General features: G+C 41.0%; 2 protein-coding genes across 7 annotated transcripts; both read left to right on the plus strand.

Annotated features, from left to right (window-relative positions):
- The first annotated feature begins 22,059 nt into the window (after window positions 1-22,059).
- NCKAP1 (NCK associated protein 1) lies at window positions 22,060-80,800 on the plus strand. 4 transcript variants are annotated; one of them, XM_027677927.1, is made up of 32 exons: window positions 22,060-22,202; window positions 32,605-32,622; window positions 33,759-33,869; window positions 43,154-43,240; window positions 43,440-43,496; window positions 44,573-44,715; window positions 44,801-44,891; window positions 48,728-48,865; window positions 49,553-49,601; window positions 50,083-50,239; window positions 50,963-51,019; window positions 51,536-51,632; window positions 51,863-51,969; window positions 53,008-53,140; window positions 54,428-54,509; window positions 54,978-55,036; window positions 55,615-55,760; window positions 56,290-56,422; window positions 58,134-58,253; window positions 58,517-58,656; window positions 60,404-60,535; window positions 62,443-62,661; window positions 63,005-63,135; window positions 63,547-63,644; window positions 66,726-66,819; window positions 67,404-67,486; window positions 67,958-68,038; window positions 71,310-71,403; window positions 72,999-73,115; window positions 76,759-76,868; window positions 79,033-79,122; window positions 79,638-80,800. In XM_027677927.1, the coding sequence occupies exons 1-32, from the start codon at window positions 22,095-22,097 to the stop codon at window positions 79,752-79,754; spliced, it is 3,399 nt and encodes a 1,132-aa protein (XP_027533728.1). In that variant the 5' UTR covers window positions 22,060-22,094; the 3' UTR covers window positions 79,755-80,800. The 4 variants fall into 4 exon arrangements, with proteins under 4 accessions (XP_027533728.1, XP_027533726.1, XP_027533730.1 ...); XM_027677925.1 differs by having other exon boundaries at window positions 22,095-22,202; window positions 43,148-43,240; XM_027677929.1 differs by lacking the exon at window positions 32,605-32,622 and having other exon boundaries at window positions 22,095-22,202.
- A 12,283-nt stretch (window positions 80,801-93,083) lies between these two features.
- FRZB (frizzled related protein) lies at window positions 93,084-110,847 on the plus strand. Of its 3 annotated transcripts, XM_027677930.1 has the most exons (7): window positions 93,084-93,870; window positions 102,410-102,457; window positions 102,856-102,858; window positions 105,748-105,813; window positions 107,660-107,864; window positions 108,093-108,156; window positions 110,165-110,847. In XM_027677930.1, exons 1-7 carry the CDS (start codon window positions 93,417-93,419, stop codon window positions 110,273-110,275), a joined length of 951 nt encoding a protein of 316 aa, XP_027533731.1. In that variant the 5' UTR covers window positions 93,084-93,416; the 3' UTR covers window positions 110,276-110,847. The 3 variants fall into 3 exon arrangements, with proteins under 3 accessions (XP_027533731.1, XP_027533732.1, XP_027533733.1); XM_027677931.1 differs by lacking the exon at window positions 102,856-102,858 and having other exon boundaries at window positions 105,745-105,813; XM_027677932.1 differs by lacking the exon at window positions 102,856-102,858 and having other exon boundaries at window positions 93,092-93,870.
- Window positions 110,848-143,780: the final 32,933 nt, after the last annotated feature.

Here is a 143,780-nt window from a genome sequence, read left to right on the forward strand (position 1 = left end):
GCCATTGCCGGTCTGCCCCTCCCAAAACCCATACAAATGAAGATTCCTCCCAGGGAAAAGGTGCCAGCACCCAAAGCTCTGGCTGCCCACGCAGTCCCCAGGCTGCACCACCAACTGCACCTGAAAGCCAAAGCCCACAGTCTTTCTATCCTGGGGCCAAAGGCTGCTGTCCCCTTTGGTCAGCCCCAGGCTGCCATTGCCGGCCCCCCCTGCCGCAAAACAAATACAAATGAAGATTCCTCCCAGGGAAAAGGGGCCAGCAAAGAAAGTTTTGCCTGCCCACGCAGTGCCCGGGCTGCGCCACCAACTGCACCTCAAAGCCAAAGCTCACAGGCTTTCTGTCCTGGGGCCAAAGCTGACTGTCCCCTTTGGTCAGCCCTGGGCTGCCATTGCCGGCCCCCCCGCCCCAAAACCGAGACAAATGAAGATTCCTCCCAAGGAAAAGGTGACAGCACCCAAAGCTCTGCCTGCCCATGCAGTGCCCAGGCTGCACCACCAACTGCACCTGAAAAACCAAAGGTTGCAGGCTTTCACATTGCTGGCGAGAAAGGCTGTTGTTTGCTTTTTTTCAGCCTTATGATATAAGTGCCGGCCCCACTCCCAAAATTGCATACGGACGAAGATTTCTCCCAGACCAAATTTGTCCCCCTAGAAAGCTCTTGCTGTCCATTTAGTGCCGAGAGTGATGCGCCATCTGCACACAAGAGATTGAGGGTCATGAGTTTTGTTCCTGCGTTGAAGCACTGTCGTTCCCTGGCAGGAGCGCCAGGCTGTATTTTGCTGTCTAACTGCCAAAATGGCGGACGGACGAAGATTCCTCGCAGACCAAAGGTGCCAGGAGAGAAAGCTCTTGCTGCCCATGGAGTGCTGAGAATGGCACACCCACTGCACACTGGAGACAGAGGTTCAGGGCTTTCTTTCCTGGGTAGAAGGGCCATCGTTCTCTGGCAGGAATGGCAGGCTGAAACTGGCCGTCTGACACCCAAAATTCCAGATGGAAGAAGATTCCTTCCAGACAAAAGGAGCCAGCGCAGAAAGCTCTTTCTGCCCATGGAGTGCCCAGGCTGGCCCACAAACTACACCACATAGCCAAAGGCTGCAGGCTATGTTTCCCGGAGGTGAGGGCTGTTGTTAGCTTTTTTCAGCCCTGCGCTGCAAGTGCCAGCCTGACTCCCAAAGTTCCATATGGACCAAGATTCCTCCCAGACCAAGGATGCCAGCACAGAAAGCTCTCTCTGTCCATGGAGTGCCAAGTGTGGCCCACACACTGCACAGGAGAGACGGAGGTTAAGGGCTTTTTTTCCTGGGTGGATACGCAGCCGTTTGCTTGTAGCATCTCTGCTCTGGAATTGGCAGTCTGACCAATTCTGGATGCAAAGGCTCTCTTCGAGTTCCGTTGCTTTCTCATTCTTTTTGCTTCGTAGTGTTTAGTTAGACACCCACTCCAGCCTTTTATTATTCAGGAGTCTTTAGGAAAGACCTTGAAGTAAATAGAAAAAACCCCTTCATTATTTAAATATGCAGCCAGAGGGGGAAGCAGGAGATAACTGAGTACATAGCAGGCCCTGCTATGGTGCCTTTATGGGATGACTCAGTTAAAAAAGGCAATGGCAAAGTAGCAAAGGAAAAGAAAGGAAACAGTCATTTTCCCAAGGGACACTCCTAACAGGACAATTGGCAGCAGGTCCTCTTAGCAGTAAGGATGATTCACCATGGAGCAAACTGCCAAGGGAATCAGGGGATACTCCATCCCTTGCTTCCCTCAAAGCCAGCAGGATGGCTTTACTGGAAGACATTCAACAACACAAAACAAGCAGTTGAAATTTTTCAGCTCTGCTAAACACAGCAGATGATATGTTATAATAACCTATAGTGGCTTTACATTCTGTTCAGTGCCACTCGTCTTTTCTACTGTGAACCAGAAGCTTGTGAAAGCAGGTCTGCCTGTCTATCTGTCACAACCACCTCAGCTCCAGCTTTTTTCCCCTCATTCCAATTTGTTTTCCTCACCATGAGCTCTTGGTGCTGGAAGGGGAGGATGGCTTGTTCTCTGCAGAGTATTGTGCCGTGCTTTGTTCCTCATTTTCAGACGTCTCTCCTTCCAACTTCTACTCAAGTCTCTTAATTCCTGCCCCAGATCAGCTTTCCCGTGCCTTGTGATCCTCTGTAGTTTTCTCCCATGGTCCTCTTTGCCTTTCATCTGCAGCCACTGATGGATCCCGGTCCAGTCTCCGGGGTGTCGGAGTCAGGACCGTGTCATCTCAGCTGTGTGCTGAGGCAAGACTGGCCTTGTGATCCAAGAATGGATCTGCTGCATCAAACCAGATCTTGATTTGGCCCCAGCCCCTTGGTTTTTGCTGCTGGAGGGCTTGGCTTTGAGTGGTGAAGGCAGGTTTCCAGGGCCGCAGGGAAGGGGTTTGCAGGCACCGGAGGGTATGAGTCTGTACATGATAAAGGGATGCATCATCTGACTGAATTTAATTAAGGTTTTTTCTCCTCTATTACTTTCTTCCCCTCTAAGTGACCTTCAGCTGCAAAGCCTGCCTATCATGCCCCCCCCCAGCATCTTTGCCACCTCCCTTTTTGCCATTGCAGAGGTAGGGAAACCACTGACTCTGCCAACAAGCTGCATCAATCCTTCCCTCCAAGAGAAAAACTGAAGGGACATAAGCAGTTCCCACAAAATTGTACTGGTGGCACATAAAAGTCTCCAAAATCCCCGAACGGAGAGATTCCCCCTCGTTTTTTAACCTTCTGCCTTTGCTGTCCTCCAAATTTTATTTCAAGCTTTATTAGAGAAATTACAGGTGAATACAACCACAAAAGAGTTTTTTTCTTTGTTCAGGTGTGCTTGACGGATCCTTCCTCAGTGCTGTTCTAATTTGTGTGCTTTCAAATGTGTGCAGGCTCTTTTCCTGCTAAAATCCATGCTTTTGTGCAGAGGGAGCCTTCCCTCCAGTCTCTGTCAGATGGGTAGGAACAGTATGGTCTGGGTGCCCTGGGGTTGTATGGGACATACTGGTCAAGAGGACCCAGGTGTGGCCAGTGTAGACCTGAGGGCCCTAATGGGCTTTAAGGGCCCTAATGGGCTTTAAGGGCCCTAAGGAGCCTCACCTGTGGTCTCCATCCACACCCCTGGGCTCAGGAGCATATTTAAGCTCAGCCTCCAGAGTGGATGGGTTTTTCAGCCTGTGCTGTAGCTGTAGTGGCTCCTCTGTTTGCTCCATAGTTGCTGTTTCTGGATGGACCTGAAACTCCTTTGTGCCACTGCTGAGTTGGAAGGTGTTGATGGAGTGGGGAAGCCTCAAATGCTTCTGGAGAGACCGTGGTGGTGAGGGCACTGCCTGTACTGGCTCACCCTGACTTGTCCCCATGCACTGTGTGGGACCATGGATCATCCAAGGAACTCTTATCATTCCCAAAACGTCTGCCTCTTCCCCCTGCTTCCCTGTGGCACGTGTCTCTGAGGTAGGTGGGATGTATTCTGTGATACTTTGCTGTGCAATAGTTTTTGTTGGGGAGGTATCTTGAGCACCTGAGCTTTGACTCTGCCCCTAGAGCTCATCATATAAATGTCATGAGATAACAGGCGTAATGCTGTGCAAATATTCTTTTTTTTTCTGTAAAGCAAACAGCTTAGGAGATGACACATATTCCTGCAAAGCAGCCTGTATGGCCAGTCTTCGCGAACGAAGATTTTGGGAAAGGTCTTTTACCTTTCAAGCCTGCGCAATGGATTTTTAAGATGAGACACAGCATGCGCTGAACTGAGCCCACCCTTTAATCCTAAGGTTCATCTGCCAGGGCCAAGCGAGCTTGGACAATGGCAGTGAGGTCCTCAGGACATAGGTTTGTTTAGAGTGACCTTCTCATAGATGGATGGCCTTACAGGGCTGACGAGCTCCATCTGGCTGGGGGAGTATCCTTGACCAGGAATCGAACCTGGGCTGTGGCGGTGAGAGCACCGCATCCTAACCACTAGACCACCAGGGGTCCCTGCAAAGCAGCCTATCACCAGGGAATTATACAGTGCTGCTGTTACTTGTTTAAAAAAACAAACAATATTAAGAAAAAGGCTGAATATGCTCAGTGAATATTGGCCTTTGAAAGGTTTGGAGAAAAAGGCTGAATATGCTCAGTAAATATTGGCCTTTGAAAGGTTTGGAGCTATTTTATTTGTGAGTCTTATTTTTTTATACACAGGTCTGGTCTCGAACCAGCCCTTTTAAAGATAGCTCACCTAAGCTGGGTTTGGCAGCCAGAAATGTTCTCTTCCCAGCCTGTTTTTTAGGCAATTTCTTAGGAATTTGAAAACAGAGATTGTGCTATCTGTGTGGAGGAAAACAGTGCACACCAGGGATAAGATGTGTAAAAAGAGCTACTCCCCACCAGCCCTTCGGAGAGGCTCATGAGCCCCCCATTTGCAAGATGCCATTTGTGCCCTTTGTGTTTTATTGTGTGGAAGTTGCCAGGCTGCATTTTCCAGGACAGCAGCAGAACCAGCCTCCTTTTTGTCTTCCTTTTTTTTTCTCCTTCCTGCTGCTCGAAACAGGCTGTGAAATAACCCCATGGCTTGGACAAGTTGTTGGTTGCTCACCACAGCTACGTCTTGGGGGGGCTCAATGGTCAGGGGGTTAGTCTGAGCACAGCAAAGTGCTATAAACTGGGTTTATGTCTCAATCTGAGGTGTCTCAAGGCCTGATAAGCTGAGAGAAAGCCTTTGCTGTGTTAATGCACAATGACATTTTGTGCAAGTGTTGGAAAGTATGGCTGGGATTGACTTGGAGAAGTTGCCTGGCCCAGTTCCCTGGGGCTGGCTTTGCTGTGATGGGTGGATGCCTGACCTCTTTGCAAGGAGCTGCTGGTAGAGATTTCTCAGTTTCTGTAGTGAATTTGTCCCAGCATTTTAGTGCTGTAAAGAAGTCTCCTCTTCCTGCAATTTCCCCCCATTACTTCTAAATCTCCCCCCAGCTGACATGGAAAGCTGTTTCTTCATGAGAGGAATTTCAAGATGTCTCAGCTACTGTTCTATTTCCTTCTCTCACCTTCCAGGTCCTGTTTTCCAGACCCTGTTCTTTCCCTATAAGCCCTTGGTAACCAGTTCCCCAGTTAAAGTTTTGTCACGTCCTTGTTTTTCTACCTTCTGCGTGCTGTGGATGAAGGTCTGGCTTTGGGGAGCCCACCCTGCGCTCAAGAAAACATCCCTGCAGTTCTTTTAATCTCCCTCTGCTGCTGCTGTTTTGGACTTCAGCACTGCTGAGGACTTCCTTAGGCACTTGCTGTAACGAAAAATATCCAGGAAGCTTTTCCTTTTCTAAGGCTAGAATGGTTCCTGCAGGTCCTTGAGATGTGACCCTATTTGTTAAAAACCTACAAATTTCAAGTGCAAATTCACACAGGGTTCCTCCCCTGAACTCCGTGCTCTGTCTGCTCTCTCCACAGTTCATTACTTTGTAATCTCAACAATTGCTAAGGAAACCTTTCTAAACTTGTCAACTGGCAATGCAACTGCTTTTTAATTTAGTTTTAAAATAGTTTTTGAAATCAGTCTCTGCCTGTGCTATTGATTTGAACTCTTGATTAAATTGCTGCTTAACAAGCTTTTTGCTGCTTTAAAGCCTTTCTCCAAGGGTCAAAGAATGATATTTAAGGGAGGGAAGGAGTATTGTCCAGTAGTTGTTTTTTTAAATGTAGTTTATTAAACTAAGTTTCTTTAAAAGCAGTTTTAATTTTTAAAGTGAAATCAAGGCACTTGAATTATATATATATACACATATATATATCCATTCAATTTTTGTGGCTGGTTTTCATAATTAATGTACTTTATACTTGGTTGTCATCAGATGGTTCCCTGAACTGAGGTCCCTTGAAGTGATCAAGCTTGCAGAAACTTAAGAGTCTTGGTCTATCTATGAAAAACTGAGAGGTATTTTGATAATGAGGTTATATGTTTTAGAAAATCTTTAGAACATTGTGCACCTTTCCAGGTTGGGGTGACAAAGGTGCCAAACAGAAGACTCCAGGACAAAACATGATTCTCAATCACTTTCTGCAACAAAAATTATATTTTAAGTACACGTGGGAGGTTTTGTAACATTCTGCATTGTAGATGTGGGGCCTCTCTGGAAGTGGACTGTGCTTCATAGCAGTTAATTTAAAACAATTTGATGTAGAAGTTGATTAAGTCATCTTTTGCTAAAGCCTTATCAATAATTTTGGTGAAGTTGATCAGAAGGAAGCAATGGAGAGCTTTAGGTCTGTGGGTTTAAACCAGCAGTTACATAGTATTTCATGACTGGTTTTCAAGCTGCACTGGCTCACAACAGCTTCCCCTGTGGAAGACAAGAACATTAGGGTATCCTGCAAGAATGCAGAGAGCCTTATGTGCCAAGAGATTGGCAAGGCCTGAGCAAAATTTTCTTGCAGTCAAGCTCCAGCAGCCTGCCCAGGCTGTGAAATGTGCTTTGCAACAAATTTCAGCCCTGTACGAGTATGGGGCTTGTTGTGTGAACATTTAAAAGACTAAGGCATACCCGTAAGACAATTATAATTGAACTTAATACTAAAACTACGTGTTGTTCCTTAACTGCTGAGGAGGAATCTTCAGTAGACGTGGACACAAAAAGGCAGCTGATTCTCAAGTAAAGGGTTCATTTTCTGCTGGAAATGTTGCTCCTTGTTATGACTGCCTTAAACACCAGGGGTCCCTATTGAACATAAAATCTGTACTACTCTTGCCTGAAATCCAAACACTCTGCAGATGTTTATACCCAGAATTAGTGTCTTATTATTGAATTAGTGTGTCCATATCATAAGCATTAGATCTAGCCTGAATATTCATAGACACTATTGCCTGTGATGCAGGCACTTCCATGCTGCTGTCAAGTTGTTAAAAGTCTTTATTGCAGGATAGAAGAGAAGATAATAATGAATTAGAGTTCAAAACTCGGATCTGAGCTCACGGATGAACACTTTCTCTTGCATGCTTTGCTGAGAGCATGAGAATTCTCTAAAGATGTGGCAGGAGCTGGATACTTTCTCTACTTCCTTGACTGAATGTATTTATGTATTGCTGGATCTTCAGGTTTTGAATAAGATACCTAACCGTGCAAATGCAGCAGTTTTAAGTAATTTTTAAGTAATGGTTCTTTTGTTTTGTCTGTCCAGAAATTCAGCAGAACCTGCTCTAGTAGGTATAAACTAAGAAATGTGTACTGTAGTCACTAACTATTACAAAAAGCAGCTTGTACATATTCAGAAGACTCATATGACAGAACATCATCTCTCTGTTGTATCTATTCATTTTGGTCTAGATACTGCCTGTACTTATTGATTCAAAAGAACTGCCTTCTATCAGAGCAATGATAACCAGACACTCCAGAGAGCTGACTTTGAAAAACTAGCCTTGCACTCTGAAAAATGCATGTTAAAGGGTTGAACTTCATTGTAAAATGCATTGAAAATTGACAGTTGATTCTTATGCTGGTAAGTGGAGAAATGGAGAATCAAACCTTAATTAGTACTCTAATTACATCACATTTCAAACTGCAATAACCAGATGACTTTGAGGAGTAAGAGAAATGGGGAAGAAAATCAAAATATTGTCAGCTATTATCCAGCTCTAATTCAAGCCTCTACTGCAGACTGCACATTCCTGAGTTGAAAATAACAGAGAAGTTGAAAATAACTGCGTTCACCAGTTGGTCACAGGATGACTGTGAATCATGAATGTAGTGTGGTGATGAGAAAGGCAAGCGTGACTGTGGAATGCATGAGGAGGTATTTAAAATAGAGAGAGGGAAATAATAATGCTATTGTATAAAGTTCTAATAAGGCTTTTTGGAAGTGCATTGTGCTATTTGGGGATGTCTATATTCAGGAAAGATGATCTCATACTTGAAACAAGTGCAAGCTTAAAGCTTAAATTGCTTTGCAAATATTAGATTCTCATCAAAGCACTCTGTGGTACTTGGAGCTCTTGGGACATGCAGCTCCTGTCTGTGCTGGCTTGGGAGGGAGTAGCCCCTGGCACAGCAACTATTCCACCACCATTTGTGCCAACACACACATAAGCACTTGTAACAATGACTTACCTGCCTCACACATTCCAGAATGGTGTGTCCCACGCAGTCTAGAGGCCCTTACCTGGTGCAGTCTCGGTTTCAGCTTTGCAAAGTTGTCAAGACTTGATGGTTACTCTGCTGTTTTTTCTGTTTCTGAAGCAGTTTGGAGGCACGGGCTCAGGATCATTCACACCCTGAGCAGCAGTGTAAGACGGTACATGGGATGACATGTGGCACACATCTGTGCTCCATGCCATTTCCCTCAGAGACAACAGCTCATTTGTTCTCATCTATTTGTTTTTCATCCTTTAGACTTGCCTGTATCTGGTAGGTGTGGAAAGAATATTCTGGGAGAAAACTAGAGCCTCAGAAACTTGACTTGTCCTCCTTTCCAGCCTGGTTGTGTACCTTTGTCCCATATCCTGAATGAGGATGCAGATATTAACTGCTTTGTCCTGGTATTCAGTCACATGCCTGGAAAATCTGTCTTAAGTGGGATCCTGACTGGGAAGTGAAATGTATGACCTTAAAAAGCTAAGGAAGTGTAGACAAAATCTTGAAATGCCGTTTTATGAGGAAGAAAGAATCTGTAGCAAAGCCTTTTCTGGAACTAAATATAGTAAAATGTCCATAGTGATTCTCAGTTTTCTGTACTGAAATCACTACATTGCTGAGATGAGCTGTAAAGGCCTAACTGTAAGTTTTCCAATTATTTTAGGTTTTGGTTTTTTTCCTAAGATGGCAAGAAGAAGGGATGAAGGCAGGAGCAAATTAAGTATGTGGCATTCTAAATGTGTTGCTGTAGTTGGTCCAAACTGGAAGATTATGGGAAGTAGGACCCTGCTGAAGGCTATGTAAAGAAAGTTATCATAATAGAAAGTTCACAGGGCATCCCTGCACGCAGTGCTGCAGTTACACGTCCTGTGACCTGGTTGTTAGTGTGACAAGCTTTGCTGTGAGGTGTTAGTTTGTTCTGGATTGCTGGCTTTGCCAGTTTGTAACACATTGTAAGCACTAGACCCTACTGGCTAAACAAAGTGCAGTTACTTGTGTGGGGCAGTGGTGGTGCTTTGTTTTGTGCTTTGTTTCTACTTAATCCTGGTGCTCATTTACTGCTCCAGAGAGTTTCCGATTGTAAGGGTAGGATATATCCTAAGCGCACACCTGCATATCCTCTCTTCCTGTACCCTTTTAACATAAAAATCTAAGCTCGTTCTTGACCGGTTTTACCTGAAAACACATCAAAGAAGATGCTTGGGGTAGTGTTTTCAGGTGAGAGCAGGGGATACATCTTGGTCAAGCCAAGAGATAGAGCCAGTTCTTCAACTCTTCGAGTCTGCAACCTGGGAGACTGTGCTGATGAAAAGCCCAGTCCATACTGCAAAAAAATGTAAACAGAGGCCCAGTGGCTGCACTTAATGATATTAATAAGTCTGTGAACCTGCAAACGCTACCTTTCATCCCTGGCCTGAAGGGTAGGCTGCTTCTCTTTGGTTTATTTATTTATTTCAAGTAGCATTGCTTGCTGGTTTCTGTAAAGCTATCCTGAGCCAGTGGTGTTTCCACTGGCGTATCTCCTCATATTGCTGCAGGGAAATTTCCCCAGAAGCAAAGCCTTGCCCATAACCAAAAAGCATGACCCTACAAACACTTATCAGGGCATTCGTCTCTGCTCTCACCACACTTTGTGAGCAATCCATGCAAATGAACAGGCTGATCTAAAGGTGTATATTTTTATAGTGTGTCAGGGATTATGCTGAATTGTGGGCACTGAGGAATAGGGTCCAATGCAGAGCTGAAATGTTTAAAAAGAGTGTTCTTGGGGACCTGTTGGTGTGAGGAAGATCTAGCAGTGTTCATGCCTGCTTTACATAAGTAGGATCTGAATTCCACTCCCATTTGTGCTCAGGTTTTCTTCTCCAGGAGCGCTAAACTTGCTTCAGTGCATTCATGTGTGAGTGAAGATAGATACAGATATAGATATATATGCACACACACATATATAAATTGTTCGTGTGTTCATGAAGCTTGATGTAAAACCAGGTATGTCAGCTCAATAGTAGCAACACAGGCAAAGTTAATCAGGGGAAGGAACAATATCAAGAGACCACAAGAACGTGACCCATTTTAACGAAAATGCACATGTATGAAGTACCTTCCATGCAGGCTGGCTACTCTGCAAAGGACTGGTGGCTAACTATGCCCTTAGCACAGAGCATCAGTCACCAAGGTGATTGTTCTCAACCATTTGTGTGTTATTTAATTTTAAGAACAACTTCACTTCAGAAAAACCGACCTAGGAGAAGTTAACCTTGCAGTTAAGCCTGAAAAGAACATGTAAGGGTCAGGGCCTTCAAAAAGAAATGAGAAAATGTGAGCTCTTAAAGAGAAATTATGTTAACATAAGTGAGTTTCTGTAACACTTTCAAGTCCTTTGAAACCTGAAACATGGTTTTCTTTCTCCATTTTAGGGGGCAGAGGTGAATTAAAAGGTAAAATCACAATTTTTCAGTGGCTGACTGTTAGGACTACACACGACTTGTTTTTTGTGAGAATACAAAAAAGAGCACTTTCCATTCTGTACCTCAGCTTCTAGCAGCCCAATTCTGTGAAAACACAATCTGTCTCTCAACATTCCTGTTTCTCTAAAGATTTGTTTCGATGATTGTTCAAAGATAGAAGAGCTACTTCAGAGCAAAAGTCCACAAAAGTTTCTCTTGCTGTAAAGACCAAGCCTACAGCCTTGGAAAGTTAAAAATGAAGGTAAAAATCAAAGTTTATTTCAGAGTTCTTGTAGCATCATCTTATGTGTAGCTTCTGCTAATGTGTAGCTTTCACAGGCATAATAAAATATTAACGTTACAATTTGTACCAGGATGTGGCAATGGATTTATGGAAAAAGTCCTGTCAAAGATGGACTGGTGAAGAAAAAGAAGAAAACAGCTCAAATGTTATAGAAACAGAAGGTTTTAATGTTGTTTAAACATGTCTTAAAATGGCTTTTTGCATTTCTGCAAAGTCACTGCTCCTTCTTCCCGACACTCTCTGTAAAGACCTCTTATCTCCCATGCAGGAGTGTCCTGGGAAGATGTCCTGAGGTGTTCTCGTTGGCCTTTTGTTAACCCCTTCCTTTTGGCTGTTAACTCTCTACCTGATTGGTTTTCCTGTAAGACCCTGTACCTGTGATTGGTCCCCTTTGACCCTCCCAAGAGCCTTATAAACCCCTATCCCCACAATAAATTTCCTCTTTTGTCCGTCCCTCCCTGGTGGTCTGTGTGAACTCCTCAAGGGGTTGTAGGGCCACGCGGCGGGGGCGGGGGGAAGAGCATGCACCTCCAGGTAATGGACTGACTCCCAGGGCCTGAAGGTTCCCCCTCCAACTCATCTGTCGTACCAGGAAGCATAGCAAGTTTTTCCAGTTTCACAGGGTTCAAGAAGAAGACCATCATAGCTTCTAGTCAGGATCATAAAACAAATGCAGTAGGAGAATTATTTTGTAGATTAGTGTAGTCAGACATGTAAGTAATACCCACTCTTACTGTTTACCACAAGGAGATGCCTTCTATAAGCTGGGTTAAAATGAAGAGGAACATGCAAAAACACAGCATCTCACACCCTGAAAAAAAAACAAATCACGGGAGAATGCTGTTCCTCTGCATGCTGTTCTCTTGCCTGGCATACAGATAATATTGCACTGTGCTTGATGCTTGTGTGTGGGAAGCAGTTCCCTGTAGGCAGGGAAGGAAAATTAAGCTTTCTGAGCCCTATCTCATTCTATGTCTATGGCTTGATCCAGCCAGCCCAGAGCTTCCTAATAACTTCAGTCCCATTAACAAGGAGAGATCTAATTTTCCTTTCCCTCTCAATATATTCAGGCAGGAGCTGTTATTCCTTCCAATTCCTATATCCAAGGCACAGTTATAAGTGAGACTTTGCTGCAGTATCCTAGAAGTTTGAGTGGGTCCAGAAGGTGATGGTCACATTCATAAAGAAGTAGATCAACAGGTATAAAATGCAAGCCAGATTCTCTAGCTCACAAAGTCCCTGAGCCACAACCTGCTGGAATTTGGGAGCACACTCTTCAGGAGCAGTGGTACGTGCTTGTGCTCATGCTCTTTCTTAGTGCTCCATTCTTTGGTCATGGGATAGAGACAGGGCACTGAACTGGGTGGGTTTTTGATCTGCCAAAGTTCTTATGTTTTTATTTTCCTTCTGGAAATAAAAAATAAAAATTAATAAGCCTAGCATTATAAACTTTAAAAATTCCATAAAATCACCTCATATTTTATTTACATAAATCCCTGACTCCAGAGGCTACACCTTACTAGTCAATACTGTAGATGGGGTAAAAGCCACCATAGTAACCGAGTTTGTAATGTTGTAATGTCAGCAAAGGGGGGGATTTATTCTTGCTGCAAGGACTGAGATAGATGCATTTATCAATATTTGGGGGATAGGTGATGGTATCTGAAAACCAGGGCTTAAAAAACAAGAAGAAAGCTGTTAACTTTAGGGAAAGACACTTCTGGAACAAGAGGTGACATCCTGGAATGTACACATAAAGGCACACTCAGAAAAAAACTAATAAATTTTTGGTATACTGTAGAATCAAAGAATGACCTAGATTGACCTAAACTGTCTCTCAGTGTTTAATACTTTTCTTTTTTCCTTCAGTAATCAGAAGACTGAAAGGTCAGGGTCTTTTTAACTATGTCTTCTCTTTGAGTATTTCAGTAAAGAAAGTACAGAATCATTTTGCTTCAACTCAAAAGTTGCTCCTTACTTTACCTTACTTAATTACTTTTAAAGTAGTCAAAAGCTTCCATTCTGATTGCTTATTAAAATAATTGATTCATTATTTGCTTGTTTTTATGTGGATTTCATTTTTACTTGTAGACCATAAACAAAGTTCAAGATGATGAAGCCATCTTTTCTGATTTGCATTAGTAAAAACATATAAATCATTTAGACTCAAACTAATGGTAGAAAACTAGATTTGCATATCAATATGAATGCATTTGATGTAATTCATTTACTATTTTGTTATTAATTTACTATTTTGATGACATCTTAATTAGGAAGATTCCTTACCTTTGGGTCTATCTTGTGAAAACAAGTCATGACCAGTATTTCCCTTTCTTCCTTTTCCCTTCACATTTTTTAACCACACTTTCAAAATCGCCCAAAGCTGACTGAATAACAGTCCTTGAATGTGAAAGATTTCCATTCAGGTTTGATTGACAGGACAAACGTCCTACCAAAAGCGCTTCTTAGTATTTGGAATACCAGTCAATGACTCTTTGTGAGCAGCACTGAGTGTTCTTGGCTTCACCTTAATTTTAAAACTTCACAGTTTTTCATAAGATGGAATAGCTGTTTTCTGTCCAACTCTAAACAATGAGCTTCTTTAATTGAAGCAGATGAAACCTCTGATGCTCCTTTGCTAATGGCATTCCTTGTTACTGGAACATAATTCAGCAAGAGGAACAAGAGAATATTTTTGACAGGAACACTATGAAGGGAAAAGATTTTTCTGGATTAGATGTGTTTATTTTTTGTGAGTAACACATGCTAGATCATTAACAGTTTCATTATCAACATCAAAAAATATTGCAGGGAAAACAAAACCAAAGCACAACCTTGGAAAATATATATGTGAAGTTATACCTAGAAGCCAAACTTTTTTCAATCATGTTAAAAGGTATTTAGGATATTAATAACCTTTAAAAAAATAAAAATCAAAACCCCAGAAACACTACAACAACAAAAAACCTGAAAATTTTATCACCAAAGAAATGCACGTGAAAAGCTCTAGATGCAGTAGAACTAATCTGTCAGGAGATCCACTAGTAATAATTGGTACAGATTCTCCTAATTAGTGATTGTACCACCTTTTAAACATCCTTCAAATTGTGTTTGTGTTATTTCACGTTCTGCTTTATAACTATTAAAAGTATTCCTTAAATTGAAAAAAAATTTAAAATACACCAAAAAACAGTTGTTCAATTCTTTGATATCTAGTCCTCTACTTCAGTGAAGGAAGTCCGAGAATGTTTTCCTAGAGAGCAGATCACTAGAAAATAAGTACTTCTGAGGTACCTATGCTCCCCATATTAAAATTACTGTAGCTGGCTTTCCCATAAGCAAAATTTTCTACATCTTATTTCAAAGAAGATTTCAAACTATTTAAACAGCTAAAGTTAAGATGATGCAGAGTCAGCCCATCGATTTTTATTGAGTGATGAAAGTTTGAAGTGATGACTGCATATAATTTTTATTGTAGCAATCTTAACAACCACCGAACTTCAGTTCTTACCTACAACTATTTGAAGTGCGAGCACTCCTCAGTGTTCACTGTCTTATCCTGTCCCTCTCCCCTTCTCCACACACAGGGTTTCACACTGCACATTGGGAGACTTTTGTCGTATCACATTCCATTTCTGGTTTAAGCTGTGTATTTCTGGGCTGTGTGAAACAGCTGGGGTTTTCTATACCCTCAAAGAATTCAGATTTCTTTGTAAATGGAACATCTGTACATTTCAAATGGAAATGTAGAGGATAACTGTAGTATTTTTTTTTTTTACATTTTTCCCCAGTTTGATCATAGATGTAACAATTTGGGTGGTGCTCACATCATCCTTCTCCACTAGCTCTCCTTTCAGCACACATTTCATCCACAAAAATCTACAATTGCACTGTTCTGTCATATGTAAACCTCTAACTTTGAAAGGGAACATTTTATCTGGATTTTTACTACAATCATTGTTCAAGAACCTGACTAACTGGTGTGAGTCCTGGAAAGAGCGGGAGGAAACTTGTCATTCTTTGGGTGTTCCTTGACTAAAAGTTTCTTCCCTTAGATGTAGCATAGGTTTAAGGCAGAGGTTTTCTTTCCTAGCCTTTGGTGGTTGGATGGTAAAAGCTATTGTATTTAAAGAGGTACATGCTCTTTCATGGAAGAAAGGGAGAAGAAGGGAGAACACAAAGCAACCCCTAATAGTTTATTTTTGCACATTTATAACTGTAGCCACTGGTGCTACCCCATTTATCTAGGACAGAAGTGTAACAGAGGCTAAAGAAAGTAGGTCAGAGCACATGAGCTTGTGTGTGCCTGCCAAAAAGGGCTCTGTAGGTAGATGAAGATAGTGAAAAATGTGGGCCCAGCAGAAGCCCCTCAATTTTATTGTGTGCAGGACCACTGGGATAAGGCTCATTTGCCTAGCTGGCATCTGTATGGCAGCATCAGTGCACAACCATCTGACCACACCCCAGTTTCAAAAAGGTCAGAGGTTCTTTGCAAATGGATTACTCGTGGTTTATTCTGGACAGTGGGCAGTTAGCATAGGCTAACTCATCTTGTGATAAAGATTTGAAGGTGATTAAGCATTCTGTCTCACTTTAGTGGCCTCACAGACATCTTGGAGATCACTGCTGCTTCTTCTTGACTCTTCATCCTGTAAGGAAACTGCAAATAAAATGCCCTTTCTAACCTAGGTGGACTCCTAATCCAGTGGCCTTTCTGATTTCAGTATTTACCAGGTTTTTTAGAGCTGGTGTTGTAACCCCTGCCCAGAAACCTAACTTAAGGTCTATACTTGTATCAGTTCAAAAACTTAATTTGTCTGGGTGACCCATTCTGACCGCCCTCCTAAACTTTGTTTCATAGCCAGTGAGAAAACTCTAATCCATTTGTTCAATGGTTTCTGCAGGAGTTAACTGTAATCCTAACCCTGAAACTAAGCAATTGGATCTAACTTACCCTCTTGATTCTTCCTCTAAAAGTAAGCAGTGCCTCAGGCTGGAACAAGCCAAATCTTAGCCCACCAGTGCTCTCTAAGCTCATTCTGTTTAGTCATGCTGATAACTCACATGGAAGCAAATTCCTTCTTGCTTCCAGACTTCCATAGCCAACAGGCTGACATTTGATTTGCCAGTTAAACATCACTGGTTGGTCATGGACTTGGGACACACCAAGAAAGCTGCTCTCAAATGCTGATAAGAACCAGCTTCTCATGTGATTAAGCCTCATTCACATAATGTCAGGCTGGAAGTCCTGGAGCAGGCTTGTCCTCCTTGTCCCTCCAGAATGAGCAGGAGTTCTCATGTGTTCTCAAACTGGCAGGTTTGAGAGAATGGCTGCTATGGGATTCATCATCTGTTTCAAACTGGCTTTGCACACTTTTCATGTCCTCCCTCTCCTGTGTTCATGTTCTTTTATGTTCAAAGGCTTGGTATCTCTGAGCAGGTGCTGTATGTCATAAACAACCTCAGCTAGATAAGCACAAAATTCAACAGAGAATTGGCACACATATGAGCTTGCATGTTAGTGGGAAAATTGATTAAAATAATGCCCAGATACCTTCAATGAGAGGTAAAAGCAGAACATAGGAACTTGCACACATGTTGGCTTTATGATGGATTAAATAATGAAAAGGGTTTGAATTTATGAAGAAAATAATAGATTGAAATGTAATGAATCTGTCAGCTTGGTTTAGTGAGAATGATAGGTCTTTTGAACCCATTGCTCCTCTAAGCATAAGTTAAGATTAAAAGTCTGTCTGACAAAGGCAACTGTGTTTATTCAGTACTATTTATTATGTTTTTAGAGTCTCTCAACAGCATTATAGCCTTTATGTAGTAAATCTTTCAGCTTGTATGCCTTTCCATGCAAGTTCAACAATGTAATAAATACTTACGTATTATTAACAAATAAATACTGTGGCATGACCAAATAATTGGGATTATGAGGACCATTTAAAAATTCTGGTCTGTTCAAATAAGAGTTTGTCTTCCTGTTTTGAACTATTTCTACCTGAAAAGGAAATATTGAACAAAATGAGTCTGTAAAACTTGCTTCTTTACTTGCATTGGACACAGGGGCAGAGGTCATGCAGTGGGCTGTGCTAGATCGCTCATGGAGGGTGCAGCTGATGTCTGTCATTGCACTGAAAATCCTGGCCATGGAGTCTTGAATAGCTCCCAAGCCAGAAGTTAAACCAAGGAAGAACTGACAGGAAAGGAAAAAAAAATATATTAGTAAATACTTTTACAGAAATGTAAAGTATAAGTGTAGTGGATTTAGGTGGCAACACAGCCTACTCCGCAGCAGTAAATTGCCCATTACAGGTTTTAAAATAGCAGTGCTAGAAAAGTCTACATCCCTGTTTACTCTTCAGCCTGCAGAAGAGAAGGCTGCATGGAGACCTCATAGCAGCCTTCCAGTATCTGAAGGAAGCCAGAGAGGGACTTTTCATCAGGAACTGTAGTGATAGGACAAGAGGGAATGGGTTCTAACTGAAACAGGGAAAGTTTAGGTTAGATATATGGAAAAAAATTCTTTACTCTGAGGATGGTGAGGCACTGGAACAAGTAACAGGTTGCCCAGAAAAGTTGTGGATGCCCCATCGCTGGAAGTGTTCAAGGACCAGCTGGATGGAGCCCTGAGCAACCTGGTCTACTGGAAGGTGTTGCCCTGCATGGCAGGAGGGTTGGATTGAGATGATCTTTAAGGTTCCTCTCAACCCAGGCCATTCTATGATACTGTGATTTTGATTACTGTCTGAAAGCCACATAGTGAATAGCACAATTATACCCTGAACTGAACAGAAAATTGACTTTAAAAGGAGCAGAGCTGAGTTAGAGCTAAATCTGAAGTGTTGTTTGAAACTTGCCCTAAACTCATACTTTTGGAATAAATATAGAAAGCTGTTTAAATGTTAACAATTAATAGTATAGTATGGCCAGTCTTCGCGAACGAAGATTTTGGGAAAGGTCTTTTACCTTTCAAGCCTGCGCAATGGATTTTTTAGGTGAGACACAGCATGCGCTGAACTGAGCCCACCCTTTAATCCTAAGGTTCATCTGCCGGGGCCAAGCAAGCTTGGACAATGGCAGTGAGGTCCTCAGGATGTAGGTTTGTTTAGAGTGACCTTCTCATAGATGGATGGCCTTACAGGGCTGACGAGCTCCATCTGCCCGGGGGAGTATCCCTGACCAGGAATCGAACCCGGGCCGCGGCGGTGAGAGCGCCGCATCCTAACCACTAGACCACCAGGGGTCCCCTTAACAATTAATAAATCATCAAGCAAATACTAGTTGTGCGTTTTAAAAAGAATTGTTAGCCTTACTCTGCCTTTCTTTTAATTTTGCCACACCTGTAAGAGCTATGCTGTCACTGACAGAGCTTGTATTTCCACTTTATTGTTACGCTTGCTGCCAGACTGGTGAACCCAGATGGTACAGTGCAGAAATTTCTATAATCTAATATGCAATAAATCTTCCTGCTGGAAAAGCTACATGCATTCCTGAAGTTTCTACATAAAGTTGCAGCAAAAGTAGTATGACAGCATGGGCTTTACCCTGCTGCTATTAAAAGTGATGACAAAACCACTGAGTGCTTAAGTACACACATTCACCTTGACCAAGAATATTGTTATAGAAGTCTGTGTGTAGCCACACTGCAGTGATAATTCAGATCACCTGTTTAGTATTGGTTTTGTATGGCTGCGTGGTAGTAAAAATTCCCTATGTCAGAAATTCTTATTTACTGATATTGATCCTTCCCCTACTCCAATATTCAGTATGTTTTCAAGAAATGCAGCAGCTACCCCGGTACTATTAGCATTAAAAAAAAATTATAGCAGCCAGAGGTGCTCCTTATGATAGGATCTTGTAAACAGGCTGATGGATAGTGTGGGAGTTTAAAACCAGGATGCAACTACAAAGGGGAGAGTCAGTAATTTTTCCCTTCTGTGCCTCATTCAGCCTGTTTTCTATGCAGTGTTGGAGAGCTTTTATGGTGAAAGCTACATCAGTATTTACAGCGAACTTGAGAGTTCTCCAGTGAACTCCATAAGCACAAGCCTTACCAAACCAATCAGCCTTGACTCAGTGCAATCTGTAGTTTTTCTATTACTTTCAGAGAAAGAAAGATTAGGACGTTAGACCATAGATGTTTCATCATGATGCACAAAAAACTCCCAACAAATTGTCACAATGTTGGTATCATTCCACTTGCTTGGCTGTATATAAATTACATGTTCTTTCATCGTTACTGTTTGAAACTTCCAGAACACCCAATAGGGCTGGAAAATAATTCAATATGAAATTCAAAATCGGCTGCTGTTATAGGTGAGGAACAAAATAATTGCTTTCAGCAATAGTATTTGTTCTTAAATGGCTTTAAGCTGAAGGAGGGTAAATTTAGATTAGATATTAGGAAGAAATTCTTCACTGTGAGGGTAGTGAGGCACTGGAACAGGTTGTCCAGAGAAGCTGTGGGTACCCCATCCCTGGCAGTGTCCAAGGCCAGATTGGATGGGGCTCTGAGCAGCCTGGTCTAGTGGAAGGTGTCATTGCCCACAGCAGGGGGTTGGAACATGATGATATTTAAGGTCCCTTTCCAACCCAAACCATTCCATGATTCTATTTTGCAGTACAAGTACATGAGAAACATCTTTATTTCACCTAGAAATATTATATTTTACATTTTAAAAACAATTTATAATAGGAGGAAGATGTTTTGGGTAAAATACTATTGCAGATATTACTCATTAAATACTTTGAAATCACGTAGCATTTTATGCTTTATAAATTTAAATGCCAATTTGAATGTTTCTCATGTTTTCCATAGACTCCATTAGTGAAAGGTCAGGTCTAACCTAATTAATCATTACAATGTTGTTGCTGGGTATTCCTGACTCTTGGACACAAAGCTGAGGCAGAAAATCATCTGATAAAGGCCAAAGAATGAGTCAATAGCAGACTTGAGATTAGAACTCTAAGTTCTTGCTTCCTGGTTTCATTCTGAATAATAAATTAACTTGTAAGTGCTAAAGTGAAGAGGGAGGTCAGTAAAAATTTAATTTCATTTAGGCTTCTCACATTCATTTTTATGCTTTCTAAAATCTATTAGTTAAAAATATCTGAAAGACTGAAACAGTCTGATTCCGATTTCTAATGCAAACATGCAAACCGAAAATTAAATGGAAGTATTAAAACGCAAAAAAAGGCACAGATGGTGGTTCTATTATAAAAAAAAAATGAGATTAGAAGGTTAATTCTTAAGCCTGTCTCTCATTCCCTAGACTGGTGAGCCCTGCATCCCAGCTGGTTGTGCTCGCTGCTCAGTGCTGCATCCGCCTCACTAACACGTTGCAGTAAGGGATGGCTCTCCTGGCAGCCTCTTATTGACATTCATGTCATGGAGAGCTCACCATATCTTCAAAATATATGCTTTATAATTCCTGTGGCTTCCAGAGGAAAAAATAGCAGCAATGTGACTCATCTAATTGGAGAAATGGTATTTCTCTGAATTTGCCATACATTGCTCTGGAGCGACAGCCCAGGGGAATGGCGAGAGTCTCGTGAGTGGCAGGCACTTGCTGAAAGTCATAGAATTATCAAGATTAGAAGACAACTTTAAGATGATGCAGTCCAACTGTCAACCCAGCACCACCACTGTAACCCTTAAACCACTAACCATATCACCCAGTGCCAGATCCAGACGCTCCTTAGACACTTCCAGGAATGGTGACTCCACCACCTGCCTGGACAACTTATTCCAATGCCTGACCTCCCTAACCGTGAGAAATTTTTTCTAATATCTAATCTGACTCTCCACTGTCTCAGCTTTAGGCCATTTCCTCTGGTTCTCTCGCTGTAGGCACAGCAGGAGACCAGCCCTCACCTCACCACAACCTCCTTTCAGGGAGCTGTAGAGAGTGATGAGGTCCCCCCTGACCTTCTTCTTCTTGAGACTTCATAAACCCAGCTCTCTCAGCTGCTCCATAGGACATGTGCTCCAGACACTTCCCCAGCTCCATTGCCCTTTGCTGGACACACTCCAGCACCTCAATATCCTTTTTAAAGTGAGAGACCCCCAAACAGAACAACGCACTCGAGGTGCGGCCTCACCAGCACCAAGTACAGGGTCAGAATCACTTCCCTGGTCCTGCTGGCCACGCTGTTCCTGATACAGGCCAGGGTGCCATTGGCATTCTTGGCCACCTGGGCACACTCTGGCTCATGTTCCGTTGCTGTGACCAGAGCTCCCAGATCTTCTTCTGCTGGGCAGCTTTTCAGCCACTCTGCCCAAGACCTGTAGCACTGCAGGTGGTTATTGTGGCCAAAGTGTAGGACTTACACGCTGTTAAAGTAAAAAAATGGTGTTGATTAAGTGAAAAAATGGAGTTCATTAAGTAAAAAATGGGGCTTTCATAGAATCACAGTAAGGTTTGGGTTGGAAGCAAACTTAAAGATCATCTTGTTCCAAGGGACACCTTCAACTAGACCAAGTTGCTCAGAGCCCCATCCAACCTGGCCTTGAACACCCTTCCAGCACCTGAAGGGAACTTACAGAAAAGGTGGGGCGAGACTATTTACAAGACCATGTTGTGACAGGACAAGGGGGAATGGGTTCAAATTGAAAGAGATTAGGTTTAGATTAGATACTAGAAAAAAATTCTTTACTGCGAGGGTGGTGAGGCCCTGGCACAGGTTGCCCAGGGAAGCTGTGGCTGCCCCATTCCTGGAAGTGTCCAAGGCCAGGCTGGACGGGGCTTGGAGCAACCTGGGCCAGTGAAAGGCGTCCCTGCGCATGCCAGGGGGGGTGGAACTACATGATCTTTAAGGTCCCTTCCAACACAAACCATGCTATGATACTGTGATCCTATTACTCTGTGATTCAGCGGCCTCCTGGGATGGGACACCCCCAGCTTTATTCGCTATGCGCCTTGAAGAAGAACGGGCGTTCTCCGCGGTTGTGCAGCACCCCCCCGGCCGGACCCGCGGCCCCCTCAGAGCCCTCTCACGGCACACAGCGCGGGCCCAGCGCCCCGCCCGCCCGCAGGGGGCGCGCGAGGCCGCCCCACGTGACCGTGCCCACGCCCCGCGGAGGCTTCAGCGCAGGCCGGGCGGGAGGGGACGGGAAGGGGAAGGAAGGGAGGGAGGGGACGGGACGGGAGGCAGCGCCGGGTCCGGGCCGGCGGCCGCGGGGCTGCGAGCGCCGGGGAGCGGCCGCGGAGCGCCACGATGTCGCGGGCCGTGCTGCAGCCGAGCCAGCAGAAGCTGGCGGAGAAGCTCACCATCCTGAACGACCGCGGCGTCGGCATGCTCACCCGGCTCTACAACATCAAGAAGGTGCGGGGGGCCCCGGCGGGGAGGAGGGGGGACGGGGAGCCGCCCCGGCGCGATGCCCGCCGCCGCCCGGGCCGGTGCTGCGCGGGGCTCGGCTGCGCCGCGGCCTAGCGGCGGGGCCCGGCAGGCTGGGCGGGAGCCGCCGCCCGGCCGGGGAGGGGGGCCGGGGCTGCCCTGCGGTCGCCGCATCCCTCCCGGGAGGGGCGGAGGGAGGGATGGAGCGGGGGATGGAGGAGGCCGGGCCGGTGCTCGCGGCGGCCGCGGGAGCGGGGCCTGGTCCCGGCGCGGCCCCGGAGCCGCTCCCGCCCCGCTGCCGTGCGTGACTCACGGGAGCCGCGAGTGGGCAGCGCCGCCCGGGCTTTTCCCACGCCGAAACCTGTCGCTACCGCAGGGAAAAAAAAAGGGGGTTGGGGTAAAATTAGTAAGTTTAATTTCGATAAGTTCGAGGAGCGCGGTTGCTTAGCAGCTCCCGGCGTGAGATGGAGCGGGTGTTTGGAGCGGCCGTGGGTGCTGGAGCTGCTCCCGAAGGGGGTGGATCGGTGTTGGCCTCGGTGAGGTGGCTCGGCCGTGCCGGAAGCTGCAGGTCTCGGTGCAGAGACAAGGATGGGTCGGTCACGCCTCCGCTCTCGGTGAATTTCTCCTGTGAAAGTAATCGTGCTTTTATGTAGGGAAGAACGTAGTTCATGGCCACCCCCTGTGCCAGGTGCTTCATGTATCCTTCCTAGCTTCATTTTCCTAACGTGCGATGCATCATCTGAAAGTGTACGGCCGCTTAATCCACTTCCAGTAATGAATACTGGAAGTATTCATTCAAGAAGATTTTATTGCTTTGCCTTTTGCACAAATATTTCTGAGAGGTTTTTCGTATTTCAAAGAAAATGTTATATATTACCTTGAAGCCGCGAGCACACGCACCTTTCCCGATTAAAATCTCAGCCCTGTTCCCATGCTGGGTTCAACTGCAATGGCAGAGGGAGTTTGAGAGTTTTAAGCGCTTATTTGATCGCTCTGACTTCTGGACCCAGGTTTCTGTCAGGAGTGACCCTGCCTGACTGATCTGAGCTCAAGGATGTGTTGTGTCCAAGAGTTTTGTTGATGTGGGAGACCTGTACTCCAGAATTAGTAAAGGCTACCAAGTGCATTGTTGATTTTAAGTAAGGGGGTTTTTTTTCCCTGGAAAAAAACCCAACCCAAGTGATTGAAGTATTCAGAAGTCATCCAAAGCCATGTCAGTGCTTGATGTGTGCTTGAATGTTTTCTGCAAATCTTCGCTGACCTAAATAAAACATTCTGACTAAGTTATTGCAAATTCCTGACTCTCCAAAAGGTTCCTTTTAGTTTGCAGTTTTGTACATTGGAAAATCGTTTCAGCTTAGTAATAGTAACAATATAGTTACGCTTTTAACAACGGAAATTCCCTATTTGTGGGGAAAACCATCAAAACGGGGAAGCCTTTTGTGTTTGCACTTGTTACACTTTGCAAGGAATATACCAGGTGAAAAACAGGCAAGGGGAATTTTGCCTGAGCACAGCCCTGCTTTGGGGGGCAGGAAACAGGACAGGAAAAATGAAAACTCATCTTCATATACAGCTGTGCCTAAGCCATTGAGAGTCCAGGCTCTGTTTTCATTCCCAGGGACGCTTACTCTTATTAAGCGGTCCAGTGCCTACAGACACATTTCTGCTTGGCATGTTAGGATGGCACAGTCCTGAGCATGTTGGCCCATGTGGTGGTAGCTTCTGCTGTTACTCATGTCAGTGAAGTGATGCAGGTGGACAGGCTTTCCACAGGGGAGCAGCAGCACTGGAGGTGACACCGTTTTTTCCTGCAGGTTCCAAGAACTGAGTCCAAAATTGCGTAGGTCTTGCGTGCAGAGAGAGAGGAGGTGTGACCAAGTGTCTTGACTATTGTGTGACGTGTATTTTTGCAAATCTAGAGATGTCCCAGGCAGAACACTGTGTATTCATGTAATGATTTATGATTTAAATAGTTGTTTTCTTCAGCTGCAGTCAGTACTGCTTGACAGGGGGAACTGGTTAGCTCTGATGATGAGCCCAGAAGTCTCAGGACTGACTACTCTATTTTATTGTGAGTCTCTCTTCAGCCCAGCTGCAGCATAGCTGGATGCTTGGAGCACTTTATTTTTCTGTATTTCTTTTTTTTTTTTCCTTTCTGAAAGCAGGCAATTCCAAAACTGCTGTTCGAGATTCTCTCATAGATTCCTCCATTGAGTATGATATTGAAACTCAAGTTACTAGAGATAACCACACAGTATGTGGTTTTGCGGTTAGAGGAAATGGTTAAGACTTATTTTAAATAAGAGGAAGTGAGAGGTTGTAGCTGCCTTACAGATTGCCATAGATGCTGTCTAGAGAAAAGAGATTTTCAAGGATTAAAAATTTTCTTAACTCTTAGAAACAAAGGAGGAAAATTTTACTTCCCAGGGAATCACAGCAGTTGCTAAAAGCAGTTAGAAACTTACATACTTTATACTTCATCTTCCTATTCAAATTTCAGTTTTGATGTCGTTGTGCTTATAGCTGTTAATTGTCCGTAGTTTCCTGTTTACTGACCTTCTGTGCTGCTGTCTTTTGAAACAGTTAAAAGTTTGTTGTTTTTAAGACAGAGTATCTGAGTGTATGTTGTTTTTTTTACCTCTGAGTGTGATGTGGAAAATGGGAAAAGTGGAGTTAGTAAGGTAATAGCAGATGATGAGACAAAACTCATGTTAGATCTGTACAGAGGTGGACTTTTTGTAGTTTGTTGTTATTTTGAAGGATGACCCTTTGCTTGCTGCTTTCAGCTGTCCCTTTTGCATCGTGACCAATATTAATCCTGAACTTGGAATTCTTATCATTGTGGTTTCTCTCCTGGTTTGTTCCTTCTGCTTTTTAAGAATTTCTCCTCAGTTAGCTAGGCTAGCAGTTGTATTATTGTTTACCCTGTAATTCTTTTGTCAGTACTTCACTACAACTGCACCTCTGTAAATCAAAGACAGCAGGGGTTTTTCATGTCACTGTGTCTCAGGTGAAGCTTGGATTTCATAGTTACCTTTCAGAGCAGACCATGGCTTGTGTTGGTGAGCTCTCTGTAGTGCTGCCAGTACTGTCAGCTCAGAGCATTGCTGGAGAGTGGTGATGGCTGCAAAGTAATGTTTTTTCTGGGCCTTTTTTCTGGGTCTTTTGTTTGTATATGAAGCTCTTGGATGCCGGGATGTGTTTACAATGAAAGATTTCATCTTGAAATACCTGAAGTACAGATTTAGCCAGAGCAAATCTAAGGAGTGTGATTTTGAAGAATGTCTCAGCAGAGCTACTGTCAACAGACCTGCTAGGGATGAAAGTTAAAGTTTTGAATTATTTAGAGTATATGCTAATCAAACTTGATGAGTCTGTTATTTAGCATGAATTGCTTCGCTACCAGTGTTCTGTTGTTTTTCACAGTATAGGCTTTATGTTTGTTTGCAAGATTTTTTTCTTAAAATGTCATTAAGAAAATAAATTGACTTTCTCGACTCTGATGATTACATAGTGTCTGAAAAATGAGAATCTGAAACGAATTCTTAGATGTGAACTGCATAACCGAACTGAAATCATAGATAAGGAACTTAATAAATATTTGCAGAGGTTTTAGCTGACTTCATATTTACCATTCCAAACTAAAAATGTGGTCCCAGTCCTCCTATGTGAGCAACACATAGCTTGGTGTGAAGCCAGATTTAAAATAATTTAGCAGGTGATTGCCAGTTAGTTCTTTAAAGATGTAATAGTGGGAATATTGGATTTTTACCCATATTGAGGATGTTACTACTTAAACTTATAAGTTATAACAGCCAGTTGATTGTTTGATTAATAGAACCAGTCAATAAAATGTACTGTTTTGCTGAGGCACTAGAGTGGTTCTTCAGGAAAAAAGGAGGAGAGATTTTAGGTGACTGAAAGAGCATGGAGAAGTTTCCAATCTGCAGAGCTCTGAAGTTTGGAAGGGTGTAGGATTAGGTCACTGTTTTAACACTGAGCTCTGTGCTGGAGTACAGAGCTTTGAGCTGAGAGGAAAAGCTTACCAGCAATCTAGGTTTGAATAGTAAGGTTGGTTGGAATGGAGAGGTGATATCTGCAGGTCACTGGGAAGTGTCTTGGGGTGAGGCAGTATTGCGTTCACAGATATCAGCAGTTCTTCAAAGGTTAAGATGTTTGTGTCTGTGATCTTGGAGGGATGGCTCAGAATACTGTCCCACTGGTAAGCACAGGAGGAAGCCCCAAACAAATTCACAGTGCTGGCAATTCAAAAAAAATTCCTTTGCTCAGGAAGCAAACACAGTCTGGGGATACCATATCACGTTATATTATTTTCACACCAACAGTAGATGCCCATACTTATCTTGCCTTGTTTTTTGGCTTAGCAGTACAAATTGTCTGTCTCCATGACTGTTCATTTGTCTTGTCATGTGCTGACACAAAAACAAATCCAGTTTTAGTTGCAGAGATTTTTAAGGTTGCGTGCAGAGGAGATATACCTGAAAAGTTGTAACAGTTCTCATTTTAGATTCAGAATAGACAAGACACTCCCATTGCCTTACTTTCTTTTATTAAGACTTTATTTTATAAATTACATTCGGGAAAAATTTTGTGGTAGTGAAACTTCTCTCAGTTTTTTATCCTTTGCATTTCACCTGCCCCCTATTTGATTAATGGAACCAAGTGCTTAAACAGAGGACAATATGAGTTAATCACTGTACAAACAGTGTCAAACGCACATATTTCTTTCATCAAGGAGGCACAGGTCACTCTAGGATGGGCAGCTTAGGAGATATTTTACACATTGACCTTAGCAAGGCTGCTGACATGACCTCATTTGATTGTTCTCACCAACAATCTAAGGAAGTACAAATCTGGGTCAAGTCCTAATGATGCAAACAGCTGGATAACCATGTTAGGGAACAGTTGTGAAGATCTCGTCAGACTGTGGATCAGCAGGGTCTCACTGGGGCGTATCTTACCTCTGATTCCAGTCACTCTGGCATTAACAACCTAGATGGCTACAGTGTACTTAATAAATTTATAGGTAGGAAACTGGGAGAAGTTACAGAACCTGAACTGAAGTTCAGTTTGAGCTTAACAAATTGTAGGTAGCGTCCAATAAATTTGGAGGCAGTTGAGCAGGTATGATTGTAAGCTATTACGTGCTTAGCAAAATTTAAAATGAGAAGTAATGAGATAGCAAGCCTGCAGAAAATAGCTGGGGAAGGTTAGGGATGTGCCAGGGCAAATGTGAGCCAACTGAGTTTTGCTGAAAAATGTCAGGGATGACATGAGGTTTTATTAACATGTAATTATGTAATTAACATGTAATTGTCATTATTAACATGTAATTATGAAAAAAGTAAGTAATCTTTTTGTTCTACATGGCATACGTTGAGATTCATCCCAAACATATGTGATTAAACACACTTTTCAAGGTAGGTGTGGATAAAATGGAGAAAGTCCAGAGGAGAATAATGAAAGGGAGGGGTGGTGCAGAAAATTTCACCCATTCAGAAAATGGGGTTATTTTTTTTAAAGTAAGTTAGTAAGTGATACAATTCTTTAAGTATTTAGGACTGCTTTAGAGAGAAGGGGAATAGTTTGTGCAATTCAGTATGACCAGAGATCAAGAAATGATGGATTAAATGAGATTAAATATTGGAAAATTAAATTAAATATTGGAAAAGACTGAGAATATTCTTGAATTTAGCCTGTTAGAGACACGTAAGTAACTATTTGGCAGACATCTCCTGGGAGCAACACAGATACAGTTGATCCTGCTTTGGAACAGGAGAGGAAGTAGACAATTTATTGAGGTCCTTTCTAGCCTTTGCTTATGATTTCACATGAGTTTGCCTTTTAATGGTTTGAATCTCTGAGTAGCGATATACTATGATTTAAAGTAAAGTATATACTTTGGGGTTGAACACACACCAAATAATGAGTAATAGCAGGGAAGATGTCTTGCTTAGCTCTGGGAAACACTGGACTGACTTTTAACACCTTTAATAGTAATCTTAAATTAATATGAAAGTGCGTTATCTTTCAAACTTTTGAACCTTGGTGAATGAAAAGTGCAATAGCTGTTAAATTTTTAATAATTTTGAACCATATTTTGGGGATGTCCAAGGCCTTTAGAGACTGTCCAAAAATGATATGATTTCTCCTGCTTCCAGATTGTGGTTGAAACTATGAGCATGCTTTGTATCAAGGTCCAGGTTTACCTTTTGTACAAATATCATTCACAAAGCTTATCTGGGACCAACCTGTTAAATAGTGAATTTAGGCTTCCACAAAACCTAAAATACAGCCAAGCAGTTGTGGTAGGCTTGATTAGAGGTATTAAAGCAAATGTATTGTGAACCACTATTCAAAGCAGCTCTTTATTGATTATTCACCTCTCTCTCCTTCTCAGGAGTTTTGCTTTTTCAAAACTAAGGGTTGTCAGTTGATAATCTCAGCTTTAAATGCATGGCAGAAACAAAGAATATATAATAGGTAGTATGGAGTTAATTGTGAAAATGTCTCTTTGAACGATCCTTTGCCTTTTATTATTTAGTGTAATTTAGAGGATGCATAGCTGCAAACCAGGCATGCAAACTTAGATACAGTTTAGGGTGAAGTCTTTAATACCAGCAGCTCTTCCAAGGGAAAAACAGTTTTAATGTACCTGCCTTTCAGGTGTGTCAGAAGAATGTGCTACAGTAAACTGTAAATGGGACGTACGGGAGATTTTCCCATTTCCAATACAGGAAATCTTAAGAGTATTTCCATTTATTAATGCAGTTACTAACTTGGGGGATGGCATAGTTTTTACTATCATTGAAATTCCATTTCCTGGTTTAATTCACATAGTTTTTTAGTGGAGAATCGTTTGTAAATGAAATCTGAAGGTGAGGTGATTTGTTGATTATGATTATTTCCGTATATGTTGTCACAGTCCAGTGAAACTGTGCTCAGTAGTGTTTTATCTCAAATTTGCAGTGACAGTAAATCAAGATCTCCTGAAGTAAGAAACCCATGTTAAATTGCTACAAAGTATGATTTATGATAATCTGCTGATGTAGGAGGTTTGGGGGACGAAAATAGGAAATTATTGATTCAAATGGCTCTATTTCTCTTTTGTTGGGAGATAGCCCTGCTAATAATACAGTAAAATATTTAGGCTTTTTTACCATCCTACACCGTATAACTCAGGTAATGATTCCCAATGTTCTTATTCAAGGGCAAGTGAGAGGTTTATGTTGAGGCATGAGTGAAGTTTAAGGGTTCTAAATGTGAGTTTGGGGCACTGACTACTGACCTTGATTGTACCTCAGCATGAACTTCCCTTTATTCATGTCACTTCAGCTGGATATATGTGGTATCCATATATCTGCTGCCCTCAACTAGGAGGTAAAATGTTAAGCTTAGATTTTGCAGTGATAGCTATAACGGTATTTGGGCAGAAGATCTCTTTGCTGGATCATAAAGTCAGTGTATTCTGGGCCAAAGGCACTTGAACTGGATTCTATTTTCCTCTTTAGAGGCTACTTAAATGTAGGCCTTAAGAAGGTTTTTGTTGCTGAATGTGTTCTTGATGACCACTGCTGAGTGAGGACAACCTAGAAAGTAAATATATGTAGTATCCTTCATTTTCAAAGTGAAATTGGTATAGAAGAACCTAATAGCAAGAAAGAGAGTCTGAATTTTTTTTATAGTAATAATAATACAGTTATGTACCTTGTTAGGACAGGTAGGAAAATGCTGTTTTAATTCAAAACATGTGGCATAATGAATCATCTCTAAAGTGTGACGTAGTGGGATCTCTCTGAAGCTCGATGACTGTGCCAATGATGATAGCAAGTGAGTATTCTTAACGAAGCTATTAGCTATAAAAATCATATTGTTCTTGTTGGGGGTTGGATGCACAGAATCACTGTTCACTAAGTTGGGAGGGTACCATTTTTAAGTGCTGTGGAAAGAAATGCTGTAGTGCTTGAGTCCATTGAAAATTTTTTTTAATTACTTAGATTAGTCTCTAACTGTAGCTTGGCATCATCCTTTTCAGCATAACTGCTTGACAGCTGTTTAGTAATATAGAAAAGAAGTTAGTGTTGACTGCTGGGAGATTCTTTCAGTGTAATAATTTGGGGCTGAAGCAACTGGAATCCCGTAGCTTCAGAGCTGTATTCCAGGAATGCTGCACTAGTAAGAACATTTTTAATTTGTGAATTTCTTTTTGATGATCAAAAAACGTGACTGTTCTCAAAAAAAATGCAGCCATTCTGGGTTGGTTTGGTGGGAGCTTTTGGGGGGGTGTTTTTGTATTTTGTTTCGTTGAGTTTTTTTTTAATAAGAAATGAAGGAAGGTTATTGTATCCCACTTAGGGGAAAAAGAGATATCTGAGGCTGATTGAGAAAAGGCTACTGCTTTTGGCTAATGCTCAGAATTCTATGTGAATGCCAGAGAGCTGTATATGGCCAAGTGATCTTTGTATGTTCTACCACAATGTCCCTGCCCATTACAGTACTGACAAGGGATTTTGTATTGACTAATACAACTCCTGAAAGCAAAAGCTGCATTTCTTATCTGCATTCTGAGACTGCTGCCCTCAATGGCTTTGTTCTCTCTGCAGTGCAGGGTTGTGGTTATGTGCCTTACCACACTTTCACACTTGTGCAGAAGTGCTAGGGTTGGGGTTTGTACTTTCATTCTGTTCTGCTTTCTAGAGTAAACGATAGTGAGTTTAAACTTCACAGATCTGTTCACCATTTTAGGAGAGGTTTAGCACAGACTGGTTTACGTGTGATGCTGAACGCAGGCAACAGTATGGACAAAAATTTCACTGATGCAACAACAGCTGAAAAAAGTCAGGGATGTAGTAATCAGTTCATGCCAGTTCTTAGAGAGGAGCTGAGCTGCTGTGGAACATGGAAGAGCGAAGAAAAAGGCATTGACCTCCTCATTCAGTGATGTCTCCTGTCCTCTTTCCATTCAGTCCACGTACAGCTTGTACAGCTCTCCAGAAGCTGGAATTTTGGTGTGTGTGAAGGATACCTTTTAACATCTTACAGGAATTTTTTCTTATCTATGAATCAATCTAGGGTCGTTTATTAGTAGGAAGAATTACAGTGTGCTTCAAGTGTGATGTCAGCTAACAAACAGTTGGAAGGAATAAGGAAGGAGTGTGTTATATATGTTGAGAAGAATGCCAGTTAAAGTGAGGGTAACAGCTGAATTCCTGAAGCCACGGGAGGATGTGCATGATAGTGTTTTCAGAGGTCTGTTTCTGTGTGAATGATCTGTGTGTAAGGGCCTGGGTAGAACGTAAGTTTTAGTAAACATTTCAGAGAGCTGATTTATAGGAAGAAAAACATCTGTTGCTAGGAAAAATAAGGAGTGTATGTGGAAGGCGTGTTTTAATTCAGACTGAAAAATTTTTGAAGTCAACAGTGGCAGATTTGTTGTCTTCTATGTAACAGCAACCATATTGGATTTTAACAGGGCACAAATACATGTCTGTTGTTTCAGTAATCCCTCTTTTACTAGAGAAACTTACAGGATGTGTGGCAAGAACAGCAAATTGAAATAATCTGACAAAGGTTCTGACAAACCCATGACATGGAGTTAATTAGAACTTCATAAATTTGAAGTGCATTGTCTAATTTTTTAATGCCTATTTACGGTATAGCTTTTACTTTTGAAATTGTATAAAGACTTTAAAGTGTGTACAGAATAGATCTCTTGTGGCACGTGTTGTTTGCTACTCTAAGGATATCAAAGCAACTGTTTAATATCTAACTGATGCTGTGAATGTTGCTGAATTTATTTTCATTATAAATTCTTCTTGTATTATAGATACTAAATTTTATTAAAATATCGTATCTTTGGGATTATTAGCAAATATGAGAGTTTTGATATTAGAGTAGTACGTTAGTAAACCTCATGATGGTCATGTACTGCTGGTAGACATTTTAGAAACGTAAAATAATGACTCTTTTATTTTTTTTCTTGGCTACCGTTTCTTTTTCAGGTATGTAAAACTTCACTGAGTTTCTCTCCTTTTTTCCTCTGTAGTTGCATGTGCTGTCTGTTAACTCCTGTTTTCTCTCCCTACCTGAACTTAGTTTGGAAATACTATTAGTAGTTACATGTCTCAGTATATTTGCGGTGATTTGCGCAATAGTAGCATTCTGATAAGTACGTGTAAAGTTGTTTGTGAGTATTAGAATAATCACCATCCAATAGAAAGTGTGCTGCCTAGAGTAACAGATGGTCATAATGTTCTCTTGGATGTAGATAATAGTGTATTAGATCACTTAAATGTAATACTTTAGAATTTAAGAGTAATTTGTTTATATGTAATTTTTCTCTCTTTTTATTACACTGCTTTCCCAGCAAGGACAAGTTTGGAAGGTTTGCAAAGCTTTTCACCTTCCCTTTGCCCGCTTGCCCGCTTTCAGAATCGGTCTCATACTCCATGACTTCTGTCTCTACAGTCCACAACTCGGTCATAGAAATCAATGTGGGAGAGTTTTTTTAAACGAGCTGCCATTCGAGTTCACTCTGTTGCGTAGGAACGCCTAGCATGTAATTTAGTTTTTGCATGAGACACGAAACTCCTTTGCAAATCCCTTTGTGAGGAAAACAAAACTGAGGCAATATTTGAGACAAATTTTGTCATGTAAGTAATGCTGCTTTTAATCTGTTCCTCCAAACCAAGCAGTGTGGCATGGCTGGCTACTCAGAGTAGTAGAGGAGTAGTAGTGTGTCTGACAGCATGCACTGGAGCCGGCAACAGTCAGTGCTTCCTCAGTCCTTTGTCCACAGAAGCTGCTCTGACCTGCCTACGTAAGTTATTTGAGAGACCTAACACTTAGCTGCGACTTCACAGCAAAATTTAATGAGACTTCTCGATTCCTGCTTTTAAAGCACAGCCTATGCTGCTCTACGAGTAAAGAACACGAGCAAAACTTCAGTTGTTAACCTAAGGAAATAGGCTGCTTTAGGCAAGTACTGGTGGTTTGATTGTGGGATGGAAAATTGTCTTGCACTTAAACAGTTGGAAGAAAAATTCGATGCAGATCGGTGGGGGGGTGTTAAGTTCTGTTGCACAAAGGATAGTTGAATCATATAATGTGCCCAGCACTGTCCTCCACAGATGATGACATGACTGAATTTTCTAACAGTTTGTTAACTCCAGATGAATACAACACTACCTCAAAACCAGGAATAGCATTAAAAGGAAACCATTTTTTTTCTCCTTTTTTTAGGATTGAGTTTTTTCCCTCACTGCTGTTCTGCACTAACTGCTTTGATACTTCCATGCATCTTTTTCAGTAGAAGAGCATCTCTGTACTGTTTCCCATTGCATATTTCAGCTGTGACAGTCCCTGCACTTTGCCTTTCATTTTATCACCTGCTCACTAAAAAAAAAAAAATCAAACAGAAAAAGAATCTTTCTAGTTTGTCTTCAGATTTGCAACTATCACTTAGCTTTAGGTGGATGATTGTGTTTCTACTTCACTTTTTTTATTGTATTTTTTTTATAGGCATGTGGTGACCCCAAAGCCAAACCATCCTATCTTATTGACAAAAACCTGGAATCTGCTGTCAAATTCATAGTCAGGAAGTTTCCAGCAGTAGAAACACGCAACAACAATGTAAGTAACTGTATAAGTATTTTTCTCAATATCCTTTCACCACTTGTTGCTCAAATCTGAGATGTTTTATGTGTTCTTATGAAGCACCTGAGGCTGACAGTTGCAGTTGGAATAGTTGTTGATTCAAATGCCTGAGAGAAAACTTGAGAAGGAACTGCCTCTAAGGAGAGAACATTACACTGTAACTCTGGGTGGGTTTTGTTAGGGTAGGACACTTCCTAGTTTTCTTTTTGCCTGCTCTTTTCTGTTCCATTTCAAAGAATCATCAATGAGAAGAAATCCTTGACAAAAATCATGCCTTACTTTAACAGAAGAAATTCCTGATGACCGGACTGATTGCAGAAGATAGAAGTTGCATGACTTTATTTCTGATGTGTCCTGATCAGACACCTGGTTGCAAAGTGGGAAAAAAATGTTTCTATTTTACAGGTGCTCTTGCCTATGGGGTCAGTCCCTGTGGGGAAAAAAGAATGCTTTAATGAATAAGGAGAAACCTCATGAAGTACAAAACCAGGGAAATATAATTGTTTCCTCTTGGGATAGTGAGTTCAGTTCCAGTAGTAAATTATATTTCACCTTTCTGAGCAAGCCAGTATTGCTGAATTAGACTTTGTAGCCTCTTGGAGGTAATTAACATTATTGGATTACAGGTAGGCATTTTGGCAGGTGATGTGCACTTGTTTTCCTGTTTCAGTTTGAAAGGCAAGGGAAAGATATTTTTTTTTTTACTTGCTTATATTTCTTTCTAAAGGTGAGAAGTGGAGGTAGGTGTTGGGTTTGCATGTTCCCTGCATGCAACTACGTGCATGTGTGCTTGGGAGGTTTAGGCTTGCTTTAAGCATCCAGGTTTTTGGTAGTGGTAAGAACAATGGGAATAATTAGTTTCTTTTACATTGCCATCTCAAAATTTTATGTAATCTCTCCAGTAATACCAATGGGGGAAAAAAGAAAAAAAAAACAACAGAAAAACTTTCCCTTATGGAGGAAACAATTTCAGTAACCATGTGCTTTCTCACTTTAAAACTTGTACATGCTTTGTACTCCTTAATATTGCTCGTTTTTGTGTTGAATTTGATTGTGTAACAAATATTGAAATTCTTTATCAAGTTTATGTAAAAATAATAAACCCTTTTAACCGTGTTTGGTAAATGCTTCTGTATTCTCTAAATTTGAGTGGCAGATCTACTACTAAAAGTGAAAGATGATATATATATAGAATTTGTTTAATGCAGTTGCATGTGTGCTCTAAATGTCTTGCAGTTGTTGACTGTGAATTTGGAGCTTAACTAATGATAGATATTTAAGGATTTGGTCCTGTAAAGTTTGTGGAAAGAGATCAAAGCTAACTTGCTGTATTTTGACAGTCATAGTTTCTAAAATAGGACACGCTCATAATGTTTTGTCATTGCCTTGTGTTTATTTACCATGAGCCAGCCAGTTGACGAAAGCCTACCCTCCTTATGTATGAGCACAGTTTAAAGTAGAATTTTGAGCTCTAGCAATAGGCAGCTGGGGTTTCCTTCCTGTGGTCAGAGCTGATGGCAGTGTGCTTGTCTTAGTTATTTATAGATGTTTCCTGTGGAGTGTTGTATCTCCCAAAAAAAGAAGCCTTTACCCATAGCAGATACCTCATGAAACAAAAGCTGTGTCATGTGCAGAGAAAATTCTAGTTTGAGGTAAAATCAATTTTTGTTTATAAAGCTTAGCTTCAAAAAGGTGTAAGCATCAGGCTCCTGGTCAGGAAGATGTTCCCCTCCTTGTTCTTCCTTTGTCTCCCTCCTGCCACTGGCCAACAACTACCTCACCATGTATCAGGAGGGCACACCAGGGAGTTCCTTCAGTAGGGAAATGGGTCATCAGAGGTTTAAAAGGGCAAGAAACTTATTGGAACAGGAACACATCAATTAAAGAAATATCACAAAGGATTCCTGCAGTGGAAATAGTTGAGAAATCATAAACTGCGTTTCCTCCTTGCCGTGAAAATTCCGGGACAGCCTTTCAGGAAGGGTTTTGGATGTTATATGCTCAACAAACACTGCTTATCACTGTGCATCTATACTGTTAGTAGTACCTTTCGACATGTCAGTAGGTCATGTTGCCAAACAGGTTTGCATTCAGTTGGAAAATAGGTAGTGCCAGCTTTTTTTTTTCACCCTATTTGTAGCTGTTAGTTTGTTTTCTCTCAGGTACCATCTTCTGCAGTGTTCTGTGTCTCAGAAATGAGCAACACGCTGAAGAATATGAGCAGTGTCTGCTGTAAACAGATGAGCTTGAAAAGCCCTCATTTTCATTCTGTTGAAACAAGGGATTCTGTTATATTTGCTGTTGATAGCTTTTACATCTTTATCTGTGAAAAATACGGCTCCTGGTTTTGTTCCTCCTTCATTTTGACACTGAGTCAGACTAGAGTAATGTCTGACAGTCACTGATTTTCAGTATTGTTCCAAGAGTGAAAGTTTGTGGGCTGTTCAAACACTGAAGTGCCTGATGAATCCTTACTGACCAGGCTGGGAAATGGAGTAGCTCATCTTCCAAAGGGTCAGTTATAGATAACTTTGCACCTCATCAGCTCATAAGTCTCTCTCTCTCTCTCAATGCCTGAGTGCAGTTCCTGTGGTCTCTTACACTTGCCATTTCTTTTCCAATAACCCTTGTGAACCACATAAACTTGAAAATGTACAGTTTAAAGACTGGGCTCTTAACTGTTAAGGAAATTGGCCAGCAATGTAATGTTGCTGCACAGTATATGAAATATCTGCAAAGGAAGGATGTATGTAAGCAAAAACTTGAAGGATTGAGAAAGTAAGAAACAAACCTTGCGGAGTCCTCTTTGAAAACAAAAGTATCTTCTGATTTTGGTGAAACCGTACTGTTTATTTTAAATTGACTTAAGCTTTGTTTTGAATAAGCCTTCCAAGCTACATAAGCCTTCCAAAAAGCTTTTTAACACCATCATTCTTGGTCAGGTCACTGATCTGACTGTGCTAATATTGACTCAGAGTAGCATTTATTTTTATTGGATTTCCTGGACTAGCATCAGAAGAAAAGTTCCAAAGTAAGGGATGCAGAAGCAGCCTGATTGTTCTGAAGGCTTTTTAGACCTCGCCCTCTTATAAGATGTACAGGCAAGGCTCTTGCCACAGATAAATTGAAAGAGAACCTACTTGACTCAAAAAAAAAAGTCTTAGGACCTGAAAGTTACTCTATTCTCAGTCAATGCTAATACTTAATGCCTTTTAAAACCAGAATAAAATACTTCACAATGGGGAGCTGGAGATGCAGGGAGAAAGGATATACATTTTTTGTAGATTGTGGATAGAGTCTGTTAAATCCACTGCCTGCTCAGGTAAAGCTCTGTGTGTTTGTGTGATGAAGCTGTAGCCTCCTTTTTGCTTTCCCAAACACCACATATGGCAAGTAGTGAGAATATCTGCCTTCTTTCTTGAGCATATGTTTTTCTTTTACTCAGATTGCTCCTCAGCAATTTCCTTGTAGAAAAACTTCTTAAACTTTTAAATGTCTCTTGGAACAGTTGAGGCTCAGTCATTGCTTAGCAGTCAGCAGACCAGTGAAGCATCTCTTGGAAGTTTCTGAGAGGATGGTTAGTGGGAGAAATGTCTGTTTTCCAGATACTGCTGATCTTCATCATCTAGTAACTCTGTTCTCAGTATTGTTCATATCAATTCCATTCATGTTTTGCATTGACTACACATTGAATTTCTTAGGAGATAGTGTTCTGAGAGTTTATTTACCTGGTTTAACTGCACTAATTTTCTGCTGTATGGTGTCAGTGGGGACTGGAAATAAGATCCCATGGGAGCAGAGCACATGCTGTGTGAGCATTTCCAGCCTGCCTCAGTTAGGATCTTTAGTTTGGAATTATTTCACTCGAGATTTTATTTAATTTTTCTTCACAACTATGTTGCCTTTTTTCCTTTTAGATCCTAGTGTATATGCTTGGTGTGCTTACTGTGTCTTACAGTTTCACTTAATTGTGAGCTGTTTGCATAGCAAATTAGCTGAATGTGGGAGAGGTGTTGTGGCACAGAGTGGCTGGACCTCCTTGGCTAAAGCTTATTAGAAATCATTTATGCATGCTTTTATTAAATATTTTATTCTATGACAAGAAATTGAAATACAGGCTTTATAACCAGTCTTGATTTTTAATTTGTGATAGGTGCTTTCAGTAATTAGTCTTTTTCAAAACACTTAATACAAATAATCATTTGTTTTTTCCAAGTCTGTCTTTCAGCCCCTGCAAGGGGTACAGTGCCTCAAGGAAAATCTCATTTATTTACTTGTTTCTACTGAAACTCTTAATATCATAATTTGCACAGCACTAATGAAGATAATTTAGAAACTGTCTTCTGTGGAGACATAACTTTGGGATCTCAGCTGTGCTACCTCATGTATTGACAATCCTTTCTCACAAGGAAACAGTCATTTATTTTTGAGGAAATTATATGGTCATTACAGATGTGACAGCTGTTTCCTTAAATTATCCTCGGATTCAGTAAATTTTAATATTTTTCTCCAGCTTTCTGGGATGATAGATCTCTTCTAGGGGAGAATTGATTTTTCAAATAACTTCCAGTTTTCTTAAGCAACAAAACTGCAACTCCCTGTACTCCACCATAAAAATAACTGGCCTCCTGACCATGAAAAACCAAAACCCTTTCCAGGTAAGGGGATGCCCTGCACAGCTGCCTGTTCAGCTCTGCTCCTGCTCAGGGAGTTTGTGGTGCTGAAGGGACCACAAATGAGATGGATTTTCCAGAACCTGCTGAGGCAGCAGTTTATTTTATGGGAGTACCCCTTGCATGAGTCAAGTCAGATGATGAGTAACTGTTCTCTCTTCAGCTTTGTACAAACAGTTAAGATTTCTTATGCTTGAGAAAAGGATAAATTAATGATATTTTGCGGTTTCTTCTGAAATAAACTATGTACAACAAATAAAACTTTATCTACGTTTTTCCGAAAAAATCATTCAGAATTGAAATTGCTCCTCTAGTACCTGCTGTTCTGGTTTCATGTGCAGTACTGTGTCTGAAGTCTTCAGCTGTTACCTGCATAAGGCTGACTTAAAATGACTCATCCCATAATGTAATCAGGAGTATAGCATGTAAAGCCTTTCAGTCTAACAGTCGTTTGCAAGAGGCATTTTTTCTTAGTAGTTCCAAAAAGTAAAATCCTGAAATCCCTTTAAAATGTTTCACTGAAAAGAATTCTCATAATGTAACTTAGATTTTTTTGCAATTGTGAGCACTGTCAGCAGTGTTTACAGCATGTTTATATTCATGGCTTAACCTTTGACTGGGCATGAATTTGAGACTGAGTAGCATCCAAATACAGTTTAACTTTTTATCATTATTTGTAATAAATCACTGTAGCACACTGCTGCCAGTGTCCATATGAGTCACTTGCCAAGGCAAATCAAACTACTCATGTGCTTGCTCTTGTTGCTTCATAGTGTCTGCAATACCTGCAGAGGAGTAAATGTGTGTAGTACTTAAGATCTTTGCTTCATCCATTAAAACTCTCTTGATTTCGTGATTGACAACTGAAGAACTTGGCCTTGAAAAAACAAAGAAACAAACAAACAAAAAAACCCCTTATTAATACCTAGACAGTATTTTAGTTAAGCAGTGCTAGTGAGATGGCATTCCAAAAATTGTAAGGTTTGTAAATGAATTGTAAAAAGCTTGCTAAAATTGTAAATGAAGGGTGAGAGAGTGGGGAAACTATTCTTTATGGCTGACAGGTAGATCAGTTTATAAAGAGGAGCCTCCCTGCTCCAGTTGGCCATCGTTACTAATAATATGGTCAACCCTAGAGGCAATAACAGTTGCAGAGGGTCATGGGTGGCTATTTTTTTTTAAAAAACAGTTAACTTAGTGCTAAGAAGATGAAAACAAACCAAAAATAGATTTTGCAACAGACAAACATAAGTTAGTAAACATGTTAAATATTCTATTGCATCTTTTTATATGCAGCACAGCACTTCAGAGAAGAAAACCAAGGACACATCTATCAATCTGCAGTTAGTTTACAGAATTCAAAACTAATTTTCTTCATTTGATTAGATCCTTCTGTCTTTCCCTGCTGTTCTGCTGTGGAACTTTGTTCAAATGAATTGAGTTTTTCAAATCTTCGTCTAATGACTCTACAGGTGGCAAGTGTAGTGACTGTAACAAATTACAGCAAGAACACTGACAGTGATGATTTACCCCTATCCTCAGAATTTTAAGTCAGAATTTATAATACTGCTTTTGGGGGCTTATATTCCAGGTAGTATTTGGGGCTTATATTCCATCACACTGATGCAAGAAGCAGAAAATTCCCCTAGTGTCTATTCCTGGAGCATGAAATAAGTCATTTATTCACATACTATTGCTACCAGTCAAACATGATAAAAAAAGGCAGGAGTACAGTTATCCTCTGGTTTGTCACACATAATACTTTCTGAACAACCTTTTCTAGTTGTCTTGTATTTCTCCTGAGCTTTGATATTAAACTGGTATTTATTCACATAGTTAATATCCCAGTGGCTGCATCATTACTCTCTTGTTTCTGAGCCATCATTCCTGTAGACTCTGAGTGAGGCTGTCTTACACTTTCTGATTTGTTTTTTGCTTCTTTTAATGTGCTTTCTCTGTGTACGTAATCAACTGTGCAAAGATTTTGGGGATTTAATATGAATATCTTGTGGATAATATACTTCACAAAGTGTTAACTTCACTCTCTGGTATTTAAAATCCTGATTTGTAAATAATATTCTAATATAATCAGGGATGTGATATGTTATTAATAGACAAAAGAAATAATTTCAGATTAATTATTTCAGGGTTTTTTTTATCTTGCTATGTTATGCTGAAATTCCTACAGCTTTTCATAGGTCTTTAATTTACCTCATTAAACAAAAATACTATTGGTATAATTTGTACTTTAAATTCATAGAGAATAAGTAAACCACTTACACGTAACCAGTCAGCAAGGCATGGTTAGCTATAGTGAAAATAATCTTATAATGCTAGTAATGTTTTAAGAGTTATTTCTTCAGTTTATCCTATTTTAAAACTTTTGTTGGATACTGAAAACTGTTTGATAATAAATTGCAGGCAAAGTTAAAAAGCCTGAAACAAAATACAAAATGATACAGCACCAGCAATTTCTCAACAGCTGTTAGGAAATTAGTAATGGAAAGTTTTGATGCAGTGGGTGTGGAAAGAGCCACACCCACATTCCTGAGTGATAAAAATGCAAATAAACATCCAAGACACTACATGCTGTCAGCTGTTCTAAACATCACCCATCAGGCTGTGCTCTGTGAATGGGACTGTTTGCCCCACACTGATCTGACAGTGGTCACAGCTGAGGTATTGTTTTACTTCACTGCTGCTATTTTAAATAAAAGCTTTTTGACCCTTTGAACACTCAGAATTCCAAGAATGATCGTCTTAACTCTGTAGCATTGTTTATGTATAACTGTTTCTGGGAATACAGGTAACTAGTTAAGAATGCACAACAGTGTTTCCATAATTCTTGATTGAGTATATAGCTCCCTATACTCCGTACAGCTTCACAGAATTTATGAAAATTTATTGGGTTTTTTTGCTGTTGAGGTTCCCAGCACCATCTCTCTTTTTGCTGTATCTCCTCACTTCATATATTGTGCCTCTGAAATTGTGGTGTCCTGCAAGAGTGGACACTCAGTTGCTATTTGTTATACCAAAAATAAATCAAGTGGAAATAACGTATTTCCTAGTGCATGAGATTTATCAGGACAAGTTACAAAATAAACACATGTACTTGCAACTCTTTTTCATTTAAGTCTCAGCTGATGGCTACATGAGAGAGACTTAAATAATATATAGGGGAGGCATTCAAAGTCTGATCCTTTGCAGTGGTGTAAAAGTAGGCAGGAGTATTTTATAATGGAGCCACTCCAATTTGCTCATAGCTCTCTATATTCCTGTCTCCCTTGGCTGTAGTGGAAGCCTTATGGCTCAAGGCTTCTAAGAATCATCACCACCTCTAAAAATTCAGAGGAGAGAAGCAAAGATGATTTTACATGGGATATGCAGTAGTGGTCCAGCCAAGTCTGCTCTATGCATTTAGAGGAACTTTAATGCTTTACATAAAACTGAGAACACAAGGCACAGCTTTATAAAGAGAGGGAGCTGAAGTAGCATACTCAGTTCTATTATCTCAAATGAAAATAAGCTAACAATTTATTAACTCTTTCATATGATTGATTGCTCTTTTTGAGAAGAAAATCATATTTAACTTGATCAGTCTTTAATTTAAAATCTTGCAGCTTTTTGGAGGGCACTTTTTTCTGCTCAGTGTTGCAACTGCTTTAACTCAATTCATGTATCGGGAAGGAGACTTAATTCATAGCTGGATATTGCAAGTTAAATAATTGGATTCTTCAGTGCTGTGAGACTAATACATAGATAAACAGAATAGCTGTTCAGTAGCAGCTAGAGTTTTTTGTGTTCTTAATTGTCCAAGTGTCTGGTTCTCCCAGAAAATTTTGAAAAACAAATGATATTTCATTGTCTGTTTAAAATAATAATTAAAAAAATCCATGTGAACTATTTTATGCCTTTGTATTCACATTTGCCTTTTCCATTTTATCCACCAGTTTCTAGTGCTAGTGTTTTGCTTCTTTTTTTCGTTTGTTTCTTTATTTCGTTGCTTTTGTTTGAATGTATTATTGTGTTTATATGGAACTGGTCCAAGAACCGTTACTGTATTTTATGTTTGTATCTACATTTTATTTTGCATGCTTAACGTGGCTTTGCCTGGATATTCTTTTTGGTAAGTTCAGAATTTAAAAGCATAATGTTTTTCTGTAGTAAAGTTCGTAACCTGCCGCCTTCTTTTCTCCCACCTCAAGTAACGTCATTATTTTTTTTTTTTTTTTGGCATACTGATTTGTGCTCGTGTACTGTTCTGCTTTGGCTAATTATACACATGATAACACTGTTTCCCTAACTACCCATTTTCATCTCTAGCTGAGCTAAGCAATATGACTCTGGTACTAATGTGTACTAATGTGACTTTTATCTTCAAAGCGTAGTTGGCAGCTGTTAAAATGATCTGTGCTGAGGACTCTGTGTGTGTTTGAGACACACAGAACCTCAGTCTTAGAAAACCATGTTGCAGCTTCTTTGCATAGCCTGGTGGTTACTCTGCGCTTCACAGGGATTACTTTGCAGCAGTTTTCTCAAGATCTTCTAAGAACAGTGTGTGTGTTTATGTTTCTCTTTTAGCAACAGCTTGCTCAGCTCCAGAAAGAAAAGTCAGAGATTCTGAAGAACCTGGCATTGTACTACTTCACCTTTGTTGATGTAATGGAATTTAAGGTAAGTTGTTACAAATGTGTCAGCTGTCTCGTCACATCAGGGTTTTGTCACTCCATTTATGAAATAAAACTATACAACAAAATAGCTGGACTTGTAGCTCTGTTCTTCAAATAAAGGAAGAATCAAGATCCATCACTAGTCGTTGTAAAATGATTTATTTAGCTCTTCTTAGACTAAAGTTACTCCTTTGTTTTTCAAGGACCATGTCTGTGAGCTGCTGAACACTATTGATGTTTGCCAAGTCTTCTTTGATATTGTAAGTTTCTCGGTTTACACTTTCAAAAATGTTTCTAATCAGGGTCCTGTGGGGAGAAGGACTTGCTTATGTTAGCCCAAGAAACATGACATATCTAGTTATAAATGCAATAGAAATAAAAACGCTTATCTTCAGGATTTCTGATTTTTATAATAGCTTGAAATCAGAGGCAGACAGACTGTTTTCAATGGGCTTCTTATGAACAGTAGTAACAGTGTTATCTGTTACCAGAAATACAAATATTTCTGTAATTTTTGCTTTATTGCATCTACAAATTAATTCTTAGGTTCTACTGTTGCTTGTATGCTTAAGCCTTATGAGACTCAAAGGACACGAGTATTACTGGTGTCCACATAAGCTATGTGAGGAGGTCACTTCTAGGGTTGACTAAAGCAAGTACAAAACCATCTAAAAGAGTTATATTTAAAAAAAAAAATCAAAACAAATGAAAAAACCCCAACCCAATATGCAAAAAAAACCCACAGGGGAAAAAAAAAAAAAACGAAAAAAACCCCAAACCAAACCAAAACAAACCCTTAACCTCAAAACTCCCCAGCCAAACACTGTAGAACTCCAAAAGAAAACCTCAAATGCCTTTTCTTCTTTGTTTCAACTTTCTTAATGTTCATAATGTCACCTTGCTAGTTTTAGTCATTATTCTAAATTTGGCTGACTTAGTTTCATAATATAAAAAAAGAACAGGTATATATCCTGTGGAATGATGTTACCTTTTCACATTACAGAGTCTTATTAAAATAGATTTCATAAGCAAGGCACTGCAGACTGCTTAGTAACATCCAAGAGAAATTTTCCTATCTGTCAGGTAACCTGTGACTTTTAAGTCTGGAAAGATTTATTTGCTTGCTTGCTTTCGTGAGTGCAAACAGTTCTGGGAATTTGAGTGAATAAACCAAGATCATACAAAGTCATATGCAACCAGAACAAGAACTTTGTTCAAAAGACAGAGTCCATTGTATTTAAAAAATGCTGGAAATTGGTGGAAAGGCAAGGAAAACATTTTATGCTTGTTTTGTAAAAATTTAGGATGATAATTTACAGGGTTTTTCTATTTCTAGACTGTAAACTTTGATTTAACAAAGAACTACCTAGATTTGATTATAACCTACACGACTCTAATGATCCTACTGTCCCGAATTGAGGAAAGGAAGGCTATCATTGGATTGTATAACTATGCCCATGAAATGACACATGGAGCAAGGTAAAAAAAATCTATTGTATAAGAAATTTGTGTAATGATAACAGTAACAGCTGCACCTAAGTGAATTGTTTGTTGTTGCTTTTAGTGACAGAGAATATCCACGCCTTGGCCAGATGATTGTGGATTATGAAAATCCTTTAAAGAAAATGATGGAGGAATTTGTACCTCACAGTAAAGTATGTAACTACTTTTTAAAGGCACGCACTCTGCTAATTGGGAGAAACAGAGATTGAAAAGTCAATATGCAAGGGTTTGTTTTGTCAAAGGCTGTTGAGTATTAGTTTTACATCAGATGTTAGTTATAATGAATGTCTGGAGCTGGGGATTGATAACATATTAAAAAGCAGAACCTATAGAAGTACAGTAATGGTGAGACCCACTAGTAAAGTGCCATTTTATTTACTAAGTAGTAGAAATGAATTAAAAATCAGTTGCAGATCATCTGAGAACAGCTACACCTGTGTTTTGTGTAGATTTGTAGCTTGAAATTCAAGAGATCCCCATGTTTCTGTGAAGTTGGTTATTTTGCTGGTTTGCCATTTTAGATGAACGTGATTTTCTGTTTTGTAACCTGAGGGTTTTTGCTTTGGACTGTCCTTAAAGTGGGAATCCTGGAGATCATCACTACCTCTTTAACTATAGCTCCTGTATGCAAAAGCTGACACTGCTTACCCTGCTCAGTTGCCTTCACTGAGTTAAATGAACCCAATTCCTTTACCCTTTTCTTTACAAATGTTTTTAAGCTTGCATTCTTACACAGCTGGTTGTGTTGCAGTTGTGTGATGTTTTATCTAGGCTGTATTTTCGTATAAGAATACCTTGGAAAAGTGACAGAAGCTCTGCCAATGTCAATGTATATCCTGTTTATCACTTCCCATTTGTCCACTAGACTTGCTATTCTGTCAGAGGAAGCTAGTTTTATGTGAGCACGACTGACCAACTGTTATTTATACAGGTGTTATTTTCTATGTGCTCCCAAATTGATTGTGTAGCAATTTATTTTTGAATCTTTGACAGGAGCTGAAGTTAAATACTAAGTTACTGCTTAAACTTTTCAAGGTTTGGTTTTTTTTTTTCCTCTGTTTTGGTGTCTAGGTACTGTTTGTGTTTTTCTTCTCTGACCCTCTTGAGATTTTTCTTGATTTCCTTAAACATTTTAGGATTGTCACTAGAAGTTCACGGAGTATTAGGGGAAAAAAAGAGGGTGTATCACCTTTGGAAGAAAGGGCAGGCAACTCATGAAGTGTTTAAGGATATTGTTAGGGCACGTAGAAAGAAAATTAGAGAGGTGAAAACACAATTTGAACTTAATCTGGCCACTTCGGTAAAGGATAATAAAAAGTGTTTTTATAAATACATCAATAGCAAAAGGAGGGGCAAGGAAAGCCTCCATGCTTTATTGGACACAAGGGGGAATATAGTCACCAAAGATGAGGTAAAGGCTGAGGTACTTAACACCTTCTTTGCCTCAGTTTTCAACTGTAAGGCAGGTTGTCCTCAGGACAAGTGGTCTCCTGAGCTGGTAGACAGAGACAGGGAGCTGAATAGCCCCCCTGTAATCCAGGAGGGAACAGTAAGCGACCTGCTGAGCCACTTGGATCCTCACAAGTCTGTGGGACCAGATGGGATCCACCCAAGGGTGATGATGGAGCTGGTGGAAGAGCTCGCCAAGCCGCTCTCCATCATCTACCAACAGTCCTGGATCACCAGGGAGGTCCCAGATCCACTTCCAGTCGGAAGTTGGCCAATATGGCACCCATCCATAAGAAGGGCTGGAAGAAGAACCCGGGAAACTACAGGCCTGTCAGCCTGCCCTAAGTGCCTGGCAAGTGTATGGAGCAGATCATCCTAAGTGCAATCACACAGCACCAACAGGATGGACAAGGGATCAGACCCAGCCAACATGTGTTTAGAAGGGGCAGGTCCTGTCTGACCAACCTGTGTTGACGTGGTCTGTCTGAACTTCAGCAAAGCCTTTGACACTGTCTCCCACAGCATACTCCTGGGAAAGCTGCAGCCATGGCTTGGACAGGGGCGCTCTCTGCTGGGTTAGGAACTGGCTGATGGCCGGGCCCAGAGAGTGGTGGGGAATGGAGCTGCATCCAATTAGTGTCTGGTCACCAGTGGTGTCCCCCAGGGATCAGTGTTGGGCCCAGTCCTGTTTAACATCTCTACTGATGATCTGGATGAGGGGATGGAGTGTACCATTACCAAATTTGCAGATGACACCAAGTTGAGGGGAGTGTCAGTCTGCTGGAGTCTCTGAGGACTCTGCAGAGGGACCTGGGCAGGATGGATAGATGGGCTGAATCCAGTGGTATGATGTTTAACAAGGCCAAGTGCCAGATCCTGCACTTTGGCCACAACAACCCCCTGCAGCACTACAGGCTGGGGACAGAGTGGCTGGAGAGTGACCAGACAGAAAGGGACCTGGGGGTGCTGAACATGAGCCAGAGTGTGTCCAGGTGGCCAAGAAGGCCAATGGTATCCTGACCTGGATCAGGAACAGTGTGGCCAGCAGGAGCAGGGAAGTGATTCTTCCCCTGTACTTGGCACTGGTGAGGCCACACCTCAAGTATTGTGTCCAGTTCTGGGCCCCTCAGTTCAGGAAGGATATTGAGGGCTGGAGCAGGTCCAGAGAAGAGCAACAAGGCTGGGGAAGGGACTCAAGCACAAGTCCTATGAGGAGAGGCTGAGGGAGCTGGGGCTGTTCAGCCTGGAGAAGAAGAGGCTCAGGGGAGACCTCATCACTCTCTACAAGTCCCTGACAGGACAAGAGGGCACAGTCTTAAGCTGCACTGGAGGAGGTTTAGGTTAGACATTGGGAAGAAGTTCTTTAGAGGGAGTGCTTGGGCCTTACAATGGGCTGCCCAGGGAGGTGGTGGAGTCACCATCCCTGGAGGTATTTAAGAAGAGACTGGATGTGGCACTCAGTCCCATGGTCTAGTTGACAAGGTGGTGTTGGGTGGAAGGTTGGACTCGATGATCTCAGAGGTCTTTTCCAACCTAATTGATTCTGTGATTCTATTTCCCTAAGTGTTCTGGAGTGAAATAATTTTGAATACTTCTAATTCATCTAAATAATCTGCAATGTTATTTTTGTTACACTTCCCTTTGAGTGATTCTTGTCTTGTTAAGAACTGTTATTTAGCTAAGGATCTCATTGGAAAATAATCTTTTCTGGTGCACATTTTAGCAAAGATGCTTCACTTTTCAATATTATCTCTTGTATGTAATAGCAAACCAATCCTTTCCCTTGAAATGTTTTTAAAGCTGCCTCTCACTCTGATTTTTTGCTCTTGTGCTAGAGGTATAAATTGGGGTCAGGGATCCCTTCAGGCACTGTGCCATAGAAACACATTCTTGGGTTGCACTCTCGTGGAATTGCACATTTAGGTTGTCCCTTTATCCCTGACAGTTGTTTAGTCCTTTGCTTTAGCTTCGGCGCATGACTTTGTTTTTTTTGCCTGAGTGACCTTCTCTGCTGTCACAACAGAGTCTCTGCTCAGCCCTGGGTCCCTGAGGATTCATGCAAGCACCACAATTGGTACAAAAGTAATGGAAAAGACATAGGATACACTTACCCGCATAAGCTTAATTTGTTATGAAGTGCTCCTGTAGACAGTATCTGCTCAAATAATTATAAATTGCTACCAAAAGGGCATAGTAAATAATGTGGCAGAGAAGGGAATAACACAATAATTGGAATGCTTGAAGAAATAATGAATAATTCCAGTTGTAAGTGACAGGGTTGTTGTCCCCTATTCATTTTTTTTTTCCCCCCATGTCCTGTAATTCTGAGCTTTGGATCCTTCCTTTAGCCTGGAGTAGTCTTTTATATGTTCAACTAGATGCAATGGGTTTTAACCTCAAGTTTAATTTCAGAACTAGCTCAGTGTAATGTTTTGATAATTGTTAGTTATAATGCTGAGAAATCACCTGTGCTGAGAAAACACCTGTACTGATAAAACAGTACTAACCATTCAAACTAACCATTACCCTCCTTTTCTAGTCCCTTTCAGATGCTCTGATTTCACTCCAGATGGTCTATCCTCGACGAAATCTCTCAGCTGACCAGTGGAGAAATGCACAACTACTGAGCCTCATCAGTGCCCCCAGTACAATGCTTAATCCTGCACAGTCTGACACAGTATGGCCTTTTAATTTGCATTATATGATACAGTGAAGCAAGGTTTTCTGTAAAATAGTTTTCTGTTGGATTATCTCTTATGTGACTTCTGATCAGAGAGGTAAATAGGCTCACTGGGAGAACTGAATAATTCAGTACTAGGGAAAAGTTTCCTTGCATTAAGTAAAGCTTCTGTTACATTACCTTGTGCCTTCATTTCCAGTATTTAAAAATCAAAAAATGAAGGGAAGCAATGCTAACTTCTGCAGTGTAGAGGGAGGGAATCTTGTGTACTGTCTCAGGTGTTTGTGAGCCAAGAGACTGGAAATCACAACTGGTACTTCCTTTAAAATTTGTGTTTACACTTGCCACCTCAGTTGTGATATGAATAGTTATTGTTCTGAAAAAACCAAAGCATTAACAGTTGTCAAGTAGTGATTAGTATACATCAAATGCCTTTTTAAATACAATGTTTGTTGAAATCAGACATTTGACAAAATTTGTTCGAGATGTTGGAGGGTATGGAAGTTCATTTAATGTTCAAACCCTGTTTCTAAAGCATTGAAACAGTGCCCTGTTAGTGATCAGCAGCAGTCTGATCATCAGCATTTAAGGCTTTCTATGTCCCTTTTTGCTAAAAACTACTTCTCATGAAATGTATTGTCTTTTATATAATTCGTGTGCTACAAATTACGGGTTTTTTAACAGATGCCATGCGAGTACCTCTCTCTGGATGCAATGGAGAAATGGATCATTTGTGAGTAAAATATTCTGAAACAGCTCGTGGTTGTATTAAAAAAATAGTTAACATTTAAAAGACTACTTGGTTTTGTGTACTGTGCAAAAGCTGTTGTATTCAAATAAGATTCTGGAGAACTTGATTAAATGTCTTTTGTATGTATCACTTTTAAATGCAGTGAAGTGAGAATTCAGCATGTGCTGCTTGAATGGAGTTTGTCATTATTTTATTCCACACTGACTGAAAGTGAGGGCTTTAGTAATTGTGATGAAAATAGCCAAGTAATGTCAGCATGAAGTAGTTCATGTTACAAAAATGTTGCAAAAATATTACGAAAATACCTCCTAGAAGCATGAGGGGTATTTTTTTATGTTACCCATTAAAGAGTTTATTAACGATCTATGTGAACTATTTAAGAGAAAATGCATAATCATCTCACTGTTCTCTTACTGTCTTTGTGCATCTGGTTTGTGACATACATCAATGTGAACTTCTGAAGTTGGATTTATTTTGTGCCACGGAATCCTAAATAGTGATGCTACAGCTTTGAACCTTTGGAAACTTGCACTTCAAAGCAGCTCTTGCTTGGCTCTGTTTCGAGATGAAGTATTCCATATTCACAAAGCTGCAGAAGACTTGTTTGTAAACATAAGAGGGTAAGTTTTAATTCTCCTTTTATTCTTTCAGTACCTCTGTTGAAAATACCATATTTCTTGAAGAACTGTTTCAAAAATGTTACTTCTGCTTCACTTAAGTTCTGCTTATTATGCAAACATTTTTGCTTGATATCTTGACTATTTCTTTAAATGCATAACTTTTAAGGGCCTGATTCTGTAACCACCGCACCTTTTCTTTGTCTCAGTTCTGAAAAGGTCTCGTGAATCAGTCTCTGAAATGACAAAAGTTAAAATTAATGATCTGACCCACAAATCTTGTGTAAAAAAAAAAAAAAAAAATGGTGTCCCTGCCCACAGCAGAGAGGTTGGAACTAGATGATCATTAAGGTCTCTTCCAACCCAAACCATTCTATGATTCTGTAATTCTATGATCTTGATCTAGTGAAGGGAAATGATGTTACAAATGTAGAGCTTGCTTGAAAAATTGCATCTGGCTGCCAGTGTTTCTGCAGTATATCATGTAAAAGCTCAGAAACGAAGTTGTGAGTTCTACCAGCAGCATTAGGAGCGCTTCAGTAGAGAGGTTTTTTTCGTTTGAGTGTCCAGTTTTGGCATTTAGCTCTGATCAGGGAAATAAGTCTCCTGAGCTTTTTGCTGTGTCCTGCTTGCTACAACATTGCAGCTCCTCTTGAGTTGCACTCAGGTCTCACTAAACTGTGCTGCTGATTCTTATTGCCCTGTTGGGTTGTTTTTCACTTGCAGCTACAACAAGCGAATTAATGACATCAGAGAGTGCAAAGAAGCCGCTGTTTCACATGCGTGAGTGTCTTACCAAGTTTTCCTGATAGATTTCAATGTTGGTCGTCTTAAAACAAAGTTGTAAAGAATGTATAAAAGGGATTTGTTGAATGCTGAATTACTTGTGCATTTTCAAATGAGATCATCTTTTAAATCTGAATTTGCTTAATACCATTACCAATTTAACTTCCCAAGTTTTAGATTAGTTTTCAAATTATCTGGATGGAAGCATTTAGTTTATTCTTTAGTTTCTTTTTGTCTGACTACTTAATGAGAATGCAAACTAAATAGAAACATTGTAATGGAGTCACAATGAGGAGGGGCAGAGAACTTGGGGTTCAAATTTAATGATACCTTGGGAATATAGAGCATTGGTGATGGGGATGCCAATTTAAGTTGAACCACGTTCTTCAAAATTCTGAACTTGTGAAGTTGATATAATGTAATCTGCCTATGCTTGGGCTTAAATGTTGTAGCAAATCCAATGTTCTGTGGCTAGCACAGTGGCTGATGTCTGGGATTGTTCTCTTGATGCAGCGGTTCAATGCACAGAGAGAGACGCAAGTTTTTACGTTCTGCACTCAAAGAGCTGGCCACTGTCCTGTCTGATCAGCCAGGCCTGCTGGGCCCCAAGGTAATGATGCCTCTTATGCTTTGCATTTGTACAGTTTCACAGTGTGTTTCTCGGTGGTAATACCACATTGAGTTTGTTTGGGAGGGGAAAAAATCCCACACTTCACTCTGAGAAAACCTAGTTAGTTTTCTAAATACTTTGATTTTACAGACTAGTTGCCTCTTAATGTGCACAAGCTGTCCCAACTATTGTGTGTATCTAAGAGCTTGTCAACAATTTTTCTTTTTCAGGCACTTTTTGTATTTATGGCATTATCCTTTGCTCGTGATGAAATTATTTGGCTTCTACGTCATGCGGATAATATGCCAAAGAAGAGTGCAGATGACTTCATAGATAAGTACGTGCATTTTTAGTGTTATACCGTAAATATTAGAATTTCACAGACAAAATACGTTTCAAGGCAAGGGAACCTCAGAAAAGGATGGATATATAGAAGGGTTGAGACTGTGCAGAAAACTTTTACCTGAGAATATTAAACTTCCCATCAAAATAGAAAACTAAAAGTACTGCCTTAGAAACTGGAGCACATCAGTAAAAATCAATTTATAAAATAAAAGTATTTTATGTAACTCATGCCTTTTTATTTTGAATAAGCAAAAATAAAGCTTTATCATGTGTCTTTGGTGTTACTGATTTTGCATTGATAAATCAGTGGAGGAGGCAAGAAAACTGTCGAAAAGCTTAATTTGTGGATTTGTAGAATGTCTCTTGTAGCAAAACTGTCTTTCAAACAGTTTTTGAAATAAAGCTAAGCTTTATTTATGTAATTTATGACTGCATGAATGTCACCATAAACAGATGGTAAAAATGAGAAAGGTGATTATAAGATCTTACAGGTGTTGATAGGCAGGAAACTGATTTGTTCTCAAGATTATTGAACACAAGGTTGAACTGAAGGACTGCAGGACTTTAAATGAGTGACAGTCACAAGGCCATTTATAGCTTTACTGGGTTTAGATGCTAAGGAATGATGAAGATTCCAGAGCCTCTCTGAAACAACCTGTGCAACTATTGACCAACATCATGGCTTGAAAAAAAAAATACAGAAAAGCAGTTATTACAGTTGTATTTTTCAGGTGTAACCACTTTTCAAGAAAAACATTTTTTCAAATTGAGCATTACAAAAAGGCTTCTTAATCAAAAAAAGGGAGGAATAGTTATACAAACCTTTGAGGATTACTGCTAACTTACCTCCTGTTGAGTGGATTTGACCTTGCAGAGAAAATGACCTTATGTAAGCTCCTTTTACGATGTCAACAAATATTTTCATACAGAAATTACCTATTGATAATTGTTTTAAAAGCAAGGTATAGGAGGAAATACCCTTGAGAAGCATTGCACTGATAGGAATTGGTTTTTTTGTCTTCTTGACTAGGCACATAGCCGAGCTAATATTCTACATGGAGGAGCTCCGAGCACACGTGCGGAAATATGGCCCAGTGATGCAGAGATACTACGTGCAGTATCTCTCTGGCTTTGATGCTGTGGTCTTAAATGAGCTTGTGCAGGTATGGCAGCACTGGGGTTCTGGGTTCTCAAATACAAATTTTAAAAAGGGCTCTTTGTCCAAAGTGACTTCACGAAATGCCTCCTGGTTTGTGGGTTTTGATGAACGTTACGAAATAAAGCAAATTAAGTTACTGTTTAATTCTAGGATATAGAGTTGTGCTTTTTGTTTCTTTATGGAATCATAGAATATCCTGAGTTGGAAGGGACCCACAAAGATCATCCAAGTCCAACTCCTGGCCCTGCACAGGACCATCCCCAAGGGTCACACCATGTGCCTGAGAGCATTGTCCAAATGCTCCTTGAACTCTACCAGGCTTGGGGCTGTGACCACTGCCCTGGGGAGCCTGTTCCAGTGCCCAACCACCCTTTGGGTGAAAAACCTTTTCCTAATGCACAATCTAAATGTCCCCTGACCCAGCTTCATAACTCTTATGAATGGTGTGAATTTATATATATAAGTATTCATATATGAATACTTTATTATTATCAAGTACTGTTATGTTTAGAAACAGTGCAACAGGTACTGTCACTGAAGGGGGTTGTAGAAACTTTTTCGTGTTTAGCCCAACCAAGAAATTATAAACTTTCTGAACTGCTTTTGTTTCATTCCCTAGTGACCCCACTAGATGGAGCCCAAACTGAAAGAAGAATAAAAAATGGGCTTGAATTTTAGTTGTCATTAATTCGTAACAGGTATCAGGCATGAGACTAGACAAATGATTGAGTGGTAATTTGGTTTTTTTCAACCTTCAGGTTAAAATGTCAGTCATTGCTGGAATTAAGAGAAACTTCTTTATTGTATTATTTGATAGAAATATGATCCTATTAATTGCTGAAGCTGAAAAGATTTATGTTGTTATTTTGTAAAATTTGACCACCTGATAGGCCATTTTTCAGGTGAAGTCAATGTTAGTAAAAAAAGTTTTGAGAAGGTTTTTTGGAAGCAAAGTGATGCTGAAATGGGCTCCATTGTATCCTGCCATGGCCAGGTTTTCTTTGCCTACAGGACAGAAAATACACAGCTACATTTACTGACAGATTTTCCTGTTTTGGGCAACTGTTGGTTTGGAAGCAAACTTTCCTAGGTATTTGTCACCAACCAATGAATTAAAAAGTGAAAGTTTTTAATTTAGAAGATTTAATTAGCACTATTTGAAGTATTCCATCAATTCCATTGATTAAGTTAAGGTTTTTGTCACACTATAGCTGATAAATGGGGCATGGGTGCTGACATTGTTTCCTAAACCATATAATAATAATAATAATAGCAACAACATTTATTTTAGAATCTTTCAGTGTGCCCAGAGGATGAATCAATCATCATGTCCTCTTTTGTAAACACAATGACTTCACTAAGTGTGAAACAAGGTAAGTTTAGATTGAACTTGGAAAAATGATAATAGACTGGCAGATTCCATCACTTTTTGTTTCATGCAATCAGTAGAAGCAGATAACTTGTATAAACTGCATTTGTTCCCTTGTTTCTCTTTTGTTACTGTATCAGAATCTTGTGGCGTGTCCCTTTTCCAGGGCAGTTCCATTCAGATAGAGCTTTTGAAGGATGCTGTTGGGTAGTAATATATTTTAATAATTCATATATTCTAATATATTCTTATATATTTAATATAGAAAAGTTATTACACATATTTCCATGTAAATATTTTAATTCCTATTAGCATGATTGTGCTGGATGAAAATTTTTGGGTAAAAGCATGAGGTTTATTACCCAAATAATTCTTTAGTACTTTGGGGTTTTTTAGAAGATCTGATATAGTATATCTGAATTTGTAGCTGTTTTCCTAAAGGTTTTCTATTCTGTATTTTTCCCTGATGCAGTTGAAGATGGAGAGGTATTTGACTTCAGAGGGATGAGATTAGATTGGTTTAGATTGCAGGTAAGACTTGGTAAATATACATGCCACGTCACTAACTTACAGCCTAAATGTAAATTACTGCTCATCTAGATTGCTCTCAGACTGCAAGTGACAAGCTGTCTAAAAATAACCTACTCTTAAAATCAAACAAATATTGAAATAGATAATTTGCTCCGTTTTGATATAACTTTACTTTGCATAATTTTTGCAAATCATCCTTTGGGGTGTTTATAGCAGCTCAGAAATAGAACGTGTTGGGGCTGAGCAGTTTGGCGGCTGTGCGGGGTGTGATTCAGTCTGCCCACGTTGTTAAGGGAGGGCTTACAAGTGCACATTTGTGTTTTGTCAATACATTTGGTTTACAAGTTTATCTGTGAATTGCTGTCACAGTCAAATGATGTTTGGAGACTTTGCTGAAAGTCAGTTTGCTGGTTTTTTTCAAGCTCTAGTGGAAACATAAAAGTTTTAAATCTATGCACGGTCTTCAAGTACACAGGTGTCCTGTGCATAGCACAAACAGAATTGGGCAATAGCAGTGGAATTTGAAAAAAAAGCAACTGCACATGTAACAGCAGATTTTTTTGTGTGTGTCTTTCCAGGCCTACACCAGTGTTTCTAAAGCTTCACTTGGTCTTGCAGACCATAGAGAACTAGGAAAAATGATGAACACAATCATTTTCCACACGAAAATGGTAGATTCTTTGGTGGAGATGTTGGTGGAAACCTCAGATCTTTCTATATTTTGGTATGCTACTAAACTGACCCTGCAAGTTTTTTGTTATTTCTTGATTGATTTGTCCTTGCAAGTGTAACTTTTAAATGGCAAAATTCGTAGGAAGATAGGGCCAGTGGGAGAATAAACTGGGATTTCTGGTTTCCAGAAAAAGTAGTTTGAAAAAGGTATTTCTGAACATCTGTTATGAAGATTCTTCAAGCAGTAGCATAAGTCATCTGGGCTCATTTGCAGATTCTTCGTTAATACTTTTTTGCAAAAAGTGCAAGTTTTTGCAGTCCCTGTGTGGCAAACATCAGAATAAAAATATGATGATGATGATAATAATAATAATAATAGGGATGTGCAAATAAAATGCATAAGAAGTGAATGCATAAAACAAATGATGAAAAAAATTATTAAAGCATGGGGCAGTTCTTGGTATAACTACGAATTGACGCTAGTAGCAAGTTTGATTTCTGTGAAGTAAACTTAATTTGCAGCAAAATTATATATGTATTGCATTTAAATGTCTGATTAGTAACTGATTCTTTCTGATCAGTTTTTATAGTCGTGCTTTTGAGAAGATGTTTCAGCAGTGTTTGGAGCTTCCCTCTCAATCAAGATACTCAATTGCATTCCCACTGCTTTGTACTCACTTTATGAGCTGTACCCATGAACTGTGCCCTGAAGAGGTAATTTTTAAATACATTTTCTTGTTATTTTCATCTCTCATTCAAAGTAGAGTGAACTAGAGCTGAACACTGCAAGAAGGTGTTTGTTATGGCAAAATTAAATTTGAGGGAGGAAAGTTGTAAAAATGGAAGTAAAACAAATAGATACCTTGTTACATGGTTCTTCACTCACAGATCTCAAAATCCTTTTGTGAAGTGAGAAGGTATTATCATCTTTGCTTTAAAGGGAGATTAGCTAAGGTACAAATGTTAGATGACTTTTCTGCTGTCATTCAGGCTTAGATGCTAATAAATTCCATATGCCTGTTAAAACTTAGAAGCAACAGTTTTTCCTGTCAAATAATTTATAATTTGATAGTTAGGAAAAGGAAATAGGAGGTGGAGGGGGGCTCTGTATGGCTTATTATAAATAGTGTTTCTTCAGTAAGAAAAAAAATAATCCTAAGTGATACACAATATAATGCAAGCATTTGCTTTGGTAAGAACTGGGTAATGCAAGCCCTTATTGGTTAGAGTTAAAAATGAAAAAATACGGTGTTGCTTGAAGAAATAGATCCTTTGTTAAAGGAAGCAGTTTGATTCTGAGGAAATTCTTTTTATTTCTGCTGTAACCAAATAGATCCTTTTGTACATTTCCTGTATGTGCATTGATTTTGGAATCACTCTGGGATTAACTTGGCCATTTTTATGTAGTGCTCATGAAAGTGTGTTTTCATTCTTAACAGTGGTCATCTGAAACAATTAGATTAATAAGATTTATTGTAATATGCATGATATGGATTTTTCTTATTTAAACATTAAATTCTTTTCTGCTAAACTTCATTGCAGTAGTATGTCTATATCATTATTTCCCTTGTATGCTTTGCTTTAAACAGCTGCAAATGCTATTTATAGTAGACAGCCACTAAAAAGTTTCCAGGAAAGCTTCCCTTCAGGACAAGAGATGTCTTTGAGAACAATTATAGTAACAGTAAAGAATCAGTAGCCAAAGTCCACTGGACGCACCAGTACTGTTCATTCAGCTGCAGCAAGCACATTTTGTCACAGCCAGCAGAACTCAGAATTCAATGTCTGAATTGTATGACTTAGCAACTATTATCATTTTGGAAAAATAATCTTGGCTGTGCTGTGTACAGTGTGTGGTAGCGTGGCTGTAAAGGAAACATCAGTGGTGAAAGGAAGATTTCAGCGAGACAGAGGCTGTGCTTGTGCAGATCCAGTGACAAAGGAACTGAATCCAGAAATTAATGCAGCAGGGCTTCATTATTGACTTTTTCAGTGGTCTGAAAGACACTGTTTTCTCTTATAGCTTGAGTTGCCTGCTCTTTTGCCCATAGATTTAGTGCTGGCACAAATTAATGAAGAGGACATTCAGAGAGACCTTGGTAATTGGACATGTTAAAGTAGGTTTGCTCCAAAATTAAGCATGGAAACCTACTTGTTAAAAATCTTTTTTTGCCTTCTTTTACAGAAAAAATTTTTAGTGATAGTATATCACGTCAGTGACTTGGACAATGTCATGGTTCAAATTGCTTTCAAAGAGAAATAATATCCCAGTGTCAATATTATTGAGGGCTAATTAATTTATTATTCCTCATACCCTGGTTATCCGACTTAGTGAACTGTTCTCTTGCATACAGCGTGGTTTGTGTGTTAGTTGTGGGACTAATGGGAAACTGAAAATCCTACTTCCATTTTTCCCTTTTAACAGAGACATCATATTGGAGATCGTAGCCTTTCCTTGTGTAACATGTTCTTGGATGAAATGGCTAAGCAAGCTCGAAACCTTATCACAGACATTTGCACAGAACAATGTACATTGAGTGACCAGGTGAGTGTGATTTTGTCTACTTTAATTCTCCTTTGAGATTTTTCTCTGTTCAACTTTCTGAATTTTTGATTCTACTTCCTGTTCACTTTTTTCTCCGTGTTTTGGGGCAGTTTTCTTTTATGTAGTTCAAGGTAGTTTGAAGAAGAATTTTTAATACTAGAATTGTGTAGTTCTTAGTCAAAGGAAGCATGTGTTACTTCTGTTATGAAGTCTACTAAAAATGGGATTTTAATTTGGAGGGCCTGTTTCTTTTTGTTTACTAGTTGCTGCCAAAGCATTGTGCCAAAACTATCAGTCAAGCAGTGAACAAGAAGTCAAAAAAACAGACTGGCAAGAAAGGAGAACCTGAAAGGGAGAAACCAGGAGTAGAAAGCATGAGGAAAAACAGATTGGTTGTGACAAAGTAAGCCACCTCTTCTCTTCCTTCCACCTTGAATCCCAAGTTAAAACATATGTGTTTTACATACTGAATGCTTTTTGCTGTATTTTTTTGAGTTTAATTGACTGTAAATATGGCAGCTTTGTAGTTTGTGAGCATATGATGCTTCTGTACCTCATATAGAGACTGAGTTCTGTTACACAGAGCAAGAGGAATGTGTGTCTCTTGAATTTATCCCCTTGGCTGTTTTCTTTCCTGGCCAGAAAGGATCCTTGTGCTGTTGTAGCTAGGCTTCCTCAGTAGTCATATTAATTGCTGTGGGAATGTGAGTACAAGGAGTGGGTGGCATCTTTGATTCTGCCCTGTTTAGCACTGTTAAGTGCAGGCTGGGCAGACAGTTGTTGCTGCTCCAAGACTGTTGGCTACCTTTGACTCCTGAGTTGGAGTTGTGGCTCTAGTGGCTGCAGAAAAATTGAGAATAGCAACAAATCAGTAGCAAAAGCAAAAAAAAAACCATCTGAAAGAGAGAAGAGGAAAGGTTAATAAATACAGTTTGGGGTGTAAGAGATGAGAGGGTAGGAATGGGTATAACATAGGTGTTAGGAGAGCTCAGGGGACAGGATGGTGGAGTGATACAAGTGTGAAGAGGAAGGAAGATAAAAGAAGGAAACAAGAAATGTTGAGTATTGCGGCTGGGAGTGCCAAAACACACACACAGACACTGCTGAAGGGGAAGTAGTTTTGCTACAGTTGCAGCAACCAAACATCAGAGAACTGTTGTTGCCTTAAGATTGGGAGCCAAAAAAAATCTCCAGGCAATTTTAACTTAGTAGAGATAAGACAGAGAACAGTCCTTTAATGAAGGCCTTCATGGCACAAGGAGTACACACGTGTCCAGGGGCTCCACAGTTGATGGTGTTATCCATCCAATCCCAGAACAATCTGCCCCCCAGATCCTCCCCCCTGCCATGCCTCTTCAGAATTTGAATTGGGGGTCCTAAGACCCCTTTTGGCCTCATCTTCCTCTTCTTCCCGGCACGTTACTGTCCTTTGGAGCTTCTCCAAGGTTCTGGGCTCGAAGATTTCTTTGATTGTGATGGTATCTTGTTGTTCAGGCCTGGGGTGCAAATGTTCCTCAACAGAATGAAGGCCTGCCTTGGAAGGAGTCTAAACAAACTTAAAGAATTTAGAAAATACGATATGAAATAGGGTAATAGAATTGTAGTTTACACTTACCTAACCCTAAAGTGTGACAGACTATATAATTATACTAAAAATCTACATTTGCTACACAGATACTTTAAAATCTACAAAAAGCTAAAAATCCGAAAAATTTGAAGGCATCACTGTAAAGATTAGAGAAGTTGAGAGAAAAGAGCTTACTTGTAGCTTAAGATTCCCTTCCCCAATATTTTTTTGATTTTTAGTAGTGGCTCATGGCAAATATTACTTGTATTGCTTAGCTCAGTTAGGGAATAAACACCAATCTGTTCTTTTGAGGGGGGAAAAAAAAGAGTATATATATTTAAAAAATTAATCTCATATCACTCTCTCTGTGATGCAGATCAATGTGCAGTTGTAGGATGTGTTCTTAGCCAAAATACCACTTTTAAATATGCTAGAGAAGTGCCTCAAAGCAGAAGATGATAATGAAGAGTTAGACCTGTACCTGCTTTTGAGGCCTTGTCTGTTCAGCATGTGCTTTCCATGATAACATGTGCTTATGTTACATTAAATGTTTTCCCTAATTTCTTGTTGTCTGTTCCTAAAGCCTGGACAAACTGCACACTGCACTTTCTGAGCTCTGCTTCTCAATCAATTATGTACCGAACATGGTGGTTTGGGAACACACGTTTACCCCAAGGGAATATTTAACGTCTCACCTGGAAATCCGCTTTACCAAGTAAGAAATATTGTGGAGTTAGAAGCATTGATGCACAAGATAAGCCCTTGCTGATTTGTGTTGGAAATACTGTGTACTTACTACATTAAACGAGGGTTTAAAAGTGGATTAGGAAAATGATGAGTAAAATTCCAACTAAATGATTATTAAGTTACGTGTGCAGACATAGACAATTGTCAGTTCCTCTCTTAAAATGTGTTGAAATGCAAATCATCTGTTTAAGAGCCGGATCCTGCATTCCTAGTCCTGTGTATTTTGTGGGAGTTGGTGACACCTGTTTTTAGGCATTTATAAAGACTTGTCTTCCCACCATTCTTTTGCACAGTGCTGGATTGTTTCAAGTGTTTGAGTTCACTTCCACTGCCTTGCTGAAAGGAAACCTAAAAATCAGAACTCAAGACCTGACAAAGCCAGCTGAGAACATATTTTGGTTACTTTTTTTAATAAAAACTTGTCAGCCAAACAAATTAAATGTTCCATTTATAATTATTTGTCAGATCTTTAGGTGGCATTTCTTTCAGACGTTTGCAGTTTCCCTTTTAAGGTAGTGTTTCACTGTTAGAATTTGTTTACTCTTTTAACCTGCTCATGTGTAATTGGACTAGAGCTTATTATTATACCACTTAATCTTGTCATTATACCAATTTTGAATTGATTTTGAAATAAGGGACTGCCTCAGAAGCAAACTGTTGGAAGTACTTATTTACACATATTCAAGTATTAACAAAAGCATTACTTTAAATAATCTGATGTTCTCCTCCAGAATAACTCCTGTTCACCTCTGATGAAGGGAGGAATCTACCAATTTTGTTGTTGTTGTTGCTGTTCTTGCCTTTGAAAAGCACGAACCACTTAAAAGTTTAGCTCTGAAAGTCCGAGACCATTATAAGCTTAAAATGAACACTACAACAAGTATCTGTTTATTAAGAAGACTTTGCTTTTAATGACCCCATGATACTGTTTGCTTGAGGGCCTGGTTTCAGGGACATACTGAGTCAAGCCCATGCCCCTGTATGTCAAAAAGGAATACACAGTCCTTCGTGCAGTTCTGCTCTAGCTTGAAAGCTTTCCTAATGTATAGATTATCTATTACTAGAAGCCTAGTTTTATTTATAGTGAGAATTTGAACCACTAAAGTATGTCTGGACTTTTTGGTTAAAGATAAAAATCACTGTGTTAGCTAAAGGGAGATTTGTTTTTCATTAATAGGATTCCTGTTTATTTACTTAACAGATATATTTTTAATTCATACTTTACTATAGCTATGTGGGTTTTTTACAGCTATTTCAAACTAAAACTGTGACAGCAGCTTTGGTCAAATAATTTTTGCCTTAGTTAATATGCTTTGAACACTTCAATACACGATTGCCTTTCCCAGAAGTTTTGCATTTTAAGAGACTTTTAACAGTAATCTGTTTACCAAAATAGTTGTTGTCTAAGTCTTGTGCAGTGTGGATTGCTCCTATGTATATATTCAGGGGGAAAAAAAGCTTTATTGAAAAAAGGCTCAGTGAGTATTCTTAGTGTCACGAAATTTTTGCTGGAACCACAAACAGTTGTCTTTGGCATCCAGAACTGTTTTTAAAAGTGCTGGTGTAGTATTTGCATTGATTAGAGTTTTATACTTGCAGATTGGAGAAGTATTCAAGTAAAATGAAAATTTTCCATCCTCGGGATGTGTTCCAGGCAGGGTTGGATGGAGCTCTGAGTGACCTGGTCTACTGAAAGGTGTCCCTGCCCATGGCAGGGGAGTTGGAACTTGATGGTCTTTAAGGTCCCTTCCAACCCAAACCATTCTGTGTGTTCTGTTGAAAGCCGTGGACACAAAACCATCTTCGTAGCTGCATCCTTGTAGAATTTTACTAATAAATTAATTTATTTGTTTCAAATTCTTTTGCTTCTAAAAGGTCAATTGTTGGAATGACTATGTATAACCAAGCAACACAAGAGATTGCAAAGCCTTCAGAGCTGTTGACCAGCGTGAGAGCCTATATGACAGTCCTCCAGTCAATAGAGAATTATGTACAGATTGACATCACACGAGTGTTTAACAACGTCCTGCTTCAGCAAACCCAGCATTTAGACAGTCATGGTGAGCCAACCATTACCAGTCTGTACACAAATTGGTAAGTCATTACGAGTGCTCGTTACAAGTTTTTTAGACTTTTTGTGGTTTGTTTTTTTTTTTGTTAATGAAAAATCTGGAATTGGAGAAGTGGAGTTATTTAAATTTTCTTAAGTTTCCAACATCACAAGTTGACTTCTCTCAAAACCTGTTGACAACCTGTTGTGAAATTCACTTTTTATACGGACGAGATGCAGAGTAAGATACAGGCATCAGTTGAACTATAAAAATAAAACTTTGGTCTGTGGGCTTTGCTGTCCCTTCTCACACAGCTATGCTTTATCCGTATAAAGTATTAATGAACATTTGTCTTTTCATCTAAAACTTTTCCCCTTTTTGATAAGGTATTTGGAAACTTTGCTACGGCAAGTCAGCAATGGTCACATAGCGTATTTCCCAGCCATGAAGGCATTTGTGAATTTGCCTACAGAAAATGAGTTGACATTCAATGCTGAGGAATATTCTGACATATCAGGTAAACTTTGATATTTCTCCTGAATGTTTGTAAGGGATAGCTACTGTATTGCTTCAGTAATTGGAATAACAGCAGCTCTTAGAGCAACTGTTGTTGGAATAACAGTTAAGTCTTAAAGTTAACATTTGTTAGCTTTCAGTAGTATTTTAAGTACTTTTTATTCATGCTGCCTCTTGTTTTGCTTTCCCAATTTTTGGTCATATTGGAGTTGTTGCATTTAAGCTACACAGGTGAGTATTTGATGTATTTGACTACTGCTTCAGCTCCATTACCATACAAGTTCTTGTATCTAAAACTCTCCTTCAGGGGAAAGCATTTTTGCACTTAAAACACCATCACTAGATGCACGATGGGCTGCAAATGAAGTGAAGAAGGAATGTTTGAAGTAGAACAGTTTCTTTTATTTCTCAGAAATGAGAGCCCTTTCTGAACTTCTGGGACCATATGGCATGAAGTTCCTCAGTGAAAGCCTGATGTGGCACATCTCGTCACAGGTTGCTGAGCTTAAGGTAAACCTTGGGAAACTGGTGGGTAGAAGGGCAGGTGGTTTTCTTAGCTATGCTTCTGCATGCCATTTGTTTGAAATGACTGCATCAAACTGATCAAGCTGTGAATTTTACTCCTTTTCTTGGTAGTTTGTTTGCACATGTCGTACCTGTGTATCCCACATTGCAGACTATGTTAGATTTCTGTGTTAGGTACTCTAAGTTAGGAGTCAAGTCTCTTTGTATCATCAGTGAAAAGAGAAATGTTTTTTAAGATCTCCAGGTGCTTGTGAAACCTTGCCCAAGACTGTTGACTCTCCAAACTTAGCATGAAAATCTCAAATCTATCTTGCTTATCTTTATTTACTTTCTTTACCATGTGTGTTAGCATCTATTGTTTAGTCTACATGAATGGGAGACTTGAGGTCATTTTTTCTTTGTTAGCTTTCCTCAGTTTTAGGTGTATCATTCCCTCTGCCTCACCAGTAACCATTTATTATAAATGTCTGTGTTCTGATAAATAAATCTCATATATACAGCAACACAGGCAAATAATAAAGTTGGTACCATGAAAAAAAAATGGGAAGTATGGGCATATCAAGGAAGTTAATTCATGTGTATTCAAAACAGCAGACAATGACTTGCTGCCTATGTAATTAACTCTTCCTGGAAAGAGGTTTTAATAAATTTAATAACATGTACTACTTTCCCAGGATAGTCATACTATTGAAATGTCACTAATTGGCATAGATTTGCTTTTCATATGACTTTTTCTTTTAGTGTCGTTTCCAAATTTAATTCCAAGTTGTTATTACATCTCTTAATTTTCAGTATATTTAACCACTAATTACAATAAGGAGTTTTTTGTAACTATTCCTGCATGCTGTGTTTTTAAAAATGCGTATGAATACTTCAGAGATCTAAGGAACTTTCATTTTTTTTTCCTTCAATAATTTATTATTATTAGCAGACCAGGCCTTTTAAAAGTGTGTGTTTTTGATACATCCCATGTTACAGTTTCAAAGATCTTGTTCTCTCTGTAAACAACTGAATTGCAGTGCAACTGAGTGCCTGGGATGTGTGATGCCCCAAAAGGTTTGAAGCCTTTTATTCACTTAAGCTTAAGGAGAGGGGCTGCTCATGCTTTCCAAGGTGCCAGGTTTCAAGTAAAGCACAGGGCAGATATTTGTTGCTGCTCTAATTGAGCACTTACTGAGGAGTTGTCATACTTCCTCAAAATCAACACAATTTGCACTGGAGCTCTGTATTTTTTTAAAAGGAACTTGAAATTATGTCTGAAATCTCTTGTTTTCTGATGCTGCTGAGGATAACCAGAGCATAATGTAGATCCACGTGTTTGGAGGGAAAAAATGAAGTAATAAAATATTTATCTCTTTGGCTGAGATGCAGTTGGCTTAGCAAGAGAATACTGAGAAGCACCTATGTTTGGGGGAAGAAAGCAAGAAGAGGATAGGATGGGGACTTCATTAAGAGGAGTGTTCAACATTCTTGCTTTGCTTCCCGCAGTGGAACCAGGTGTTGGTTTTATATCTGAAGTTTAAGACTGGGGCAAAGGAGGGGAAGATTGCCTCATTAAGTGACTGAACTGTATGCCAACCTGTTCTTTTTAAATCTTAACTAATATACTGGTTATTCTTTGTGAAGCTGAAAGCTTGACTCAGTAATAATGTGCCTGGGCTATTGCCCTCAATATTGCCTTCTGGCGAGTTTTGAGGGTTTTAAATTAAAATGCCACACATCTGCCAAGTTCTGATACATCTCTTGGTTTAAAATTGCCTATCTTGATTTCAGTGCAAACCAGTCTTGCTTTGGCTTTCAGCACAGAAGTACATCCTCTGTGTCTTGTGTGTGTGCACATGTACACACGCTGATCATCATCAAATGGTTTAGGTTGGAAGGGACCTTGAAAATTCTTCTAGTTGATTAGTTTGCTGCATTTTGTGTAGCTTCTTTCTTTCCTTGCTTCTTAGTGAAGGTGAGAAGAAGAAAATTAGGGCCACTGGGTGGATTATGGGTGGACTGGAGCTTATGGGAATAGCTTATAGGTCTACATATTTAATGAATGTTAATTTTTCCTGCTGCCTCCTCTGGTAATTAAGACGGATTGGAATGAATCCACTTGAAAAATAAAACTATTAATAATCACTTTGAAATACCACCACCAATCCTATTTTCCATTTCTGAAATAAGGTACTATGCATTCAGACTGCAAAAATATCTTTAGTAAGAATAAACTACTCTATTCTTGCTTGAAGAGAGTATAAAAATACTGCTTGGCACAACATAAGTTCCTCTATTAGCAAGACTCCTTTTTGGATCTGACATTTTATAGGTGTGATTATGCAATCTCTGTGATGTAAAACTAAATCTGATACATGTTTAGAGAATGATTTCAGGAAAGTTATTACATTTACCCTAATGCTACAGGTTGCATATATGAGAGCTGTTAAAAATCGGAAACAGACACAGATTTTCTTTTTGTTTGGTCAAACTGCCATGAAAACTACTGCACTTGAGTTTAACTGTTTCAGGCTATGGTGTTGGAACTTGAATGACTATCTTTGTTTTTATTTTATATTATAATGGAAAAATTTTTCAAGTAAACTGCACCAAGATTGAACAATCTGACTCTTACATTCTTGATTCTATTTTTCAATTTTACCAACATTAAATTTCAGCATAACTAGTGAAAGGAGCACCCCAAAAGAATGGATTAGTTTGTGAATTTGCATTTTTATTGATACCTGTATACTTTTTTTATGAAAAGCTGAATGCCATGAGGAGCTATTGTCTGGTTTTACTGAGTTTCATTCCTTTGCTTTAAGAAGTAGTACACATTACTCAATATAAAAAATCACGTTCCAAGGGATATCTAATCCTCTGGGTTTTGATTCAGAGCTTGCTTTTGTGTAGAGTATTGCCTGACAATGATATTGATATTTTATCTCATTGTGAACACAGGGGGTATATCTGTACCCCATGGGGTTAGTTGCCTTTCTGCTGGGCCAAAATATCCCGAATCAGGCGTTTACCCAGTTAACATGCTGAAATCTGGAGCTGACCTGAACCCTTGCTTCTTTGTAGAAACTCGTGGTGGAGAATGTTGAAGTTCTAACACAGATGAGGACCAGCTTCGACAAGCCAGACCAGATGGCAGCACTCTTTAAAAGATTATCATGTGGGTAACTGGCGAGGTCCTTCTAAACACACTGAGTTGGTTTTTATAGTTGTTTTTGTAAAGAAAATGAGATAAATTAATTTCTCTGTATTAGGTATATGGAAGCAGCAAAATGTACGTGAGATCGTGTAAGCTGGTGGATCTTCTCAAGCTTTTCTAGTCTTCTCATGTACAGACAAAGTGAGATTTCAGTGTTAATTAGTGCATGGGCATTAGAGCAGTGATGAGCTTTGAGCATCTCTTCAGGGATAGTAACACATAGCTATAGGAAAAAAAAATATAAATTATTATAAAGAGACATTTTTGGCCTCAGGAAAGCACTGAACCACTGTTAGCATCCAGCACTGACACCTGTGTGTACCAGGTTTTATTCCTGACGTGGTTAACTGATAGTCTTCTACTGAAAATCCCATTGTGGATTCAGCTATAAAAGCCTGCTTTAGCACTGTTTATTTTGGCTCTTATAAGGAATGCCATTATTTCAGTACCTTGCTGTTTTCTGTACTTTGTTAAATATTTCCCTTCTCTTATTTGAAGAATTGAATTTCTAAACATCAGTACTTTGTTCACTCTTCTCCTTTCAGCTGTCGACAGTGTTTTGAAGAGAATGACAATTATTGGTGTTATCTTGTCTTTCCGATCATTGGCACAGGAAGCACTTAGAGATGTAAGGAAGAACAAAATATGTTCTTAATTGTTTTCATTGTATTTAATTTAATGGAATGACAGGAGGTTTGAAGCTTCACTGTTTAGGAATGCTACCTCTTAAAAAGTTGACATGTGGGTAAAATGGCAATACTCAGCCATAACTTTGAACTGCAAGTTGGGGTGGGGGAATCTACTTTTTGAGTGCTGTTCAGAGAAATGCTACATTAAAACATACAGGTTTTAGTTTAGAACATTGCCTTTCAATGCTCTCTGCGTTTAGTACATTTCAAAAGCTTTTATTTCATTTTGTCTGAAACAGCTTGATTTTTGCATTTGTTAGGCTTTAATGTCTTAAATCCTCAAACAAATTCAAATGCATAAAGAAAACCTCATTAAAAAGGAAATAAGTCCAGTAAATAATGATAGTGTGTAACTGATCATTAACATGGAAAGTCATCTTTCTCATTTTGTATGTGTTTGTGTCTCCTAGGTCTTATCCTACCACATTCCTTTCCTTGTAAGTTCCATTGAGGACTTCAAAGATCACATTCCAAGAGAAACTGATATGAAGGTAATGTTTGGCTGAAAGGGTGATGGAGTCATTTTGGAGCTTACTGCAAATATGCAAGGGGCAAGACTTTCATGATTAGTGTCAAAAATCCAGGCACAAAAAATGCCCTTTTTTTATCCAAGAGCTTAGTAGTTGTGGATCTGCAGCCTCCTAATGTTCTGGGGAAAAAATTACAACTAACTGAAGGGATAGGCATAAGTCTCTTTCTGCCTGTGATCACATTTGAGAACTCTCATAGAAAGAATTAAGAGCAAAATTTATCAAGTGTTAAAACATGACTAAGCAATAAAGGGAAGAATGCAGAGCTCTTTCATAATGTGAGCTGTATAACTGGTATGTAGTTGGAGCTCTGTGAATGTAAAAGCTGCAAGTCTGATTTTGACCTTAAATTGAAAATTCTTGTGAAACCACTGTCTGAAAAAGGAAAAAAAAAGCAGCTTAAATAAGGTACTTTGCTTCTGAATGATAGTATGGTCCCATCCAAAACTCCTTCTTGGCACATCACATGGCTTCTGGGCATGTATGCACAGTAGCTGCAGCCTAGCTGGTTTTTAATCTCTTATTGCAGGTTGGAGTCTGTGAAGAATTCCTGATTCTTAATGGTACTGCAGCAGTTTGATTTGCAGAAAATATGTAGTGGGATATACCTTGCTCAACTCTCTAACTTTTATAGAAACAGCTTTTAGAAATCTGCTCTTGAGCAAAGTATCATTTTTAGTGGCCAGAATATGTTGTTGTTCCTGAACTTGAAGTTTACATTTGCTGTTAACCTCGACGAAAGAAACCAAGGTCTTTGTGAATGAAGATTCACTAAATAAGAAACATCCTTCTCCTTTGAAAGGTTCATTTAAAGAGTCTGTTATCATGGGCCTCATGATTCAAAAGACACTGTTTAGCAGTTATATTCTGACTTATTTTCAGATCAAGTTACTGAAATTTCACGTGCTATTTCATTCCAGAATATAATCACATGCTAATAAATCAGCCATGAATGTTTGATGTCTCAGAAAACATTGCAATTCATACCACAGTTGAGGAATTCTGTGGAAATGCTATGGAGAGTTAACTTAAAGTGTACAAGCTCATCATAAAAATTATATTAAAATGATGCAAGTTGCCTTTGCACTTCTTAATAAAAGCCTTCTTAAAGAAAAAATTATTGATCACCAAAGCATCATGTTCCATTATTGAACTTGAGGAATCAGCATCCAGAGGGGATGAGGAGGGAAGTTCACTGCTTACTTTTCTTGATCTTCTCAGAAAGCATCTTACACCCTCTTGGTATCAAAGGAGTGGTGAAAAACAGGGTGGGATAAAGGCTACAGCAGTAATCACTGAAGACAGTATTTTACCACTGATATTTTTAAGCTGATGATCGTTGTAAACATTCCAGAGGATCTCCAGAGATGTTGCTGAACTCATCTGCATCAGCAAATACGAGAGAGCATAGTGCTGGCTGCTGATTTTCTGGAAGTCAGTGGAGTAATTTACAGTCACTGGAATGATTGGATGGGAAAAAAGAAGCCAAACCAGTGTGATCTTGTCCACAGTGCTTGTTTGGAATACTGGGAACTCTCACATGTACTCCCCCAGAACTCTGCCAGAGCTTTGTCTTGAAAGCGGCTGGTTGGAAGGGCCAGGCCTGTGCTGAGAGCCTGCTAACAATTAACTGCTAACAATGAAGCCCTGTGGACAATCAGCAGCTCTGAGCTTTCTCCTGGCCCTGTCACATACAGCAGTACAACTATAGGCAACAAAGCCTTCTTTTGGGACAATAAGGCAAACTTCTCTTTTTTCCTTAAATGAAGGCATGTCAACAGACAGATCTTTACAAGGCGTTGTACAGTGGATTGGGAGAATTGCCCTATTGGGCATATTTTAGGACATAATAACAGTAATTTCCTATGTACCGAATTTTCCAAGCAAAACATAAATAGTTTTAAAGCTGTTGATGAAATGAATACTTGTTATAAAATTTTATTTTTCTATCCCTGAAGCTTAATATTTGGGATGACTGTCAAAATAAGGATTTCTTCTCCTTTTTCTTGAATATTTTTAATATTAAATTGTTGGGCTGTCTATACAGGCTTTTAGAAACAGGCTGTTATTTGTTCCACAGTGCATGTAGTGACAGGACAAGGCGGACTGGCTTCAAACTGAGAGTAGATTTAGGTTGGATTTTAGGAAAAAATTCTTTACTGTGAGGGTGGTGAGGCCCTGGCACAGGTTGCCCAGAGAAGCTGTGGATCCCCACCCCTGGCAGTGTTCAAGGCCAGGTTGGATGGGGCTTGGAGCAACGTGCTCTAGTTGAAGGTGTCCCTGCCCATGGCAGGGGGTTGAAACAAGATGATCTTTAAGGTCTCTTCCAACTATTTTATGATTCTATGGTTCTTTTAACCTGTTGGCTGTGAACCAGCCTCTGTCCAGATGTCAGCCTGGAGCACACAAATAAGGATAGTCTGCACAATGTTTGCTACGTGCAGCTGCTCAACTATACCTGAGAATTTATGGACAAAGTGTAAAATTCTCAGACATTAATGGCAGCATGACACATTGCTAGCACTTCCTGTAGTCCTTTTTATGTGCTGTAGACCTGTTTTTGCAGAGGTTCATCTGAACTATGGTTTCAGAAACTTTGTCAAAGTAGTAAATGGAAAGAGAAGAAAACAACTGTGTTGAATGCTTGTCAATGGTAATAAAAGATACATCCCGGGACAGGCTGGAAAATGGAATACATTTCAAGATCTTCTTGGTTCCTCCCAGTGTTAGGGGCACGTGGAGTCTCATTCTTGGTGCTTGAAATCTCTGAACACTGAATCTGTCTGAAATTTGAATGTTGTGAGATTTCTGCCTCACTCTGTTTCACCAAGTTGTGACTTTTCGCTTTTCTTTAAAAATGCTTTATTTGCAGATGTGAGCTGATGCTTTAGATCTGGTAGAGAAAATATGTTAGCTTCTTTTGAACATTAAAGAAAGATGTAGAAAGAGCTAATTGGAAGTCAGGGTGTTTTCTTTGGAGGTAATGTAGGAAAGTATACAAGCTTTGTTTGTCTTGACACACAGAAATTACAATCTGGTGCACAAAGTACCGACCCAGCTGCTCAGTGTAGGTTAGAAACAAACAAAATCCAGTCTCTATCTTATTTTTGCCAAATCTCTGAAATTCCTTAGTGCCTCAGACTTTAATATGAACATTTTAAACATGACAGGAAAACTGTGCTTCATCATCTTTACACAAAAGCATTCAGTGTTGTCTTTGTTCTTGCCTCAGGTGGCAATGAATGTATATGAACTGTCATCAGCTGCTGGATTGCCCTGTGAGATTGATCCTGCCTTGGTTGTAGCACTGTCTTCCCAAAAATCAGGTAAGAAGTTCCAATTAAAAAAGGACAAATGTTAAAAAAAAAAAAGTGGTGGAGCAAAAAAAGTAAGTGTACCCAGGCATAGAAGTGTTTGCAGTGCTAGGAGGAAACTTGAATATCTTGAGGCCTTTGTATTCCTTCAATGAACTTCATAAATGGCATGAGAGCATGAATTATTTGTGCCTGCTGATTGTGAGCTTGAGAAGCTTTTCAAAGACACATGGATTGACTTGTTGGCCTAGAAAAGAATAAGGGGCAGATGCGGAAGGAGTTTAACGGTGAAAACTCCTGTCATTTAATGACAATGACAATAGGACTGTCTAGTGAACAACTACAGATCAATTCTGTGGCACAGATCTGTAACAAACCTGTCACTTAAGGAAGCGTTAGGAGTTGAAATGTCAGCTGAATGTGCTTCATGAATCTCACAACACTGTTACGTGTGTTATACAAGTGTTAACATGGAGCTTGCAAGGGAAAAACATGGGAAAACAAACATGCTAATGCTCTAACATGTATAGTGCTTCCTCTTATTTGCTTTAAGGCACTGCTGTCCAAGCTTTTCAGTTTTGTTTACTCTGGCATGTTCAAAGACATGAATTAAGACTCCTAAGTGCTTTTTGACAGTCTTCAGCTTTTTTCCCTATCTTACTTACTGAGCATTTCATTGCTTTTTTCCCTCTGTGTGTCATGGATATTTACTGTTATAATCAGATCATGACTATTTTAAATGCTAAATTGTTTTTTCTTGCTTTAATAGTAGTTATTTTAGGAGGAAAATACAGATAACTCTGAGGGGCATTTCAGTATTTGAACTTCAGTGTCAAGCACAATTTCTTTGTGCACCTCAAAAAACCCACAACCCAAGGTGTTGTTATATGTATATAGAAAGTATATAATGTATATACAGAAGTATATCTTTGTACAATACCTAGTATCAAAAAGGGCATTTTAAGTGATTTATTTTTATTATGGTGAAATGTTTAAGCTGGGTGAACAAGAGAGGGAATTTGTGTACGTTCTCATGGCTGTTCATGATCTTGTATTTTGATGCTTACCTTTGCAGTTTGAAATATTTTGCTTTTAGTAATTCAGCTTGCATAGAGACAAATTCTGTGTGACTTTTTTTAAATTAATCTTGCACTAATGTGTGACGATGCTGCTATTTTTGAAAGCACAAGGTTTTGTGGGATTTGAGGGGAGTTCACCATCACCCTCTGTTCATTTGCCAAAGGGAGAGTGCAAGAGAAGCTCTCCTCACCTCAGAGCAATAACTGGGTTTACATCAGCATGAAAAGATGACTATTCTGCTCAGCATAATAAAGTCTTAGTAACTAAATGGTTAAAAGTGAGGGGGTGGCACTGGCTTCCCTTTGTTCTCATAGATATCAGACTGGACATTTTGCAGCTCCACCCTGTGTCTTTTGGCAAGACTGACATCATATTCGTCCTTTCACAGTACAAACATTGACTTTGTTGGTTTTGGGTTCAAATTTCGGTTCGGTTGAACATTTTACATTCTAATCTACCTGCAGTTGAAAGGAAATATTTCAAGATTACTTCTTTTAATGAAAGAACTTCATTATTTTTGTTTTTAGAAAACATTAGTCCAGAAGAAGAATATAAAATTGCTTGCCTTCTCATGGTCTTCGTGGCTGTCTCCTTGCCGACTCTGGCGAGTAATGTGATGTCTCAGTACAGCCCTGCCATCGAAGGTAATGTAGAGTCTGTATTGAGAGTCAGCTCAGTATTTGCTGTGAATGCTCTCTTCACAATAGTCCTGGTAGTATCTTGAATACATTTGCTTTAAATATTTAATTGCATTTTATAGTAACCAAAATTTAAAGATCAGTTAGCCCTAGTCTAGCCAAGTTCTTCTGAAAGCAGTTTAAATAGCATTTACTTAAACTCTTGTTTGACATAACTTTCTATAAAAAAGCAGTTTTGTGCTTGAAATTTTCAGAACAGTTCAGATACTGTAGGGGGCAATCTTGTCCTAACATGTGGAATTGCTGGAGCACAAACTCTGCATTAATTAGCATGAGACTTATTATGTAATAACATAGTCTCTATTAAAACATCATACTTAGACTATAATGTTTACATTGGCTTTGGGCCAGTCATACAAGATGTCTTTTCTGTATTTAATGTGCTGTTCATATGACCAAGCATAAGGTTTTGAAAACAGAATCTGGAAGGTGTAAGCTGTGAACAGATTTCCTACACAGTAGTTCAGCTTTCTTATTTAAAAAAATAATCTTTGCCTCAAGGAAATTCTTTGCATATAATCCGCAAAAAAAGTTCTCTTTCTGACAAAATTAAGTTTAAAAAACACTGACAAACTGTTCCAACACACATAAAAATCACCTTTCAGCTGTCCAAGCTATTTCCTTTGTGATGCCTAGCCTGACTCACACAAAAGGCCATGTTTATTCTGCATCCATTTACTGGGTACAGCCTGTTTTCTCCAATTATTTTTTTCAAGTTGCATTATTTTTAATCTGCTCAAAATTGTAACTCACAAAGTAGGTGTAAACTGACTTCTGAAAGTTTGAAGTACCAGGAAAATACCAAAAATTCTGAAAGTTTTCTGTATCACCTAGTGTGATACATTTTTTGAGAGACCCAAGATTGTTGTTTTAAATGGGGTTAATCAGCCTTCTGTTCAGTTTTGAGAGATTAGGGATCTGTTAACTCTGGTTTCATTTTAAAAAGACAGTGTGGCCTTTTCCAGTAGTGAAAAAGTTGGATAAATCTGATGAAATGAGCAGAACTTGAACATTGATTTGAAAAGTTACAAGTTTTCAAGTTAACAGCTTTTCCCCATGAGTGGGAAGAACAGTCTGTAACCTACAGAGTTGTTTCATGTTATCTGCACTCCTGTAGTATTTCTACTGGTCTTTGCATTCTTTTTCCTCAGGTTCTTAGCAGGCTGAAACAACAGATCATTCTTATCTTCTGCTTGTTTTGTACCATGTAGCTTAAATATTCCAGTTTACGTGGTCTCATTTACATTAAATAACTCTTAACATGAAGTCGGGCGAAGCCTTGTGAGTTCCTAAAGTAAGTCCAGTTAATAAGATGGCATGAAAGAAACTGTGACTGGGGAGAAGTTCCATCTAGAACTCAAATAAGCCTGTATTAGGAGTTGGTACTGATTTTGTGAGACGTGGCCTCTGTGTTGCATAATTCTTTACTGAGTGGGTTCTTTTATTGAGAGGAAAAGAGTCTGGCAAAAGGAATACATAAAAAAAGTTCACTCTACAAAAATAACTGAACAAACAGAATAGACCTTGTCATTCCTGCCTTCCTTGCATAATACTACTTTTTTCTTGTGTTCTACCCTTCTTGTAGAACATCTGGCTTGAAACAATATAAATGCTATTTCCAGAATGTGAACTTAATAAATGCTGCTTTTTATGAAGTAAATTCCCAGGACAAATCCTGAATTTATCCATCAACAAGTCACAGATTTGAAGGAGTTTCAGGTTTCTAATCTGGCAAGAGATATCTCCCAAATACAGACAGTACTTGGACAGCTGTAGCATTGTCTGCATTCCCTCTGCCTTCTTCAAGATCAAGTCTGTTTCTTCCACTAGTTCCAGATAAAGGCTCAAACACTAACAGACCTTTACTTTTGTTCCTAGTAAGGAATCTGAACTGCTAATCAAATACCAGGCTAGAGGGCTGATTTGGCAACTACAGGCTGGAGTAGAACACTAGTCTGCAAGAGCCATAGCCTTTTCTAAATACTTGAAACCTGTTGCAGGTTGGAAGACAACAGTTCCTCATCTGAATTCCCTGGCTGATGCTTTTTCTACAGCCAGAGACATGAAATCACTTAAAAAAAAAAAATCAAACAAGTTTCTTCAAAAACAAATACGAATTTAAATCAGAATTAAGCAGAACAGATGTTCTTGACTAATGTTCACATAAAAATAAGAGAGAGAGTAGGAGTATCAATTTTTGGGGCCTGCTGGCGAAGATCCACAGGGCTCTTCACTGGGACCTACTAGTCAGCGGGACCCCTGGTGGCCTAGTGGTTGGGATGCGGCACTCTCACCGCTGCGACCCAGGTTCGATTCCTGGTCCCCCGGGCAGATGGAGCTCGTTAGCCCTGTGAGGTCATCCATCTATGAGAAGGTCACTCTAAACAAACCTACATCCTGAGGACCTCACTGCCATTGTCCAAGCTCGCTTGGCCCTGGCAGATGAACCTTAGGATTAAAGGGTGGACTCAGTTCAGCGCATGCTGTGTCTCACCTAAAAAATCCATTGCGCAGGCTGGAAAGGTAAAAGACCTTTCCCAAAATCTTCGTTTGCGAAGACTGGCCATACACATACTAGTCAGCATATCCATATACCAACCTGGATGGGGGGCTGAAGAGTGGGATGAGAAAATTTTCATATCATGTAAAGTTATTGAGGGTATCAGAGGAGTGAAAAGCTGCAGAGAGTTATTACGATACTGAGTAAATTGGGTAATGAAATGACAGATCCAATTAATTTGAAGTAATTTCATAGTGATATGCATGGGGAAAAATGGATTTTTCTCATGTGGAGTGATGGGGTCCAGCTGACCTTGCTATTCAAGCATGAAAATTGGAGTTATGATAAATGACTGAATGAAAAAATTAGCTCAGTGCTCAACAATGGTCAGAAAGAATTGGTAAGAGTCAGCAGTGTTTGCATGCTTGAGTGCTTGTTAACCCCTTCGAAGACCACTCCTTCTCATATGCTAGCATTTCCCTAAGATACTTGCCCAAGTGTCTGTTAATTTTGCTGTAAAGTGGTAGATTTGACTTAATTTGCCTAGAAGAGACTCCAGGCTTACTGAGGAGCAGTTCATCTGCTCTTTTTGAAAACTGGTGTCATGTAATCACCTTCCAGGGCTCTGAAGCCTGGGGGAATTTTAGGCAAGATGTTATATATGGCAATTAGCAATTCAACAGTTTTGCTCTTGAGTGCCTTTAAACCTCTTGGGAGAATACTGTCTGGGCATGAGAACTTCTTCATTTACACAGAGGAGGGAAAAAAATGGTCAATCAGCTTGAAAAAGTCCTGCTTGCACCTGTCTTTTAGCCCAGTCAAGTGTTAACACTTTTGTAGGAAACCAGATAAACTTCCATTATATTCCTTTGCCTTATTTCTGAAAGCCAGGGGGATCTTTGTCAGGTTGTTGTGACCATTTGGAAGGGAGATCAGTACTTCTGGTGGCAAGTTCAGTGTGCAAGAGTGCTTTGCTCCCACTGTGTTAGATGCAAAGTGTTGTTCTTCCATTGTGACAAGTCTCTTTGGTGATGTTTTCCAAGGAATACTGTCATTTTCAAACACTAATTTGCCTATGTTTTTGTTCAGGGCATTGCAACAACATCCACTGCTTGGCAAAAGCTATCAACCAGATTGCTGCAGCTTTATTTACCATCCACAAGGGAAGCATTGAAGACCGTCTTAAAGAATTTTTGGCTGTATGTATAACTTTATTTCCAATTGTTAAAATGTGCTGTTGATTTGGGATACAATGCAGCTGATTTCATAGAAATTTGCTTTTGTTGCACAAGAGAGAAGCATGTTGTTAATACAGGTCTATACACAGATTAAATTGAGCAGTAGTTCTTTATAGTCAGCTGTGTGTGATGTTGGAAAGCAACTGGAGCAAATCAGTACAGGTGTCATAATTTTTTTTCAGTACAGTCTTTAGTATTTTAGTACATACCATCTCTCACATTGTGTGGCCCATGACTGGAAAAAGAAATGTGCAGTGCATATAAAATCAAGATTCTGTCTAGCAGACTTTTTCCCATGAAGTTGAGCACTTCAGTCACCTTCTTTGAAAAAGTAAAATAAACTCCAGAATGGCTCCAAAATGTCCCTTTTGACGTGCCTGTCCTTCTTAAACACAAACTGCTGGGTAGCAGCACATTACAGAGCTAGTTGGGAAAAACAGGTTTTTTTAGGCTTCAGTGTAGGTTGAAGATGAAAGCTGCTGAAATCCTTAGTGATGCTTAGAAAAAAATCAAAAGCCCTCAGGTGATGGTGATGTGTTTTAAATACATTTTGGTGTGCTGCTTGAGCAGAAATTGAATTTTTAAAGTGGCTCTTAATTAGCCAATACTTGAAGGAAACTAGAGGCTAAAACAGCAGCTTCACTTAAATTTTTAAAAATTGCTGCTGATTTTGAGTGGTTCTTGATTTTTTTTTTTGTTTCTTTGGTGCTGAAATGGGGAAAAAAATAACCCTTCCCTCCTTATTTTAGGTAACTTTCTGTAACCAGAAGTTCACAGAAACAATTTTTCTTTTTTTTTTAATTAGAAGAATTTTTCACTTCTGGAAATTCATTGCATTTTGTAAAACAGGAAGAAAACCTATGGCCATTGACCTTGTCTAATGCAACTACTGGCTGTGAAAGATTAAAGAGAAATGGTTGTATCAAGTTGCATACATTTGACAAGTGAAGGAAACCAGTATAGTTTCGTGAGATAAAAACACTTTTGGTATGAGGTTTGCATTTTTTCACTGTTCATGGACTGCTTTCAGACCACTGCTTTTACTGCACAGACCATGACTTGATAGTCAGATATTTTGTTAATTTTTCTTTTCTAGCACCTTTTATGTATCACTTACTGTTAGTCTGAAAGAAATTCACATTTCTCTCTCGAGTTAAAATGTACTGCTGGAGATGATCTGCTTTCCTGTCCAAGTTAATTAAATATGAAAGCAACTTAGGAGGCTGTTTAATGTGATGAGTACGTACTAAGCATCTTTTGAAGTGTGTACACTGACTTCACATTACAAATTGATTCATGACAGAATTTGTTCAAGAGGAATATTGATTTAGATTTTTAACTTAGTGCTCTAATTTAAATCCATTTCTGGTAAACATGTGGTTTAGGCACGTTGCCAGTTCGTGGTGTGAGGGCATAAATGATGATGTACATCTGAAAGTGGGAAGGGTTTTTTTTTTCAAATTTCTGTAAGGCATGAAAACATGCAGTATCAAGGCATCTGTAAATTAGGTCTTTTACTGTTTTCTGTGATCCTGAGGTTGTAAATACGTAAGTGCATGTTAGAAGTTTCTAGGATGCCTTCTAAAACTAGGAAAATAGGTTGCTCGTGGTTTGATGAAATATTATTAATTAACAGTTAGGATGACATTTCTTTAATGCTTAGGCAGTAAAATTTAGCTTTTCCTTCTATATCAAAATGGGTACAATTTCAAGCAATTAAAACTTCAATCCCTTTATATCTTACAAAAATGCAGTAAGTCGATATGTATATTGGAAATATACAGTCAGAAATATGTATGTTGGAAAGGACAGAGGAGTCAGACTTTGATCCCATGGGAGTTCTGTCATTAATTTCAGTAGACTTTATAATTGTCAACCAATGATTACAATTAAAAGTTCTCTGCAATAAATTAATGTCCCTTTTGTATTGAAATAGCACATGTCACTACTAGGAATAAACAAATACAGCTCACTGAGACTAAAGCCCAGTGGTTCACGTGCTCAGGATTACTTTCCTTGGTCATTATTAGTACAGCTCAGAGTCCCTTGGCTGTGTGTAACAAAATAGCAGAAGCCCATCAATGCCTTGTTTTATTTATTGCTTTGAAATACTCGTTTTCCGTAGCTTGCATCATCCAGTCTGCTGAAGATTGGCCAGGAAACGGACAAAACTACTACAAGAAACAGAGAATCTGTTTACCTACTACTAGACATGGTGAGCATTTGTGTGTTCTGTTTGTGCTCCTAACTCAAGGAATAGGCTTCATGGTGCGTTATTCAGCCAGGGGTTTTTGGGTGTCACCATGGGCATTGCAGCTCCCAGACTGGTGGAAATTTTAGTGTCCTTCTTCCTGGCATTTCAAGGTTCAGGATTTTTTTTCTGGTCCTCCAAACACATGCACACGTTTTTGCCGTTGTCCTTTGTTGTTCAGATCATTGTCATTGTTCACTTTAGTACATATGACACTAAAATGAAACTTCACATTAAAGAACCACTGTTCAGAGGTTTCCTTTCAGTATTCTGTATCTTTTGGAAGATGACTGCATATATAGGAAAGCTTTTAGAAGCGGTGCGTTTATAGCAGTGTTTCTCCCCTGCATTTAAACTTTGTCCTATTTATTTCTGCCTTGAAACATGTGGGTGGTTACTGCAGGCCAGTTCAGAATAGATTATCAGCAGCAGGCAGTAAAAGGTGTTCTGCAAAACCTTGTGTTTCTGGTATTTTTCAGATTGTGCAGGAGTCTCCATTCCTGACAATGGATCTCTTGGAGTCTTGTTTCCCTTACGTCTTGCTGAGAAATGCATACCATGCTGTCTACAAACAAAGTGTCACATCCTCTGCCTAAGTATCTACTCACTGGAGATAAGACAAAGCACGCATCTATGTGGCCTCAGTTTTATCTGTAAACTGTGGAGCTATTTTACTTTATGGCCTGATGAACAGTTTTTGTGAATTATAAACTTTTTCCATAAAGTTGTATTCCTGATCAAGTGGTTTCTTAATATGGTTGTACTACAATATAAGCTTGGTTGATTTTAGGTTGCACATTCATGGAAAATCTTTTTTTCTCATTTCTTCCTTTTTTTTTTTAACTTTAGAGCATCAGTTATGTTTTAAAAATACTACTTCTGCTATATGTTTTTTGATATTGATCATGCAAAACAAAAATTGCTTGTTTATTTCCCAGAATAAAAAATGTATTTAGTGATTATTTTAGATAGTGTAGCTTTCATCTGTGTGTAAATTATTTCATATAGGGAGAGTTATAATCTTGTACCTATTGTTCTTATTGAAAACAAATATTGGATGTGCATTTCTGTGAAGTAATTACAGCATTTCTAGTTTTATTTTGAAACCTTCACCGATCTATGTACTATGACACTATCTAACATTAAAAATGTTATAGGACTGCTTATCCTACAAACAGAGATCCTCTCCCGATACTCTTAAACAACAGCAAGTGGTGGTGTTTGTATAAAGCATAGTGGAAATTTTTTTTAAACTAACTTCTGTGGTGCCCTGTTGGCATTAACACTACCATTGTACCCTGCTGTATAATAAACATTCTTACACATTTATCACATGTTGATAACATGTTAGTCCTTAACCACTTTTTATATGTTTTAAATTTTTGAAATTCAAGTGTACCTTCCATAACATACAATAAACACTAGACTGTATTATCTGTAGGTGAATTATTTTTAATATAAATGTTATCCTAGTATTTTAAGCTTAAACTGTGCTGTTGTGCATTGATTTACATCTCACAGTTCATTAAATATCAATCCTTAGAGCTTTTATGTGAAGACTTCTTTTAATCCTTCACCTTTTGGCTTCTGCGATACTGAATCTTGTAAAAAGTTGGAAGAAGGAATTAAAACAATGTAAAAAGTGTCAGTTTAGTGCCATTATCCTTTAAATCTTACTTTTACACAATGAAGCGAGAGCAGCATTTATAGAGTCCGTAGCGATGCCGGTTGTACCCACAGAAATGTGTATTGTTAAAGTATAAAACTCTAAATAATCCTAGAACAGGCGAGTGTTGCTGAAACCGTAACATCAGGCATGACTGAGACAGATGTATAATAGGCCTTTTTTTTTATCAGTCGTGCAAATTGGCCTGCAGGATAGCGTGGGCTCATTTAGCCTGAAAGCTGACCAGATGGTTGTGCTCTGTAATCCCCAGCATATAAAAGCTGTGTGTTCCTCAACAGGCTCTGGACATTGTATAGAGCCCCTGTTCTTGGTGCAACTTCTGTGCATGCTGGTAACTTTTTCTATTATGAAAGAGCTGTTGTGTGCTCAGTTACAATAGCTTCCTCTGTCCAGAGGAAAAAAGTACTGGAATAAAATTGTCCTAAGGAAGTAAGACAGTACATCTATATTTTTTCTAATTATGCATTTTATGTTATAATCATGGAACTGTTTTTTAAATTGATAATTTAATAGCATAATGAATAAGTTTGTTCATAAAGAAATTAGGTTGAATGCAAGACTTAGGAGTTCTATTCTGTAATATTTATAATCTAATACATTCAAATGTCCTGATTTCAATTAAGATTTTGATTGTAATGTAGCCTTTTGTGGAAAAACAATGCCTGTTTTCAAGATGGACTCTTGAAAAACTCAAGTTTAAGAAATAACCTATTTTGTGTCTTTAATCCTTTTAAGTACAGAGTGATTGTATGTGTCTGTTTACCTTGGATCTCTGTTGGCTTTCCACTGTCTGAGGTGTTACAGAACCAAGCCTAGGACATAGGTAATCACTGACAAATAGGTGATGAGGACAGTGTCTCTGCAAGAAGCTGCTTCTGACACAACTGGATCAGATTTAGTCATGGGCCTTTCAGACTCGGTAGTTTCTGTGGGACCCTTTACATATATGTGGTGTCTGGCACACAGATCTCTGAGGTGATGCCTTTTCATCTGCCCTTCCTGCAGGAATCTGGGCCAGCTCAGAACCAAATGGAAGAACAGGAGAGTTGGGGAAGAATCATGGACTCATCCATGTTTGGGTTGGGATGGGAGGGTGTCCTTGCTTGGTTCTTGCTGCATTTTTGTCGTTTCTGGTTTCAGCTGAGGTATTGCTGCACTATTTAGGGTTCAGCCTGCTTGTGGAAGGCAGAGCACATCAAGCACAGTCCTCAAGGCAACCTGTGTCCATGCACTGCACAAACTGTCGTAAGCCCGGTAAGCCAAGTTTGTTGGGGAAGAAGGAAGAGAAGGAATTCTCCCTCTGGAGCCTGCAACACCATGTCCACAGCTTAGTAAGTTCAGCTGTTGCCATTGTATGTCAAGTCATCTCAGGTGGCCTTTTGTGCGTTTCCAGATGTGTTTGTAATTCCTGGAGCCTGAAGCACAGACGGCTGGGCTGAGCTGGTCCCATATGGAGTCAGTTTGGATCAAATGTCTAATCTGTGGGGGAGGGCTCTCTGCCCTGTGAGAGTGTGGAAGAAGAATGTCCTGTTGCTGCCCAGAAAACTATTTTTATAGTTAAAAAAGATGTCTGTCAAGACAAAAGATTACCATTAAAAAAAAGGGCTCCTTTTAAACCTTTTTTGCTGTAGCAATTTGTTTTCTATATAGGAAAAGGAATTGGTAACCAAACTTGACACTTGGACTATACTAGTTTTGATGCACTGGAGAATGGCATTCTTTCTCCCCAGAAAATTTTGAAACAAGGCTGGTGATTTGAGGACAGATAGGAGCCTTCTCCAGCAGGTCATCGTGGGCTTGTATGACTTCAGAGCTTATTCATTCCAGATTCAAGAATTCTGGACCATAAGTGAATATGCCTTGTGTCCAAACTGTGTTTTTGCCAAAAGTTTCCCTGGTCCTGGGATTCAGCATTGTGATTCAGACTGAAGAGTGAACCTTCCATTATTTACCAGTAACTTACAAATTCTGTAAGTTCAGGTATGTCTGAGCTAATGCTGTAACATTTTATTGGTGAATTGTTCCCTTGAGCTGAATCAAACTCAAAGCTGGGTTTTTAGGTGTAGCAAATGAACCTGTTGAATCAGTGAAAGGTTTTTTTAGACACAGGCTTCAAATTGTTCTCACATTCTAATTCAGGTGCCTTTTAATGCCGTAATGGATTTTGGATACTATAGAAGTAATTTATTGCAGTTGTATTCTCTACTAAACTGGGCTGATAAATTAAGGACTGAAAGAATACAGGAAAACTCCTTCCATTTCAATCCTTGTGACTATTCTAAGGCCTGAGGCTAACCCTGAAATGTGGACATGGCTGGCAGTGCTAAGCAAGGTAATTTAAATGGCAGCTACACATATTTGATTGGGTTTCATGGACGAGAACCACTGCTTTCAGTGTTGTCAAATAAACATTTTCAAAAATAATAGAGTTCTTCCTATATTTTTCTTTAAGTAGAATTTTTGAATCATCTTTATGGTAAAGGTAAATCTTCCCCTGAAATGGCAGAAGTTTTTTTGCTTGAATTGACCACTCCTTGTATAGTTTTTGCTATTTGTCATGTTACAAAGTCTGTAAATATTTGTACCAACTCATAACAAAATCAAAATGTCCCCCTGACCTGTATCCAAAAACATATTCATTTGCTATTAGTCATGCTTTTTCTAGCACTGCTGGGTCAAAACGACCTGTTCACTGGATATAGTGTCAATGTGTCTTACGTAATTCAGGAAGAGAAACTGTGAGTATTAAAATCAGAATGAAAAGCGTATGTTGAGCCTCATGTGAAGTAACAGTGTTTGAATAGTTTTTTATGTAGGCTTCCAGGCTATTGCCTTGCTCATGATCATAGTAATCTCACTAAATGCCTTCTCACAAAAACGAAGGTAAATAATAAAGAACTAGACTGGCACCTGTGAGTACAGGTGTGAGCTGCAAAGCTGTTACAGCTGAGTGTTTGAAGCACCGGTGCTCATAAATCCAGTTCATTGTCCACTAACCACATACTGTCATATCTTGTCAGGTCTCACTTCAGGTTGCAGCTGGAATATGGGAAAGGCTTTATTTCAGGTTACCTGCAAACTCTTCTTGGGCTCCCTGCCCTTGCCTTTGAGTCTGGCTAAATTTGAGGGAACCTCGGTGGGCAGCCAGTGCAGAAAACAGAAGTCTTGTGTTTGGCAGGAGCAGGATTATTTCCTAATACAAAGTAAATTATCTTTTTAACAACAGCAAGGACACAAACTCAGCAACAATGAAACCATTCCTTGCATAGTCACACAAAAGAACGAGAAGTAAAACAACAAATGCACTGTAAATTAAGATTATGCTAATTATGGTGATACAGAAGAGGACTGAAAAGGGAGGTAAGAGAGGAAAGTGCTCATGACAGAGTGCTCAGAGAATATCAGAAGGACATTGCTCAGTGACTCTGATTCCATTTTGTGACCCTGAAATCATTTGATACTTTGTGGGTTAAATCTGTATTGTCTCTCACAGACTTCAGAATTGCATTTAAAAATTTCAGCTGAAGTGTCTTCTTTATTCCACACTCTGTGTGAAGCAAACTTACCTGGCTTTGGGATAATTTGTAAATAAAGGATCCTTGCAAATGTAAAACTTCAAGGTGTCTTACTATGAGCATGTTTGCCAAGACCGAGTCAGCAGAACTGGATAGGACCAGCTCTCTTGTGCCTGTTATAAAACACTAGAGGTACTGGTGTGTGATGTTTAGATTTAGTTCCATGTATGTCTAAAGTGGAAGATGTCAGGAATGATGCTGAGTGATCAGTTAAGTGAAAATGTTCATCTCAGCAGTTTTCTATTTTGGATAACAAGTCACTTCAGAGGGCCGAGCCTGTGGTACTCGCTTTAGAGGTAACTTTATTAAGGGATAAATTGCACCGCTGTTTCCATACCAATTTTTGTTTGAGTGCTAAGAAAATATTTTAAGTTTTATCTAGTAAAAGCTCAGAGGGAAACTAGCAAAAAGACAGGTAAAATGTATCTGAATTTTATCATATAATACTAATTGTTCACTGGCTAATCCATGGTGCTGCAGGCACTGGTTCAAAGTGGTCACAGCCCTTTGCTAAGGAGTGTGTGGAATCAGAGTTCCTTTGTCTTAAATGTCTCTTCAGCTGGTGGAAGTGGATTTTGTTGGCAGAGCTGACACTTAGCACATTTGCCATAGGTATCAGATGCCTCTCAAGGAGGGTCTTGGAGCATTTTAAAGCAACATCACCTCAGAGCTTCTCAAAATCCCAGTTGCTGGCAGAAGATCCAAGTGGTAAAGAAGTTGTGTATTGGTGTCGGAATTTTGCAGGTAGGACATGGGGACAGAGAACTGTGAGTAAGGGCACAGCCTCTGGTGTAACACTGAGGTCCCTGGACTCCAGCTGCCAGGTGTACATGCTTTTAAGGACTCAGTGACCCCAGAGTGCAGGGGAGAGTAAAATTAAAGGCAGTGATAACCACTGAGGGCCATTTTAAAACCTTGACTCAAGTGGGACGGGGCTGTGAGAGCATGAGTAGTTTGCAAAAGCATTGGAGCTGAGATGCAATGCAGGCAAAACCCCTACTGCCTTTTCCCTAAGGAAAGCTCCCAGTAAAAAATCCCATGGTACTGGAAAATAGCTTTTTCTAAACTTGTATTCTAATGATTCCAGCGTGGTGACTGACAGCCCTACGAACAGAGGACAGGCTCATCGGGTATTTGTCCTTGGTGAGCAGGGAAAATACACAAGCTTTTCTAAGTCACAAAACCTTGATCAGGTTTATTCCTGCCCAGTTAAACTGGCAAATATTTGTATGTATGCTTGTGAGCTACATTGCTAAAAAAGGATATGTGTTTCCAGTTTTAGTAAGCAAGCCTGTAGCGTCAGGGAGGAGAAAAAAGCAACGTTCTTGTAGGAACTGTCTATAAATGTGGGGGGAAAAAAACCCAAACAACATGCCTTAGCCTGAGAAAAGCTTGTTGGGAGGTTAGTTTTATGGATCTTGTGAAAGCAATACTAGGGGAGGGACAGCGAAATGGCCACACTTAAAACCTATAAATATTTCCTGGGAAAATGCCACTAGCTTTTTCCTGTTTCACTTGAGCTATGGAAGGTTGTTGAGTAGAGAGGTAAAGCAATTTTAAACATTTATTTCTCAACCCCGTCACCGTATTTTTTAAATTTTTTTTTTTAATTTCTTAGTTAAAATAAATACTTAATATCATGAGAATACAACTGGAGAGAGATAAGCATGTTAATGTCCTGGGCATGAATTTTATTCTGCCACAACTGAATGTGTGGGATGAAGAACTATGATCTGAAAGTCCCCAAGTTCCCAAAATATTCCCCAAATCACGTTTTATGGGGGAGGGAAGAGCTTTAGTATGGCCTGGTGCGTACTGTGAAGGTCCTGTAAATCACTGGACATACTGAATGCTGTGGACTGCTGCAAAGGGCTGAAAGAAGAACAAGATCCACTTTAGGCTGTGGATTATTAATGTCTAATGGCTTCACACTTAACTAATTTGTGGATTTATATTTAGAGACCACTAGCTCTTCCTTAATTTTTGGGTACCTTTCTATACCTACTTCTCCCCTTATTGATACCTCTCACGGAAGTAAAAATAAAGTGGCAAAACCTGGAACACCCTCACAAAGTCACAGCAGCAGCTGCAGCCTCAGCAACTCTGCCCGATTTTAAATCTTTTCAGTAAATCAGAAATTAGATGAGGAGCTGAATTGTGAAGTTTAAAAATAAGCACCGGGGAGCTACCCCTGTGGAAGGCAGCCGTGTGTGCTCCCTATGTCCGGGTCTGAGGGAGCGAGGGGCGGGCGAGGCATTCCCGTGAGGCAGCTGGGAACCTTCCCCTGGGAGAGTTAAAAACTTCTGTGCATCTGGGTGGGCTTCTTAATGTGAAATTGTTCTTACAATTTCATAGTTTTTGACTTTCTAGAGCATCTGCTGTTTGTGTGGCCCTGCAGGTGTGTCAGTAGAAGCTGTCAGGAAAGGCAGTGTTTCTTCTCCCACATTTGGTGTGAGGTTTCCAGACAGAGCCCTTTGTGATCCCAAATACACACACACTGGTTTGGCTTCTACTTACAGGTAATACTTTTTCCTAGGGCACATCAAGCCCAATGAGCTCCCCCTGAAATGAGTGGTGAGTCTGAGTTTCAGCACCTGGTGATATTAGGCTGGTACTGCAAAACTCAGCTGTTTGTGCAGGGCTTATTTTTAGGCATGGGTGGGATTCGGTGCTTAATGGTGCTGGACACTGCTAATAAATCTGGGTAAGCAGCAGAAGAGGCAGGTGGGTAAGCAGCAGAAGAGGCAGGCTCTGACCATGCAACCAGAGAGGTTGTAAATCTGAAACAGTGAATTTATGGTTTAACAGAATTAAATTCTGAGTGGTTATGGCCTTTAAGCCATACCTCTCAAATTATTTCTGCAGTGGCCAGACTAGAAATGCTGCATAATGTATAGGGCATTATAGAAATTTGCAGGGTTTTTTTTTTTTTGGTTTTAAACACTCCATCTGGAGGTAATTGTAACTTGGAGAGGGCTCAGTGGATGCTGTTGTGTCTCTAGCATAAGCCAGGGTGGGAGGGAAGGATGTATTTTTTGTTATCTGCATGGGCATCGTAATAGGGTACAACAGTTTGTCACGTTGGAATAATGAACTGAATGCATTGAAATGGAATATCTGTACATAATGCTACCACAGAGGCTATCTTGGGTGTCATAAACTTGTGAACAAGAGTTTAAACAAAAAAAAAAAAAGGAAAAAACTGTCTGCTGGGAAGCAAAGCAGCTGAGCATCCTTCCCGGTGTCCCCTCCTATGCAGCAGCAGGTCCCCCCACCCAAGCAAGAACACTAATCAGGACACTAATCAGTCAGTACAGTTAATCTGTGACTGTAATCTTTGTCTTTGTCCTGGGGAATTGGTGTATAAACACAGACCTATGAGGAACAGGGGAATTAAGTGCAAATGGAGCTACTTTGCTCTGAAGCACGGGCAAATGCTTTCCCAGTCCTACGTCCATGAGCCTGGGTACTGACTAACTAACTGTGCTTTTACTGCCTCCAAATTTAAGATGTGCTGTCCCAAAGGAAAAGATGGGAGTTCTGTCCATTGCTTTACTTGATGTGTGCTAACCCACGGAATCAGGAGAGCTGGGGGCATCGTAATTCCAGCTAAACAAGGAAGAGCAGCGCTTCTCCTCCACTGGAATCTCTTGGCTCAGTTTTGCACGATATATTGCACTGAAAGTGAGCTGGGAGGATTCAGGGAGGGTGGCAAAGACACATCAGGAAGTTGAGCTTTGTGTCTTCTGCTCTAGGTCCCCTCAGAATGGCTGAGTGCTCCGAGAAGCACATACCGCTTTCAATAAATATGCAGGAACACTAATCCATGTTGCAGTGTCCAGGTGGAAAATCAGTGTTGCAGGTAGTGAACTTCAGTATTGAGGAGCTGTAAACCCTGACATGGCCACAAAAATCTGGGAAAAATCCCAAGCAGCAAACAAAATCACCCTGCAAAATGAGACTGCTGTGGGAGAGGTATGTGAGTGTGTTTCTGTGTGCACAGACTGAAAGCCTGTAATATGCAATATTGAACAGAATTGGCCTGATTTTGTCTTTGAAATCCATGTTAATTAGGCTTCTTGATATGTAAAGATAAAGCAGCATATTTTCCTAGCCATACTATTAATTTTACCCGTAAGATGGATGCAAAACACTGGGCAAATACATTTTTCTTTTTTTGCTGGGACTTCAAGAAGGCAGGTAATGTGAGGAAATATTAATATGAAAAAACTTATTCTAGGAGGCATACAGACCCTGAGGGCAAGGGATAGTTAATAATGAGCTGTCTAATAAAAACAGCCCCAAAAATTGCAGTCTGAAAGACTGCATTAAAAGTCATCCATGGAGAAGCTTGAAAGATTATTAAAATAAAGAATAGTCTCCTGTGTTTTTTGTACCTGAGGGAGCTGAAACAAGACCCTGGCTGGAACAGGAAATGTACAATAAATCCCATTTTTATGACTCTGTAAGTCAATGATTTTATGGTTTTAGTAACAGCTGTGTAAGAAGTATTTTAGGGTTTTGTTTTCGGTGAGTTGCTTGGTTGTTTTTGGTTTGTGGTTTTGTGTTTGTTTTTCTAAGGCAGTGTATAGGAGCAAATTAAGTCATATGTAATCCTGAGATTGCTAAAGAAAGGTTCAGGAAAACAAAAACCTGTTCTAAAGAAGTATTTTTATCTCAGCTATTTTTATTCTTAGGAACAGCCTGAGTAGATATGGTCACACTTGCACCTTTTTTCAGTTGGAATGGGCAGGAGCAAACCATAAACCACAGTCCCTGGTTTATAAACAACAGCCCACTGGGCCCTTGGGCAGCCTGAACTGGGAAGACAATGGGAAGTCCCCCAAGCATGGGGTGAACTTGCACCTTCTCTGAACACTGTTGCAGGTCAGTGATCTCAAGAGTCTGGCAGAACATGCAAACTGAAAGGAGAAAGGTGATTTTTATTATAATGTCACCTAAAACTTACAGCCTAACATAGGCTGTTCCCTACTGTGCCAGTGGGGTTTATGTTATCTAAAATACAAATGTGCCTGCACACATGGGCCCTGCATCTTTGGCAGAGTTGCTACACAAGGAAAAATGACACGTGTTCTGCATTTTTTCCTGATCTTTGCTCTGATTTTTCTTTTCTGAATTTCATGGAATCACAGAATGGCTTGGGTTGGAAGGACCCTTAAAGATCGTCTCATTCCAGCTCACTGCCATGGACAGGGACACCTTCCACTAGACCAGGTTGATCATATCTGCTCAATCCATCAAATCTCGCCTTGAACATTTCCAGGGATGGGACAGCCACACCTTCTCTGGGCAACCTGTGCCAGAGTCTCACCACCCTCACAGGGGAGAATTTCTTTCCCATGTCCAGTCTAAACCTACTCTCTGTCAGTTTGAAGCCATTCCCTCTTGTCACTACATACTCTTGTTTGTTTTAGACACAGATTCATTTCTCAAAAGCTCATAGACTATGAAGTTAAATGCCTCCACAATATCTACTTAGTATCTTTCCTCTTAGAAATGTAAATACAGATTTGTTGATCTGCTGAATTCTGCCCCAGGCTGGACTAGATGCTACATGGTTTGAGCTGGGCTTTCATCCTTCCTGTGCCTCCTCTGACACGCCCTGCTCACAGAGGTAAACTGCTGGGATGGGTACAGGGGGATGTTTCATGGCCCTAAAGGGAGACTATTGCACTTGAGGATAGAACTGATGCTAACAAATGCCCTTGGGAGTGCCTGAGCTGCAGCATGTTCGTCTTGGCCAAACCCGTATGCGTTTCTTACCGTTGCAAAGAAGGCTTCAAATTTCAGTTTTATTTTTTAATAAGGTCATATTTCTATTTAGTAATGCGGTAGCTCCAGCTTAAACTTGAAATACATATATTTCTATATTTTTAGCCATGAAGTTTTGCTGGTGTACAGTTCTACCAGTGGAGCAGGACATCAGAGCATCTCAGCCAGCTCTTGCTTCTTAAATCTGTTGCTGTTTATCTGACTCCCATAAGAGAAAAACAAGGATAGAAGGGGGAAAAACAGACACTATGTAAAGGAAAAAACAGTAAAGCAATAAATTAATGCCAGGCATCTGGAAGCAGTTCCTTACTCAGTTTCCTTCTGGGAAAGGGTGCAACAACAAACCCCACAATCCCTTTTCATCCTCTTTGCAGCCTTCCTCATGCTGCTCTGTTTCTGCATCCTCAAATAAAGTTGGTCAGCCATTCCAGAGCTGTGAGGGTTTTCCAACCACCTCCCACTGAAATCCATCCTTATGGCACTCCAAGGCAACACGGTTTTTTTAACTGAGGCTATGGATGAGTAAGTTGGGCCCTGGGCAGTACTATGCACTGCTGTGGGTTACCGTGGCTCTTGTGGAGCATAATCACAATAATAAACTTTTTCTGTAATTTTTGTATGAGCTACTCCAGAGGCAAATCCCTGCCTTGGGCCTCAGCCCCACCGAGCTGTTGTTTATTCTAGGAAATTACTCTGTGTGATACCACGGGCTCTATTATTATTCTTTAAATTCATAGGTCTGTACCAACCTCCCAAAGCCCACCAGGAAACTCATAGGCAGGCCGTGCTGATCCTAGCTTGCTGCCTGGGCACACTTTTATTAAGAAATTCTTGCTGGTCATGCATGACATCGAGCTGACAGAATGATGACACCATGGTTTGACTAAACCCTTCTGGAGTTGTCCAAGCTTAGGAATCCAGTTGCTGTCACCAACCACCCCCAGAGGTTTAGCATTGCCCTTATTGATGGAAAGTGTAGAAAGAGATTTTGTTTTCTTCACGGAATCTTGAGAAAGTGGTGGGAGAGAAGAGAATTCCCAACAGTGGCGTGGTGGCACACAAAGTAAAAACTACTTATTTTGAGATTGGTGGCAAATTCCAGATAGCACAGGGCACACTTTCTCCCCCTAGTCCCCATTTTAAGTACGTGCACCTATTTTAGTTCCAGTTGGCAGTTTCAGTGTTGTGCAGCAACTGCATGTGAGGACACAGAGCAGGTTGTTGGTTTGCTCTTTTCCTCCGGCTGCTTTATTTCCCTGCCAGTGGAACCTCTCCACCTGCAGGGTAAAGCACTGCAGCTGCACTGTCATAGCATGAAACCACAGCCCTCTTCTTTGCTGTCTCTTTTCTGCTTTACCAGCCTCCACACCTTTAAAAAAAGACATGCAGTGTCATCTCATGTGGACTTGGGGTTAAAAAATTAAATTTATTTAATTGATAGCCTTATAGCAGCCATAGGAATATTCAGCATTATCCTATTTCCTACAAAGCATAGGATATGTTTTAAAAGCCGTCCTGTGCAGTTATGAATTCTAAAACAGATTGGAGGCAATCTGAAAAAAATATTCCCAGAAATAAAATAGAGAGATGAGAAAATGTCATGTTGTTCGTTCATGGCACTGGCTCCTCTGCATTGCTCTGGCCCATCTCGCTGGACTCAGGTACCCTGGGATGCATCACTTCCACATCCATCATCTGTCAGGTAGGGTCCCAGTATATTCAGTTCCCAACCAGGTGGATAAAGTTTTTATTACACCATATACTTTTTAAACACATATTTTTTACACTGCAAGGAGAAATTCAAGCCTGAGACTCTGCTATGACTGAATTTGAGGAGCTGAGAGGGTAAGTCAAAGCAGATCTCTTTGATTCCCCCTGCAGAGGAGCAAGCTCCCCTTTGCCTGCCCTCACAGCTGTTTTGCAAGCCTGGATGCAGGCTCAGGAGCACAGGCACCCTGACCCATGGCTCCTGAGGCTGTCACACACTGTATGGACATTTCTGCCTGTCTCAAAGGCCCAGAGTTCCTTCTGGGAGTGCAGGGAACTACACTTTGGCCCTTGAAATTAGCACCTGCCTGTGGAGGTGGGCAAATAAAATACCTCCACTCCACTGGCCCTATTACAACTCCTTGTTTGCTTGGCATGTGCCTTTGCTGGAGCCAACAGGACTTTGGCAGCAGAGTTAAAGAGATCAAGGTTTCATCTGCAGTCATAAAGTTAAAAAATGCCAAAAAGCCCTTCCAGGCTTAGGACCCTGTTTTTCTGAGTCTGTATCCATGGTTGCTTTCAGAGCCCATCCACATTTTTGGTCTGTTTTCTGAGCTCTGGCTTGTGGTAGGTATGTTTCTACTCACAGGTTCGATTTGAGGGTAGAGGCTGGAATACTAAACCCCCTAATACCATAGTAAAGCTAAAACAAATGCACAGTCGAGCAGTTTCTCAGTACCTTTATAACTAGAAAGGATTTATTCAGTTAATAAATGTCAGCTCGTTTTCTCTGTGCAACCTGGTCTAGTGGACGGTGTCTCTGCCCATTGCAGGGGCTTGGAACTACATGATCTTTAAGGTCCCTTCCAACTCAAAACAGTCTATGATTATATCAAAGCTCTTTCTTTCAGATCAAGTCGGGACCCCCTTTGTTGTGCCACTGCTCTTCAAGATTAAACAATATCTGGCCTTTTTTTTTTTTAAACCTTCTGAAAAGAAAGCACCCCCAGCTGCCCAGCCCAATCTCCCTCTTTTTTTAAGCCTCTCACCATTATTACAGGCTGTCCTCTAAAACTGGGCACCCATCACTATTTCTAGGTGACGTGCTCTTTGTGTGCCCTCCTGCTTAAGCGCCGCACCCGGCACAGTGTGTGCAAAAACCAGGTATTTCCCAAAAAAACACGTGAATGTAGCTCCGAGACGTTGGTCTGGAATCGTGTCCGCGTTCACAGCGAGGTTTTTACTTCGGGGAGAATTCAAGCGCTCGCCTTCCCGAGAGGACGGGGCGAACTTCTCTCGCGTTCTTCTCGGCAAGCAGAGCCGTCCCTCCCCTGCCCGGGGCTCTCCTTTGTTCGGGGCCGGGCTGCGGGGCGGAGAGGCGGGACCCCGTGCGCGCCCGGCGGGGGCAGCGCGGAGGGGCCGGGCCGGGGCGGGCGGAGCCGCCCCCGCGCTCGCTGTGCCCGCTCGGCCCCTCGGTCACCGTCGGGGCGGGCGGCATGTGGCGGGGGCTGCCGGTGTTGGCCCTGGCCGGGCTGCTGGTGCTGGGGCGGGCGCCGGCGGCGCGGGGGGCGGCCTGCGAGCCCGTGCGCATCCCGCTGTGCAAGCCGCTGCCCTGGAACATGACCAAGATGCCGAACCACCTGCACCACAGCACGCAGGCCAACGCCGTGCTGGCCATGGAGCAGTTCGAGGGGCTGCTGGGCACCAACTGCAGCCCCGACCTGCTCTTCTTCCTTTGCGCCATGTACGCGCCCATCTGCACCATTGACTTCCAGCACGAGCCCATCAAGCCCTGCAAGTCCGTCTGCGAGCGCGCCCGCGCCGGCTGCGAGCCCGTCCTGGTGCGGTACAGCCACGCCTGGCCCGACAGCCTGGCCTGCGACGAGCTGCCGCTCTACGACCGCGGCGTCTGCATCTCCCCCGAGGCCATCGTCACCGCCGAGGGCGCGGGTGAGTGCGCGGGGACCGGCACCGGCGCGGGGACAATGGGCGGCGGGCAGGGAGCGCAGCCCGGCCCCGCCAGCCCGGGAGCCCTGCCTCCCTTCCGCGCCGTCCGACTGCTCCCCGAGCCTCTTTGCTTGCCCTCCGCTCTTTTCCTCCCTTTTCTCTGCCTTTAGCAACTGCTGGAAAAGTTTTGCTGTTGGGCACAGAGGGTGTGTGACAAGTGACAGCCCCGCCGCGGCTCTGGGGATCGCGTAGGAGTGTGGGAACGACAGCCCTCGTTCCACATCAATGGGAAACAATTCCATACCCCGCTTTGGTGTTCCATCGGCTGCGGTTGCTGGCTGAGAAGGCAGAGCCACCTGAGAGGGGCAGCCCCCAGCCTGCCGACTCCTCCAGCGCCTCTGTTCATCTCCAACCACTCACTCCCCAAAGTGGGATGCTCCCCTCCCACACAAGGCCACCACTCCACAGATTTTGGGGAAAAGAGCTGTGCCCAGAGGAGCCCCAAGCAGAAGTTGGGGGGCCATGGTCTACCCATTCTCTTCCCGTGCCAGTGGTGGGAAGAAAACAAGCTCATCTCTGTGGCTGGCACTGAAGGTACAGGTTACAGCACAGGTTCCTCAACAGGTTCCTGGGCTCTAAAGTTACAACCTGGTGAGGAGCACAGCAAAGGTGCAGCCTCCCACTGTGTTTTGTTCCCAGCATCCCTGAAGCGAGCCAAAGGCTGCCTCTGCCACTGGAGGCAGCTCCAGTGCAGTCCTGATGGTACCTGACCACCATGGCTTCTGAGGGGCTGTTGGAGCCCCTCGGCTTTGTCACTGCATCCCGTTTCAGCAGCTGAGCTCTCTGGCCCCACAGGATGGGTGGTGCTGGGTGTCTGGCTGCCGTCCAGTGGTACTAGGGAGGCAGGAGCATCTCTGCACAGTTGTGCAAGGACTGCTGACTGCTCAGGCCACCGCTGTGCTGCAAACCTGCTGTGGCTCAGGGACCCTGCTCCTGTCACAGCTGCCCTAGGGAGGGAGGAGTTGGCAGGGCACAGCTCCAGGATGGTGAGCCGAGCACCACAGAAATACTGAATCCAAGGAGCTATTGAATAGGAAATTAAAGCAAAGCAGTGGGTGGTTATCACGAGTGAGCTTTGACCTTTAAAAAGCGACTGCAGTTCCTGTCTTACTTCAGGAAAGCATTTGCTGCTGGTGGATCAAGGTTACATTTCCTTTGCAGTGAAGTCTCAGTGTTGGTGGCTCTGCCAGAGCTCTCCATCAGAGGAGTGCAAGAGCAGTGCTGGGGTGGGGTAGCAGCCAGGAGGGTCAGAGGCTGAGGCAGAGCAGCACCCATGCACCCCGAGGGCTCGTTGTACTGCCTTCCCCCCCCCACACACACCGGCTCCTTCCGTGCCTGCAGCTGTAGTGCCAGGTTGTGGGAGTTCACTGATGAACAGTGGATCCCACCTCTCCCAGCAATGAATGGCCTGGGAATGAAAGGGGGATTTTTCATGCTATGCTCAGCACAGTATTTGACTGTGCTTCTGTCCCATTACCAAATGCTTTATGTATTCCACTGCCAGTAATGCCAAACACTGTAATTCCTGTTTTCTTCTCCTAACAAAATATCATGCTTCGGTTTCCTGACTGTGCTCCTCAGCTCAGCCTTCCCAGGTAAGCTGCTCACTCCATCATTCCTCCATTTATTTACAGGCCAGACAAACCCTGTTTCTTCTCCGACTCCATTCTCTGGCCCTTTCCACCTCTTGAAATCTCCACTCAGTGACCATACCCTGGTATCTCCGGTCATTACCAATATTTCTTTCTAACCCTTCTAATTGCTCTCCTCTTGCCTTTCCATCCTTTCTCCCCTTGCAGTCGTCCCCAGCCCACGAACCCAACCATCAATTTTTGCTGTCAGCTTCTGCTTTTTGGGGGCTGGAGACCTGCTGGGGTGGTTTGGGAAAATACGGTTTTGAACACCAAGCACCTTTCTCTGTGGCATTGAGGTGCTTTCAAAACTGCCTTAAAAATGGCTCCGAAATGAGCAAGGCTTGGCAGGTCTGCAGCGATTTGAAAGCAATCACATTCAAATCTGGAGGGAGGAAGCTTGGCTAAAATTGCCCCCGAGTTACCTATTTCTGAGGACCTCAGCAGTATAATAACCTCTTTGAGGGATTCCAGGGCCAGATCCATGAAAACTCTCTTTCAGTGAATGAGAACCTGATGACATTCTCATTTCTGGGCTGAAAATTTTGAACTGATGCATTATATACCAGCCTGAAAGAATCCTTCTTGAGGGAATAAAACTGCTCCTTTAGAAAGCAGAGCGAAGGATTCCTGTTCTAGGAAGGGGTAAGGTGAACACTTCCAAATTCAATTCTCCAAATAAAGGATTGCAGCCAAGTAGAAGACATGAATAACCAACTGCCTGATGAGGAGCATGCAGAATACCTGCTCTTAGTTTATCTCCTAAGCGTTCTAGCCCCTTCTGCTGTCTGCAAACTACATCTAATAGAGCAGGCAGAAATATAAATCCATTGTTTCATGGACTTCTTGTTGTAGAAGCCCATGAAACAGCCATGAAGCCAATTTTTTATTCTTCAGAAGTGAAATCTTGGGTTTGCTTTTATTCTTTTGCTACCTGTGACGTAACAGGATTCTACCATCTCCTTTCCTCTTGAGGTCTCTGCATTGTTGCTGGTGAGCACTGGTACATTTGTCCCGTCTCTTCCGTAAGGCAGCAGCCTGAAGGAAGATGTGGTCAGGTGTTTGTTGTTGTCAAAGCAGGGGTAGGGATCACAAGCCCAATTTTCATTCCTTTTTCCAATACTAGACTGTGCATCCTTTGGTGGGGGTCAGCTGGATGCAGGGGCTGAGAAAGCTGACGTGTTTTGGGCTTGGTCAGAGGAATAGCTGTGCACGCTCCCTGGGCTTGTGCTGGTCTCCAAAACCTGAGTGGGAGTACTGAATTGGAGCTCTGAAGTTCCTCAAGTTACAGAGACTACCTTCAAAGAAGCATCACATAGGAAGCATATGTTTTTTGATTTTTCATTCTCTTTGGGAAACACTGGAGTTCCTTTACAGCCAGAAAGCAGAAGGATGCTGTGGGCATGGTGTAGGTGTTCTGGATGCAGGTGTGATGCTGAGTATTTTGGCTTTTTGTGGAGGAATCATCGTTCAGGATGGAGGATGAAAAAGCCTCTGGACAATATATTAACACCCCCAATGTCAGATTAATGCATTCTAATGTCTGAAGTCTCCTATGACCTTTATCCTACATCCCTGTCTTGCACTTTTTGGGGATGAAAGCAGTTCTGCTTGCAGATATTGATACAAACTGTCTTTCATTTGTGGGAGGTCCTGTTCACCTGCTCCATGCATTTCAGTCTCCACATGCATATGCTGACTCTTCCTCCCATCTATTAGATTATCTGCTTCCCTTATGCAGGGACCCGTCAAAACTTCTTAGGTCTGTGAAACAGCAGGAACTGCTGATAGACAAAAACTGTCTTGTATCTAAAATTTCAGAGGCAGGACCTGTCTTTAATTTTCAGGTAATAAATGACCAGCCTGACCACGGTCATCATTGACATTGGGATGCTGACTCAGAAGAGCACTTTGGCACTTGTGCTTGGCTGCTACTGCCTAGCAGAGTGTTTATGTCTCAAGTGACATGTTTATTCCTGTTTTGAAGGGGGAACTGGCTGTAAAACCAGAGCAATGTGATGGGTACTGTGCGAACTGAAGGGCAGATCTGTCGGTCGGGTCCATCTCATCACATTTTATTTGTGTAAGAAAATAGCTTGGGGGGATGTTGGCCTGTTGATAAGACGTTGGAGAAAGGGAAGCGGCATCACAAGGTATCAACCACATGTAGTTGACACCCAAACCAGTTCAAGTGACTGTCATAAGATGTCTGAGGAGAATGTTGAATATCTTAAAAAAAAGTATCATCTCTTAAACATTAAAGAAAACTATAGATTGTTCAAGGGGTGTACACCTATTTTCTTAAATCTTGTGAATTCCTGATTCCTCCAGGTAGCCCAAGACCTCCATGTCTGCTGGATGAGTTCATAGTAGCCCAGTATGGGAATCTGGCATTGGAGGCTTAAAAGACAAGCAAAAGAACCATTTCCCATGCTTCTTTCTCATGTGTTATTAACTTCATTTCCAAAACAGTGGTTTCCAAGCTCCACATTGAGTTTGTTCTGACTCAGTCTCTGCACAGCTCTACTTACAGCGGTCGATGTGCACAGTGGTGCTGGGGGACCGTTTCACACCTTGCTGAGGATGAACAGTCGTGCCCACGTTGTCATTTTAAAGTTGAGATTTGTTTAGGCATTTGCTCAAAACTTGGGAGCAGCCTCATTTCTCAGTTAAGGAACAAAATCATTACAATCTTCAAGCCTGAAAGAGGACGGGAGATGTAAATAAGGGAACTTAAACCTTATTAATGATGATAACGCCAATGACATTAGACTCTTGCTACAGCTGAGTCCCCTAGAATGATTTTGCATTGTCTAAAGCTGTTGTCTAAGCATTGAGTCAAGACCTGGGCCTTTAAATGTCATCAAAACCTGGTGGGATTTGTTATGAGGAATAATTTGTTATGTGGAGCAATCTGCTCTATGATTTGGAGCTTGAGTTCTCTGTATTAAATTTTAACTAGGATTGGTTTTCGTATCACTTTGCTTTACTGTGCGTGTTTTTGCAACCAACTTAGCAAAGATCCTCTCTGTACTAAGAGCTGAAGTAGATGACAAGGTCTGAATTCATGTGTTTTGGAAGGGTTTCTTAATTAATGGGGCTCCATTAGTTAATGTCTGCATCTGAAGCAAGTGTCCAAGCAGCAACTCTGGCTGTGGTTTTGTTCTTTGGAGCAGGGTGCCCGGAGTGGCTTCAGTAATAGCTGGGCCATACTCTTTAATTGCAGTGACAATCAGAATCATGTTACTTTTGGCCGTTTCTTGGGTTTTTTTTACTTTTATTTATTTAAACTGTGGTGTAAGTAAGATGTTCACTCAAAAGTAGGCATTACCAAGTTTGTTTCCCTTTCCAAAACTTCTCATCCAAATCTGTGGTCCAGGTGTTGTTATTTTGTACACTTACTGTGCAAGTTACTTTTGTTTAGCTCTCCTTGTTAGTGTTTTGGTTTGGTTTTTTTATATAGCATCTCTCTGAAAAGTGAGTCATTAAAATGGCTTATTGGAAAGATCAGTTTGGATTCTTTCCCCTGCTCTTAAACAAAATTCAATGGGAAGCTTTTGGATTGGACCTCTGCATAATATTCCCTCTTTGGCAATCCTGCTAATCATCACTGACAGATACTCTTTTCAGAAAGATTGCTTTACATAGACAGAACTTGGCAGAGGGGTTGCCCCTGAAGAGAAGTGGAACAATAGGAAGTCAGTTGATTTGGGGGTTTTTAAATGGCTTTTTTTTTTTCTTCCTCTGTTTGCATTACAGCTGAAGGTCTCAGCAGTGTGCGTCTCCGGGTGGAGGGAGGTCTCTGCTCAGCAGGCTGCTGGGGTCAAGGGCTGGGGTTTCATAGTTGCTCACACCCACCTAAGATCTGGTGAGTGGCTGGTGGTGGGGCTGGCCCAGACCCTCTTCCCATCACTTCCCTGGTAGGTGAGAGTGGACCAAACATTATGAGCCTGACTGGGGAAAGGATCAGGGAGATGGGAAGCCTTTCCTGAGATGTCATATGGTGGCAGAAGTCTCCAGTCCCCTCCACAAGCCCACACTGCTCTCCATCACTAGAAACCACTTATCCCTAAATAAACAGGAGTGCCTCAGGGAAGATAAGCATCAAGGCAAGGTCAATATTTGTCTGGCCCAAGCCCTCCCAAGTAAGGAAATGAACCCTGGAGTGACGTATCAGTGCCTGTTTACCCCCTCTTTGCTCACTGATGGACACCATGCCCTGACCACAAGTACAGAGCACCACAGCCTTCACACAGGCATGGAAATGGGAACCTCTTCTATCAACAGCTGGTCTGCACACAACATCCAGATTGCTCCTGCTCCACCCAGCTGCTCTGTAGGGTACCCACAACAACTGGCTTCAGTTAGGAGGAGTGACCTGGCAGTGCGGAATTAGGAAATGGGGTGGGGCTGTGGCGTGTTGTAATTTGGTTAAAAATAAGTGGTGTACCTAGGAGTGGACAGGAACATCTGGTGTAGAGCAGTTTAGTTCCATGCTTGTTTGCAGGACTGGGTTTGTATTGGGCATATTGAGTGTTTGCCAGCCCTCCTTGATTTGGTGTGAGTCGGAAGGACAGTTCCTCAGCCAGTACCCACGAGCATCACACCCCCTGTGGGCCATGGAAGGCTGCAAACCCCTTACTGGGCTCTGGTTTACTTTGAGTTGTAATTTCAGTGTGAGTTGGACTTGGTTTGCTCAATCACCGTGAAGTCATGACTACTTGGATCAGCCCTTGATTTAGGCAGGGGGAGTGTACTTCAGGGCTCCTCTTTCCTTCCATGGATGGAAGATGGTAAGCATTTCATCTGATACTTCTCTTGTCTCCTCTGTGATGAAGAGGCAGAGCCATCTCTCCATGGATGATGGCTGGGAGGCTTTTCAGACTTCTGTCTGCAGCAGGAGCAGGTGGGAGGATTATCAGACCAGAGACCTGCCGGCTCTCTGTGCTTTTACCACATCAGAAGGAACTGTAGATTTAAAGCTACAACTTGACTAAATGAACAAGACAACGGAGGATTGGCCCAGGAGATAAAGAAGAAATGTGGTCATCCTTTTGCTGGCTATTTACAGAAGGAAAACCATTTTCATTCTAATTCCTCTTTCATCATGTTCTGGAATGCAGGAAAGCACTTGGTACAACATAAAATGCATTCTTAACACTTGAGAATAGCCCAGGTGAATAATCAAAATTAAATATGTAAGTAAGAATCAGCTTGTATAATTTGACTTGTTACAAGGCAACACAGAGAAGCCTTAGAGCTGCCATGGAAATACCTGATAAGCAAAGACTGAATTGGCTCCATGAAAATATTGGGTTTATTCTATAAACTGAGATCCTGTGGTAGTTTGAAACTTTCTTTGGAAAGAAGAAAATGGATGCGATTTTTTATTAGCAACAGGATTTTGCATGTAGAAGAGCATCTATTCAATCCTTCTGTGCTGTTTTCTATACCCTTTGCTCTTTACGTTGGTTAGAATAACTATTCCTGAAGTCTCATTTTTTTGAAGTTAATTATTTTGTGAGGAAATCAGTTGGTTTTCGGTTTTACTCTTGCTCTGACTGTGGTTTAGCCATATGCTTATTTATGTAAATGAAGTTTCATGTTTCTATAAATAGTATAAATATGCATTAAGGTGGAGATTTAAAAAATTTTTTAAGAAGGATGGCAAAATTAGGTTATTTAGGTAATATAATTTTTCCTGTAAACAGGTTTTTCAATAATGTATTTACAGAATTTGTGATTAAATAATGGTCCCAGCCCTTGACGTTTAATCTACACATCTAAAGCCTTCACCTAAACTGAGTATCATCAGCATCCTGGGCTGTCTTACAGCCAAATCCTTCCAGCTCAGTCTGCAAGAGAGGAGCTTTTGTTACATGGTCATGTGTTCATTTGTCCTATATTGTAAAAGCAGTGGTATTATCATGCATCCATGATAATATAAGATTATAAGAAAGATGATGTTTGTAGGATACCAGCTTCCAGACTTAGAAAAACAGCATAAATGATTGGGCATGCAAAATTAAAGGAAGGCCTTTTCTTTGAAAGCTTGTTTGTTTTTCCATTTCATGTGCCATTGTAATAAAGTATCCTGCCTCTCTCCCAAATCTTGTTCTTCTTGCTTTTATTTTGTCCTTAATTAGTGCAAGGTTATGTGCATTAACATACTTGGTTTTAATTATTAAGTATATGTATAAACCCATTAAATTGTGTGATTTAATCAACAATAGGTTTGAAATTATGTGTTTTACTAATATAGGAGACATTCCACCTACGAATGTGTCTGAATGCAGTTCTTTGGGCATAGTGCCTTTTTTCCTTCTGTTCCTTATCTGTCCTTCAAAATAATCAGTGTGTTTTTAAACTGAGGGGAAGGGGAAGGTCTTAAACATTTATTTTGGCATTTTCTTCAACGATATGATTGTGGTTGGTTGGTTTGATTTCCTCAGTGACCAAAAAAACAAACGAAAAGTAATTTCTCCTTCATCATTTAATTAAATGCAAACGGTACAGGTACTTTTTGTAGCTGCTCAAAGTTTATGCCATAAATTTCAATCCTTGTCTAAAACCTGCCAGTATGTGCACCAGTGGAAATGGAATGTTTAATCTGCTCTATCATTTAACATGATGTGCTGGCTTCAGGTGAAATGCAGATAAAAAATCGTATCAACTTTACAAGACTGGCCTCTAGAACATTACAATCTGTTTATTAATGAAGTTATTAAGTTTTAATATGCTAAATACTAGAGAAAGAGAAAACATTGTAATGTGTGTGCAATATTAAAATAGTAATAATGCAATATTAAAAATAGTAATGTTTCTTTACATATTCTATGAATCCATGCCAGATTTCCCTATGGATTCCAATAACGGCAACTGTAGAGGCGCCGGCATCGGTAAGTAAACTTTTAGAAAACTTTATCATAAGCTGGAGTCCTTCAAATACTTTCAATGTTTTATTAAGTGAGAGGGGTACTAAGTGATGTTAAAATGCTCTTTCTTGACTAAGAACCCTGCAGATTGTGCTTTTGCATCCCACGGGCAGGTGGCATTTGGGGCTGGTCAGCCTCAAAATGTCTGTCAAATCAAGAGGGCTGTGCTGATTTTATTACAAGTTTTGTCTTGAACAGTGAGAATAATCATTACATTGATTTTTCCTTGGGCAAAACTAGTAAGGTAATGGCTCATTCTGACTTTAAAGTTTGCAAATTAAATTCAGCACTCTTTGTAGATAATGGCAAAATTCCCATTAACCTGAGGAGGTTGAGTGTGAGACCTTCTGGTTTTATTCCAGCAGGTCCCCCATTGCTTTTTATTTCTGTTTGGTTTTTGCTGGAACTGAGTAAAACCCCCTGAGTGTTACCACCACTCATAGGCAATGCAAAGAAGCAAAGCCCAGGTTTGTAGCTAATAATTATAGAAATGTGGATTTGTTGCTCAAACAAGCCAATGACTGTAGGTTTCCTTGAATTTTATTACAGTTTTATCAGAAGTTTTCCCCTTAGGCCTTTGTCAGGAAGATGACACTTGGAAACCTAGAGTTGGCCATCATGTCTTTCCTTCTGCAGAGGAGGATGTTGATAAGCTGTAGTGTGGACTGATGTTCAGTTCATTAACATAAACACCTAAGTGTGGATGTGGAACAGGAAATTAGATATCTACATAAACCTGGATAACTTCAGCATTAATCTGTGGCCAAAATGTAGAAAGGTATTAATAATGCCCAGTTTATAATACAGTTTTAAACTGTGATCTGTAGGTGATCATTACAGTACATTTCCTTTCATAGTGAAAGCAGCTGTGTAGGTGCAAAGTGTTCCTTAAATAACAGTGCATGTCCTTTAGAAACCCAACTACAATTAGAAAAACTGATAAAAGCAGGTCCCTTAACAAGTTTGGTTTAAATTGCCTTGAGCCTGGGACCATGTCTGAAAGACTTGTTAAAGATATTTGTAAATAGAGATTTTTTTTGTTTGCTTCGCAAGTAGCAAACTGATGTGTTTTCAAAAAATCCCTTTCTCAGCTCTGTGGTTTCTGGAGCTTATTGCACGTGCTGCTGTGCTTGGTGGCACCTCTTATCTCTGGCAAAACTTTCCCTCTGAACCCCCATGAGTTTTTTTGGGGGGAGCTTTTTTTACCTCTCTTGGCAGTAAACTACATTGTTGTCTGAAATATATGTTCTCTAATACTCATGTTTGGCTTCCTTTGAAAGTCATTGTACTAAGAATTGGGGGAGAGGAGTTGGTTCGGGCTGTACCACTGACTTTATAACTGACCTTGGCAAATTACTTTTGGGTTAGTTTCTGTATCTCTAAATAGTAATCAGGAATACTGCAGCATTTTGTAAAGTCCGCTAGGGTGACTAGGAGGTATTTTTCAGTAAGAACATGGGCAGGACTATAAATTGTTTCTAGAACAAGACTAATAAAATATATTCTCAAATTAATGCAGTAATTCAATACTGAGGGAAATGTGAGGGTGTATATTCTTTTCTTGTAATTTAGTGTATTTTATTCTACTTGTGCCACAGAGCAAAATACTGTAGAGCAGGAGAGCATTAAAGTGTACAGCTTGTTGGACTTGAGTGCTGAGGTGCCTCTATGAGTGTGGGCCACAGGAACACATCTTTTATTCTGTGTTTCAAGGCAGCTTAAAAATGAGCCATAATTTGGCCTACAGTATGCACGAGCTCTCAGAGGCAGAAAGGAAGCCAAAAATCACTTCCCTTCTCTGCCTTTGTTATTCTAACACAGTCTCATACAAAAGCTTAAGTCTGTAGGACTCATATATAGATTCCTGAGGATGTGTTGGGAATTTAAGGAAACAATATACTCTTCTTTTGAAATGTTTTCCTCTCTCCTGTGGGATTTTTTTTTGTATTTTCAACTACAAAATTCTTTCAATAGAAAATAAATAATAATTTGAGAAGTCTGTAACCGTATGATTAATCTCTCTTTTTTTTTTTTAATATGCAGGAATCTTATGTAGCAAATAAAAGTTCTTTTTCAGATTCTCCACATTGGATTTAACTGAATCACTAGCTTATATGCATTGATATTTGGAATGATGGTGTATAGAAATAAGCTGCATTAAGCCTACTTCCATTTAAATGCCAAATCAAATGTCAAAATAGGTGACCACATGTGTGTAACACTGGGACCTGCTGTTTGAAATGACTCCACTGAACCCCACTTAAACACTGGCGCAAAATAAGTCAATATTTGCCTTAGAACAACCAGCCATGAAATATCAGTGGTGTTAATGAACGTGTGGCTCTGGAGCTTCAGCGTTAGCGCTCCCTGGGCACCAATGAAAACCTTTTTGCCTCCCTTATAGTTCCCAGCTGTCTGGCAGCTGCACCGCTGGAAACGCTGCTCTGACAGTGCTCATTTGTGTTGTCTTTTGAAGACCATACTTAGGGCCACAAGGGCTAAGAATTTCTCCATTTCAAGTAAACCTGGGGTTCTTGGTCATAATAAAATTGTGTACAATTTACACAATTCCTTATGGTGAGTTGGACAGGGCTCTGAGGAACCTGATCTAGTTGAAGATGTCCTTGCTCGTTGCACGGGGAGTTGGACTAGATGGCCTTTAAGGGTCCCTTCCAACACAAACTATTCTGTGATTTTCTGAATGCCTGCTAGCCAGAGTGTCCCAGTTTGCTAAACCAACCTGAGATAGATAGTCTCCAATCAAATATTAAATCGTGCCCTGTCATTGTATTTTCTTGCTGTGTCTCTGTTACGGCCTGTGTGAATAAAGGTGCAGAAAGGAGGGCATTCCCTGAGTCTAGTACAGAAGAGAGAACAGGATTGCAAAGGTATGGAATTGCAGCACCTGGGAGCACAGGAGAGACCAAGATAAAACCTTGAATTGGCTTAAAATGGGTGATTTTGTCACTTCAGCCTCTAAGTCCTTGTGTCTTTGTTGTTGTGGTGTTGTTTGGGTTTGGTTTTTTTAAAATTTCAGCATGTCAGGTTTTCTTCTAGAAACCTTTAAGGTCTCATGGACAGTTCTGCTTCTCCCAACAGAACAGACCAGGAATGCCCTGTGGCTTTTAGCATTTCACTGTAATAAGCAAGTCGATTCAGTGAAATTTTTGTTAGGTGTGAGTCTGAGGTTTTGGGGAAGATTGTCACTGAACACATACTCTTTTCTTTCTAAACCAAGCCTTCTGTTTCTGTAGACCGCTGCAAGTGCAAGCCTGTAAAAGCTACCCAGAAGACCTACCTACGCAACAACTACAACTACGGTAAGAGCAGCTGCATGGCCAGCACCCAACTTCTTTAAGGCTCTGGCCAAGGGAAAATTTTCATTAAAAAAATTTAAGTTCCAAACTACTGACGGATAATCCAGCGCTACTTATTACAGGAGGAAGATGTGGCCTGCAATGTTTCCAAATTAGAAGGATGAAGGGGATTAGCTTAATACAGTACCACAAAAGGGTCTTTATTGAGTTATCTCAGTGTCAGCACAGATATTGGGGTTCAGGCACTTTTTTAGTGTGAAAAGTGATGTGGCAAAAGTGACATTGTGGGCTGCTGTGTCTGAACTGCCTCTGTGATTTCCAGCTCTGATGTACTCAGCTTTTGCACATGTCCATATCATGTCTTCCCTTGTCCAGACATATCACAGGTCCTGGCTGCTACTTTTCTTCTTACAGATTGGTTCAAGCAAATTAGGCTGGTGAAGCCAGTGAATACATATCATAGGAACTGAACTATTGGGCCTTTCCTTTTTCTCATTAATCACGTGAAGAGCCTAAGGGTCAGTGAACTTAAAGGCTTTATTTAAATGGTATCAATTGCATAATATTTATTAAGATAATACATTTATAAAACTATTGTCAGGCAAGCTTCTTTTAAAAATAGTTGCTGTTAAAAGGTAAAAAATTGTAACAAGCATCGTTGTTATTTTTTAGGTGTCTAGTCAGTTTTATGTTGTTTTGGTGGATTTGTTTGGAAAAAAATTGCAGAGTGACTATTCTCTAGAGGTACCTGCACGTGGCAGAGTCGCTAGCACGTGGCTGCCCATCTTCTCAAGCTTTTGAAATTGGAGAGGTTTCAAAATGCATTTGAAATTACTCCGAACTAAAGCAAGGGTTTGTTTTCGAAATCTTAAAAGAGTGGATCATTTGGGGTAAATTGTGCATATTAAATGAACAAGTTAGTGTTTGTTTGCAACTGTATTTAATGTGCCAGCAATACCTGCTGGTTGATGGTTGTTATGGGCAATACGTGCAAAGAGAGGAGATGTGTAAATCCATGGTTTTCTTTCTTCTACATTAACTTTTTCACGTAGGTTAGAAGATGTTTGGAATCTGAGGGGTCTGCCATTTGTAGAGGAAAATAGTGTTTGTATGCTGTAAATGATGTGGCATTCTCTAGAGGGTGACTTCTGGGTTGGCTTTGCATTTGCATGTAGTATCAGTTCACTGGTCACCGTGAGAGAAACTAAAAGCTTTGCCTTTGAAAAGCAACCTTTCGTCCTGTACAGCTTAAAAAGAAAGGGTGAAGGAGGAAACAATTAGTCAGGTCATCAGGTCAAGATCAGGAGTGTTTGGAGTTCATAAAGAGCAGAGCAGATTGGTCACTGGAGAGAGAATAAAAAAGGTAAGGGCTTGTCATCCAGCCAGAGTAGTGATATGAGAAGTTCTAATGCACATTCACTTTTTGTGAAAGGTTCAGAGTGACAGATTACATGTGGTCATCTGTACTACAGTTGGTCAGAGAGGGATCAGTTACAGCTCAAGGGAGAAGGAGAGTGTGCAAAGAATGGATTAAATGTATTTATCATGGCAAGGGAGAAGAAGAAAGGATGCTAAAGTCAAAGCCCAGCTTAAACAGGGCATAAGTCCAACTGGTACATAATTCCTGCTCCTGACCATACCATTAAGAGATACACTGAGCTCCTGGACCCCTCTGGTGGAGAGTGAAGTAATGAAGGGAAGAGATGGGGGCAGGGACACTGCTGGAGTTCAGCTAAGCTTCTGGTAATGGACCATGCTAAAGACTAATGCCAGAGGTCACCAGGAATGGCTTGGGAGTGACCTGCATTTTCTGCTGCTCCTAACGACATACTTTGTGACTTTTTCCCAGTCATTCGGGCTAAAGTGAAGGAGGTGAAGACTAAATGTCATGACGTCACTGTGGTGGCGGAAGTAAAGGAGATCCTGAAATCTTCCCTGGTGAACATCCCAAAGGACACCATAAACCTTCACACGAACTCTGGGTGCCTGTGCCCACCGCTCAGTGCCAACGAAGAGTACATCATTATGGGCTACGAGGATGAGGAGCGTTCCAGGTAACTCTTCTGCGCTGTCCTTGGAGCATGTTGGTTGTTATTTGTTCCCCTGTTGTAAAGCTGAATTTCGGAACCACAAGGAAAGAAAAACTTGGGAGTGACTGCCTGAACATCTCCTTCATGGTGTTTGGGGGGGGCAAGGCTCTCTGTGGGCACAGAGCTCTTAGTCTTGCTTGTGTGGGGTTGTACAGCCCGTGGGTGGAGTAACTGGTTGTCTCTGTTGTGTAGGTTACTCTTAGTGGAAGGGTCCGTAGCTGAGAAGTGGAAGGATCGTCTCGGTAAAAAAGTGAAGGTAAGAAAACACCTCACCAAAAGTCAAAATGTTGCAGGTGCCATGAAACATCTACCTAATCTTTTCAAAATTAAGGAAGAAAATACAGGTGCTGCCTCCGGTTAATTAATACCATGTGTCAAAAACAACTTGCTGTGTTATTTGCTGTATTACGTAGAAATGCATGATGAATAAACTAAAGGGATACAGTGAATTACCCCAAAGCCCCCTAGTTCAGCAGCAATCAAAACCTCTGTCAAAAAAAAGCAAACAGCAGGAGTGTTTTAACTCCATAGGCAAGCTGTGTGTTCCACAGCACATGCCTGCTTAATTGGGGTGATACTAGTTAAAGAAAAAACGAGAGGGCTTTACAAATGTTTTCCAGACTAAGGCAGGATTATACTTTCCAGATTTAATGTTCTTTAAATACAGTTCCCTTACCAAATTGTGTGGATTAGCAATTATTTTAAGTTCACCTTCCTGGCTTAGCTGAGGGAGGTAGATGACAGGGAAGTCATGTCATAGTGAATTGGAAGCAATGAGCTCAAATGCAAGTGAAGTATCATCAAATCCTAGAGTGGGTTGGGTTGGAAGGGGCCCTAAAGATTATCTCATTTCACTGCCCTGTCATGGACAGGGACACCTTCCACTAGCCCAGGTTGCTCAGAGCTCCATCCAACCTGGCCTTGAACACTTCCAGGGATGGGACAGCCACAGTGTCTCTGGGCAACCTGTGCCAGGGCCTTACCACCCTCACAGGAAAGAATTTCTTCCTAATACCTAATCCAAACCTGTTCTCCATGAGTGTGAAGCCAATCCCTCTTGTCCTATCACCAGAAGCTCTTGTCAAAAGTCCCTTTCCAGTTCTCTTGTAGCCCCTTTAAGTACTGGAAGGTGCTCTGAGGTGTCCGTGGAGCCTTCTCCAGGCTGAACAACCCTAATTCTGTATGAAAATACATTCTGTTGTTTTCTAATTTATACGTTTTCTAATGCCTTCCAAGTTCTGGAAGGGTTGCTGGTTTATATTTTGATGAGCTGCAAAGTATCAGTGGTTTTGATGTCGTAGGAATGTCACTTTACAGAGAATTTTCTTATTTTGCCACAAATTCTCAGCCATTGATGTGCCATAATGGTTGTGTCTGTGCAAACCAGTCTTGTCTTCCACTCAGCACTTTCTTCAACAGTGTAATGATCACTGGCAGAAAAATACTGTTGTGATTATAAATGCAAGATTTTCTGTGCCATTCGTCGCATTCATGGAGATTACAGGAGGGAAAAGATATGAGGGTCTAATTCCAAGTTGTTGTTTGATTTGGCAGAACCCTATGAAATCCAGTGCCACAGAGAAAATACCTTGTTACCACTGTGGCCTGACTTCTCCTCAGTTCCAGTTCTTGGGTGGGAGCATCATTTGTTTGTAACAATTTTTTAGGAACTCACTTATTTTCTCACTTATTTCCTTGTTGTTTGCGACCTGCTGCCTCTGCTCTTGTGCCCAGCCTGGGGCTGCTAAGGACCCTGCCACATCTCCACCCATTTCTCATTATCATCATCTTTTCCAAGAGTATCACCAGTTACACCAACTGTATTTATTATGCCTTTTTTCTTTTTTTTTTTTTTACTGTGGTTGCTATTACCTGCAAAAGTAAAAATAAAGAAATAATAATTTTTAATAATTAACAAAAATCGCTTGATTGCTTTTTCATCCCGCTTCCTCCAAAGACTGTGCATCAGTAGCTTTATTTAAATTTTATTATTTCAAAGGTAAGTCTCCTTTGTGCTGAAGCCATTATGCTTTGTATAGCCCCTTCATTGACAGAGGCTACAAGAAAGCCAGGAAATGGTTTCCCTGTTTGAAGTGACTTTTCCCGATAACCTCGCATTCCACCCCTGAGCCCAACACGGGGCGATGTGATGGAAACAGCAGCGGCTTTTCTCCTGCTGCTGCTGTTTGTGCACGTGTTTGTTTTACATATGACTTATTTCTTCTGCAATCTCTCTTGTAACATCTTTGCCATTTAACCTGCAGCGCTGGGATCAGAAACTCCGCCACCTTGGGAAGGGGAAGGCAGAGCCCGGACACAGTGAGTCAGCTCCGAAGCCCGGCAAAGCCAGCAGTGCCCGGCAGACACGCAGTTAGGTGTGGGATGCTGTGCGGTGACACACAGGGGACTATCTTCCAAGACTTCACTGTTGGAGCAGCAAAGGAGAAATTGCACTATTGCACGTTATATTCTATTGTTTACTACAAAATAATGTTTTAGCTTATATTAGTTTTTATTCTCCCTCTTGTTTTCTGCCTTTTTTTTTTTTTTTTTTGATGTGTGAAAGCTCTGGAAGTATTTTTTTTTTCTGTTACTAAGGACTGTAGAAAACTGCCCTTATGAGATGGAGAAAGACAAGGACATGTTACATTTACCTTTTTATCTCCTAAATCCTTCTTAGGGAGAAAATTCTGATGCAAGGAATGAGATCTGGCAAAGACCATCGCTCAAGTCATGACTCACACTGGCTTCCCCCATTCACTCTTTCTTGGTCACTGTTTGCTGAACCTTACTGTGTTGGGGGTAGGTTGTTATCTGGTTTTAAGGGCATAATTTTTTATTCTGAAACATAATTCTGAAATATATAAGCAAACTGTGTTAAGTGAACTGTTTTGATCAGTACAGCTTTGTTAAGTTTTCTTATAAATAAACCACTGTGTAAGCCAAAGTCTAACTTAAAATATTTCCTGCAACAAACACGGTGTGCATATACACAGGGGACCTGGGTTTTCCAGTGCTCTGGGCCTTGCAGGAAAGGTTGTCTAGTTCTGTAACCATAATTTATAATATGCTTCTTCTCTTATAATGGCAGTTTTTTCCCCCTTTTGTTTTCTCAGCTGTAGGAGTAGACAGAGTTACCAGGCCTGGTTCTCAGTACAGGTCTGCACTTTATCAATTTGATTTTGTGGTGTTATTCTTAAATCCATGCCTACATAAACAAGTGTTCAATGTTCAGTAACATATGTCCTATAAAAGAATTGTAGTTGCCAACACAGATCTTACCTGACTTCTGAACCAACATCATAATTTTTGTATTGCCCTTGAAAATATAAAAAGCAAAAAAAAAAATCTTTTTTGTGCTTTAATAGAATTCTTTGCAGATAGTGCCAACGTATTTGAAATTATCTTCTGTTTTCCTGTTCTCCCGTGATTAAAAGAAACTAAAATGGGGTAAATCAAAGAACAGTCCTCTTTGCTGTAGTCTGCAGAGGGGAGCTGAAAGTGCAAATGGCTATTGTTTTCTAGCTGTCAGTATTGTCTTTAGTGGATTATCGCTGCCTTTCAGTAAGAAAATAGTGTTGAAAATAGGTGATTTGAAAATATGATGATGATAAGTAAGCACAGAAATATTGGGGAATATTTATAATAATGCTGGTTTAAGATTTCACTTAATGATCAGAGGTCTCAGGACAAGTTTTCCATCGGACTGGATACGAAGCAAGTTGCAACATAGAACAGTTTACTGCAACACTCAGGCTTTTATTTTTAATTAAAAATAAAGGAATAATTTAGGGGAAAGATTGGGTCTGTAAACTGGAAGCAGGATATTAATCCTCCAGCCAGTTCAGTATTTGCTCAGAATCACTCAGATCACAGAATCATTTAGGTTGGAAAAGACCTCTGAGATCATCAAGTCCAACCTTCGACTGATCTCCATCTTGTCAACTAGACTAGAGCACTAAGTGCCATATTCAGTCTTTTCTTGAACACCTCCAGGGATGGTGATTCCAACAAGCATTTCTCCTGAGCTGGCAAATAACTGAACAGCTTGTTAAATTGGGAATAACTCGTTTAATAATGTTTAAAACTCATTATTTAACCCAAAGCACCCACTGAAGTCACATAGATCAGCGCTGGAACTGCGGGGTCTGCAGCCACCACCGACCCCACCGTGTTCTGTTACAAAGAAAATGATGAAACCATAAAACTCTTTAAGATGTAGAAAATCCCCAGACAGCTGGGAGTTTATGCTTTTCCAGCCACCACTTCTGAAGATGAGATCTCTCATAGCATCTCTCCACCTTTATTTAATCCACTGGCAAACCCAACACTGACATTACTCCTGTTAAAAATCCCTGCAGCAGAGCACATCGCTGCACTTTAACCTCATAGAAAAATGAGCACCATTTGTAACAGTCACACATGTCATGATGTTACACTGAAAATATTTCTGTAATTGTAAGCCACCGGATTGCTCTTTTTCCAGAGGAATATGCATTTTTCATTAACACATGAAAAACAAGGGCGGTATGATGGGCTTCTCAGAAGAGGCAGGAGGCATTTTTCATAATCCCTTAATTAACTCAGGAGCCTAAAGGGCTTCTTTACGTGTTCCACCACTGCTTTTACCCCATCACGGTGGTTTCAGTGACAGAACCTCTGCAGCTTGTGCCAATACAAACTGCAAACGACACCCAGGGATCAATGAAAGACAGACAGATTGCACAAGATCAATTATTTCAATGATTTTTAGCACTATCTCCCCCTCATCTGTTCTGTCTTGTGGCCTGGGGCACACCAAAATGCTTTGTTACTCTAAAGCTGCATTTACTGCTTTAACACATCTATGAGGGCTTTGTGACAAGCTGGACTACTCCTGGTGTTTTAAATGATGTTATTTAAATTATGATCCTATAAGTTTAACACAGTTGTATATTACTTTCTTGCTTTTCCCCCGGGAAGTCCTTTTCTGCCCTCTTTTGTGTGTATTTTTCACATGACCCTAGATTAAACCTTCACAAATGCACTATATAGCATGTTCTGCATGAGCATGCGGCCCTCAGCGCAGTATTCTCAAACATGTCCTCTTGGAATGTGATGTTGCCTCAATTTGTAATGTTTTTTGTTCCTCCACTTTTATTAATTTACACAGACACAAAGTCAAGTACGTTCTTAAAGTCTGCATTGTCCAAAATCGTTCGTGCTCAGCTGCAGAGGGAAATGTGTCGCCCATGAGATTGGTCTGATGCAAGGGCCCCCAGGAACCATCATACGGGTTTAGCAATGGGAAAAGCACAGTGTGAGGGGCAAAAAACCCCAAACCAATGGATTTTAAAACTGAAGTTTGACAGTTTGCTGCAGGGGATGTGCACCCAGGCTGCTTGCCTGGCTGAGCCGTGGCCCCGGCACTGGTTCCGGCACTGGTTCCGGTCCCTGTGCCCTCAGGGCGACCGTTTTACCTCGTTTTACCTCAGCACGGCGGAGCTGGTCCCGGCTTGTCTCTGTCCTGCTCCTGGCTCTCCTGCCCACTTGAGGAGCGGGAAAAGCTCTTGCCCACATCCTCGGGGAACGCCACAATGTGACAGAGCCGTGACCGCGGCCCCTCAGCCCTCCAGAGGGGATACACCCAGGGTACACAGGGCCCCGCTGCCATTGCCTGCTGTGTGCAAGGTGCTCACTGCACAGGCTGGCTTAGGGCTGCACAAGGACTTTCAGAGAGGAAGCTGAATTAGAAGAGTAAGAATGATTTAAACAACAAAGCTGTTCCCATTTGAAGGCACTGCTGTGGTGTATTTTGGACACTGGAGCTTGGTATTTCCCATTCCTGTGTTTTCCAGCTACCCTGCCAGCACACAGGTCTCTGCCTGTGGTGGTCACAGTAAGTACAGCAAGGTGAGCATCATCACTGAAGCAGCAAGTCCTATGAAGCCTGTTGACAACCCTATTTAATTATTGGGCTTTGGACTTGTTTCGTTTCAGAACTAGTTTGTTTGGAGGCAGCACTAAAAGCCTGTAAAAGAAAGGCAAACAGAACAGCATGTGACAGGCAGCTTGTTAATGGTGTATACCGTGGTTATTTACTGGGTGATGCACATACCTATGCATGCACATGTATCCTCGTGTCATGGGATGGGTAGAAGGATTGATTAAAACCATGCCTTTCCCACAGCTGGGTTAGATTAGTCCAGGGAGAAAATATGCAGCTTAAAATCTCTGTGGATAATTAGCCTGACATGTTGCTTATCAGAAGGCACCCTTCCCTGGTGCAGCTTGGCAGATGAGGAGACAGGAGGAATAAACACCAAAGTTGCTTATTCGCAAGCAATGTCTCTGGTTTCTGACAGGGGTTGACTCATGGCTTTAGTAAATCTCTGGACATGTTAGCAATGGCATGAAAATAACAGAGTTTGATTTCAGCCTTGGAATTATCATTTGTGTGTATACTTCCTTCTGTTGAAACCAATAATTATCAGGGTCTATAGGGTGAGAACAACTTTCACATTGATGCCAATGAGAAGAGCGCAGTTTGGTTGATCAGGGTTGCAGGGTGGGGGTCAGTGCCAGTAGCAATAGGCAACTGGAGGGGCTCCTGCTTTCAGAAAGCCTTTGTTTGGAGGAAAATGCAAAATGAAGATCCTCAGGGGGTGTGGCAGTGGTGGGTGGGGTGTTAGCGTTTTAAAGACCGGGTAAGATATCAAACAGACTATATAATAGGACTCAACTGGAATCAGGGTTTGCCTTTTTTATAATGTTCTAGTGTATCAAATCTGAGAGAAGTATCAGTCAAGCTTAATATCAAAGATGGGATGAACTATGTCTAGTCTGGGCAAATCCAGTGCTGCTGGGAAGTGCTGTGAGGGTCCCCAGCTTTGGGGGACTGGTAGTGCCCTTGTCTGCTTCTGCTGCACACTGCTGCTATTCCATGAGATGCCAAAATCCATACCTTGAAGGGTTTGTGTACTATAAATTAGGCAGTTAAGTCAATGGGATAGTAAGAATGAATGAACAAATGAACATTATGTGCTAGGGAAGTAATGCAGTTGGCGAGGCTTAAATCCAGCTGTGCAGGAGAGATTTACTGGCTGCTATTGCTTGTATTCCCTCACATGAAATAACCCCAACCCTATGCCAGCTGGTTGTGTCTGCTCATAGTGTAGTCCTGATAGTCTATAGAACATCTGGAATTGGGACCCCTGACTTGCCTCCCCACTCCCTGGTACACTGTGTAACTTAAACAGAAAAAAAAAATAGTCCATTGCTTCATCAGTCGGACAGTCCAGCAGCTCTCTGTCCTTCAGGAAAGAGCTTAATAAGTCCTTCTGTCATCCATGGAGAGGGATTTTCATTCCCTCCATAACATGGTACAGGATATTTGATAATTATTCACTTTGGTCAATGGTGTTGGAGCACAGGAGCAGGCTCAGGTGCTGATTGCTATCTTGATGCAAATGAGGCATTTCCTGAGGAGAAACAACAGAGCCCTATGCATAAGATGCATTCCTGACTGGTCCCACACCATGGCATTAGGGAGGGTGACACCAAAACACAGTGTGCCCAAAAAGTTGTCTGCAATTGCATCATCTGCAGTGTCACTGACAGCACCACTAATACCGAGATCAGCAGCAAAAGTGCTTGGGCTTGACCCTCTTTGTCAAAATGTTCTTGTTCCCTGTATTTTGGGGGAAGAGGGGGAAAAAAAGAAGTTTTGTTCCCGGTGGAGTTCTGGGGCAAGATGTATTTGCCCGTCCCTCTGACCTGTCACCCTGGAGATTGCAGCCCACACCTCTGAGCACTGGGTTAATTAGTGCCTGGCTCTTCTCACACTTCCTGACCTCTGGAGAGCATCAGCCCATGTTCCAAACCTGGAGCTGCCTCACATGAGGCTTCATGCACATGCAGTATAACCTCAGTTTTTCAGGAGAAACATGTATAGATACAGAATTACCTGAAACCACCTTAGAAGCAGCAGCTGTTTTGGTGGGGAGATTTTCTTTGGTTACAAAATAGGGCAGATGCAGGAAATCCTCAGGATGAATTGCTCCCTCAGTAATTCACTACAAACAAGCCTTGGTTATGCAGTGAAAACCGGGGGAAAGACCCTATCTCAGCAGTGACTGAGCCCGCTGCTCCCATCCCAGGTTGGGCATGGCAAACCAGGTCACCACTGCCTTCACAGAGCAGCTCTAAATGCCTGCATGGAGCCCAGCTAAGCTTTGTCATGCAGGAGAGATTATTGGCTCAGAAATAATCCCCCACTGGCAGGTGGGGTGCTCTGGGCCCCTCACACACTGCGGGGCTTGGAGGCTTTAGTGAGGGATGAGGAAGGGAGACAGGGGAGGGATAGAAAAAGGGTGTCAGGATGAAAGCAGTGAAAAGAAACTACTTGTGGCTCTGCCTTGTGCACCTCTGCCAGGTGGGGAATTGTGAAAAGCACAGATGCAGTGATGTGTTACTGTATAACTGTTACTGTATAACAGCATCCGACTGTCACAGGTGAATAGTGGGGCTGAATGCACGTGTCATCAACAGCTCTAATAGCATGGCTTCCTAAATGTTGAGTGTTTAACACAGCAAATCTGACCTTCCCATAATAAAGATTTGTGTGTGGTTATCTAGGGTTTGAAATGGGACACCTGAAGAGATTTTGATCACTTCATCCTATAGGGTCCATTGGGAAAATTGAATATCTTTGTCCTCCATATGGACCTGTTTCCCTCCCAGGTTGTGTGCCTCCTTCTGGCCCCCTCTTTGCATTGCTGAGATAGGGAAATCTACACCACCTTTTTTTTTTTTTTTGATCTCAGACCTAATATCCGAAAGTGGACATTGTTCACCAGGTCTTACATCCATAATCCCGGTTGTTCCAGTGTTTCCCTCTAGGAGGTTTGTCAAAATGACAAATGCTTCAGTCTCCATTGCCCCAGGGACTTTACAGAGAGGCTCATAGTCCCTCTGCTCCCCACTGCTGGTGGTGTTTTCCTTCTGCCCTGGCCTCATGGAGCCTTTACCCCAGCACCCTCGCTCTGACATACCATCTGAAATTTCCTGAAGGCCTCCTTTCTGCTATGGGCTTCCCTCCTGTTTGACACTGGTTGCTGGTCTTGCTTTTCCCCTTGCAGCTCTCCCTTTCTGCTTTCTTGTGGCTTTCTGCTCCTCTGTGCCCTGTTTCCTGGCTGCTTATCTCCCTTTCTTCCGCTCATTGTTCCTGCAGCTGGAGCTAAGCCTCCTGCCGCTGGCTGATGGGCACCAGGGGCGTTTGCTTCCTCCCATGGCCTCACATCCCCTTTCAAGAGGGTCTGTGGGTATCAGTTACAGGGAAATTTGCCCAATATTTGTAGAATTTAAACTGAAATGCACAAGAGCTCTTGGTACACTGCTGACCCTGTGGCAGCCCTCATGATTTAACATCAAATTTCTCCCACCATCCCAGCCAAGAAATGAAAGTGCTGGAGATGCTGAAAGGTCTGGCTCCTCCTTGCCCATGTGGGTGGACAAAGTATTCTTCCCTAGCTTTGCCCCTGCAAACAACTCGTGTCTGAAACCAGAGCAGAACAAAACAACTCCAGTCCCCAAACAGCTGATATTTAATACTTCAGGCGGTGCAACTATTCAGTTCCTAAATATTTCATCTCAGGACTTATGGATTGGCAATGGAGAGCTCAGTGTTATTAAGAGAAGTATTGGGCAGTCTTAAATCTCACGGTTTGAGGAGCCCTTTGGCTGACATCTAAGTACTGGGTAACCCATTGCCCAGCGTGGACAGGTTCTTCTTGAGCACAAAACACAGCACAGGATGTTCTTTACACACTACTTGAGGAAAAGCAGAAAAAAAAATGTTAGAGCTTGCCAGCTGCATTTCAGTCCATGGTTTTAGCATATTTCTTCTTTTGAGAGGCTGAAAAGGGGTGGGCATCTGGAAGGGAAGTAGAGGCCAGAAGAGAGGATGGGAGGCCAAAGAGGCCTGGAGGGCAGATAGAGGCCAGAAAACAGTGGAGGCTGAAACTGGGTGGGGAGGCTAAAGTGCCGTGGGATGCCAAATCTTTTTGTGAACTGGAGTCTGAGTCTGATGGAGAGTGAAGGTCACTGAAGGATGGGAGGCTGAAAAGCAGCAGGAGTCTGAGGAATAAGAGGTGACCATTAAATATAGTGGAGTCTTAATATAAAGGTGAAGCCCAAAAGGGAGAGAGGGCCAAAAAAGAGTGAGAGGCTGAAAAAGAGCAGGAGGCTCAGTAAAGAAGGTAGAGGGCAAAAAAAGAGTGGAAATGGAATAAACAAGGAAGGCTGATAAAGAAATGGAGGCTAAAAATGAGAAGGAGGCTGAAAAGTAAGTGCAGTATCAAACAAGGAAAGAAAAACTGGAGAGTAAGAAGGAGAGAAAAACAATAGAGGCTGAAAAGGAGTGCAAGACAAAAAAAAGGTCAATGAGAAATAAAAATGAGTAGAGAAAAAAACAGAGGCTGCAAAACAGTAGAGGGTCAAGAAAGGGTGGGAGGGAGAAAGAAATGCAGAAGCTGAAAAGGGCAGAAGGCCACAATTATGGGGGAGACAAAAAACTTCCACCAAAAATAGAGGCAAAAAATGTGGAAGGTGAAAAGGAAGGAGGGGTTGCAGCGGGGGGGGTGAAAAGAGGTGGGAAGCTGAAAAGGCAGGGGAGGCTGGAGATCAAGTAGAGGCCAGAAAAAAGAAAAAGGCCCAAAAGGGATGGGAGGCTGAAAAGAGGGTAGAGGCCAGAAAAAAAAGGCGGAGGCTGAAAAGTGGTAGGAGGCTAAATTGGAATGAGAGGGTGAAAAAGAATAGAAGTCTGGAGGGAAGGGGAAGAGAAAGGCAAAAGAGGGGTGGAAGTTTTAAAAGGGATGGGAGGCTGGAAAGCAAAATATGGCCGTAAAATGTGAAGCCCTAAAAATGGTGGGAAGCTGAAGAGGTGTGGGAGGCTGGAGGGCAAGTAGAGGCCAGAAAATAGTGGAGGCTGAAATGGGGTGAGAGTTTGAATAGGGGTGGGAGGGTGAAAAGGTGTGGGAGTCTAGGAAGGGGTGGAAGGCTGGAGGCTAAATTTGGGCAGGGCAGAGCAGAATTTAAAGTACAGTCAAGGTATTACAACCAAACCCCTTCCTCTGAGGCATAACTGGGAAACAAGAGAGTTCTGTTGAAATGCCAGTAAATTGGATACTTTTCCTGGGTGAAGGTTACTTTCTGATTGCCACTATTGCCCCGTGTTTTCCCAGACAGACTGAAAGGTCTTTCAGACAGTGGCTTCCCAGGTGCCAGTTTAGGGTTAGGGTTATTCCTTAGTGTTCAGTGCTATTTATTAACAGTTTTCTTTATAAAGGAAAATGTTTGCTTTTTCAGCTTGAATGTATTAAAAATACATATACACTGGTTTGCTAAAATATTTATGTTACTTTTTGATTATAATTTGGATTTTACGAGGTATGCTAGCTTGTTCCAACACTGTGCTGTTAACCTGTGACTCCTTACACCTGCCCATAAAATACAGGTAATTCACTCTAAGAGTTTCATTTATCTGTGCCCCACACGGGGCTTGGTACCTTCAGTGTAGGCAGCAATGTTTCCTGCTCTATCCACAAAAGCTGGAGCAATAACAAGGTGGGAGGTTCTCCTGTACACCGATATATGTGGTCACAGAAGGATATGTCCTTAGAGAAGGCAGTCACAGTCAGCTCTGCCCCAAAGGAAGGGGTTCAGTTGTAATATCTTGACCGTACTTTCAATTCTCAGTTAAATAGCAAATTGTTGTTACTGGTGATGATTATTCAGTGTGGGAAGTGTTTTCCATGCCTCTGCAATGATAACAGAGCCTATTTTTCAATATTTTCAGGCTGTTGCAATAATTACAACATATTATAAAAAGCCGGGACCCCTGGTGGCCTAGTGGTTAGCATGCAGGACTCTCACTGCTGCGACCCCGGTTCGATTCCTCGGTCCCCCGGGCAGATGGAGCTCGTTAGCCCTATAAGGCCATCCATCTATGAGAAGGTCACTCTAAACAAACCTACGTCCTGAGGACCTCACTGCCATTGTCCAAGCTCGCTTGGCCCCGGCAGATGAACCTTAGGATTAAAGGGTGGGCTCAGTTCAGCTCAGGCTGTGTCTCACCTAAAAAATCCATTGCGCAGGCTGGAAAGGTAAAAGACCTTTCCCCAAATCTTCGTTCGCGAAGACTGGCCATTATTATAAAAAGCCATGTTTTGTGTGTGAGTTTAGGCGGCCGGTGCTGTGCCTTTCCCCACCTCGCAAGCCTGTAACACAGAGGGGTATGGAAAACTCTTACTCTGGATTTCCATTCTGGAACTCCATTTTTGTGGCCCACAATGTCACACTGTCTGCACTGTTCCCGGACAAAAGGATGAGCCCTGGTGACCTCACTGAGGATATTTCCCTGTGTAGCATCATACGATGATGAGCAGCAAGAGTTGAGCTGCCTTATCAGTAACCTGCAAATTCTTTACATCAACTCCTGGGCTATAAAAAACCTCACAAGTGTAGATATTAAGATTTTGAATCTTCCTGAAACACAGGCTTTTCTTTAGGTTACCTGTCTACTCTTTTTTAACACATTAACTGTAATATTCACAACCTTTTCACGCTAAGAATACACCTGTCAATATTTCTTAAAAAGAATAAACCAATTCCTAGCTGTAATTACCCCCAAAGTATCATGGCTAATTAAAGCTGTGCCCGAAGTGAAGGCAGGGCTGCAGCTGCTGGGAGCAGTGTAACATCAAATGCCACCAGCTGTGCCCCATTACTGGCCCTCCCAGTAGTCAGGAAAAAAAAGGAGTAATTAGAGGAATTTGGTAAAATGTAATGTTATGGCGTGGCTGGGCTTTACCTGCTGCAATAACATGAAAGGTATTGTCTTACCTTGGGATGGAATATACTGATTAGTTTCTGTTTGTTTGCCTTTTGATGGTGTGTTTGGGTCATCTGCTTTAATCAGGGGTAAAGGGCTGTAGGAATGAGAATGCTCTGCTAGAGGAATCATAAATGTTTTATCCAGCTTGCTAATGTAATTCTTGAAAGTTACATAGAAATAAATGCCAGTTCTACTCTCATAAATAGCAGCAGGTTTGGCTACAGCTGTGTAATGTCTTGTGGCGTGGGGTGGGGTTTTTTGTTTGGTTGGGTTTTTATGGGGGGGGTTCTTTTTTTTTCTTTTTCAATCTACTTCTGTAATTTTCACCTTCTGTGGTGAGAGCTGTGTTCAGTGTTAAAGGGTCTGTGTGTGAGCACCAGAGCCAGGCCACCTTAACAGGTTGAATTGAAGGTTTTGTTCTCATTTGAGCGTTCTGCTTACTTTTGTGACCATGGCTATGAAGTTCTGAATCAAATATGTTGTATTTACACTTGAAAAATGGTACTTGTGCCTTTTCAGGGCCAAACCTCTGCTTGGGCTAGGGGTCTGCAGGTTGGTAATGCAAGCAAAAGTTCTGCTTGGAGCAGGTATTTCCTAGAGTATATACAGATCTCCCCAATTACCCTCAACTTCAGAGCACTGAAGAGCAATTTCCTTCTGGCTCTTTAAAAAAAACCTCTCTATCTGCCCTACTCTGAGTGCAAATACCAATTTTTCAGCGAATGTCATGGGAAACGTTGAAGCAACTTTCAAACCCAGCTCTGCATTAACATATGCCAACAAAATCATAATGCACTTCCTGGTTTTAGCTCTGCACTGATCATTGGGGTGTTTTAGCTGCTGTTGGGACAGTGGATCTTTGTTTCCAGATGTTTTTTGAGTGGGAATCTTAGGAATGATGTCAGGTTTTCTGATAGGAATGTGTGGATGGTAAATAGTTGTGCGGGAGGTTTTCACATAGGAGTTCGCTATTAGTAGCTCGTTGGTTGTGTCTTATTGTAAGAGGAATGATGACTCTTAAGCTGCAGGGTGGAAAGAAGGATGTTAATTTAGCATGAACTGATGAAAACTGGATGTTTTGTAAGGTGCACCTTAGGGGGCAAAGTTGAGGTTGGCTGTGCAGTGAAACTGGTACAGAAAATTAATGCCAAGTGGTCCAAGGAAGGCTTTGTCTACCTGGTGTGTTTAGCAGCATCTCAGATGATCGTAAGCTTGAACTTCAAAAAATTCAAGGCAGTTTGAAATAATTATGAAAAAATTTGGTCTTGGGCCATAGCTTCTATTAAACAGTAAAAAGTTGTTTGCTCGCTCCAGAGAAAACTTGAGTGAAAGTGAATCAACAGCGATGGGTAGCATAGTATGGCCAGTCTTTGCGAACAAAGATTTTGGGAAAGGTTTTTTTTTATCTTTCGAGCCTGCGCAATGGATTTTTTTTAGGTGAGACACAGCATGCGCTGAACTGAGCCCATCCCTTTAATCCTAAGGTTCATCTGCCGGGGCCAAGCGAGCTTGGACAATGGCAGTGAGGTCCTCAGGACATAGGTTTGTTTAGAGTGACCTTCTCATAGATGGATGGCCTTACAGGGCTGACGAGCTCCATCTGCCCGGGGGAGTATCCCTGACCGGGAATCGAACCAGGGTCACGGCGGTAAGAGCGCCGCATCCCAACCACTAGACCACCAGGGGTCCCCTGTGATAGGTAGCATGGAAATTGGTAAATTACTGTGAGGATTTATTTTGGGAACTAACGGGCACTAAATTCTCTAAAATGATTGTCATTGTATCACCGCAGTTGGTACCAACACTGCATTCCAGAGGATGCAGTTAAGGTCCTTTAAGGCTCACGTTACTCAGGTGAGCTTCAGTCCATGGTCTAAAGGAACTAAATAAATACCAGGAACTCTTATTATAACCATAGATTAGTTTATAATTGCTGCCTGTTAAATTTTGAAGTGGTACATCCTAGTGATAGGAGAAATACGTTGGCAGGACTGTGATAAAACATATTGTCGGATACGGTAAAGTGGGTAAGGAGCCAAGCAAAAACTGATGATAATGACTGTCTTTGGTAAAATCAAAAAACTATAAGTTCACATTTATGCCTATAAAGGCCAAAAAAAAAAATCTTTAGTCCGTAGACTCTTTAAAATTTAGAGCAGAGTAGAAAAGGATAAGGTAAAGAAGTTAAGAATGCCTTAGATATTTCTTGGATGAGCCTTGATGCCTAGAGCTGAAAATTTCGTTTTATCTGCTTAATGCAAAGCATCAATAACATTCATTATTTAGTGAAAGAGAGGGGACAATACAAGGTCTCCAATTTTATCCAGAGCCACTTTGTTTGCTTTTCTCAGGATACCAAATGTCTGTGCCACGGATCATGAGCTATAAGTTTCATATGAGCCAAGTAAAACCCCTTTCTGTAAATATACATTCTTCCTCTGTCTTCTTGATTACAGTTGTCACTTGTTGACATTCTTGATATTCTTGGAATATTGGGGTTGAATTTTCCAATATGTTGTTCCCAGCACAAGTTTTTTTAATGTTGTACCCCATTTGTGTTCTGTGGGGGTGTTTTTGTGGGTTTTTGTTTGGTTGATTTTAAATAAAGTTGGCCATACTGAGAATATTCTGACTCTTACATGTACAGAAAGGACACAGGTTTCTCCCTTCACAACTACCAGAAACATTCATGGATTCTGCCTACTCAAAATTTTTCAACAGGATACATAAAAGAAATGCAACTTTTTAAACAAAGTGAGTAATATATTGGTTAAGAATGCATTTAAACTATTCGTTCTGTGTTGTATTCTCTTCAGAGGAGAAATAAGCATATAAAACAGAAGTATATCACATTTTTCAAAGGCTTATGAGGTGCTGTTTATCTCGCTTCTTTTTATTATATTTTGAAAGATTACTAGGGCCTGGATGTAACTTGTGTGGAGGCTCTCCCTGACTCAAAGTGCTTTGAAAATAAGTTGGTCTTTGTGGCTGTAGCACATCAGGTTGATGAGAGAGCACTTGTTAAGAAAACAAATCTTTTAGGCATAGAGATTAAAAATATGCTAACTATGCATTCCCAAGTGACCTCATTAAAAGTTCTGCCCTTTAGATACAAGGGGAAGACTGTGGTTTATGCTACAAATTAAAGGAGGCAAACTTCTATTTTCCTCTGATTTTCAAGGAGAATGCCTAGCTTTGTGTTTCCTTTTCCACATCTGAATGGCTGCCTGTTCCTCCATGTGTGATTCATTCTCGAGAGAAGATGTCAGAGCCGTATTATTTCACTGACTCGGTGGGAGTACAGCCAGATCATCCTGCTTGAGTCATCCCGATGGGAATATTTCCTCAGGCCTGCAGAGTTCTGGCTCACGACGTGCAGGGCTTGAAAGAGGTAGGGAAGGGAGGAGAAAGACCCAAGTTGAATGCTCTTCACCCCGTTGGCCCTGCCGTAGGAGCAGTGCTCCAGAGAGGTTTTTCCCTGCCTTGTTGTTTGTCATGGGAATAAAAGTTTGCAACAGGGGTTTGTCCCAGCATTGAGGGGGAATTTTTGTAGTCTTGAAGAAGTTTATTGGCTAACAGAAATGTTTCCTACCAAGCTCTAGCATTGTAACCTTTCTGATAGATTACTGCTGGGGACAGAGCAAACCACAAAATATTCTTTCTTATTGGAATTATGAGTCCAGTAGCATGGACCAGTGTTTAAGATGAACACTACAAAAACATAGTTAAGTGTCTTTTTTAACTTGAGGTTCATTTTTAAATTTCTATTGTTGTTGTCATTACATTTGTGTAAGAAATGAGTTAACACTTTGAATTTCATTTTCTTGGTTTGACCACAAGAGCAGGAGTTGACTAGAAGCCAAGGATTTTTAAGCAGTTCCATGAATTGGGAAGTTCCAAACCCAAAAAGCTTCTCCTTCTTCATTTCCTTCATTCTTTCAAAAATAATGCAGATATGTTCCCACTGGCAGCTTGTAAACAGTACAGAAACCCCACTCTTGAGAATCACTTCAGAAATTTGCAGACACAAAGCACGTTTTCTTTTACAAACTGCTCTACCAGGTAGGCTTGGGGAGGTATCTCAAATGGCAGTTCTGACCTCTTTTATGCTTAATTATCCTGTTACTTAGTTTAGTAAGAGTGTTTAGGTGATGGTGTCCAAACAGAGATGCAGGAACTATCCTGCTAGGGGCATGAGAAGATCTAGGGTGATTTTGACCTGTTTACTTGCAGGAAATGGAGTATGTAAAGGAATAAGTGCTAGTTCATCCTCTAAGGAAGTGAAGCCTGCAAGAAACCAAGATTTGTAAATGTGTTGGACATCTACCACACTGCAGCAAAGACTCTACATCTCCTTTGCTCTAGGCAGTGCTGTAGATGGAGGGTGGAGCAAACCGGTTGCTTGCTAATAGCATTTGGACAATTTTTTTCCTCCTTTGGTTCTTTTTGTCATGCTTACTGAAATTCTATGTATTCTATGTATGGGTCATTTAATTTTGTAGCAAAACTCTTAAGATTGCAAAAACTTGTTGGAGGAAATATAAGAGGAATTAAGCAATGTCTAAGCAACTATCTGTTTCTCGTAACCATCCGTCCCTCTTTTCTTCATCCCTCTACACCTAAATATAGGATGCCTCCATCTCCATTGTTTTTAAGACAAAATAGAGGAAAGGGTTGGATTGTGTAGGTGGTGTCTTAGAATGCTTCAAAACCCAAGTACATGCAGTTTACAGCCTGTATTTGGAGGTGTTCAAGGTCAGGTTGGATGGGGCTCTGAGCAACCTGGTCTAGTGTCCCTGCCCATGGCAGGGGGGTTGGGAAGAGATGATCTTTAAGGTCCCTTCCAACCCAAAGCATACTGCGATTCCATGATTTTGGCCTTTCCTCATTCTCAGGAATGAGCTGCTACAGTCTTACCAGCTGCAGGACTGCAGTACAGAAACCTGACTGGAAACAAACTTCTGGCTAACCAGGACAACAGGGATTCTGTGAGTTACTTTCTGGAAGAAGAGGGCCCTTGTTTGTTGTGTAACACTTCCATCAGAAGTGGAACAGCTCTGGCAATGTGGCTGCAACAGCTGCTCTGAAGCTGCAGGTGCTGGTGGTCTGCAGCCTGTGGATCACTGGCTGGACAGACTACAGCTTTCTGTTATGGTTTTTGGGAAGTTCTACCAATGTCTAAAGTGAATAGAAATTTAGAATAATTTGGGTTTGAAGGGACTGCTGGAAGTCATCTAAATGTGGTTAGATCAGACAGCTCAGGAGCTTGTCTGCTGCAGTTTTATACATCTCCAAGGATGGACATTCTGCACTCTGATCCAGTGTTTGACCATCCTTGTGATGAAAATGTTTTCCTTACATCTGTTGTATATGTTATTATTATCTTCTGAGGCCTGCCAAAGTCTATATCTCATCTAAATGCTGCAGTTTAACTGGATCTGAAACAAATAGTGAATGGGGTATTATGTATACAAATATGTATGGAGTATACAATATATTTGTGAATATCTTTGTATTACAAGTGAAGCTGAAAGAAATACTTTCTCCCGGGCTAAGAGTCACATAAAAAAAACCTTTTCTTGAGCTTCTGTCACTACATTAAAACCTTGAATCTCCCCTCCTCCAAAACCTAAAGCAAACACAAAACTGGGTTTATCTAAAGCAGTGGGGTGACGGGGTTCATCACTATGATTCAATGTCAGTGATTTCCTTCAAAGCATGGGAGAGTTGTAAAAGCAACACTTTGTGTTCCTCTTCCTGCTTTATCCTAAAATACAGCCCGAGACAACAGTGTGATGGCTCAAGGGCAGCAGCAGCCAATGGAGCTTTATTGGACTTTTCCCTCAGTGCTGAGGAATGACACCCAGCAGGAGGAGCTTGACACCGACCAGTTGCTGAAGATCTACCGCTTTCCTTATTTATCCAGTGGCTTGTTTTTTGGGTTTTTTTTAATGCAACCATTGTTTGGAATCTTGGTTATTTAAGTGGAGATAGAAGATACAATGGACTCATTAATACTTATAACTTAAGATGAAATGATGCAGGCAAATAACAGGAGCTAAAGAGGACGAGAAAAACCAGTACGACTTCACTCCAGCATTTTCCAGATGAATTCTGCATTGAGATGCTAGAACAGCTTCACCCTCAAAGCATAAAACAGATATACACACAAAAAAAGAATTATACTGAGCACAGGCTGTTCAGAATTTTGCTTGAAATATTTACTTCTAAAAATCTGATGTTAAGGTGAAATTTTATTTATTTGTTTACCTGTAGCTACATCTACAATTTAAAGTGATGGATCTAAATGAAGAGATATAGGTATGAATATGTTCCAATGCGTAATAAGTTTGTTGTAGCTTTCAATGTATTTCCTGTAACTACATAAACCCAATTCTCTGTCAAGAACTCTGTCTGCACTGGTGTGCTAATGCTCCAGTCTTCCTTGTTTATGGTTCTCCTAAATGTGGGAAAACAGACCTTCAGTTCCTGCCTACTATAAAATTCAGAGAACTACTGCTTTACAGCTATTTTGTCCCTTTCCAAGAATGCCCCCTCCTCCCCCCTGCCTTGGTAGTGTGCTATGGATCCCTTTCCCTAATGTCATTCTCACAACTCAGGAAATGTCCCTGCTTTCCTCTGCAAGCTTACGCTTTCCTGTTGCCCAGAAAGATGGTTTAGGGAAACTTCCAGCCCCACTGCAGCTTATCTACAGCCAACAGATACATCAGTCTGTGTGTATAAACAGTGATTTTCTTGTTTGTTCTAGTGCAAGATTGTTTCCTTAACTTGAAATAGCAGGTACTTGCTCTGTTTTCATTGAAATGTTGAAATATTTATTTGTCGGGGTTTGGTGGAGCTCGTTTGGGTTTTTTTTGGTAGAGTTTAACAGGACTCCAAAGGGTGGATGTACATCTCTTCTTGATGTGACTCCCTTGCTTTAATTCCTGCACTGTGAAGGATGTCAGGAATGGAATGTGAGGAAGATGCAGCTCAGAGCTCTGCATCACCCCAGCGTGAGGATCATCCCACGAGGGATGCATGGCTGCAAGCTCCATCTCCTACAGGATTTCTTTTTTGCCATGCCTTTAAAGGTGTCTTTTGTAAAAAGACTTCTCAAAACTCCTTAATGCTTCTCAAAGCCTCTTCAGAACTGGAAAAAAAAAGTAAGCTTTGGAAAGTGTTTTTTCCTTTCCAAAGCAGTCAGCATTTCTGCCCACTGTAGTCTTCCCGACAGCTTACTGAGTTTTTGGAAATGTCAAACTCCTTTTAGAAGACAGGACAACAGATTTTATTTGACCTGAGTGAGGAAATGCAGAACAGCTCAGGAAGCTTTACTGGGTGCTTATTAAACTTTCTAATTACTGTTTAGCCCTTATAAACCTCACAGCTAGAGTACAATTATTTTGAGGGTTGAGCCGATAGCGGGAGATTACCTGCCTCTGCTTGGAACAACTCTGTTATTTAATGTGGCTCAGATCTAGCATATTTAATAATGCAATTAATGTCATCAAGATGGTTCCCAGTTCAGTTCTGCAAGCAAAACTCTCTAGGAGCTCCTTTACCTCACTGTTGAATGCTGTGAGGAGGTGGAGATGCAGGTTTACCACCAGTTTAGTTTGATCCCAGAGCAGTCCAGTTTTTGTGCTTTGGGGCTGCTCTGCCATGGGAATCAAAGTGCAGGAGTTGGGGATGATCAGAGGGTTTGCTTCAAAAGTGGGAGCAAGAGAGGTGGTTGCTTGTGGACCTTCTGACACTGCTACTTTGTCTCCTCTGGGTTTCTTATCCTTAAATGCTGAGCTTCCCACTCTTCAAGTGTGTTATAGTTTCTCTAAATCACCCGTGGAGAAAAGACGTTTGTATTGATTTAATCCATGCATGTGGAGGATGAAACAAACATCTCATGCTCACAGTATGAAGAACCACATTTTACAAAATCTCGTGGCTTAGTTCTTGATGTTCTTCTCTCAGCCCTGGTGCTCCTTTTTCCCCTTTCTCCTTGGGGGGCATTCTCCCCACTCAGACAATACCACAACACACTTCTGGAGGAGTCCCAAATGTCAAGTTAGTCCAGCAGTTTGAAGGCAATCACTGATGTTCCTAGCACTAACATGAAAAAACAAGGTACATTCGCATGACCACATCTGCTCTTTTAATATCTGGTTTATGGGTGTAGGTTGAAAGGGACCTTAAATATCATCTCATTCCAAACCCTGGCATGGGCAGGGTCACCTTCCACCAGACCAGGTTGCTCAAAGCCCCATCCAGTCTGACCTTGGACACTCTCAATTAGGAGTGAAGAGGATGATCCTTGTTCAAAGAAAATGTTGTGCTTTTTGTTACTGTTGCTCTATAAATTTTGCATTATTGTGGGTCTCTGCAAACTTCACTGTCCAGTGTGCTCACAGATGTACTTTGGATGCCCTTTCCACTCAATGCATTTCACTGTATTCATGTGGTTCTACCCTTTTTCCCCACGCTTTGAGGATGTCTTCTCCTCCAAAGGCTGCCTTGCCAGCTGACCACCCCCAGCCAGGACCAGAGCAGTGCTTGGGTCAAATGGAAATTTACCTTTGCTGTTACTGCACTTGCCAGTGCTGTTTAAATATTTACTACATTTACTAAAGCGGCTTTACTATTAGAAACCAGACTCTGCAGGTGGTGTTTTGAGACCCAGGAAACTGGAAATTAACTGACTTCCATGTGTTACCTGCAACCATCTCCTCTTGCTCTCATCCTGCAGCTTTTGGCTAATGGGGGGACACTTGCAAGTCCAAGGGAGTTTTTCCCAGAGAGCTGAATCACAGAGAATATCCACTTTTCTGTCTTGCAACATCCCTATAAATTGTCTTCCTGATTTTTATTTCTAATATATTATTTATGATTTGTAAGAAGTAATTAAAATACTGACGCTGCTCAGATGCACTTCGTATGTAAGCAAATGTCATGTTAAATATTTCACGTAGCTATTTAAAAGCCAAATTCACGTTCACATAGCGCCACCTGTCACTAAGCCTCTGCAGCTGCACAGGACAAGGGCATTTTAGTTTTAGAGAACTAACATAACTCCTGGCAGCACTTAAAAATAACTTCTTTCGGGGAAAAATTGAAAAGGCAAAGGTTTCACAGCTCTTATTTTGGAGGGTGTTTGGTAATAGTGCATCCATTTGCATACAGAGCAACCTCAGGTTGGTTCCCAGTTTTCCAGGTTTTTATCCAGTTGACTGCTGGGCTCTGAGCATGTGGGTGACGTGGCCTCATGTAGGAGCACAGCCCAGCTCACTGCACAGCTCTTTCCTGTGGGTACGTGCCTCCTGACTTTCAGGTGGCATGCGCTCATTCCCAATGACTTTCCAGAGGGGTTTTCTAAGCAGCTCCCTGGGAGGCTTGTTCTCTGCCAGGTGTTCATAGTTGAATGCTTAGTAAATGATTGGCATGGAGAAGTCATGGGTGAAGCATTAAGTCTCTGGTGGGAATAATTTGGTGAGCACAACTACCAGTTTCAAATATTTATTTGAAATTCCGTGGTGCTACCACTGGAATGTTTCGATCAAATCCACTGCAACATAAAAATTTATTTGTGGTTTTCATTCGAACTCTTCAAGTGATTTTTGCCTACTTCACCATGATCTGCCAGAAGTCATGTGAAGTTGCAGTTGTATTAGCTTGACCTCAAAACTAGGGCACAATTAAGATTTTTATCTTGTTTTGTTGCCCTCACACTTAAAGGCATAAAGAAAATAGATAAAGCAAACCAGGCTGGACACCGCATTCACAACAAGAAAGGTAAAAGGTGGGTCACAGGAGCTGCTCAAGGGTGAAAGCACAGCTTAAATTCCACGTGGGTGCTTAGAGATTGGTAAGATCCCTAACATCACTGAGGACATTTTCTGCTCTTCTGCAGTGAGATGGACACCAGGCTCAACACAGCTGGAAGAACTGCATCCTGCACATGTTCTCCTGCTGGAGACTTCCATGCTGTAAGCTTTGCCTGTGACAAAGCTGGTAAGTTAGGCCCGGCCTCAAGAAGTTTATTTTGATTATTTCAGTAATTGTGGAAGGCCAGGTGAAGAAAAGGGCTTTGATACTTGCTTATCCAGAACTGGCTTATGCGTACACACAGCCTGGGAAGCAGTGAGTATTCCCTGTTGTTATCTGGTGGTGGTTGTGTTACTTCACTCAATTCCTTGCAGCAAACGAAACCTGGAATGAGATGGAGAAAGCAGCAGGGTTTCCTCGTTGTGTTGCAGCATCCCCACTGGCAAACCTGGCAGCACTGAAAGGACATGGTCCCTTGTGTCATCTTTAGAGCCAATTCCCTCTGATAGAGTGTTTGGGAACATGTGAGAGGATGTGTGAGCTGCCTGACTTGGTCCCAGAGGTGGAGGAACCTGCCTCAAAGGGATCAGTTTGTCACTGCATTGCTCTGCTGCACAAAGCCAAGATGTTTTTCCTCCCATTTCTTGCCCCATCTCCCACTTCACTGGGGCTGGGACATGGGAAATCCCAGGCAGAGCTGCCTGCTCTGTCTCTGCAGAGTACAGAGGTGTCTGAATTGCAGTGTCCAGCCTGCTCCATTAGAGGCAACACCCATCTCAGGAATGGGCAGGGAAGGGTCACATTGTGAAAAAAGGCAGCAAAGCTTTTAAAAACCATCCATGTGACACAGGTGCTAAATGTGTCACACACATCTCCCAGCCAAGCAATGCTTTTAAACACGTGCTGAGTTCAAGCAGGTTGATTACATACTCCCTGATGTGCACAGCAAAGGAGAAATGCACTTCCTTGTATAAATATAGTGAAACGTGCCCTTGAATGCTGCTCTCTGGGAATCATTTATGTATTACTGAAAGGCCACATAGCGTGATGCCATCAGTAAACAAGAACCAGAACTGAAAAAAAAAGGCTTATAAAACAATAATAATAATAGTAGTAGTAATGACAGTTATCCGTGGTAGTTAATAAATAAGGTGGGCTTAGAACCGTGGGCTCCCTGTTTTCCTGCCCAGCTGAATGCCCCGTTAAATGCAGTGAGCTCGGCTTTGCTGGTGAGGGGTAGTCCTGAGTCCTGGCAGTGCTTTGGGCACCCTGGCTCAGGTGCTCAGTGCAGCCTTGTCCGTCAGCAGAGGTCAGCACAGCCCTCTGTGCTGCCCAGCCACTGGCTCGCAGGATCTCCTCCCAGAGCTGTACAAAAAGCTGTGATTTCTCTTTTCCCCTCTGGAAAAGGGATTTTCAAAACAGAGAATTATTCTGTGAGAACAGAATTATTATGCAGGCGTCTACAGTGTAAAGGAAGACAATTAATCCCCACATCACCAAAATGGACACTTTATAGTTTAAATTATTTATAGGTCTATTACAGAATAATCAGTACTAAGTACACATGCATACACAGAGCACAATAAATTATGTATCTTCCCTTAATATTTCATGAGTAAGAGCCACGGTATGTATTGATTTCATTTAGACCTGAGTTCAAGAGAGCATTTAAACATACTTCTATTTTTAAATCCACGAATCATCATAATGGGACTGTTCGGGTGCTTTCAGTTAGATATATATTTAACAACCATGCTGAATTTGAGCCATAATAATAATCAGATTAATATTTTGAACCAGTGCCCAAAGGAAGCCAGTGGGAGCCATTTAATCAATTTTACTAGGCTCTTGGAGTAGGATTCATTTTTTAATATGTGTGTATATATATATATACATTTAATGAAGGAAATTGAAGGTAGAGCTTCACTGAGAAATTGAAATTTGTCTGAGCCTGGAATCACCTTATATCATCATGGATTCCAGTAGCAATCTGAGAAATCAAGGCAAGCTGTCTTAAGTAACTCATTCCTCTATTGCCTAGCACATGCCACCCTGAAGGTTGAATGTGAGTAACAGGAACTCGGTTTTACCTAATGAAATGAAAAGCATATTTTTTTCTGTCCTGGGAAAAGTAAGTTGGTTTTTTTAGGACAAAATGCTCAAAAGCACTTCCATAGTACAAGAACTTAAATCTCACTGGCAGACTTGGGGCTCTGAGCCAGCTGGGAGATGGCTTAGCCTGAACCACCTGGGAAGATTAGGACTTCCAGCTGTTTTCCTGCACAGATGTCCATGCTGCTGTTAAATTGGCTCAAGCACCATGACAGTTTACATTTTGGGCATTTTTCTTATCCCGAATCTGCAGGTTTTAGCTATGTGCTTGGTCTTCTCCAAAACAACGGTTGGGATACATTTATGTCTTTAATGGAGAGGTCAGAAAGGACCAGTAAGTCTTGTCAAGAAAGCACTTGCATTAAATAGGTCATTTAATTTGGCCCTGATGGTAGCACTAAGGAAGCCATACTGTCTAGAAGGAATCTGCCATACAAACATTAGCACACACCTTATTTTCTTGTTTTTGTAGAAAAAAAATCAGATCACAACACCTGTGACTCTGCTTTGAGCCTTGCATTTCTTCTCCGGGACATATCCAAAATTTCACTCTGGAGAATGTGGCTACAAGTAATATCATCATCCACAGGAAAACATAAAAGAAGTCCAGGCATAACCTGAAAGCCTAATTAACAGATTTCCATTAAATTACTTTTCCTTTCTTGTCCTTTTTTCCTCTCTTTTCCCTCCAGGACATAGGCAAAGCTGATGATTTTATCTTTAATATTTGCAAACTACAGGGTGACTGTGCTTCTCTCTTTAGGTTTTTGTGACTAAGTAGTAATTGTTAATGTTTCCCACTGAAAACATCCTATGTGGACTGGCTCTTCCAAAAGTAAATTAAATAGCCTTCATTTTATTCCTTTATTATTCCCCTTATATATTAATAGCAAGCTGTACTAGGCTACTGTTTATTTTTATAACCCAGTGTTTGTAGCTGAGTCTGTATGTTTGTTCACATGTTAATATGGATGCAAATATTGAGCCATTCTGGGTAAAAAACTTCACCTCTAATGGATCTTTAATATTACTGTGCTTTGCTTCCACAAGATTTTCTTGCAGTGAACTGAGAAAATCAGTCCAGATCTTACCTGTGGTTCCAAAGTTTGGGAGTTGATTATTTTTTTCCTACACTTAGTAGGTCTCCGTATCAAGCTGCAACTTTCTTCAGGTCACTTCCGTAGATTAAAATTTTTTGGTTTAGATTTTAAGGATTTATTTCATACGTCAGTAGCTGTTAAACATCCTGCAGGAGAAAATCTCAGAAGACATCCATTTGTAGATACAGTCCTTTTTTATCTGGGGCAAAATACAAAGACCTGCAAGCAAGCCAAAATTTAATTGTATTATCTAATGGCATAAAAATTTAGTTATAGCTCTCTTTAATAAAATAAATTTGGAGTCTTATATGATAATTCTAAAATTAGATCATGTCACACCTTATGGCTGTCAGTTCACTTTGTGTGACGAACCAAGAGCCTTGAACATTTCCTGCAGAAATGCCCTTTTATTTCTGCTTGGGGGTTATGAGTTGAAAAGACTTTCTGAGATACGGCTAAACTTGATGCATTGTTTAAATCACAATTTCTTTTGCAGTCTTCTTTCTAACAAAGGAGTTACCGTGGCTCTTTTGGAGCAGCAGATATATAGCACAATGGAAAGTACCAAATGCTTAGGGAAAGAGCATGAGAACAGAGAGAACTTACAGAGGTCCTGCTCATGGCAACCCCTGCTCAGAGATGCCTGGCAGTGAGAGGTCTGACCCCTGCCTTCAGCAGGTGCCAGTGCTCGTGAATTTGTCTCTACCTTCTCTGAGCCCACATAGGTTTTTCACCTTCACAAAGTCCTCTGCCAGTGAGTTCTGCATATCAACTGCATCTGTTCCAGTAAAGATGCCTCCTGCTAGGCAGAGAATAGCCTGAGGCTCACGTCCCTGGTAGATGCTGTGTAAATCCTGTTTGAAAGCAGGGAGAGCTGCCCAGTCATTGATGATAATGCCAGTTCCTAAATTTCGGCTTAAGACTCGAGCTTTAGGTGCCTCTAATGGGAAGCTTTTCTGATTTCCACAGCAAGAATGACGGAATGAAATTCATGGCTGAGAAGGTGCAAGGAACAAAAATGAATTCTAGCGAGTGGTAAACTATGTGATCCTATGGTGTCAGGTCGGAAACGCAGGTTCTGCATCTCCTACTGAGTGCCTGTGTAACCCTGATGTGCCCATCTGGAAGTGAGATAGTAAGGTTATTATTGACCTAGAAATGACACAGCTCCCAGCAGGTGGGCACAGGCTGCCTGACACACTTTGATGTCTTTGTCCCCACAGCAGCTTTGGAGGACGAGATGGTGACTTCAGTGTGCCTTTGATGCCAGCCTGGCATCTTAACCATTGAGCTGTTCTGCTGTGTCTCCCCAGCCAGCCATTTCCTGTGGCATGAGCCTTAACTCATAGTTGTCTGCAAACGTATTTTAAGAGCAGAGTGAAGTTGGTGTTAGAAGAGAAGCATATTTGCTTGTTGGGCAGCAGCAGCTCGGATACCTCAGTACTGCAGTTATATTTGATGGTGCACGTACTCTGCTTCAGGAAAGCTGCCAAATGGCATCATACTCCTACGTCAGAGCTCTATGCAGATAAAAAAAAGTGAATTTCCATGAGCTCCTTGGCCACAAAAGTGCTTGCAGGTCTTTATACAGCTTCACTAGGCTGGGATCAAGGCCTGGCTCAGACTAAAAAGCATCACTGGGGCTGATGTTGTCTGTGCTGAGTTGGGGCTTATTGAGTGGCTCAGACAAGGGTGAAGGTAGAAGTTCCCCAGCCAAGTCCCCTAGGACTAAATGACAGAATTACAGTCTGATCCCCAGCTCACGACCCCAGGAAGGGGCAGCTTTCTCCTAAATGTTTATGTTAGTAGAGGGATGTTTTGAACTCTTTGTCATGATTTTTCTTTAGCCTACAAGTCAGGTGTGGCAGTCCTAGGACGAGCTATGGTTGGATCAGGCTTTTCTCCTATTTCAAATGTTAGAAAACCTTTCTCATTTCTGTTTCGTTAACTTTGCTGACGGTCTTCCACTTTTCTTTCTGCAGCAAGTGGAAGTCCATGAGTCTCCAGCCATGCAGAACATTTTTCTAGGTTTGTTTCTCTGTCACAGTGAGTGTTGACCCACTGTCCTAACCCCAGTGGCTGATTTTGAATTCTTTTGGCTCTGATCTGAAGCCTACTGAAGGCCATAGAGGTTTTCCCAGCATGATTAATACTACCCAGCTTCAAAGTACTACTTCCCTCTCAAATTGCCACCACACATTCCTATGGGATAACTTGCCCTTGCCACATCATTTGGACTGCCCAGCTGTTGCTTGGCTACAACACTCCATAAGAGCCCAAGCCACAGCAGAGTGGGCACTGAAGCATTTCAAATGCAACAAGACCCAAAGGATGCTCATCAATGTACATGCAGGTATATTACAGGTCCCGAAATCTGAGGTTTTAGCGACCATGGCTTTTACCTTTGAGCTTATACAGCTCCGGTTGTGCCCAGCTCAGCTTTTGCTGGAACCAACATGTTTGCAGACTGTGGCCAGAGACAGCAGTTTTAAGGAATGTGTGTGCTTCAGGGGAAATTGCTAAAGGAAGGTCCTCAAAAGAGGGAAATAGGATAGGAAAGGAGCTCCTTGTTGCTGAGAGGAAAAGTTGTGATTGTCAGGGTTAAGCCCTGGTTACTGGAGTCAGGTTAAGCGATGCACTACCAATGTAAACAGCAGAACTGGCCAGAGCTGCTATGGATGGATTGATCTGTCTCTGCAGCAGCGACACTTTTCAGCTCTTCCCTGACAGTTTGCCTAAGGGACTTGTTTTATATCCAGAAACTGGGATTGCATTTCTGCAGCCTCATACAAATGAATGCCACCGATTGCCCAGGACAGGTCTTTGCCCACAGCAGCTACGTGTGAAAGACACAGCACTGTGCTTCCAGCAACATTAATTAATAGTCTGGAGGTGAGTGCTCAGCTCGACACTTGAATTTAATAACAGTTCATCTGAATGCAGGAGAAAATTTCTCTAAACCTCCAGCAGCATCTGCTAGGGACTCACTCTTCAGCTCTCTGGTGGCTGTGGCCGTGGCTTGTGTGGAGAGGTAGCCTGGAGAAAGCTTTTCTTGAGGTTCAGCTGCCTTCAGTGTGAGTCAGCAATGGGAAACAAAGATAAGAGCCAGCAGCTGAACAGTGGTAGACCATCCCTAGAGCAAGGTTGGAATGGCATCGTGCTCAAGAGCTTCCTTGGAGTAAAGGGTCATGTTGGTCCATAGCTGAAAAGCAACCAAGTTCCTGCGTACACCTCCGGTGTGATGCCAGACCAAGGAGGCCTGTGGCAAGGGCAAGGATTGCAGTTTTGGTCTTCTCTTTATCTTCTTTTTCTCCAAAGATTGCTCTTGGTGTTTGCATTACAGATGTGAGCTCATGGAGCTGACCATAAAAGGGGTCAACTCTTTTTCTTCCCTGTGTTTTATGACAGGAAAACAAAAGGAACAAAACCTGAACAGTTAAGAAGAGAGGAGTTCACTATAAAACACTGTACACTGGATTTCTGGTCCATATGTGGTGACACAGCCCTACTGAGAAAATGCACACCAAGGGTGACTCCACATTGTTGTTTTTTCTTGTTGTTAACAGCTATTTAACTTTAACATCTATGTAAGCAGTGAGGAACAAACCTCTCCTGGGAAAGTGTTAGTGCTCTTTGATCCCTAAACTCAAAAGCAAGAGAAGCTCTTGGTGAAACACTTGGTGATGTGCCTAATTTTTGTAGAGCTGCCACTAGAAAAACAGGGCAAATCCCCCAAAACTCATAATCAAGTGGGACCTAATAAGATACCGCATTATTTGTATGGAAATTCGGCTCATGGGGACTTGTGCCACATATATGGGGTTGTTCTAACACCAACAAAAGAGCCCAAATTTGAAAATAACCTGGAACACTGCCCAGATTTTTTTACTTTGTTTCCTGTGTACTCACTTGCCTGTCACTTCTAAACCCATTTTGACTCTCACATAGCAGTGGAGTTGTGCCCAGGTAAAGGCACTGCTTCTACACTGGTTAAATATTAGTTTCATAATGCATATCCATTCTTTGGTCCCAGGGTATCACTTACAGCGAATTATTCTGCTGTGTTATGTTGTCTATTGATCACTCTTTTTTGCCTTTTATCCTTGTTGTTGTTGTTGTTCTTTTGCCTGCCTCTTGCAGAAAGTGGTGCCAGGCCATTAGGAAACTGAATTGTTAAACCTTTGTATTGATTTTTTCTTGACCATATAGCTGACGTTATCGTGCAAGGACCTTGCCTTGAGCTATGCAGAAGGGGTTTTGCTAAGCACTTGACAGCTCTCATCATTCCTTTGCTTCATTACCTTCCCTCTCTTTCTTACCTCATCATTTCCAAGAGGAGGAGATTCTTAAAACCGTCATATAGAGTCATTGCATTTCACTGTCAGGCTCCTTTTGCTAGCAGCCACACAAATTATGGGATTTTTCTTTTTTTTCACTCCAGAGGTACACAAACAGATCAGCCCATTTGCTAAAAGCCTCGGCACTGACACCACGGTATCCATGGCAACGCCCCAACCTGCGCAAGCATCTGCAGACACTTCAAAATACCAAGCAATGACAAGGAGTCGCTTCAGACAATGGATGTTTATGGGTGTCACAATCATCTGAAATACTTCTCTCTCCACCCATCAGCTCCTTGATTATAATGTGCTTTATATTGTTCTTGCAGCTCCTTTTTCAGAAGCCATGATTCAAGGCAGAATTAATCCCTGTTTTGATGTTCATTTGCTTGGTTTTTTTTTTTCATTTAGATGACTGGCTGAGGTACCTCATGAGAATGAGCACCCCAAGCTCTGCTGTTAACCTTCCTCTTCGAACTGAGTTGGAGTACAGGCTCTTCAAATGATGAAATCCAAAGTTGTAATTGAAAAAGAAGTGGTCTATGTCAACTAACTAACAGAGGTGGCTGTGTGAGTGCTCAGCTGAGTGGTGATTTGCCACATCACGTTGCATGAGCTACTGTTTTCCTATAGTGATGATAGATTTAATAAGATCCAACGAACCATTTTTGAGGAATGTTTTAACTGAAGTTTATCCACCTGCTGGCATAGCAGAGACTGTGCTACTGTGTTTACAGATGCTGGTCTTCACCAAACCTGTAGGTTGTTCAGCTCTGCTTTCAGGAGATAACATTCAGGTGCTCAGGCTGCATATCTGAGGCTGGTTGCAGAAAATGTATCAGTTCATTAGACCAGGCACTTACCTGCAAAAACACCTGTAATTCAGACTAAGTAGAGAGCACTGATAGACTGTTAAGTCCTGGGCTGATGATGACCATGGGTTAGGAGCAGTTTTATAACACAGCAAAACAGCAGGAAGTCTTCAGGCATTCAGGGCCATCTTCCTCAAATCAGGGAAGTATTTCTACCTGACTAAGATGTGATGGATGTGCTTATCAGTCAGGTTGAGGCCATTCTCAAAACTAGACTGGACAACTGCATGTGTTGTTCACACAAAGGCTGAGTGTGAGGCTGAGTTTGAGGTTTGGTAATGGGAAAGAGCTCAAGTATGTTGATGCTTAACCTTCAGCCACAGCCTCATTTTGTCTGTAAGGTTTCCACTCTCTTAAGAAGTAACATTGGTGTTTTATTCATAGAAAGGCAGAAAGAAATACAAAGCCCAAACCCAAGATGAACTATGTTGCCCCATATTGTGATGTTAACTTGATTAGGCTAATCTGTTTTCAGCTGATGGTTTAAGCTTCAGGCTTGGAAAAGGCAGCAGCATTTACATGTTTGAACACAAGAGGAGCATATTAAAAAGCCTTATCAAAATTCCACATTAATAAAACAAGCTATCAGTGCATCAGAGCACTGATGAGCTTCCCTGTGCAAGCATGCAAGCATCGTAATAGATTCTTTGTAAGGTCTTTAATCCTCACTAGCTGCTGTTGGAAAAATTCAGACTTTCCCCTAGAACAGGAAATTAAATCTCAAAAATAATACATCTCTTGTATTCTGTCCAGTTTGACTATTCAGTAACTTACACATTATATTTATTTTGAAAAGCAGCTTTTTCCTGTAGTTTCGCTACAGATGCAACGTGTAAGGAGATTTCATGACTTAAAACTTAACTTGTGTTCCATTCATGTTCTCTTTGATCCTGTAAGTAGGCAGCAGATAATTGTTGGGGGTTTTTTTGTTTGTTTTTGGGTTTTTTGTTTGTTTGTTTGGGTTTTTTCACTCTTTTATTTCTATTAGAAGACATGATAAGACTGACTGGTGCAGTAGTTTTATTCCCACAATTTTCAAGAGAGATAAAGAAGGCAATGCTTGTAGTAGTGAGATGCTAGAAATGGCAAAACAAACAACCCAAGTTAAAACTTGCATTTGTTACTTCCTGGCAATCATCATTCTCTGTTATAATTAGAAAATAACAAGAGCAACAAAACATATTTTCCTAGAGTTTGGGGTTTTTTTTCCTTCTTGGGGAGATGGAAACTTAATAGCTGAAATGTTGTTCTGTGCCCCAGAAAATGGGTTAAAGCAGTGAAAATTGGTTTAGGTAAAGAACTTTCCACAGCTGAATTGTGCAGGGATCAGTGCTCCTCTTGCTTCCTTTGAGTACATTTATGATTCCTCCTGTGAGATGTCTCTTACGTGACAAGCCTGACACCCAGCTTTCTCCTCTTCAGCAAAGGAATCATCCCCACAACCAAGATGTCACAGAGCCTCAAGAGCTGAGAGGAAAACATACCTGGGTTAGGTAAACGCCAGGGGAAGAGGCTCTGCACATAACCATGAACTCTGTAAGGGAACTCCACTGTCCATTTTTCACACTGGCACATTGTCCTTTACTTTCAATTACAGCAGTGAAAAATGAAAACAATCCCTGGAGTACATTCTCTGCTGGAATTCTAGTCTTCTTGTATCCCCGAGAGCTGGTGGCACAAGTATTTTGTACCCTCTCTCTGCTTTCAAATTATTCTACTTCTCATGCAGAGACTGGCTTTTGACATTAAAAGCATTTAGCAAATTAGAGTGTAGCTCCCTGAATCTAATTCTGCCATCATAATTCATATGGGTACCTACAGTCTCTTGGACAAAAAGACCAAAGATAACTAAATCTACAAAGGTAGCTCTGGTACAAGTCCTTCCACTGGGCCAGGTCTTACCTTTGCTTAAAGCTTTCCTGTAGCGACCTGAGGCATTTACATTTACAAATAGGTAATATCTTCAAATAATCTTTGACAGGTAAATGTAATCAAATGGGAGAGAGGCAGAAAAAAGAAGGCTTTTACACAGAAATGTTACTGAAAATGAGCTGATGAGATACAGTTGAGTTTCTTGTCTTAAACAGAAAAAAAATTGAGCGTAGTTCATGATGCAAAGCCAGAGATAAGTACATTTTATTTTCAGTGGAAGCTTTTGCTTTGCTTAGTGGTTGATAACCATTTGAAGGCGCTTTTCAGTTCACCTTTCTTCCCCATTGCCTCCTTTGGGCACTAGAGGGACCCTGAAGTTTTCCAACCCATGGAAACAACTCAGCAATGCCGAGCCAGGAGCGCTGCCTTTCCTGGTCACCTTAGCCTAGGTTTTTCCAAGGGGAAAGGTGGGAAAAATCTGCTCAACCGGTTGCTGAACATACCCACAGACTGCTAACGTGGCAGTGGGAAAAGTGTGCAAAGGGGCTGTAGCCATACTTTGCTTTGTTTCGTCATGCACACTGGTGCTTGCAGCTCTTCCCATCATCAATAAATAAGAGCTGACTTTGCCTTGACTGCTCTGTTTGCTCAGCTAATGTTGTGACATTGGCACCAAGGCTTGAGTCACTGCGTTTTTGAAAAATTAAGTGTTTCCTTCCCCAGCCTGAAGTGATGCCAAATATCTAAGTTGCCACTGCTGCAGCTCAACAAACTGTTAGAGGAGAAGTGGCGGATTGCTATTCTAACTATATAGAAAGAGAATATGTATTGACACAAATCCCTTTTAAAACAATATTTTCCAGACACAGTTTCAAATAAATCTGTTCTAAAGAGGGCTATAGGCAATGTCATTCCTTCTTCTTTTAGCAGGCAGGCAAAAAATCCTCTGCATTTGACTTACTAGACCTCCATATAGAGATCCATAATTCAGCATGTCAAAGCTTTACTATAAAGCTCATGGTTTATGAGGTGATGTAAAAATCTATTTTTCCTTTGTACGAAAAATCTTTCCCCACTATCTCTTAGTGGGATGACGCTTTTTGATCTCTTCATGAATATTTCTAATAAAAATACGTGCATGCATTTTAACATCTCTAACATGAATTAAAAGAATTTTTCCTGTCTTAAAATGTCTAGTGTCAACACTGTTGTTGAATATTTAATGTGAAGTATAATGTAATTTGACTAGATAATTATCTCGGGGGAAACGGTGACTGCCACATTGTTTTTTCCTGTGTTTATTTTTCATCATCTTTGATGATTGTTTAAAGTAGAGATGGAACTGAATGACTAACTTCCAAGACTCGCCTTCTCTCTCTCTCTCTCTCTCTCTCCTCGTTCTCTCTCTCTCTGCAGACTGCTGCTAACAGACAGGCTGCTGCCATACTGCATCTGAGCCAGAGGCATTGATTCCTCCATGGCACATGGAATATTCTGAGCATTTCTCCGGTTAGTTACATCACCCCTCTGATCTCTAGGAATCTACACGGACACTGCACAGTCTATTTATTGTACAGGTGTCTTTCCATTAAGACAACTCTTCATCTCTTCCGTGATACCCATCACAGTATTTGTTTCCAAAAAAAGTATAAGCTGTCTGTCTTTTCCCGCATTCCTTTTTTTTTTCTTAATATCATAAGCTTTGAATAAATCTAATTTCCATGTGGATGAAGTGTAACTTCTCCTTGATCAACTCAACTGCTCACTCCCTCTCAGGGCTCCTTCTGATTAGGCTTTATGTAAGCCTGCATTCGCATTATCTATATGGTGAGAGGAAGGGCTTGCAGGGAGAGATCCATCAAGGTCCTTTCATGGACACATAGGCCTCCAAGGGGAGGCACAAACAGAAAACAACTGCTGATCCTCAGGGTGCTGGGGACACTGGTGCACATTCCTTATGCCCTGAACCACTGTCTTTCCTTCTGATAGCCCGAGAGAAAGACTGGCTGCAGCAAATCCATTTCCTCTGACAGCATCTCCTCCAGATGGATGTACATCACCAGTGGTGAGTAACCAGAGGGGAACATGATGGCTTTGTCCTCTTGGGAAGATCCTGCTCCCTTTGCACACCACTGATTTACAGGTGAAATGCAAGAAAAGAGCAGTGGTAGGAAGTTCTTTCAAAGAGCTTGAGAAGGGCTCAGGAAAGTGACTGGAAGAAATGTCCGTAGCCTTGACTCACAGCCTCAGACCTTATAATGAAAATTTCCTGATTTACAAATACATAAAAATACTTAAAATAATTTGGCATTCCCTGGTCACTTCATTAACATTGACATGCCATTAATGCAGAATATAATCCAATGTAGTTCTTGTTGAGGGATGGCCATCTCTGTATGAAGAAACAGAAGCAAGGGTGGGACCTTGGCTATCCTGAATCTGTTTTGACCACTCAGACACTTATGGCCTAAATATAAAGAAAAATATCTTATCTTTACTGTATCCCCTTTCTTTCAAAACATTTTTTTAGGTTAATACAGGCATGAGATACTTGGAATTGCTGGTTAAGATTCTGATAGACTGGCTTTTTGAACATGCATTTTTAACAAACCAAACAGACTAATTTGTTTAGGAAATAGAAGAGGTAAGAAAGCACCATTTTACTCTTTCATTTCCTGCGCCGGGAACTGAAACGATGTGGTTCTGGCTAGAAGAGGTGAGATGAGACAATGCTGTAGCCCCATCATATCAATGGTGTTGCGGGAGGGATGACTCTGGAATACAGAAACTGTAATTGATGTTCTGAGGGGCTGAGGAAGAAAGTTCATTCGAGAATCTGTTAAGTGACAAAGTAATAGGATATCTTTTATTGCCAGATTCCAGGAAATGGC

The sequence above is a fragment of the Neopelma chrysocephalum genome, unplaced genomic scaffold (assembly GCF_003984885.1).
Source record: "Neopelma chrysocephalum unplaced genomic scaffold, ASM398488v2 Primary Assembly neopelma1_44, whole genome shotgun sequence".
In the NCBI taxonomy this organism is placed as follows: Eukaryota; Metazoa; Chordata; class Aves; order Passeriformes; family Pipridae; genus Neopelma; species Neopelma chrysocephalum.

Excerpts from the sequence above, each read along its gene's own strand:
- NCKAP1 (XM_027677925.1), top strand. The coding sequence starts at position 22,095 with ATGTCGCGGGCCGTGCTGCAGCCGAGCCAGCAGAAGCTGGCGGAGAAG. Across the intron at positions 51,020-51,535 it reads GAAGCCGCTGTTTCACATGC|CGGTTCAATGCACAGAGAGA; the intron begins GTGAGTGTCTTA and ends CTCTTGATGCAG. Across the intron at positions 68,039-71,309 it reads CAAGAGAAACTGATATGAAG|GTGGCAATGAATGTATATGA; the intron begins GTAATGTTTGGC and ends TTCTTGCCTCAG.
- FRZB (XM_027677930.1), top strand. The coding sequence starts at position 93,417 with ATGTGGCGGGGGCTGCCGGTGTTGGCCCTGGCCGGGCTGCTGGTGCTG. Across the intron at positions 105,814-107,659 it reads ACGCAACAACTACAACTACG|TCATTCGGGCTAAAGTGAAG; the intron begins GTAAGAGCAGCT and ends ACTTTTTCCCAG. Across the intron at positions 107,865-108,092 it reads GAGGATGAGGAGCGTTCCAG|GTTACTCTTAGTGGAAGGGT; the intron begins GTAACTCTTCTG and ends TCTGTTGTGTAG.